The sequence below is a fragment of the Populus trichocarpa genome, chromosome 1 (genome assembly GCF_000002775.5).
Source record: "Populus trichocarpa isolate Nisqually-1 chromosome 1, P.trichocarpa_v4.1, whole genome shotgun sequence".
In the NCBI taxonomy this organism is placed as follows: Eukaryota; Viridiplantae; Streptophyta; class Magnoliopsida; order Malpighiales; family Salicaceae; genus Populus; species Populus trichocarpa.
The window spans coordinates 28,003,452-28,144,160 of NC_037285.2; the positions used below are offsets into that span (position 1 = coordinate 28,003,452).

Here is a 140,709-nt window from a genome sequence, read left to right on the forward strand (position 1 = left end):
ATACTTTTAAGTTAAATTAAAGTTGTTTTAACTTATTTTCATTAAAAATTATTTATTTAAAATAAATAATTTATTTAAGTATGGAAAAAAATACAACCAAAATATGAAAATAAATAATGGTAAAACTTGAAAATATTTTAAAAGACGGGCTATTAAAACAAACTTGAGGTAATATATTTTAACTCAAATATTCTATAGTTTACGTATTAAAATCAATTAAATTTCACACGAGTTTTAAGAATCTAATCCAATGCAAGCATGGATTATTAAAATTAAAAAATATTATTTTAATATATTTTTAAATAAAAATTTCTTTAAAAAACAATTATTAAAAAACATCTCGCAATTAATGCACTAAGAAAAAAAAAGGGTGTCAATTAAAATAACTGTAAGATTAGAGACTTATGTGCATCTTAGCCTGCAAAGGGGGCTACGCATACAAAGAACAAGGCACAGTTGCGCAACCAGATCCGTCGACAAAACCCTCATTACTTTCCCATACCCAAAAAAAAAAAAAAATCCTAAATTCGAATTTTCACTTTCAATAATAACCACAAGGATAAACCCCCGTCTCAAAATTCCAATTAATTAATTTATAAAATAAAAAGAGAACAACCTCTAAATCCTCTCTCTCTCTAAAAAATTTTCAAAATCCCTCACTATGGCCTTTCACGTAGCTTGCCCAATTACATGGTTAGTATTATTATTATCTTCACTACTATTAACACTATAACCCCCTTCTGTCTCTCTTATTTCTCCTCTTTTCTGTCTCTCTCGCGAGAGAGTTCTTATTTTTTTTTCAAGGACTGATACGATATCGTGTTTGTTTTGTCTCTCTCTCACTTGCAGTCGCCGAATTTGTTTTTGCCCGCTAGGGTTTACGCGAGATCTCCACTCTACGAAATCTAAGGCTGACTACCTGTTCGATTTAGCGAGAATCGATGAGTTTTTGAAGGATCCTTTTGGAATTAGAGCTTCCAGGGAAGGGACTGTCCAGGTCTCCGTTCCCAAGGTTGTGCCCGTGCCTGTGCCGGTTCAGATTCATCCGCCCCAGTCGCTCGCGGTCGTTCCGGGGAGAGATAGAGGAGGTGATGGTGGTGTGGGCGTCGTGGCGGAGGAGGCCGTGTCAGCGCAGACTAAGCGCGTGGCTATTCAAAGGCAGGCTGCTGCTGCTAAGGCATCTGCTGAGTATTATGCTAAGAAGGTCGAGTCTGGTGATACCGCGGTGAGATTTTTTTTATGCGTTTGTGTAATTAATTTGTATTTTTTCGCAACCGGTGTAATTGAATTTTAATATTTTTTTCTTTTGTTGTGAATGGATTTTGTGTATAATGTGAATGTGTGGATTTTTTGGTTAGCAAGGCTTTCGATTTCTTATTAATAATTGGCCCTTTGCATGTGTTTGGATTCTTTCATTTTCAATGTCTAGATACCGATATTAGGTTCTTGTGTGTGGAATGGCAATTGTTGATTTCTTTTACTAGTTGCTAAATTTTGGTTTAATGGATACTTGTGTTGAAATTTTTGATTTGGGGTTGTTTTGGTATCTAGTTTATTGAATGTGAACTGATTTTGGGTGTCTGCAGTAGTAGCTTTGAACTTGTAATGGTGGTTTGGAGTTCAATGATGAAGTGCTAAGTGTTTTTACCATCCAACTGCTTATCTACAACCAAATGCTATCTATATAATTCAATTAATAGAACAGAAGTTAATTACACTGCGATGTTTGATTTTCTACTTTTGGATAGTGATTGTGGATGCGGAGGCAGTTTTTGAGTTTGACCTAATCTTGGATTTACTTAAAAAGTATAAAAGTCAGAGATAGTTGAGACTCAAAACAAGTACCAGCACTCATTCATTTGCTAAATGCTGGTTTGTGTGGGACTTGTAATTGTTTTTCTTTCTAATATTTCGGCTGTTCATTTCGTGTTAGCGTATTTATAATTCCTATAGAGATTGGGAAGAAATCTATGAACTCTTATTGGCATATTCATTATTCATTTGTTATTGGACAGCATGGTATTCCAACCCTTCTAATGCGCTAAAACCTTCTCATCTAGATGCATGAGCATGTTTATTTATGAACAAATCCTCCTGTTGACGAGCTGTGGAAATCAGGGGGAAAAAATCTGTTGGTTGTTATTCTGATATCATGTACTATACCATTTGCAAAATCTAATCACGTATTGCTCATTTTAGGTAACCTCAAAAGATATTTCAGAAGAAGATGCAAGTCCATTGTGTCGGATGTGCTTTGTGGGTGAAACAGAAGGAAGTGAGAGAGCTAGGAAGATGCTCCCATGCAAAAGTTGTGGCAAGAAGTACCACAGGAGCTGTTTGAAAACTTGGGCTCAGCATAGAGGTAAAGCTCATTGGGTTATAATCTTTGAAGGCTGCTGTTTTTTTCTTCTTCTTTTTTTCCTTTTCAGTTTCTCACAAGTCTATTGATGGTAGATTTATTTCACTGGAGTTCGTGGAACTGCCCGTCTTGCCGAACTTGTGAGGTACTCATTGATATGCATCATCGATTAATTAAATCCATTGCACCCTACTTTTTCTGGGCAAGAAATCTAGATAAGTTGTGGATCTCCAAAGTCATTGCTATGTAGCCATGTCTGTCCTTCTTTGCCTTCTGTGCATCTGATCGTTGTATCTTTTGAAAACTATAAAGGCCATGAAATATTAGAGTTAAACGTTCATTTTTAGTGTTTTGTTCACGCTATTCTTCAAAGTCCTGAAAACAGATGATTTAGTCATGTTCTGCATAGTTTCTGTGTGCTGGAAGCGTTGTTGTCTCGTATCATATTTTTAATACGTTATCATTGCTTTTACACTTTGAATCTTCTTCTTTCCAAAGGTATGTCGAAGAACCGGAGACCCAAATAAGTTTATGTTTTGCAAAAGGTGTGATGGTGCTTTCCACTGTTACTGCCAGCATCCTCCACACAAGGTGATGGTAATTGCTTGTTTTTTGGTGTCATATCTAGATCAGAATGATGTTATTAACAGTGATTTCTGAATAGTGCAGAATGTCAGCTCTGGACCATACTTGTGCATCAAACATACAAAATGTCACAGCTGTGGATCTACTGTTCCAGGAAATGGATTAAGTGTGAGGTACTGGTTATCAAGAGCTATTCTTTGCACATACATATGGTCTTTTTTGGACAATTGATTACTTGCAAAACTGTGAAAAATGCATACATTGTGCTTTTAAATAGACATTTATTGCTTTGTGACTAATGGTAATTTTCGATACAATTTTTAAATATTGGATCTTCCGTTATTTAAATCGTGTATCTCCGTCACTTGTAGTGATTTATCATTCAATGAATGACTGAAAAATGATCCACCGATCCAATTAGAATTTTGTTATTTTGTCCATAAGTAAAATAAAATATTCAAAATCTTACTTTTTTTTTTATACACTTATTTTTTCTATACATCCAAGAGGGACCCTTGGATATATAAATGACTTGTCATTTCTTGTATTAATCTCTCTTAAGCTTGCTTTTCAGCAACATACCCGTTAATGAGGGTGCCAACCCACTCTCTGACCCATTATGTTTGCAATTTGATACTGTGAGTGTGACCCTTGTCTGAGTATACATGACAATTTGGAAACAGATTGTTAAGTACAGCTGCAACGATGATGAATTTGTTTGATTTATGCACTGTTGATAGTTATCTCTGATTTAGACTTCCCCATTGATCTTTAACATGCAATATAACCAAAACTGAAGGAAACAACAGAGCATGATTTTGGTACTTATTGGGTGAAGTTGTTTATCTAAATGCAGTAGTTATATATAATCCTTGTGTGCTTGTACTTGTCAACAAGGCTTTTGTCTTCTTGATTTCTTGCTATTAGTAGGTTCATTTATCTTTTATATTCTAAACATCCAGGTGGTTTCTGGGATACACTTGCTGTGATGCTTGTGGAAGATTATTTGTGAAGGGAAACTATTGCCCTGTTTGCTTGAAGGTATTTTCCACTTCATGTTACCTTTGGGCTGTATGAACTTTTCATGTAAAATAAAAGGTTTGGGTCAATTACCAACTACTTGCAAGCTGTTGTGATTGATCTTTATATCTAAATGCTTCATCATCAGGCCAAAAAATGTCCTTTATGATTTTGGTCTAGTAACTTGATGTTTATACTTCCGAACATGAATGAAAGTCATTATATGTTCTGGCTCAACCTTGTAGGTTTATAGAGATTCAGAATCAACTCCAATGGTTTGCTGTGATATTTGCCAGCGATGGGTGCACTGTCATTGTGATGGCATCAGGTTTGTCTCCCCCCAAACAAAAGGGCTAATGACATGCTAGGATGATAAATGTTCTCTGAATTATTGATAGACTTGAAAGAAACTTATTCTTTATGAGTGATTTCCTTTCAAAAATCATGACAATTCCTGTATGATGAATCTGGAGTAGATTCTCTTGCTTGCTTCTGTGGTAATATGAAGCGACTTTTCTTGCTTGCAAATCCCTGTTTGTTTTCCCTACTGGATCTCTAATAAAGCTTTCTTGAGCAGTTATTTGGAGGAAGTAGTTTTTATTTTGAGAAATGAGATATCTTATTCTGGAAGAAATATTTTGCAGTGATGAAAAATATCTTCAGTTTCAAGTAGATGGAAATCTCCAGTACCAATGTTCCACATGTCGTGGAGAGTGCTATCAGGTTTGTTAATTGCAGAAATCTCTCTCTTCTCTATTGGTGTGTTCACATGTGGCTTGTCTTGCATGTTGCAGTGATCAACTTCCTTTCTTACTTCTGAAATGTTTACTTCCAGGTGAAGGATCTTGAAGATGCTGTTCAAGAGCTATGGAGACGACGAGACAAGGCTGATCGAGGTTTAATTGCAAGCTTGAGGGCTGCTGCTGGGTTGCCAGCTCAAGAAGATATATTTTCTATTACTCCTTATTCAGATGATGATGAAAATGGTCCAGCAGCACCGAGGAATGATTTTGGGCGTTCTATAAAACTCTCTCTCAAAGGGTTAGTTGAAAAGTCACCAAAGAAGAGCAAGGATCATGGAAAGAAACATTTGAATAAAAAATATCCCAAGAGAAAAGGTCCTCATGCTGCTTCTTTTAGTAAGACAGAATCATATCAGCATGAAAGTCACTCTTATGAACATGATTCGGGTGATGAGAAGAATAATGATACAGAGTCTCAAGCAAAAGGAGGATTGGGTAGATGTTCTTCTCCTGTTGCTGGAATTGTGAATCACACTGAAGGAATTTGCTCTATCAATCAGCCAGGGGCTTTGAAACACAAGTTTGTTGAAGAGGTGATGGTGAGTGATGGAGAAAGGACATCCAAAATTGTTAAAATTAAGAGTAATAAGCCTCGTGATTTGGATAGTGGGGATGATGCTGAAAAACCCAGCAAGTCAAAATCTGTTAAGGCAAAGAAATTAGTAATAAATCTAGGTGCACGAAAAATAAATGTTTCTAGTTCTCCAAAATCTGATGCTCAAAGCTGCCAAAGAGAACAAGATTTGAAGGCTTCCAACGGTAAGTGATCCTTGTTCCATACAACTGCTCGTAGTGCAATTATTGTCAAAGTTCTCATTGTTGTCATTATTACCATATTTTGGTCACTGCTAAATGGTAAATGTTTGGTTGACCTATATATAATTGTGGATGTTATCATTTAGTCACTAATTCACTGACATGATTGATTTCTGCAATTTGCAGGAGATGGAGTTGATCACTCTGAGCAGAAAAGAGGTTTGATCAAGTTTGCAAGGAGAGAAGGGAATTTCATTAAGTTTGGGAAAGTAAAAGCTGAAGCTTCAAGCTTAAATCTCAAATCTGATGGAGGGAACCATTTTGATGCATATGAAACCACTCCCCTAGATCATGCTCGTGTTACATCATCTAAAAGGAGCCTTGAAGGGAGCAGGGCTGCAGTGGGGCCTGCAGGTGAAGTTCCTATGTTAAGAAATGACAGGGTTTCTTTGGGAAAGCAATCAGAGGCCAGGCTTGATACGCATACAGAAAGCAATGATGATTCTGGTGACACTCCTATTTTGCATTCATTGCCAAAGGATTCAAAACTTTCTTTGAAGCTAAAGATTAAGAAACCTAACCTTGAAAATCAGAGTTCGCAGATTCTTCTGCATGAAGAAGAAAAGAGTAACACGAGGGGCCAAAGGTCAAAAAGGAAGAGAGCATCAACCTTCATGGATAAAACAATGTATAATGAAGATGAAGATATGTCAGAATCACATCTAGACAGTGAAATGATGGAAGCTAATTGGATATTGAAAAAGCTGGGTAAAGATGCTATTGGAAAGAGAGTCGAAGTTCATCAGCCATCTGACAATTCATGGTGAGTTTTCATTTTACCAAGGAATAAAAAGTTTAGGCCATTGAGTACACATCATTTTGCCAAATATATTTGCTCCATTTTGTCATATTGCTGATGTCTTCTTAATCCAGGCACAAAGGAGTTGTCTCTGACATTGTTGAAGGCACATCATTGTTATCTATTACTCTAGATGATGGTAGAGTAAAAACCTTGGAACTTGGGAAGCAAGCAGTTCGCTTTGTTCCCCAAAAGCAAAAGAGGTCAAAAACATGACAAGTTGAACTTGTTCTTGAGTATTGGACGATTTCATCTGGACTCCAGATACTCCTCCCATTTTAAAGGCGAAGAGGTAGTCTCCATTCCTAAGGACCATAGAGATTCCAGTTGCATTTCTGGTTGCATATATGGCTGGTGATTTTTCATTGAAGCACCTTCAGTAGGGCGGCGCTTCAACATTTGTGTGGAATTCTTTTGGACAACCAGGGATTATTTTGACGGAGGGCTCTCCTTCTAGCCCCCATCCCCTTCTCTTCATTTGCTCAAACGTAGCTTGCTTCCCAGTGTATGGAACTCTGTATCTAGGCATCTAGAATAACTTGCCTTTGTTGTTAATCAGTACATGTGCAAGTAGCATTGCCATTGTTCATTGTAGTTGAGTTGCAAAGCTCCAGACCTACCTTTTGTTTTTTCTTTTCAAATTTGATCTGTCAAGGGTTTCGTTGCTTCCCAAAATGAGGAGTTATAAATCTGTGCTAGTCTCTCTTCTATCTGATACTGGCATGCAGGTGCATGTGTATTATGAAAACAGGTCCCTAGTTTTCCCAATACTCTTGGTTGTTAACACACGCGCTGCCACACAACTTGGAAACTGATATTTCTTAATGAAAACTCGGCGGCTGTAAATCTGCCGGCAGCTGGATCTTTTTTCTGAATCGCAATATAAAATGGCATTACCACTACAAGCGCTCGTAAAAATAGACAAGCATGGTAGTTTGGCTGTTCTGTATCCTCCACTCATGTCCGTTGGGTGTCGAGGGCTGGAATTGGATAAGATATCTGGTCCATGCCCGCCCCACAATAGAAGGTGAAAACAAATACTACATAAGTATAAAATTTAAGAGGTTTATATATATAAATATAGCATAAATCATATATTTTTTTTAACATGAGAAATCATAAAAAATTAGGTAAATGATATTTCCAACAGAATATAACACATAGTGGGTTTTTGATTATCATCATTTTTTTAATTACGTTTTTTCTTAATTTCCAAAGTAAAATATAATTGATTACATGAGAAGAAAATTATAAAAATATTAAGTACGATGTTAGAAATTAAGCACTATTTTTGTTGTCCACATTATTGATTTTTCTGGACAACTCACTTGGAAAGCCCAGCCCAAAAGGATTCAGAATACTTTATCTGTGGTATTTCGAAGATAAACTAAACTGATAGCGTGTGCAAACAGAATCCACGCTACCTTGCATAATAAAACCACTCTTTCAGTCTTTCTTGCCGCGAGGACGACGCCGGAGCCACCTCTACAGTCCCGGCGGCCGATATATTCCTCTAATGTAAACGCTAATATCTCTATTACTTTCCCATCAATAAATAATGTGTTTATTTATTCAACTGTTTTTTAAACTATGTTGGTGTTTCTTTGTCTCAACGTTTTGCCCCTTTCCTGTTTGATTAAATGCCTGTTAGAGAGTACTTTGTCTTCTTTCATTGATTTGTTGGCACCAAAAACAGTTCATTCTTATACATTCACTATAACACTTAGCTCCAACTGGAATTTAGTCTAATGGTACAAATCCCAAGCTCAGGTCTTAGAGTTATTTCAAATCATTTCATCACTATGTAGCCCCTAAAGAACTAAAATTTGAGTAGAAAAGGAAAAATATATCATTTAGGCTTGAATGAAGTAATTTAATTTCTCCGTAGGGAAAGTTGTTGCAGAGCATATCAGCTTGTTTGATGCGTATGGTCTAATATATATGATGATGCAGTTTCTATTTAATATTGATATAGGTACCTAAAAGGAGCAAGCTTTCTCTGATTAAAGAGAGAGAGAGATGGTGAAGTTTTCTGGGTATTCTTTGATTTCTTCATTTACTCCTTTTCATTCTGTTATTCTCAAAAAACAGCGCAGATTTTCAGCATTAGATTTATATAGCAACAATTCAACCAAGTCAAGAAGAACGCTTTCTGTTTTTGCTAATAAACATCAATTACGTAATATAAAAACTCACACCGAGATGGGTGTCGAACAATATCGTCCTCCTCTATTTAGGTGCGTATCCATGAATTTTAGTTTTCCTTGTTTGTTTGTTCTGGTTGAGTTGATAGGATGAATTTTTCTTTTAATTTATTTTGGTTGGTTATATTTGCAGTGTTGCTCCAATGATGGACTGGACCGATAATCATTATAGGACTGTTGCACGGATAATATCAAAACATGCATGGCTTTATACGGAGATGCTTGCTGCTGAAACAATTGTCCATCAACAAGGAGATTTGGTATGTGAGTGAAAGATTAAGAATGAAAATTGATTCGTTTTTTATCAGTTAGTGATTGGGTGCTAGTGTGCAGAGAGTTTGAATCCATCTGGATTAGTAGACCAACTAACATTTTCAAGAACTTGAGATAGGGAGTTTCTTTTGGCTATCAATGTTGAGAAGCAGAGTTGTTTTAATATAATGTTTTTAGTACTTTAGATCTTTCATTGTGTTAGTAATTACATAGCTGGTTCCAACAATGCCATATAAAAGGCCGTGTGTGCGCATTTCTATGATGAATATGTGCTGAAACCAAACAATTCATATAATCTGTCAATGGGTTGTACCTTTTTTTTATTACCTTCTCCTAAGAATTCAATTTGAATTGTATCAGCTTATCTGCACCATCCATCAAAAATAGTCTTCTCTTTGGTGTCTTGTAAAAGAATATGCCTATATTTGTCTCACAAGTTCTCTCTTTTCTTTTATCACCGCTGTGAATGTTTTGGCTTATTGATTAGTTCTTTGCAGAAAAAAAATTAATTCTGTATTTCTTGTTCATATTGCTCAGGACAGATTTTTGGCATTTTCTCCGGAACAGCATCCAATTGTGTTGCAAATTGGTGGGAATAATTTGGACAACATCGCAAAAGCAACTCGACTTGCCAATTCTTATGGATATGATGAAATTAACTTGAAGTTAGTAGAATTCCCTCCTTTTCTTTATGTTTCTTTTTATTCTTTATTTTTTTTTGGGATAAACTGAGAAAACACCTTGTTTCCCTCCAAAATTACTAGTTGTGGTTGTCCTAGTCCCAAGGTAGCTGGACATGGGTGCTTTGGCGTCCGTCTTATGCTTGATCCAAAGGTTTGGTAACTATGCCAATTAAATTGATGAGTCTCTGGGCTAGATGATGTATTTTACGTTCTTTTTAATATTCAATAAGTTCTCATAGATTGTTTGGTATTTACAAGGAAAGTTTGTCGGTGAAGCTATGTCAGTTATTGCTGCCAACACAGATGTCCCTGTTAGTGTTAAGTGCCGGATTGGTTTAGACGATCATGATTCTTATAATGAGCTCTGTAAGGACCCTTTATATGCATTTTATGTCTCTTTAAGGGAAAAGAAATTAGATTATTATGCAACTTAAAACCTTGTCCCTTCAAAGCTGAGGGAATAAATGTTCTCTGTTGTTCCTCTTCATGGTTTATCGCATGGCCTATTGCTACTTGCTTCTGAAAAAGTTTCAAAATTATTATGCTTATGTTTTTATGCTCTTTGGATGTATTTCATCATTATGGTAATTACTGGCCACTTTTTAGAAATTGGATATTGTATCAGAGGCCCATCATCTCAGCCACTGTATTCCTGCTTAATTGGGTTAGCAAAAATGATAGAATCATTGAGAAAAGTTTTTGCTACAATTTGGGGCATGGACATCAAAGGAAAGTCTCTCACTTTTAAAAAATCTGCTTATTTGGGTGAGGCCAGTATATGATGAGGGGTTCAATTGACCCCCCAAATTAAGAAAAATCTATAAAGATATAATGTGTTATATGTTGGCAATTAAAGTTTTTGAAGATGTACAAAACGGCCTTCTGAAAATATCACAAAACTAAATTATATGGAATCATTTTAGTAGTTTTCCTAAGATATCAATTAAATTCCACCACTATTGAACAATGACTCGCCATTTTTTTCCCTCTATTTCCAAGCATTTTAGCTTGCACTGGAAGCATAAAATCAGCACATACTTTTAAAAAATTAAAATAGAAAAGAAATCCTTTTCTAATTCCAAATCTTAAAAGTATATCCCATCCACCAAGTGTGTTTTTGCGTTTTATAAAGAAGATATCTCACACTATCTATATATAAGTTTCCAAAAAAAAAAAAGTCACAGGATAACTAATTAAAATCTCCTTTTCTTTTTTTGTGCTCTGCTTATTTTTGTTCTATTTAAATCTTTCCTTTCAGATTAATTTTTTTTATGATTTTTGATCTCCAAAATTGCTACAATCTGAAGTAATTTTATTCTAGAAAGATAAATACGATCCTGTTGATTTTATTTTTTTTGGCTATACCAGTGAGTGAAGAGCATGTATTCAGAAATAGTTTGCTAATTCTACCCCTAACAGCTTCCTTGCTTAACTTGTATATTAAAAGTATTGCTTGACTGATGAACTTGTTGATCACATATGGTGCCCTCATGTACCCCTTTGTTGCTCATGTTGTCATTTTGGTTCTGATTTGCACCTTTGTTTGGTGGGGTTCAGAAGGGATTATATGTGTTGAATACTAAGGGCTAATTGCTTCCCTGACATTTTGTGCTACAATTTCTGGCATTGTATCTTGACCCTTATGTTAATATCCCCTTTCAGGTGATTTTATCTATAAGGTTTCTTCTCTATCTCCGACTAAGCATTTTATTATACATTCACGGAAGGCTTTGCTCAATGGCATTAGCCCAGCTGACAATCGAAGGATTCCTCCCCTCAAGTATGTATGGGCTGAAAAATTTTAGTTTGTGATTGAATGTTAACGTAATTCTTTGGAAGATTCAGAATATTTATATTTATTTAGTAAGCATAACACTGGGCTGCTATTCTATAATTTATTTTCTCCTTAATTATTAAGCATCCTTAGATCAAATAATGATATGCTTCAGTTTGTGTTTTGATTGTCATATTGATGCAGATATGAGTACTATTACGCCCTCTTACGGGATTTTCCTGACTTAAGATTTACAATAAATGGAGGCATAAATTGTGTTGATGAGGTGAGGTCTTGTTTTCTCCTTGTATAATTCAGCTTCTGTTTACATTCAGATTGTTGCTTTTGAAATGCTTTTAAAGGTTTATTTTGTTATCACTATTCTTTTATTGCCTATGATCCCTCATGACATGGCAAAATTGATTTGTTGATTCCTTGTTTCCCTATTTCCATTGGACATCTCAATTGATAGGTAAATGCAGCATTAAGAGAAGGTGCACATGGTGTAATGGTTGGGCGTGCTGCCTACAATTAGTATGTATAATGAGTTTTTTATGCACTTCTTGTAGTTAGGGGCATGGTTGATTTTTATGCAGCCTTCTCTCTCTATTATGTTGTTCTTCCCTGATCATTAATCTAATTTATCAGCCTCTGGAATACTCTGGCACATGTTGATACTGCAATTTATGGTGCACCAAGCAGTGGTCTTACACGTCGTCAGGTTCGAGAGCAAATATGGCCTTCCACAGGGACACATCTTCTGAATTTTTTTTTATCCTATTAACTTCAATTCATGGCTTTATTGATTTTTAGGTCCTTGAACAATATCAAGTATACGGGGATGCTGTTCTGGGAACATATGGGAATAGTAGACCTAATATACGGGATCTGATAAAGGTACATTAGATAATTTAACCAATTACATTTAAGCAACCATTATTCTGAAAATAACTGATTGTCTTCATTGAAGGACAAAGCTACATCTCATAAAACGTTCTCTGTTGCCTTGCTTTTTGTCAGGGATGAATGGTCAGACATCTATACTCTATAGTGATGAACAATATTTTTATTATATTTTTTTTCCATGTCTACTTGTTGAAGAGTATAGGGAGAGTGCTGCTTTTTGCCATCATCTGCATGGCTATGATAAATTTGGATTTCGTCCTGATTGCATTTAGTTGTAAGAAAGGATAAGCAGACAAGTTATTGGCGTAGGACTTTTTTTTTTTTTCCAACAAATGTCATGTCTTGAAATTTGTCTGTTGTTTGGTTTGGATTTAATTCATTTTCCAGTTCCCCCGGATAAGAATGCAAACTGGTCTACATCACTCTGATACCTTGTTGTTTAAATTGCATTGTTTTACAACTTCAATATATTTGAGATGTGTTAATGTGCTGCAGCCTTTATTTGGTTTTTTCTATTCCGAGCCTGGAAACAATTTGTGGAAGCGCAAAGCTGATGCTGCTTTCCAGATGAAGAATATCACGGTAAGACAATTGTGATAACCTACTTAGTTTTGCTGTGTTCTAATGTCTGTGAGTCCTATCATACCAAATTGTCACAAACCCTAATTTCCTCTTAGTATCATATTGAAAAAAATTTATTTGGTTATGGTATGATTGGATATGTTTTAAAATATTTTTTATTGTTTTTCAACTTATTTGGTTATTATTAATGATGTGTTTATATGTTAATAAGGTTTTTGCTACGTATAGTTAACAACATTTATTAAAATTATTGATTCTAAAGAAAGTTCAAAATTATTTATTCAATTAAGTCTTTTTGAAAAAAAAAAAAAAAAAAGGATGAGCATTGAATTTGAATGGATATTTGAAGTCTTGATTATTTGAATATGGTTATTCAAAATCCAAATCTGATGGGTAATGAATAAGTTATGATCATTGTTTTTTCATTTGAATATGGTTATGCTATTATCCTAATATTTTTGGATACTCATTTCATTCTACCATGTCCTGTCTGTTGAGCACAAGACAATCATTACCCGATTGTTGACTAAAGTTGTTAAAACTACTTTGACATTTCAGACAGTGAAATCCTTTTTCGAGGAAACCCTAGTAGCGATTCCTGATGCTGTCTTGGATTCACATGCTGCGGAGCTACCATCTGGTCGTAAAGATCTTTTTGCTAATGTACGGGGATTGCTTCCACCACCGTATGAAACCAGAGAACAGGAGGTAGTAGTATATGCTTAGTCTTAACACATAGGCGTCATTTATACCTCGTTATATCCCATATTAAGCTTACACAACTATGCATTCTTTTGGATGACCTGGTTGATCGGTCAGTGTAACATTATCTATAAATTCGGTGTGGGACGGTCGAAGATTTATGATTGTCCCTCAACACTGAGATACAAACACTTTGGATGTATGTGCTAAATTGCTAATGTATGACAATGAATCTGATCTTTGATTCTGGCAAATTCCACGTGTCAAAGCCCTTTGATTTTGGAATACAAACATTTTTTAAGGTTAACGTGTTGTGTTCGTTTCTTTGATGCACGTCGGATTCCAGTTTTAGACTGTGAAAATCTGTTGTTGCAGCGATTGCGAGTTGCGACCTCTCGAGTCTTTATGGCCTGGAGAAACTTTGATTTGGATGTAGAAACTAGGCAGACCCGTTTCCCTGAACCACTGGTTTTATCCAGATTAGCTACCAGATTCTTAAGACCACAAGTTCTTCCCCGTGATAGGTGGCATTGATCTACTGGATCAATATATGTATTAGGATAACATACTGGATTACCCACTTTTTGTCCCTTTCATTTGGATTCACTGAGTTTAACAAGCTTGGTTGGAGAACCAGTACTCCACAGCGCAAATCGCCTCAATCACCATGAAAACAAAAGAGTTTAACAAGCTTGGTTGGAGTACCGTTGGACCATATTGAAAACAAAAGAAATTTTTCACAAATATAGCAGTACCAGTACTCCACAGTGCAAATGGCCTCAATCACCATGGCTGCCTCGTTTCTCAGCAGCTCCGCCCTCACAAGCCAGTCTCTGGCAACTGCCACCGGGAGACTTGTGGTGGCAAGTGCTGCTAGAGGAAATGAAGTGGAAAAGGTGAAGTGGAATCATGACATAAAAAAAGACGGCGGCTATGGGAGGAGGGATGTGATGTTTGCTGCAGCAGCAGCTGCTGTCTGCTCAGTTGCTGGGATTGCGGTAGCTGAGGGGCCAAAGCCAGGTACCCCAGAAGCCAACAGCTAGGATCTGTCGCAAGTGAGGGTCTTGTGGTCTGTTGCAAGCTTTCCGTTTCTTCTTATCAAACTGAATCAGATGTGAGGTTGCCATCCCCAAGTGCCTACGATCTGTATCTGGTAATGAAGCAGCTTAAATTGTTTAAATTTGGCATCTTTGTTAAAGTCGTTTTTTATTTGTTTGTATACATGCTCCCTTGCCACGTGTCAATCAATTCTAAGGACTTGACATTTTTATTTTGATAATGAAGAGATCGGGGGGTTGGTTGACCCAGCTAATCTGCCGAGTACGTGCAAGCTCTCTCCTATTCACACGTGCCAGATAGATCTGGGATCGAAGGGAGCGGGCCCGGTTCGAAATGTGTATGTATTGTTGGGGAATCGAATATGAGACTTGCGCCGCCTGATCACCCGTTTCAAGCATCCAACCAACCGCGTCACAATTGTAATATAATGGTGGAGACTGTGGAGTTCACTGTCTCAAAAAGGCTCGTGGGTGCTACGAGGCCATGTATGTCACAGCTGTTGTACCACTGTTTTATTAATTTTGAATCTTTTTATATTTTTTAATCATTTTAATATATTGATTTCTAAAATAAATTATATATATTATTTTAATATATTTACAACTAAAAAATACAAAATCAACTTTTATTACTGCTAAAAAAAAACCACCTCTTAAAAATTGTTGGGTACGAGACTATAAATTGTAAAATGGATCTTAACACTTTAAAACTTGGTTAGCCTAGATTACACTCACTAAAGAAGCATAATTTGATCATTAATGTGCTCTATAAAATAAGTTCAATAAAGACTTGCATTTACTGCCCAAGACTAGTACTTGCTAGCAGGGGTAATTATTTTCGATTCGGTTCGGTTTTTATAAAAAAAAATAACTAAAACCGGTTCAAACTGACCAGTTTCGATTCAGTTTGGTTATTTTGGGGAAAAATCGGTTCAAATCAATTTGACTCGGTTTTTTCCGGTTTGGCTCGGTTTTTTTCGGTTTGGGTTTGGTTCGGTTTGGTTTTTTCAATTTCAGGCTTATAAAACTGAAACCAAACCGAACCGGTCAATTTTTTTAAAATTCTAATCGGTTTAATCAGTTTTTTTTTACGGTTTGGTTTTTTCAGTTTTTTTTTTTTCTGATTTAGTCGGTTTTTCAGTTTTTTTGTTCACCTTTACTTGCTGAGTTTATTTTTGTGTAGTTTTTTTTTTAAAAAAATATTTTAAAAATATAAAAATTAATGTTTTTTTAATTATTTTTGAATGATTTTATGTTTGATATAAAAAAATTATTTTAATATATTTTGAATTAAAAAACTTTAATACACTCAACATTTTGGGCTGCATTACTACATCCGTGATCTGCGTTTTTGTAATGAGAAAGCTATTATTGCTTGAGAATCAGCTTGAAATAAGTTATTTTTTTATAAATAGCCTTGCGAAGCCCTTAGGCCCCAAATGAGTTCTCGGATAATTTACTTATAAATAGCTTTCACGATATATTCAACTTGTAAATTGGTGTCCCAATAATTTTTAAAATTGTCATAAATTATTTTTTTTTAAAAAAAATTGTTGATACATCGTAATGAGCTTTTACCAAGATTTTCAGTCTTTCTTTATTTATTTTTATTAATAGTAATCTAGCAAAGCTTATGATTGAAGAATTCTTCTTCCCAAATATATAGTAAAAAATTGTTAAACAGCCAAACAGCTTTCACAGCACGCGAGTAAAATTCAAGATCTAACTTTTATTTACGCTTCTCTCACACGCTATCCAAATTTTCTCCTCTGAAAAACCACACCCAGCAAAACAGAAAAAACCAAAACCCCAAAAAAGCCTCACTACCTAACCAAGCAACAATGGAATCGTCACAGAACCACGACACTTCATGGACCGCCGCTACTAACTGGACCATCGCCGGTGGCTCTCTCGTCGATTCACTCGCGTTCGAGTCCTCTCTTTCCCTTATCACCCACGACGATAATAATGATCAGGGTCAATCCTCCACCGTCGATTCTAAATCGAAATCTCCTCTTATCCTCTACGCTCCTGCACCCGATTCCGCTCCCTGCGAGATCACTAGTAAGTCTCTACTCTTTTTTTATTATTGATTTTTTTTTTAGCGGATTGTTAATCTGGTTATTTTCATTGAGAAATAAAATTTAATAATGGAAAATGAGTTTAGTTTGCGTCTGTGACTTCTGTTTGGTTACTGAGAAACCGAATGAAATTCAAAGGAATTCGAGTTTAGTTTTGTTGTAGAGCGGCTAGGTGTTAAATTATTTATCTGCTAGATTTTTTGCTGAATCCATTTGCCTTTCGAAGATCTTTCTTTAGTGTGGTTGCTATTTGGACACAGATAGCGAAGGGCAAAGAAAAGGATGATTTAAAAAGAAAAGTGGAAGTTTTTTAATATGCTATTTAGGTTTACAAAATCTAGAAAAAATCAATGAGTAAAAGTGCATGTTAATTACTTGTGTTTTACTCTTTGAGTAGTTTATTGAAGTTCTAGTAGAAATGGATATTGAATAGCGAAATATGATTTTCTTGTAATATAAGGTTTCAAAGTTTCTGACAAACCAAAGAGGAATTACTGGATTTATTACGGATGAATTTTGTGTTATTATTGTGGTTAATGTAATTTGTGTACGAATTTAAAGTTTAAGAGTAAATATTTGTATTTCAATCTGAAATTTCTCAAAATGAAAACGAGTTTTATGCAAAGATGGAAATTAATATTGCTTTATTCTAAAACTTGCAAGGTCATGGGTCCTATAATGCGCATCTTTGTGAAGGCGTCTTAAAACTTCTTTTGGTATTTGTGAAGTCTACCCTTTGCAAATCGGTGGCTGTTTGAGCATGTTGGAAAATTTAGGTTATATTCTTGGATTTTGTTTTGTTGCTCTCATGGAATAGTTTAGTTGATGGCATTAAAAAGATTTGAACCTTTCATCCCTTTGGTCTATTAGTTAATGGGCATTTTTATTGTCGTGTGACATTTTTTCTCCATCCACAATGGTTTGGTTGATTTTTGAATTCTCAAATGCTTATAAATTGTAAGTTTTTTTTCATGTTTTACAAGATATCTAAGTGTTATGGCGGACTAAAATTGTCTAGATGGATGAATAATGATCATGCCCATTTAATAACTGTTGTTAAAAATCAAAGAAGAGTTCCAAAAATTGTAAATTCTTTATGCAGAAATGGGGCGTCATCATTATCATCCCTTCTGTCACACAGAATGTTATTTTTTGTAATTTTCTTATTTACATCATCTGGAAGCTGAACAAGATATTTTATATTCATTTTTACCCTCTCTCTGTAAATGATCAATAATTTCTTGTAATGCAGTAAATTTTGCACAAAAACATGAAGTGAGGCAGGTTTATGTTCGAAGTACTGCTCGAGTTTATGAAATATACTGTGCCCCTGAGCAGCAGAGCAGCACTGAGTATCTGTGTACTGTTCGTTGTGGCATAGCTGCTAGAGACGAAGATGTGCTGCATGCTACCAATGTTGAAGAAGCTGTTTTGGCACATGCAAGTTCTATTCAAGAATCAGCTGAAGAGAAACTCAGAAATGGTAGTAGCCTATCCCCCAATGAAGATGACTGGATTGAAGTGAAAGCTCTTGATAGTCCCCTGCTCATCAACAGAAACAGTTCATCATCAAATTCTGATATAAAGCCAGAAAGAAACTCGCAGGTATTGAGACTTGCTCTTTTATAGACTTATTGATATTTGTCGGTTTGCTTCTTTCTAATGGCTTGGTTTAAAGGCCCCCCCCCCCAATTATCTTTTAGTGTATAATGAGTTAGCAAGAAACTGAAAACAAGAAATTGGATGTGATTGAATTCAAAAGCATGGATGTTATGTGTTTTCAATGACTAGGTCTTTTCAGGGAATATATCATTAGTAGGGTGTCGATCTATCTTGCTTTTCCAGAACTAGATGTGGATGCTATCTCTGGAATTCTTGAATTGAGGCTTGTGATACTCCTTGTAATGGGTCAAGAAAGGACTTGCCTTTCCTTTCGTTGCATGTTTGTGTTTTTCTTCTCTTCTCTTCTCTTTTGTTTTTTGGTTTCCCTCGCTGTTTGGTTTTGCCTCACTGCACAATATCACTTCCTGCACTGACAACTCTAATTCTGAGGGAGGGTTTGTTAGAAGGATCTTTCAGATGAAGTTGAATTTCTAAGGTTATAATGTATTTTCAGAAAATAACTTAGGAATTAAGAGGGTGTTTAAATATAGTCAGATTAAAGCATGAAAGCACTGAAGCACATTTGGCTCTTTACTGCTTTATCTTAATTAATTTTCAATGCCTGGATAGAACTTTCAGGATTTTTATGAAGCTACAGCAGAGATCACTGATGCAAACCCTTCCACTTCCCTTACACTCAGGCTGCTTTCGCTTCAGAATAAAGGTTATGTTTGTGTTGATGAAGTTTATGTATTTGGTGATCCTGCTGATGCAAGTAATTCGGATAATCAAGTGGGTCCAAAGGAGAACTCTGCTGGAAATTCACTTATGGCCATGCTCGTACCTGCCTTTTTTCAGTTGTCTAAAACAAAGGGTATTGGTGGAGGAGAAGATAAATGCAATATTGATACAAGGGAAAGACAGAATTCTCAGGACAATGGGTCAAAAGCAGCTGCTCCTGTTGATGTTGAGAAGAAAATTCAGGAGGAAGTGAGGTTGCAAGAAGCAGCTGGGCCTACTTCCAAACCTGTCCAGCATGAGATCTCCCAACAAGTTTCAAATACAGAGAGCAAGCCTAATATTTCACACAATCATTTTGAAGGTGTCCTGGACCAGCTTGTTTCTCGAGTTAACAGAATAGAGGATCTCTTTTTGAGGTTTGAGGAAAGTATGCTGAAGCCCATTAACAGCATTGATTTGAGGCTCCAGCGAGTCGAGCAGCAACTTGATGTGCTCACAAAGAAAACTGAGAGCTCTGCATTGGTTTCTTGCACAAGAATATCTGCTCCTGATTTTTCATGCAGTGAACCAGAGACCAACTCGTATAACAGTAGTAGTGATATCAGTTATGTGGCATGTGAAGAAAATAGGAGCCACTCACCTTCTCCTCTGACATCTGTTCTCCCTGATGCCACCCCTGTTTCTGTAAATGACACAATGTTACAACCTGGTCTGGTAGTTACTGCTCCTGAGTTCTCAAATTATGATGGTGAGGAAGAAGATCATGCGGTGGAATCAGTGAAGGAATCTCCAAAGGATAAACAAAAGCATACTATGTCAATTGATGATGCTTTAGCATATGCACTTGCTGGATTCTTATCTTCAACTTCAATCCAGTCCCAGAAATATTCTCAAACTCTTGTAGTTAAGACTCCTGATTTTACAAGCGAAGAAGAAAACATCATTGAGAATGTGACTCCACGAATAGTTGAATCTGAACGAAATATGGACCCTCCCACTTGTTTTTGTGAATCTGATGGGACAGAGCACTTGGGAAATTCACTTTCATCTGTATCAAATATTACTTCTTTAGAGGGCGATGAGAATGTGATGAGATCTCTTAGTGATAACAACTCTTCAAAAATGGTTAACGGGGTTGATGAGCAATGCCATCGTAGTGAGGGGGGAGAAAGTGATTCACAGGACATCTGTGTTGGCCATGCAGTTGCACCAGCCACGCATGATGTGGTGGGCACGGATTCATATCACCTGGAAAACGACATAAAGGATGGGGAAATTGACAATAAAATAAGCAAAACTCCTGATCTTCAGAAAACCGAGAGTCTGAAACAGTTTTCTAAAGATCAGACTGATGATGGCTCTGTTACTACCCAGGAAATAGCTGTTTCAAATGAATTAGTCGCTTCCAAAGGCACAGAAGAAGAATCTAAACAAGACATTCTGCAGAACATTGTTGAACTGTCACGGGCTTCTTCTGTAGTAGATTTTGAATCTCCAATCCTGGAAGTGAAATTTGTTTCCCAACAAAACTCAGGTATCAAGTCTCCCCTTGAAGCCCTTTTGGCTGGCATGCCTGATCTGGAAGTTGAAATTCCATCAGTTATGGAAGACAATAATGATGGGTCTAAAAATGGCGAACAGTGCAGCTTAATTTCAGTTGAGGATTTTGGAGCAGAAGGTTCTGGAACTGATACCCACATTTCAGTGGATATGGATTATTACAGTCTTAATGAGACGCCTTCAAATATCGAAGCTGATAAACTATACGACTGTCATACAAGCAGCAGCCAGGAAATGCCAGCTGTAAGTCTGATATGAGAATGAGCTGCTGTTCATAAGTAGATGCTAAGCTGTATATAAATCCGTACTCTAACCAGTACTCTGGCAACTATTATCTTCTTCGACCGCCCTACATGGCTTCTCTAGGAATTCCAAAATGGATCTTTTTGTGCAATATACGTGCTGTTTTAATAGTTATAACCAAGGTATGCGCATTGATGAGGAATTAAGATTTAATTTGTTGGAAGCTGATGGATCTGTATATTTTATAATATGTTATTTTTGTTTAAGCTTACGTGTAAAAGTGTCAAAGGGCAATAGTTCAACATACCTGCCCTTGGTATTCTTCTAAATGACATGAATTTGGCTTGTTTTTAAATTTAATATTTTTATCTTCAGCTATGTACTAAATTCAAGTATATATGAGTTTGATGAATTACTAGATCCAAGTACGTGTAGGTCTAATGAGCAACCAAACTCATTACCTTTACGCTTGGGATCATTTTAAGTGCAAATTCATATGAAACTAATAATTATTATAAGCTCTATATTGGGTCATGAGGTTTATTTATTTATTTTTATGGCTTTTAATATGAAATATTAAAATTCAAGAAGAATCATCTTCCTCTATCTCTAAATATATAAAAGACTTCTAAGGATTTACCATATTTCTATTAAAATTAATATCATGTAAGAAATATTTATCCGTCATTAATATTATGTAAGTGATATTTATCTTTTATTAATGTCATAAGAAGAAAATAACACTCCAATTCATCCATTCAAGTAACATGATAAGATTTAGGGGTTATATTTACCCTCTAAACCATCCAAGCGAATGGTTTATATTTTTTATATTATATAAGTATTCATACTTTTTATTTTCGTAACATTTATCATACACAAATAAGAATAAATATTCTTTCTTATTTATCAAAGTTTATTATTAAAATTTATTGATTTTATTATCGGTGAATTAAATCCTACAAAAAAAAAATATTATGCAAGTGTTGAGTCATCAACTATCAACCATTAATTTAATAAATTTTTTTTAAAAAATATTAATATGAACATATTATCTATTATCCAAACACTCCAAAAATCTTATTTATTAGCTTATTGAATTTTAAAATAAATATCATTCATAATTTATAACCTTAACAAAAATATATATGCTTTTTTTGGTCATTGATCAAATTTTACCATTTGTCAAATTTAACATTTCCTGGCAATGAGATTTATTGAAGGGATTAACTTTGTTAGAAATTGAAAATTTGGTATCTAATTACTGTTTATGGAAATACAAATTTCGAATAAAATCGCAAGAATCTTTATTAGAATTAAATCTTCAATTTCCACTTTAATTTTTTTTTCAATCACTCTCTTATTCTGTGCTACCGTCGTAATGTAATTACTAATTAGTAAGCAATTTTAATATGATCCCTTAACTCTTGTAATACCCAAACTTGTTCAGTTATCTTTCAAAATCATTAAATACTGAGATAAACAATTAAACAGAGGTCTAAAATGAAAGCTAAATTGAAATCTCAGGGGTATTTAGCAAATATTGTAGTTTATAAGGGGGAAATTGACAGAACTCCAATCCTGGGAAGATTTTGTAATTTATCCAAGCACAAACAAATAAATAAGAAAACAAAGGCTTACAGTGTTTTTTAAATTATTATTTTTAGATATATTAATATTAATAATAAAAAATATTTTTTAAAAACACAACGTTACCGAACACACTTTACCAAACACGACTCGGGTACTAGCAAGCACAGTTTTCAAATTGGACTACCCGCTAATAAAGAGAGAGAAGAAGCTACACAGTAAGCTCTCACCTCCAGTAACAGTCATAGCTCGAGAGGCGCTTCGTAATGGAGGCGGCGGTGATAGACGCTGGAAGTCAGCTCCTTAAAGCCGGCAGTGCAGTTCCAGATCAAGCTCCCCCCATGGTAACCATCACCATCCCCCCACCCAAGCTTCCCTAACCAACTACAATTTCTACTCTAATTTTTTACTTTCACTTCTTTTTAACTATAATTTTGCAATTCTCATTTCTATTAGGGTTTCCATTTCCATTAGGTTTTTTTTCTTTAATTTGTGATTTAAAATTATTTTAATGTCCGAGTAGATAATTCCGAGCCAAATGATACGAGTGGTGGAAGATGGAACATCAGGTGATAATAACGAATCAGTATTTGAGGATGTAACTGTCGATCCAGTGGTTCGAGGTCACATAAGGAATTGGGATGCAATGGAAGATTTATTGCAGTATGTTTTATACGGTGGACTTGACTGGGAAGAGGGAAATGAAGGCCAAATCTTGTTTACTGAACCGCTTTGCACTCCCAAGGTTATTTAACGCCTTAATTTGTTATTCTTGGCCGGCCGTATATCATTGTTTGTTAGCAGCTTGAGTTTAGTGAGGATGGTGTTAGAAAACCTAATTGAATTTTTACATTACAGGCTGTGAGAGAACAACTGGTGCAATTGATGTTTGAGACGTTTAATGTTTCGGGATTTTATGCATCGGAGCAGGCGGTGTTGTCTCTTTATGCAGTTGGGCGTATCTCTGGGTGCACTGTTGATATTGGTCATGGAAAGATTGGTATGTAAAACCTATCTTTTTAAGCTAAAGTATTTGTCATTGGATATCTTCACTTTCAATCATTGCACGCTGTCGATGTGCATAAGTTTTATTTTTATTCTTATGCGTGAAGAATGTTCTATTTCTTAATTAGTCCCTCTTCATGTAACTGCGGAGCAGCACTTTTGATGATGAGAACCGGAGATTCGTGAAGCTTAATTTGCTTGGTGGTTTGCACTTGATAATCACTTATTTTCGTTTTTTATTTTCAATTTCAAATTAGCAGTTGAACATTAGCTTAAAAAAGAAATAACTGGGTGGGAAGCGAGTGCCTTTGATTGGGTTAGTTTTTTGGCTGAGGTGTGATCTCTGTTTGTTTTTTAACAATATTGCCAGATATTGCACCAGTACTTGAAGGTGCTGTTCAGCACATTGCTTCGAGAAGATATGAAATTGGTGGTGTTGATTTGACAAAGTTACTTGCCCAAGAACTGGGTAAATCTAATCCTCTGGTGAATCTTAATGCCTCTGATGTCGAGATGTTAAAAGTAAAGTACTCATGTTGTGCTGAAGATGAGCTTGCTTATGAGAAGACCCAAAGGTCAAGTGATGAGGAGGAGCATACCCTTCCTGATGGACAGGTTTGTTTTGGTGTTGTTTTAAAAACTAGCCTGGAACCCAATCAGGTTCAACCAGGGTGAACCTGAGTTCAAGCTATGATGTCAGAATTGTGAAGTAAATAAATGATCTAATAATGACAGCAAGCTACTTTTACGTGATAAACTTCTCTTTGAAGTATAGGTAATATGTGGAACAGTTACGCTAACATGTAATCTAATGACCCATTGGTTCTGTGGCTTATTCTCACCCTCTTGGTCCACGTTCAAGCTATTATTTCTCTTCTTGTCTAAAATTTTTGTAATTCAAACATCATCCAAATGGCCAGGTTGATGTAGCATTTTCTTCTCTAACCACTAGTTGACCTATAGTTAGTTTGAATCAAATGGTTCTTTGACATCTGTTTTGATGGGAAATTGGCACGTTGGCCACTTGATCGATGTGGCTGGTACAGCCAGGAGCAGGCTGCAAAACATTGCTTTCTGGTGCTAAGATTGAATTTATAGTCTTTATGCATCAATTATGTGTCAAGTCGTTATCTTGATTATATAAAATTCCTGGGACTTATTTTGGGTGAAAAGGAGCTTGGACTGTGGCTGACAAGTGAGTGCTAGGGGAGATTCTTCTTTTGTACCAAAAAATAAATAAATTTATAGGTCAGGATTGTTTGTGTTAATCTAGTATTAGAATTTTCCTGATTGACTCTTGATATGAAATTTGGTAATTCAATGCAGCTCTGAATGTTTGTCAGGTGATTAGAATTGGAAGAGAAAAATATACTGTCGGTGAGGCTTTATTTCAACCATCTATACTGGGAATAGAGGCTCATGGAATAGTTGAGCAGCTTGCACGTAGTATTTCAATTGTTTCTTCAGAGAACCACCGCCAGCTGCTGGAAAATACTGTACTTTGTGGTGGCATAACTTCTATGCCTGGTGAGTTTTATTTATTTATTTATTAATTGAAATCTGTATGAAGTTGTTTAAGCATGACTTCTTTTTGTTGCTTCACTTCCTTCTTGATCAGAAAGAATTTGTTGCTTGGGATGGCTTATAGATTGTTACACTGATGCCTGCTGCAGGTTTTGAAGATAGGTTTCAGAAAGAAGCAAGCCTGTGCTCATCAGCTATTAGTCCTTCACTTGTAAAGGTAAATGATTAGACAGACTTTTATTTATTGATTGTTTCCTTAACTTTTGGGTTTCACATTTATTGTGTGCATGCTTTACTGTAATTATCGTTATGAGCGCCACACCCTGTTATGTGAGGATGCTGATTGTTGGCAAGGTTGGCATGAGCAATGAGCATGTGGAGTGATGGGAGCACTTTGCTTCTTTCCTGCTTGCTGGTGCATAACAATCCTCAGATGCTTTGGATTTTTCTGACTCACGTATTCTGTCCATAGATTGCCATATAATGCTTTCCTTTTTATTTGAAGAAGCTGCACATTGTCCCATTGCATATTTCCTTTGTGAAGTTTTCATAAGCAATACATATTTTAGGTAGTTGTCAGTATATCAATTTTTCTTAGAAGTACAATTATTTGAATATTATAGGTTTCATAGAAGGGTTATTTTGACTGAAAATATCACATATCATAATTGAAATCACTCTTTCTACAATGTTTAGAGATATTTATTGCTTTTGTTACCTTTAGGTCAATATCCTCCATGTTAATATTTACCAGTATTTCTAGTGAAAGAATAAATGAAACAAGATCAAATAACAAATTAAAAGTTCATTAAATGGTAACCTATATCCTCTCTTATGTATAGTTTCAAGACATTTGCTTTATAAGTTTGTCATCATAGAATACGTCAACAGTTTCTTAAATTCCCACATAGTTTCACACACCAGTTTATGAGTAACAGTTGACAGTTCTCTCCTCCTGGAAGTAGTGGAAATGGTTTTGCTGTTCATTTGCGCTTTCTATTCTTTTGGTATATTCTCTCATGCAGAACATTTCAAAATTCGTATTTGTGTTCCTTACAGCCTCCAGAATATATGCCCGATAAGTTGACGGAGTACTCTGCATGGGTGGGTGGTGCCATACTTGCCAAAGTTGTGTTCCCTCAGAATCAGCATGTTACCAAGGGAGATTACGATGAAACTGGACCGTCCATTGTCCATCGGAAATGTTTTTGACACTTAATATTAGTGAGTTGCCAAGTGTTTTCTTCGCCATACTTGTATTATAGTAGATGGTTAGGATGGCACAGAACAATAGACCGGCAGGCTTGTCAACTTGTAAGAAATGCCAGCACACAATAGATTCCCTTTTAACCTTGAAACAATTCTCGTTTACAGAAGTCCGGCAGTTGTTATTTGACAGCAGCAAGCAGGATAACCCTTTTACGCGGGATTGGATTTAAAACAGAGTAAACTTCTTGACATTTCCATAAAATGACCAACAAGAGCTATATTATTTCAGATATAGCATCAAGAGGGGCAAACTTTAGGAATTGAATTGGAAGAGTGAAAGATCTGTCCTCTCACGTGTGTAACATGCACGCATGCATCTCACCGTTGTTGTGTATTTGTAGCAAGCTCTGCTCCCAGGTCATCTTCAACGTCCAAGGTAGGTGCCCAAATATTAGGATTCTAATTTTTTTCTCTCTTTTCGTAGCCTTTTAAAATGGCATAGTCCAGGTGTGTTACTACAGTAGAAGGTTTATCAACACTTTCACCGACAGTTCATTTGAGCTGGACATTGGCATGCCGGCGACTATAGAGGAAAAAAAAGTCAAGGAACTGCTCTATTGATGAGAAGAATCATAACAAATTCAAATGATTGAGAGTTTGATTAGGTTGTCATTCTTGCTACTTCTTGATAAGCTCGGCCTTACTTTTTTCTGATCCATGATCTTCCCTGAAGACGACGTTGATGCTACTCGTCCTCCACTCAAAGTGGACGGTTTTAGGGACAAAATTTTTTTAACCTAGACGAGTAAAATATGTAGGTTGACTTTCTAGGTTAGAAATAGCCTGAGATGTTTCCTCTTCCTATTGGGGCCGAAACCTAACCTAAAGTCTGTTGTGAAGTTTCAAGGAAGCCTCAGAGCTCCGCTGGTGCTCATGCTAATTTGATGAGTTCGTAGATTTTTATAGTTTCGTGGGACAACATTTTTGCTTAGTTTGCAACGTTCGTTCTTAGTTTCGTGGTTTTTATTTTTTTAACTAACATTCTGCTCCCACTTGCTTACTTCGGTAACTGCGCTTAAAATTCTACATAGAAATGAATGATGCTCTTATAGGGGGAATTAACGGTGGAAATTAGCAGAAACATTGAGGAATAAGTGGCTTCTGAATGGACAAAAATCTAAATTGCTTTGACAAACTCTGCCTTCTGGACAGTTCCTTGCTCCACCTATTGATTTTTTTAAAAAATAATAATAATCAGCACTGTTTTTTTTAAATTGACAAAATAACTCGGTTTAATTTTTTTTTAATGAAATAACACAATTTTGTACATGTTACAGTTAAAAATAATGAGGTTGTAAAAAGTCGAGGTTGAGAATATCTAATTCTAAAGAGATTATTAAAAAAGGTGGGCACAAATTTCAAAGAAGAAAGATAACAAAAAAATAAAACAAAAGAAAAAATCCTGATAACATCGGGGTTTTGATTATAATATTATTATTATCATTGAAAATATCTTGATGATATAAATAAGACGATACTAGAAAGATCATCAATGTAAATGGAATAGCTACACTCTTTGTTAAAAGACAAGTGAACAATTATAATAAGAAGATAAGAGAGATAAAGAAATAATAATAGAAAAAAGACATAGAAGACATTTCAAAACTTTGATTATGACACTACTTGTACTATGAAAAAGATCACGATAAGATAAATTCAATGACATCAAGGGTCACCAACAATGACTGAAATGGGTCACACATAGTGAGTGACTCATTTGCTTTTAGTAAGAGAATGTGACCCACTTTTATCACTTATCATGATTTTTCCTGGAAATATTATATTTATCTTATTGAAACCTTTCTGATTCTAGGTATCATAATTATAACTCTTTTATACTTATGAGATATCTTTTCTCTTTTTTAATTTTTTTTTAATTTATGCCAACTTATTTTAACACTTTTTCTATAGGTCAATATTTCTACTATGGACTTTTTATAAAGTTACTATATTTCTAATTATGATTTGTATTAAACTGCGCTACTTTACTAATCTTTATTTACTTTGTTTTATTTGAACAATTTTTTTAAAACAGTGCTAATGGGGGAAATTCCCCCACCTATTTCCTTTTTCAAAGATGAATTGATGGATGCAATTTTATATGTCTGCAAATGTGGAAGCAACTGAATTTCGTGACGAGACGGGACTATCCATCCTATTCTAGATTCCTACCACATAGGCATGTGAGTGCGCGCTTGACACAGGATTTGCCAGCAATGCTTGAGATAAAAAAGCCTCTACAAAATCTCCTAATTTCTTCATGATAATGTTCTTTTTTTTATTCATTGTCGTTGTCCCTCCGTGAGGAGTGATTACCGTATCGTTTTTTCACGCGCCAATGGTTTTGAATAAGAAACTTCTTTCAATATGGTTTTCTCCTTTTTTTTCTTTCAGATTGCAACTAAAAGTAGGAGGAAGTGTTTGTAGAAAGCTGTATTGTATGCATGCATTGCATACTTCTTGAGTGCCGTTGTGTTGAAATTTTAAGAGTAAGTGAAGGCAAGGATTTCGGCTAAAACTAGGGCTGATCTTTAGAACATGGGGCTCTGCCGGCTTCGACGAGTGGATGTTTAGAACATGGGGCTCCGCCGGCTTCTTACTGTTTTCAATCTTCGAAATTCCAAAACCACAACTAAATATTTCGCTTTTGGAAAAGACATTCCAACGACAACGTCTTTGGAAGTTTGGATTTCTCTACAAATGGAGAAACTGCCATATATATATATATATAAGAATAAAATTTTAGGGAACAAGTCATGATTACGATCCATTCGGCCCATCCCTTCTGTTGCCCGTCATTTCCAGCTTCACGTGTGGATTTATTGCCAATTTTCTTACAGTGAGACTGGCTCTGCGCTGCAGAAAAAAACCCTACACTCTTCTTTACAAATGGTGGTTATCAAAATAGGAGTTGAAAAGGCACTAAGCAACAAACCTGTCAATTATGATTTCAGACGTCCTGGTGGCAATACAGCCAAAATCAGAATGCACCAATCCACTCATCGGAATCTAATAAACGATTGGGCCCAGAAGCAAGTGGACAGAGTTCTCTCGCCGCTCCCGGCCCAAGAAAATTAATTCCCACAGTGAACAACGATTTATCATTCTATCCCTCTCAGTCTCTCTGCCCTTTCCTCTGTTCCCAGGTCACATTTCTATGCTTTTTTGACATGGTCAATGGCCAGATGACAGGAGGGTAGAGAAAGTACTTGAGAATCTCTTATTATTCAACTGGTTTAAGGAGAGCTAGAACATTCATGAATATAAAAATGGGTGATTAAGACATGGGAGAAAGTACTTGAGAATCTCTTATTATTCAACTGGTTTAAGGAGAGCTAGAACATTCATGAATATAAAAATGGGTGATTAAGACATGGGATCTGGATCCCCACTGAAGAGATATTTGTTAACTTGCTGTCCTTTTCTTTTTTATTAAAATGAAACCGCACCCACATGTGTCTTGTCTTATTTATTTATATATATATATATATATACACTTGGATCATTAAGATCTTAGATACTAGGGGTTCCCACTTGGACGAGGCTCTGATAATTGGTCCACTTCCCAGCTTTGTCTGGGTGCAACCTTGTCATGAACTGGTGCGTACTGCTGCATCATGGCAATCAAAACAATAATAAATTATTCCCTGCTTCTGTCTGAAACTTTACCCTGGCATCCTCTCCAATAATTCAGCAACCAACCCCAACGCGTATATTTATATAGACAATAAAAGAAATTGGACTACTTTTCTTTTATACCTCCATCTTCTCGATAAGCTCAGCTGCTGTTTCTGCTGTAATTACTATGTGCCTTGCAGTGTCTCTTATGAAACCTTCTTCAACTCCCTTATCGAACAAGGCAAGCAAACTGTCATAGTATCCATCTGCATTTAATAGTCCCACCTGGTAGAGAAGTGAAAATGAAAGAAGAAATACACCTATCAAAATGTATATTCTAAATTGTAAGAGTATCAATGAAAGACACATAGAATCTACAAATTAAGATCAATTTGATCTTACTGGTTTTTCATGGATTCCTAGCTGAGACCAGGCAATTATCTCTAACAGTTCTTCCATGGTTCCATAACCACCTGTTGAAAAAGATTCACTAAAACTTGACTCGGCATGTATTTTTGTTATATTTTATGCATGAGTAGTTGCCTTTGAATGATAATACATGTACCAGGAAGGGCAATGAAGGCATCAGCATGTTTTGCCATTTCTGCCTTTCTTTGGTGCATGTCTGCAACAGCTATCACTTCTCCGACGGTTTCTCCTGATATCTGTCATGCAGAGATTTAATTTCATTCTTCCACTACGATGCAAGAAGATGTTAGATGACACAAACGAATTATGCAATTATAGGGATGTAATAGCATACCTCATGAGACATTAGAGCCTTAGGAATCACTCTATACAAACAAAACATGAACAAGTGTATATGTCATTGCCGGATTTTCTAATAGCAGCCAAAAGAGGGGCAAATATTAAACGTAAGGAAATAAAAGATAGTAAGTGATACCCAAGAACATGGCAACCTCCATTAAACACAGTCTGTGAGATCAAGCCCATGAGACCTCCACTCCCCCCACCATAGACTAAATCAATCTTTCTCTTGACCTGACAATTATTACAAGGAAAAATATCTGCTAAGCAACACAAGAAACCTCCTATATATAAAAGGACACGGAGAATATACAAGTTGGTTCAGTATGAAAAGTATAAAAGGATGGAGAGTGCGATTCTTTGATTTGTTATGATCCTTGACTGTGTATATACATTACCAGCTGTTTACCAAGCTCAAGAGCAGCATCGCTAAACGAAGATTTGTACCCAGCTCTGCTGCCACAAAAGACACAAATTCTTCTTAACCTTCTTTTATTTTCACTTTTTGCAGATGTCCCTTCTTCTCCTTCCATTCTCAAAAGAAGATTAATATAAAGAGAAAAGTGATAAGGGGGGGAGATAGGGAAAAGAAAGAATGCTGAAGATACTAGCAGGAGGGGCACCCTCGGCTTTTGAATCTCCAAACTTTATCCCCGAGAGGACCCCAACCTCTTGTTCTGTCTGCTTGAGCATGTACCTGGTGCTGGTGAAGAGCCCAACAAGAGCCCATCTCCATCTCTCTGACCATATTCCCCATGTCTTGCAATTTACTTATTGGCTAAATAAATTTTCTTTGTTTCTTTGCTTTTATCGTTTTTCTTTCCTCCTGATTCTTCCCTGATTACAATTAATCCTTTGTAAAATCATGAGAAAAAAAAAAAGTTCGGATTTAGCCCAGATTCTTTGACGTTGCTCTTCTAACTTCTATTCGGCTCGGTGATAAGCCGCACCATCCGTTGCTCAAAGGCCACCTTGACTATCATCGTTCACTTTTTTTTTTTTTCTTTTTTATAGGATTTGAGATTCAACAAAGAAACCCCTTTATGAATTCATTGGCATATCATTAAGCTACGGAATTGCCATTTGTTTTTTGTTTTTTTGGAATATATAATGTTGACAACCACAAAAGTTATTGTTTCCAGAAAACCACTGGGTTCTGGCGTGTACTTCGCTGCCGGTCAGATTAATTCAATTATTGCATGTGGCTCCTTTTTTTTTTATGCAAGTCATGAAATATTTGAAATGAAAATTAAATTTTTTATCGGTATATCAAATTAAATTAAAAAAACTACTATAAATGTTAATAAATAAATAAAATATAATATGATTTGTTTAATTTAATAGGTCAAGAGCGAATTAGTCGTCTTATTCTGTTCATTTGTTTAATTTTATTGGTCTGGTAATTATTGTAGATTATATGTGTATTTATTTTCACAATCAAAATATATCCTTTTAATTTTCAAATTTAAATCAAATTTCTTTTTTTCAGTTGATCTTAACACAAACTATCAATATTTAAACTAATAGATTAGTAATCTTAAGAAAAAAATAATTTTAAAAAATCATGAAATGAGAGTTGCACCGTAACCCTAAATAACCGGTAAGTTTCTATTTAGGAGTATAGTAAAAGTTGTTTTTTACTTGAAAATTTATTTAAATAATATATTTTTAAAAAAAATATATTTCTAATATTAGCATATATTAAAATGATTGAAAAATATAAAAAATTATTTAAAGTTAAAAAAATTTAAATATTTTGAAAACCATTATTAGATCGGGACCGGAATTAACCTGAGTTTATGTACTGTTTGGATTTTATTGGACGTCTATATATATATATATATATATATATATATATATATATATATATATATATATATGTGAATGGTTCAAATCCTTACATTGTACATGGTGATGGGAAGAGACAGCCTTTTCTAACTGTAATGAATGCAACCCAGCTATGCAATTTACAATTTTTTTTTATTAAATGTTTTTGTTTTTTTATTTTAATGTGTCCGTACCTTTCTCTTTTTTTTTTCAACTAATTTTTTTTATTTTTCTATTTGAAAAAAAATAGGAAAATATAAAGACAAAAGGGATTTTCTAATTGCCTCTATTTTAGACCTTGCATTCTTCATAAAAGATCGTGCTTGTTTTTTCCACAAACACACACGCTTAATATTTGATTGCAACATGAGAGATCAATTCCCTCCCACTTCCCTTTCCTTGAAGCATCGCCGACTCCCTCTGGTCAATGTCATGATTGTAGTTATAAAAACTGTGTGTATTCCTACCTGCATGCACAGTGCACTAACCGTATGCATGCACATGCAGCGAACAGATCAGATAAAGAGGAGACGACTTTTTTTTATTTTTTTATTGATAGATATTTTATTTTATTTTATTTTATTTTATTTAGTTTTGGTTATTATTTTTTTATATATATTTTTTTAATTTTATTTTTCAATTAAATTTTTTGTTATCTTTTTTCATTAGTTTTTATACTAGATTTAGTCATCATTATTCTTATTGCTATTTATTTTCTTTTTAGTTTTTTAATGGTTAAGAATTTTGTTTAAGATTTTTTTTTTATCTTTTTTATGGTCATCTCGGTCTTATGACCAGAATTGTTGGTTTAAAAAACTAGCCCGATTTAACTTTGGTTTTTTTTTTTTTACTTTTTTTTTTATCTTTTAACTTTAGGCTATTGGACATTGAGCTTTCTAAAATTTTTTTCACTTTTTTTTCTTTTGGTTTATCCCAGATTGTGGGTTAATCAAATTAACCCAGACTCACTCAAGTTTTCTTTCTACAATGTTTCCTCACATTTAGTTTTTCAGAGATAACATTGATAAATAGCTAGATTACATGGCTTTTTTTTTGTTGCTCTTTTGTGTTGCTTTAACCATGGTTTTTAACTTTGTCCGGGTTATTGATTTTGATTGGGTCATCGGGTCATCCCAGGTCGACCTCGTTTTTTATAAAGTAAAATTATGTTGTTTTTGTTATAAAAAAAAATGAATGGTTAATGGATTGTAACATGGTTTTTGATCGGGTCACTCTTGTTTCTACCTTCCTTTTTTTCTTAAACCTAAATAGGTTTTGGCCCCGGTTTGGATGAGTCCCGGATCAACTTGTCGGGTTAAGTCGGGTTTTAAAACTATGGCCTAAACATGCGTTTTTTTCCTTTTCCTTTTGTTTTTTTTTTGTCATTGAATTTTTGTTATGATTTTTTAAAAAATTTATTTTTGTTGATTTTATTTTTTAATATTGGGATGGTTGAGAATTTAACTTTGTAACATCAATTTTTTTTATAAAGCAAAATGACATCGTTTTTGTTAAAAATAAATAAATAGTCAATAGATTGTAATCGGATTTTTAACCGGGTCTTGCAGGGTCAACCCGAGTTTCTACATTCCTCTATTTTTTCTCAAACCTGGTTTGGTTCCAACCCTGGATCGACTCGATGGGCTAGGTCGAGTTTTAAAACTATGGCGGCTTGAACATGTGGTTTTTTTTTCCTTTCCTTTTTTTTGTTGTTGAATTTTTGTTATGATTTCTTTTTCATAGTTATTTTTTTTATTTTATTTTTTAATATTTAGATGGTTGAGAATTTAGATTTGTAATTTGTTTTCTTTTTTTTTTCTACAAGGTTAATGTGGTTTGTGGGTTTGCCAAAATAATCTAGGTTGTCCTAGTTTATGGATTTGGTGAAGTGTCTTTTTTTTTTCTTTTTTTAATTGAACTTAACTTTTTTATAGTTTTTTTTTATCATATAATTAAAAAAATTAGTTCTAGAGAAAAGTTATATTATTAAAATTTATAAAGTAATAAAAATTAAAGGGTGTAGGAAACCATTATTCACTCACGCCCATTGCACCATGGATTACAGTAGTAATCCAAGGTGTTTTGCTTTTTTCTTTTCTTTTCTTTCTTTCTTTCTTTTTCGTTATGATTGGTTTTTCAAATTTGTTTTTGTTAATTTTATATTTTAATATTAGGATGATTGAAAATTTGACTTCATAACTTGTTTTTTTATTTATTTTATCTTTCTATTAGGTTATCATAGTTTGCGAGTTTGCCAAAACAACCCAAGTTACCCCAATTTATGGGTTTGGTGAGTTGTTTTTTTTAATTGAACTTGGCTTTTCTTATTATCTATTTTTTTCTCATATAGTTAAAAAAATAGTTTAAGAGAAAAGTTATAAAATTCATGAACTTGTTCACAGGTTTGGCTGGTTGCCTGATTCGTAAATTTGACAAGTTTAACCTTTTTTTAATTTTCTTTCGATTTCATCCTTAGATATTGAGTTAATTGAGAATTCAATTTCATATTTGATGTTTGATTTCACGACCGTCTATAATCTCAGTTGAGTCCACAACTTTATTCACATGTTTGGTGTGCTAGTCTGGGTAACTTAATTCATAAGTTTGATAAGTTTATCCACTGATCAAATATGTTTTTTTTATATTTAATTTTAGGTCTTTTAATTTTTTTCTTATCCTTTTCTTCATTATTGAATTAGTTGAGAAATAAAACTACATTGATTTTTGTTTGCTTTCTATAAGGATAATTGTCTCAAATAAATGTCTATTTTTAGGATAATACTCAATTTTGAGCATCTTTTTTTTATCATATAATTAAATTAAAAAAGTTTATAAGAAAAAGTTGTTAAATTCAATAGAGTCTATGACCCAGGTCGCGAGAATCGAAATCAATCAAATATGTTATTGTCTCAATATATAAAAAATTGTCATTTAAAATTTTCTTAAGATAAATTATGTTTCTACTAGTCATTAAACATTTGAGCCCATGAAATCAATCAATTTAAGTTGAGTTAGTTCTTACGTGATCTAATTAGAAACTCAAGTTAGATAAAGAGCTGAATTAAAAAAATTTAAAATTAAATTATTTGATTATATTTAATAACATTTTAAATTTTTTTTTTTATATTTTTTATATTTTTTTTATATTTTAAAAATAGATCGCGACGAGATGCACGCCAATAAACGAGCGCGTATTGTATCGTGTATGGATATTTTTATATATATTAAAGAAAAACCTTAGCTCGGGCTTTGGAATTATGCACAAAAGAAGGTTCAATCAATATGGGGGACCACTTGTACATCTCATGTTTCCTTGACAGGTGGTGGATAGCGTGTTTGTTTTCATGGTCTAATTTATTTTTTAAAATATTTTTACAAACATTAATATTTAAAAAAATATTATTTTAATATATTTAAATTAAAAAATATTTATGTAAAAATATTATACATTTACAAAATACACTATTCATTAATTTAAAAAATATATGTATTTCAATGTTTTTTTTTTATATTTCCCAATTTGTTTTCAGTATCACTAATTTGAACCAATTCTCTTACTTAAAAATTAATCTTACGCAAGCACAGCTATCATTACGCTGATTATGCCATCCTCTTGCATAGAGTATTATTTTCTAAGCTCACTCTCGTAGAGGAAGAGAATTGAACCCGCAATGCAAGTAGGCCACTGCGAACTAGGCCAGAAGCCCATCCTTAACCAGCACGAGTCACTTTGATGATGCAATCCATGCTCCGTGAAGGGAGGAGGAGTCGAGATTTACTGGTGGTGGATCCATTGTCCCAGCGGAGAAACGTCAGTAAACAGAGACTGGCATGCTGGGAAAACAAGAACCCTAGCATCAAATCCCCCCCTTTTTACTGGGCAAGCATGCTTGTATGCACGTTTATATATGCAACATCTTTTCTAATATTTAATCGATTGTTCTCTCTGATGATCAAAGAATACTCATCGATTGTTCTCTTTGAAGAAAACCTTGAACTTATAAAACAAGATAAAAAAACAAGATAAAAAAATCAAAGAAACTTCGAAAGTGTCGGGAAGGGGAGTCCGGTGATTCATGAAAAAAAAAAACCCTTTTATTTCAAGGAACAAGCCTAACTATCTATTAATAAGAGTACAATGGACGGAAACTTGAGGGGTGTAGCTTAATTGGTTAGATTCCAGTTTGTTTCTTAAAGGTCACCAGTTCGAGTTTCACAAACCTCAGGGCCACTGGAGGCTTGTATGGTCGTTAACTTCAGGGCTCGTGAAATTAGTCGAGGTGTGCGCAAGTTAGCTCGAACAATCACATTAATAATAATAAAAAAGGTCTATGGGACATTAGAAAAACAATAATTGCGCATGTTCATTTATCCTCTAAATCATTGTCCTGTCCGAGCTGCAATGCAGATAAGATCGCACAAAAAATTTAAGCTTTGCTGTTATGTTTTGTAATTAAAAAAAGTTAATCATGAACTTGAAATATAATGCATGTTGGATTGAATGATATTTTTTAAAAAATATTTATATAGTAATATATAAGATGATTTTTTTTTTAATATCGAGACAATGATATTTTAGATTGACATGGATTAACCTATCAAGTCTACAATCCTTATCATAAGATCATGATAATTCTATAGTAATTAAATCAAAATAAATTATAAAAGGTCAATTCTTAACCAACTCAATGTTAAAGGATGAGATTGTCAAAAAAAAAAAACACTAAATTAAAAAAAGACAAAAAAAACCACACGAGTCAACCCGGGCTAACATGCCAAATTCACAACCTGGGCTTGAGATCGGGATAACCCTATAATAAAAAAATTTATAAAATTCAATTTCCAACCAATTCAATGTTAAAGATGCAATAAAAAAATAAAAAGACAAAAAAACACTCAAGTCAACATGGGCTAACATATAAAACCCGCAACTTGGGTCATCAAACTGGAATAACTTCATAAAAAGTAAATAAAAAAAAATCATGAAGCTCTGTTTTCAATAAATTCAATGTTAAAGGTTAAAAAAAAAAATAAAAAGAAAACTAAATCCATGATACCGTGGTAACTCCATAAAAAAAATTGAAAAAACTTTTGAAGTCCAATATCCAAACAACCTAATATTGAAAGATAAAATTAAAAAAAATAATAAAAATAAGATTGAGTTGTTGAAGAATAAAATTTAAAAAACAATATTCAATTAAAAAATGATTCAAAAAAATAAATCGAGTTCACTCGGATCATGAGATTAGGAAAGTCTTGTAAAAATACAAGTTGGACGTGACAAGAAAGATCTTGTCTTCAATCATCTCGGACAAAATTGCAGACCTTCCAAAAAATTCTTGGAACTTCCCAGGAAAGTTCCTCAAGCCTTCAGCCACGTTTAAGAGCTTTGGATGTATTCCCTGACAATAAGAAGCTCAATTCTCAGACCATTTTGAATGCCTTTTGCCTTGAGGATCCCCTATTTCAAGGCATCCATTTTATTTCGAGGAGCTCGAAATTGGCCTTCACCTCGAGGACAACATTTTATATGTTATCCTTCAAAGAAGCAAAGGCCATTTTAAAGCTCCTTAATTCAGCTTCAATAAAAACTTTCTTCTTCCTTAGCCGTTGGAAGATAGTCTAATCTACCCTATGTTTGACAATAACCTCTTTTACATGATTTCTCTCCAGCACCTCTTAGAATAGACGCACATCATGAAAGTATGCTAAAGTCAAGATTGTTAGGAACAATGATGATAAAACCAAGCTAAAAAGTTAAACGAGAGAATTCCTTACATTAAAGGTCATCTATCTTGTAAAGGCTATATGGTGGTTATAATTCTCATAAGACATCATTAAAATGTCTAAAGGGATGATGAGAATTCTCTCCAATTGCCTCACCATTTTGAGGCCAGCCTTTCTACGGTCAGACCTCCCACTAACAATAGCCTTCATGGCTTTTCTTTCTTTCTTAGTTAGGGTGGGGAAAGAAAAGGGAGCTAGGCCAAGAATAAAAAACAAAAATTACGAAACCCAATTAAAAAATAACCCAGAACAATGATCAGAGTCAACTGTGGTCAACCTACTAAACTTACAATTCGAGTCACGAGATAAATATAACCTTGTAGAAAGCAAATAAAAAAACATTACGGAGCCCAAATTCCATCCAATCTCATGTTGCAAGATGAAATAAAAAAAACAATTAGAAAAGGGAGGGAAAAAATCCGACTTGAGTCAACCTAAGTTAACATGTAAAACTTACAAAATATAATTTCAAAGATAATCTAATGAATGATGAAACTAAAAAAAAGTAAAATAGATATTGAAAAGAAAAAAAAAACTAAAGAAAAAAAAGTGAAAAATAAAACAAAATACTATTATAGTAAATAGTATTTTGTGAATGTGACTATAATAATTTAGCCATGCTTTTTAGTGTTTTAATAAATAAAATAAAATTATTAAAAAAAATGAATTATCCGTGTAAATATAAAAAATTTAATTAATGAATTTTAAAGCATATTAGCTAGCAAAACCCCTTATCTGATCTATTATAGATTATATTTGTTTTTGGGTTTAAATTAAAAAAAAAAATTGATTTATTTTTTTTCAATTTTTTTATATAATTTTTGATTTTTTTTTGATATGTTAAAGTTAAAAATTAATTTAAAAAATAAAAATATATTATTTTAATATATTTATAACTACAGAGTCATGCTTTTTATGCATTGATAAGTGATGGATGACCTACACCTAAAACACCAACAGACTTTAAAAAGATTGATTGAACATGACATTGGCTCCGTTTGTCTACACGGCTGCAGCTGCGGTTGAAATAAAACACAGTAAATATATATTTGGTTACAGAAAAAAACGTTATTAACTGTTCATGGATTCCACCTTTTACTGCGTTGCAAATTCAGTAATCGCGAAACAGCATCCGACTGCTTTTGTTTCAACAGCAAACAATGGACAACATATTTGCGCACTGCATGCTAATTAATTAGCATGCACAGTGTAATTTGCATACACTGTACACTGTATGCATGTTACACTGTTCATGCTAATTAATTAGCATGAACAGTGTAACATGCATACAGTTCCGGTCGGACCGGTTCCAGCCAAACCGGTTCCGGTTCAAAGCTTAAAATACATTGAACCAGGTTCAATCCAGTAAAATAAAAGTTATTTTTAATTTTTAATTGTTTTTTATTTGAAAAACTAGTGTTTAACTTTATTTAATGACACTACATAAATTAGACAGAGATCGCTTGATAAAGTAGCATTTGCAGAATTTGATCGCAATCCCAATTTCGTTCTTGATTATATTTTACCTGATGTTATTGCGCGCTTAAAAAACCAAAAAAACTGTAGTCCTTGTCGGATGTATTTTATACGTGATGAAATTGTAGATATTTTAATGGAACAATAAAAAATATTTTATATAAAGTATTATTTCTTTCATGATGTAATAACAAAAGTTAAATCTACAATATTTAAATTAAAAACTATCAATATTAATATATATTTTTTAAAATTATTTTATAACTTCAATTTCAAAATCATTATTAACTAAACACATTAAACTACTTTTTTTCAACTTTAATTTCAACCACAGTTTTAACCAAACACCTATTTTTTCAAACCAACCTCAATTAAAAGTACTTTTTATAAAATAATTTTTTTCAAACCACAACCACAATAGCTACCGCAATACCAAACACACACTTATTGTGCAATTGAGAGCCCCATTATTTTTTAATTCGACTACCAACTTGATCCTGACATTAAAGAAAAAAAATATCCACGACCATAATAATATATAGAGCCTAGCCATTCTTCTGCTGTACAGTCCTAAAAGATTATAAACGTGTGAGTGTGCGTGCGCATTTCACATTTTTGTTTATAATTAAAAGTTAATCTTTTTTTTTTTTAGTTTAACGTGGGTATCCGGGCCAGCTTGTACGTATCTCGACTAATCCCACGGGCCCTAAAGTTAACGACCATGTAAGCCTCCAGTGGCCATCATATGAGCAACCACAACGCTCGAATCTGAGACCACAAAAGGAGTAAACCTCTTAGTTTCAAATTCTTACTATTGGACCACCACCTAGATGATCAGAAAAGATAATATTTGATTGCATGGCTATTGATCCTTGAAAGAAGAAAGATTATTTCACCGAGATTTGATGGAGGCACTCTCACATTTTATTTTATTTTATTTTTCATTGTAAGAATTTTTTAGTTATATATATTAAAATTATTTATCTTTTTAATTCATTTTCAAAAATTAGTATTTTCACGATTATTTAGGATTTCAATATGATCCGGTGAAAGAGATTTTACGCTCTCTAAAACTATATATTAGAGAGAAAAAAATGTATTAAAAAAGAGAGAAAAGGTTAGTTAAAAGAGAGTATGTTTTTTTTTTAATTATTTAATGATATAACACATATTTTAATAAAATCAAACTATAACTTATAAGTATTTACTGGCTACAATTTAAATAATATAAAATTTCTCAAGTAACATAAGCAGCAGGAAGTTCACTTACCAATTAAGTTAATAATTTTCAAGAAACTAACATATTAATATTAAAAATAAAATTTAAAACATTATTATAATATATTTTTCAATAAAAATTTTTTTAAAAAATAATTTTTACGACACTGCCGAGCATATATTTAATCTACTCGAATAATAATAATAATAATGTCAAGGACGGCAATCATCCCGGCACATACGTCTTGAAAATTTCTCCGTCAGGCATCAATTTTCGACAAAACAAGCAAAAATTTCCTGCTCCAATTGCTCGCACCTCCCATACACAAACACGTGTTCTGCAGAGCACCAATTATTAAAAACACACAACCCCTCCTCTATAAAACGAACGGCCACGCACATATTCTTGCTATTACTATCGCTAGTGCCAACTCCACTAGATGCAAGAGAGACCAAAATGGCGGAGAAATCAGAGGCGGAGAAGAATCAAGAGAACGGCGTCGGAGCAGGAAACGCAATAGTGGAAGTGAATCCGGAGCCGCAAAAAGGACTGACATCAAAACTCATCGACTACTTGGAAAAGCTGATCGTGAACTTAATGCACGATACCTCTCAATCTCACCATTATCTCTCTGGTAACTTCGCTCCGGTTCTCGACGAAACTGCTCCCGTTAAGGACCTTCCTGTCAAAGGGCACCTCCCTGTAAGTACTGTTTACATTGTTTCATTTGATAAAATTATAATGATAATTTCAGAGATGATTAATAATTGATTCATATATTCCTTAGTCAACAATTTGTCTCCGTTATGTCCATGTGTGAAGTTTATAAAACCATTCATCACGTGTAGTTCGAAATTCCGTGATCATTGTAGTTGACTAGTAAATTGTAATAGAAAATTAGACCGTGATGGCTATTTTTGGATTAGCACCATGTATCCTGGCAAGGCCAGGCCCTCGGGAAAGAGTTTCCAGCAAGAACACACGGTTAATTCATGAGCTTTAACCAAGTCCAATGGCAAGAGTCGAACCTGGGATCTTGGACAAAAACAGACTGCCAAGTCCAGCTCTTCTCCGCGGGGCCAACTCCTTGGAGTTGTGATGGCTGGTCATACTAGGAATTAGTACAGCAGGACAACATAAATAACCAGTCATGAAAATCTTCAAATTTAACAAATATTGAGAATTATTAACGGTAATATACTAATCTTAAATCAAATTAAAAAAAAAAATAGACCAGACAATAAAGATGAAATGACATGAAATGTGAAACTTGACTAATCTTTCTTTATTTAGGAATGCATGAATGGGGAGTTTGTGAGGGTGGGTCCTAACCCGAAGTTTGCACCTGTGGCTGGATACCATTGGTAAGTCGATGCTTGTTTGTCATTGTAAATGAAAATGAAGTGGTTGTTCAGTTGAACATTTGTGCTAAATCCTTTTTTGGCTGCTTGTGCAGGTTTGATGGAGACGGGTATGTTGCACTAATACATTGCTGATTTTGGTTTTTCCTCTACTCCTCTCTGCATATATATATATAGAGAGAGACACACACACACATGAACGTTCCAGTTCATATGATGTGATGGTTTTTGTTGACCTAACATCTTTTGTTCTGTGTCCAAATGCTCTTTATAATGTTAAGCCCAATCAATCAAATGCATGCCTGTTCCATAATTTTTCTGGTAGTAGTGGACTGAATGAAGTGCCTGGTGTTTTCCTTTTTAAGGTTTTTTCTCTGTCCAGGCTTGTCGATAATAGTTTATCTAGTTTTACTTGGAATAGTTTCACTAGGATCACTCATGGATATGCTTGAATTTTATGTGTGTGTCTTGTCATGAAACATTGAAGTTGTTAGAGTCAACGTTTAGAGAATATCAAGCTTAATCGAGTCACTCACCTAAAGTGAGCATTGCATCTTTTTTATTCGTAATTGCTCCATTTATGTTTGTTTAACAGATACATATAAGTTATGCCAATTCGATCTGGTAGGTAAATATTGGAAATGGATACAGAGTATATGCAAACATAAGCATCACAATAATATTGAACTAAAAAATTCTGCACAACCTTAGAAATAATTACAGGAGTCTCTGTAGGCAGGACACACAGGCAAAATTTTGCATTTGAGAACAAAGTACTCATTTACCAGAGAGTTTGATTCATTCATGATGGTTTGCCAGTATATTTATCTTCTTCTGATGCATATACAAGAAAGAAAAAAAAAGGTTTTCTATGCAAGAACTCTTCACAGAGCCTGATTGCCGTTCCTGTCACGGACATCAACTTATGGTGCAACAATTATTTGAAGATGGTTATGGTAGATCTGTTGTGTGTGATTTTGGAGCCAACTATTGGAATTTCCATGCATAAACATAATGTCCTTGTGTAAAAATTCATGATACTCTGTTTTCTTTTGCATTATATGTATGTGGTTATTCCAATTTCCTCTAGGAACCTTTTCTTCCTTTATAAATGTTTATATTCCGAGTGTTATGTGTTGCTTTCATTCCATCAGGATTATTGTTATCTCTTACCAAGTCAATAGTGTCTTTAAATATGTTAATTTATTTTGTCAAATGAATTTATAGAATGATTCATGGCATGCGTATTAAAGATGGAAAGGCAGCATATGTCCGTCGATTTGTAAGGACATCACGACTTAAACAAGAAGAGTTTTTCGGAGGTGCCAAGTTTATGAAGGTACTGTCCTAAACCACCTGAAAAGGGTTTCATTTAACATGGAATTATTTTGTGACATTTCTGGGGGATCATTTTTAGTTTACTTACTAAGCTACGATGTTCTCATTATCCAACTATAAAAATTCAAATATCTGTTGTGATATTAAGGAGAATGATTTCAGATGTGTAACAGTAAGGATGTGGAAGTATGTGATGCCCTGCCTGTTCTCTGAGTAACATGTTAATCGTTACATAAATATTGCGAGTAATGCCCCATCTGCCGCAATTGGAGTTCTCAAGCAGTAGTCTTGTTTATAAATTCCGGTTTTGTCTCTATACGCTTTAAGTATAAGAAATTGCTGAGTTTATATTTCTTTGACCAGTCTAAAAGAAATAGGTCTTCTTTAATTAAGTACCATGCTCTCAGGTTTTCTTTTAAACACAATTCAGTCCCATTCAACCAACTAAAACTTTGACTGGGAAGAATCTCCAATTAAAGGGGTTGATATTTGATGAATTTACTCTAAAGAAAGCTACATGGCTGGATGGAACACTCACCTATGGAGTGTGACCTACACATGCGATTATATGATTTTTTTCCTTTGCCTCGTCTTTATACTTAAGATAGTAATTTGGTTATATTCATTTATGAATCATTCCTGAGAAACAGCAGGTTTGAATTTTACAAGTTACATATTGTAATCTCGCTGCAAAGTTAGGAGCCTTGAGTTAAATTTGAATCTTTAACATTACTTGATATGCCGTCAGGCTTGAATAGTCTCATACCTCTTCTTGTTTTGCTCGGCAATCAAGAGTATATGAACCATTTGCTGCATATTTTCACTTGAATAATTGTCTTTCATTTGCAGATTGGAGACCTCAAGGGGCTGTTTGGATTACTTATGGTTAATATGCAAATACTTCGACTGAAATCAAAAGTATTGGACAACTCATATGGAATTGGGACCGGTAAGTTGGGTTTTTTTTGGCTGGCTATGAAGTTTGGTCCAGAGATGCCATTATACATATCAAACACCCTCATAAAATTGAGTGTTAGAAGAAACTTATTGTCTGCAATCCTCTTCCAGGCAATACAAATCTCATTTATCACAATGGAAAACTTTTAGCACTTCAAGAGGCTGATAAACCCTGTAAGCTCATCTTCTCTCTCTAATTTACTTCTGTGAAGATCATAGAATTTCCCGAGTGAGAAAGCTGTGCGGTGCTCTTTTGCTGTCCTTTTGCTGAGAACTGGAGTGATGCCCTTTGAATCTTGCAGATGTAGTTAAAGTTATGGAAGATGGAGACCTGCAAACTCTTGGCCTGTTGGATTACGACAAAAGACTAAAACATTCTTTCACTGCTCATCCAAAGGTGGATCCATTCACTGGTAATGTCCAACTGCGTGAAAAGAAATTCAGCAACTAGTTTTACTGAAGTGGAGCACTAACATTAAAAAATCCCTTCTTGCAGGAGAGATGTTTACCTTTGGGTATTCACATGAACCACCATATGTGACATACAGAGTCATTTCAAAGGATGGTGTCATGCATGACCCTGTACCAATAACAATATCAGACCCCATCATGATGCATGACTTTGCAATTACAGAGAACTATGCAGTTTTTTTGGATCTTCCTTTGTACTTCCGACCAAAGGTACAATATCTCAGTTATTGCAGTTTGTGGACACAGTTCATAATACTTATAAAACAAATGAATGAACGGTTTACAAGGTTCAGCATGATACATCACGCATGCATATGAGTATGTCTTTGATGAGTATCTATGGAAGTGAAAGGTAAATATGAACTTGACATTTAAAGGTTCTTATTTTACGTTTTCTGCCTGTATACTCCATTTCTCCTAAGAAAACAACAGTCTAGCATTTTCTCTGCATTTTCTAGAGAGAGAGAGAGAGAGAGAGAGAGAGAGCCAGGGAAAAGGGATGGGGAGTGTCAACTCATAAAACTATAATTAGATTCATGATCAGAATCTGGAAAACAGGAATCATTGATTTTGAGGTTGTGAATGATTTGACTGCTTTGCCAGCATATACGTGTATATTTTTACGCAATCCAATCAGGTAAAGTTTCTTCAATCCTCAATTTAAAGATAAATTGCTTTAAATCATTATTAAAAGACTTGGCATGGCCGGCGGGTCAATCCCGAGCCTAACCCATACTGGGTCAATGGAAAAGCACTTGTTTTTTTTTTTTTTTTTTACCAATATGACATGTTTTAGTTTTTTTTTAATAAAAGTCAAAGCACCCTGGTCAGTTCCCCTAGCCCGCAACTCCAACTTAGACCTAGGCCGGGCCGGGTCTTATAAATATGTTCTAAATAGAAAGAATATCAGGTCAGTAATTTCAGATAAAAAACTGAACAGGTCAAGTTCCATGTGTTAGTTTCTGTTAATTGTAACCTAGTCTAAGCAAAAGCACTGCATAATGCTATGCATGGGTTAATTATAAAATGCCTCTCAAATCTCGTCCAGCCACAAGAAAGTTTGGTTGTTTTCTGCAAACTTTTATTCTAAGTTCTCGACCAAATATGCAAGAATACCAGTTTCCTTTACTGTCGGTTTGCTTTTCACTTTCTCCCAGATTTTAATTCTAACAGAACTTTCTGGACAGCTAAAAGCATCCTTATGTAACTTGCATGAAAAGTCACTTTAGTTGAGTTTTTGTACTAGATTTCATTCACGGTATGGAATGTAAAGAAACAATGAGCCTTAAATATTTTCCTTGACAACTTTTCAGGAAATGGTGAAAGATAAGAAGTTCATATTCACATTTGATGCAACAAAAAAAGCTCGTTTTGGTGTCCTTCCACGATATGCTAAGGATGACCTCCTAATCAAATGGTTTGAGCTTCCAAATTGCTTCATATTCCACAATGGTGAGCTCCTTTCTTTCACATGTTTTAAATTCCAAAAACATTAGCCTCCTGTTTTGATAAATATGTAATATGAACACACTTAGCCAGCAAGTCTTTAGGTTATTGTGCTTTACCTGGTTTTTATCACTGGCTAGGAATTTGATCATTTGTGTCTTTAGCTTACATCAAGCTTCATTGTCTGATTTGCTGGGACTACCTAGCCAGATCTTCTTGTCAATTAAATTCAATCAACATAGAGGCATCCTTAACATGCGTAATGTTGACAATCAAATTTAGAAGACATAAATTAATAAGTTGAAGCGATGTACACAAGTATATAAAAACTGCTGTGAACTGTCTTTTAGGTTCCTCTTTAACCTTGAAAAGTCTTTGGGATGTCAGATACATGTTCCTAAATTTATAGTCTGGCTTCTCTTCAGATATGTGTACTGTGAAAAAGGTGAATTTATTTTTGGAAGTGAAATTATCCGTTGTCATATGTCGCTGATATATATTAGTGGAATTTCAAATATTCAAAGGCTTCTTTTGGCTTATGAATAAGACACTCCATTTTTTCTTGTCTTCATGAGTCCGTTCTAACTTTATTTGCTGGCTTATGCTAGCCAATGCCTGGGAGGAGGAGGATGAAATTGTTTTAATCACTTGCCGCCTTCAAAATCCAGATTTGGACATGGTTAATGGGGCTGTCAAAGAAAAGCTTGAGAATTTCACAAATGAACTGTAGGAGAAATATGAAACATTGCTGTGAAATTTTTAGGAGTTTGATTTTTAAGTGTTTCTGATAGCCTTTTTTTCTTTCTGAGCAGGTATGAGATGAGATTCAATATGAAAACTGGTGTAGCTTCACAAAAGAAACTATCAGAATCTGCTGTTGATTTTCCCAGGGTGAATGAGAGTTACACTGGCAGGTTTACATCTACTCTGTGCAGCATTTGTGTCAATGAAGTGCTGTTCTTTGGTTTGAGTACATTTTACTGTTTCATATTTTACATGTGGTGTTGCGTGAATCAAGTCCTTTTCCTATCATTTTTATCTAATGATTGTCTAGTGTGAATTCAGGAAACAAAGATATGTATACGGAACCCTTCTGGACAGCATTGCAAAGGTCACAGGGATTGTCAAATTTGATCTACATTCAGAGCCTGAGCCAGGAAAAGGAAAGATTGAAGTTGGAGGAAACGTCAAAGGCATCTTTGACCTTGGTCCTGGTAGATTTGGTTCAGAGGCTATCTTTATCCCTCGTGAGCCAGGCACCACTTCCGAGGAAGATGATGGCTACCTGATATTCTTTGCACATGATGAAAATACTGGGTAATTGCTTCCCTTTTTAATTAAAGCTTCCTTCTTACCTCAATTTGTAAATCTGTCAACGATTATTGCTTTATCTTTTTAATTCCATCCAAGGATCCAACTTAATAAGTGGGTTTGACTGCTCCACCAAGGAAGATCTGGCTTTCACTTTCCCTTTCCCTTTCCCTTTGACTTTTCTGTTTCTGTTATTCTTTCTGAGGGCCATAAGGACGAGGTGGTTTGCAGGTTCATTTAAGGTTTAAGCTTAATTCATGGTTTATTTAGAAATTAACTTTCCATCTTTAACATGCAGAAAATCATCAGTGAATGTAATTGATGCAAAAACAATGTCAGCCAATCCTGTTGCAGTTGTTGAGTTACCACACAGAGTTCCATATGGGTTCCATGCCTTCTTTGTTTCAGAGGTGAGCGTAATCTTGGTTGCTTCCGGACTTTGTTTAATTTGAATCCTCCATACTCGATTCATTTCTGAACTTCCTTGCACTGGAAGTTGTTTTCGATGACGGGCACGAAGGATTTCCAGGGAGTTGTGGAGTGATGCCATAAATTTTAAGTTTTTTTTCTTTCCCCATTGAGAAATCAATCAACTGAAGTTAGGAAGCACCAACGAGTTGATGAACAAATAACAGCAAACAGGCATTGATTTGATTCATAAGATGCGGAGATTGAGTCGACCATCTTGGATACCAAGCAATGGAACAAGTATCTGGGTAGCTACTTTTTTATTTTCTGTGCTGTGATTCTAACCATACTTCATCACATGTTGAACAGGAACAACTTCAAGAACAGGAAAAACTGTAATTGCGCAGCAGAGTGTCTAGACAACCATTTCGGCATGAGATGTCAGACCATCTGTCAAACGGAGAACCGGAAGCAAAGTAATTTACATTTGTCGTTACCTCTTACGCTGCAGTTTATTCCTGTATTCACTGCAAACCTTTAAACTATAAAAGCAAAATAAGAATAATTCTGCACTCTTACATTCTGATACAACAATTACAGAAACACGCGCGCAAATACAATCCATGACAGGAGTTACCACTGTTCTAGTTCTATTCCAACCCAGTTACCGAGAGTAATTTGTCCTAAATTGAACTTGAGAATACCCTTTTCTTTGCAGCATTGAATGGCTCCATCAAACATTTCGTCAAGTCCATACCTAAATTTGAAACCAGAATACTGTAGTTTCTTTGAGGACACACCAGGGATTTTAAAGCCTACAACATCCTTTAAATATCTGCCTAAAAAGAAACATGAGCACTTGGTTAGTTTTCAATTTTGAAGATTAAGTGAAGAATTTTGCAGAAAGGAATAGAGATTACCCACTCTAATGTTGGTATTGAGTGCTCAGGGTACTTGGTACAAGAATTTTAGACATCTCTTCAATTGTCTTCAATTGTTATTATGTCTCAAGAACAAATTTATCTCCCTTTTGCTTCAGGATATTCAAGGATGAAAATATGTGCCTTAGCCGCATCATCAATGTGTACCTTAGATGTGTTGATGACTAATTCGTTCTGTTCATGATTATCTGAAATGATGTTCGTTAGATCAACATCTTTCAGAATAACATAAAAGAAAAACTCATTTAACGTGCAAACCTTTAGATATCAAAATTTCAAGGATAATTAAAAAGTTATCCGTGAACTTCAACCAAGGTCTAAGGTGCAAAAAGTGCGGAAATACAAGACCTAAAATTGTTCAAATCAAGGGTCAATTTGAGTTAAATTGAAAGTTTGATGAGAAATAGAAGTTAAATTGCATAATCTAGAAACCAAAGACTAATTTGAAAAAGACACGTAAATTAAAGGATCTTAATCAATGTTTCTAAGGATGCAATTGAAAAGAATGGAAAGTTTTTGGGTCAATTAAGGGTGCATATGTTGAAATTAGAAGAAAATGGACTATATTGAAATTTCTTAAAATTTATTTGAAAACTTTAATTTTTAGGGCTTAGACAAATGACATGTCACTCAGGCTTTAATAAAGAGAATGAATGACATGTCGTTTAGTCATTGTGCCTTCTTATTCTTTAGCCAAAAAGGTTGATTAGGAGGTTACTTTCAGACGAATGAAATCGGCATCTCCGATCATCTTAGAGGCTCTAATCAGCACCAATCAAACGAGAAAAACTTTCTTTACAAGGATAAAGTATCCTCATTAAATGTTTGTACCTCATTGAACATGATGAACTTGACAATATCTTGTCCTACTCAGTTCCTCTGTATTGGTAGATTCAAGATGATCGAGAGCCAACTTTCCAATCAATGAATGTGGAGTCTCAGACCTTCAAATCAAGTATGGTTTGTTCTCAATGGTAGATTTACATCCTTTCTATAAGATTCAAGTCCATAAATGGTGTGATTATGTCTTAATCTCCACAATGATCTCGATAAAATACCTAACTCAGTCAGCTATGGTTGAAGAACAAATTCACCCATGAAAGAAAAGACTTCAAAGTGTTCCTAATGCTTGGATTCAATTTTTAAAAAAAAAGAAAGAAAAAAAGGAGACTAGACAGGTTTTGGAAGAGAAAGAATAAGAATCTTTCATAAAATCTCTTAGCAAAACCATCATTGTTTTGCAATTGCCTGTTTTGGTTTGCTTATAAAACGATAGATGCTCTTGAGTAGTGGATTAAAAAAAATAAAGAGAAAATAGATAGGTGAAACACAAAATGAAATCACTGAGAAAATAGAAAGGAAAGATAAAGAAAATTTTGAAAGAAGTTCTTGAGTTATTGAGAGAAAACTCCAAAGAAACATTGTTCAAAATAAAGGAAAAGAAAAGGCACAAAAAATCAAGGATCAGAGGAGCTAGAAACTAAGGTAAAAGAAGGAAGAAACTACAAAAAAGAGGACATGAGGGACAGAAAAAACATTGCATTTATAAGGTCTACACCTACCTTAGATGAGAAGTTTTAGCTTAATGGTCACTCCTTTTTTTTTTTAATGCCTTTTAAACTTTTGTATGATTGTGTTTATTATTCGTACATTATATTTTAGTTGCTAATGCTTGTGTTTAAATGCATTTACTCATGTTTGAACTAATATGCATATGCATGTTTAAGATAGAATTTGATGCATAGTTTGTAGTTTTAGGGCTGAAATTTGATGTTATTAATGTTGTTTAAGAGTTATTCCAGCATGTTTAGATGTCTAGTTTAATGGACAAATCTATTTTGATTCTTTTGTTTCTCAACAAAATATAATTGTGTTGTTCTTGAAGAAATATTAGGTTGATGAAGCTAAGTTCATGATAATGTCAGTCAAGAATAGATGTTAGAATCAATAAAACAATGTTTGTAATTAAGGATATGCTTTTTGATTTGTTTGTGGATTGTATGGCTAAATCGTTGTTTTATGTTTCCATTTGCTTTCTTTTATGTTCATGAGAGTTTTGGTAGGTCAATACAAGCACATTTGAAGCAATTTTGATTGGTTTAAGGTTTGTTTCTGGGTTTTTTAACTCAGTTTCTAGGTTTATGCATTTTCTAGGTTTTCCTAGGTTTTCAATTTGAATGTGCATAACTGTTAAATTTGATTTATCATAAATGGTTATTTTAGCCCGCTTTATGTAATTTGATCAAATCTTAGACCTATATATAATGATTTTCTTCCATTTTTTTCTCCATTAATTACTTATCTTGGATCAATCGATCCTTAAAAATTTGAATGCCTAAGTTTGTGTTTTTGGTTATCAGGTTTGATTTCAAGTCATTCTTGGTTTATTTTTCTTATCCAATGTATCATTATATTTTAATATTCCATACTTTGTGTTTCTTTGCCTTTGATTGGATATGATTTGACTTAAATTTATAGCTTAGTTTCTGGATTCTTTCCTAGTTCTTCATGTTTCTGGCAAGATTCAAACAAAAAATCTCATTTAATTTTCGTTCTTGTAATTCCAAGGATGGGTCATGTTTTTAGGCATTTGGGTTTGGACTGGGAAGCCCATCCCACTTAAATGGGATGAGACCATCAGTGCTAAAGACATGTTTGGCTAGTCTAAAATTTTCAAAGGAAAAAAATGCTATTTTTTGTTTGTCAAACACGATTTTAATATAACTTTTAAGCCTATGATTTTTAGTTGAGGACGTGTTTCACAAACACTCCCTACTGATTCTTTTCTAGCATTGTTTCATTTTTATTTTTAATGTTTTCTGAACACAACCCTTGTTTTTTTAATTAATTCAATTTTATGACTTCAAGGGATTTAATTTGCAATATTTTTTTATGTCTCTCGTATTTTGCTTTTTATTATTTAATATTTGGAACTATAACCTATACGTGAGGTGTTTTTTAATATTAAATAAACATGTTTCCTTTCATAAAAACAACAAATTTTTATTTAAAAAAATGCATTTAAATATTTTTATTATATATGACCAAGTCTCTAAAGTAAAAAAATAAATAAATAATACAATTCATGATATTAGCATTCCTTGAAAGTACAAAAAAAAAATTCAAAAAATAATTATATATTTTTGCATGCATTTTTGAATTTAATAATAAGATTATGTTATGTTTTAAGTGAGAAAATAGCTATTACAATGAGAAACTGAGACAAAGATCAAGAGATTGTTTGCCTTTAAAGTTGTATACGTGGCACAATCTAAGGTTTAAGAATGAAAAACATCATTTATGCTTTTTTATTTCAAAATCTGTGTTGCAATTTCAAAGACAAACATACACTAAGAAAGATGTGAGTGTCATAATATTGGTAATGATAATGAAAGAACTAGAAAAGTAAATGCTTGCTTTCTTAGTTTATAATATTCCATCAATTTTACTATCCCATACATATTAGAGAAAAATAGAGATTTGACTCAACACATCGAATCATTAACAAGAATTCATTAAGGAGGGGAAAACATTTTTCTCTCCATATAAATCACTATTTATTACAATAATACTTTTTTTTTTCAATTTTGTTTTGTTTTATTTTTCAATTTCATCATTTAACATTAGATTTATTAGTAATTTATTTTGGCTTACATTCTATGAGGTTATCCTAATCTCATAATCTGAGTCATGATTTTGCGGGTTAACTCAATTGACTCGGGTGTTTTTTGGTTCTTTTTTGTAATTAATTTTTTTTCAATTTTACCCTTCAATATTTGAGTTGATAAAATATGCTTGCTTTTGCATATTGATAAAATATGCTTGTTTTATAATACTTATTTTTTTTTCAATTTTGTTTTGTTTTATTTTTCAATTTCATCATTCAACATTAGATTTATTAGTAATTTATTTTGGCTTACATTCTATGAGGTTATCCTAATCTCATAAAATATGCTTGTTTTATAATATTCCATCAGTTTTACTATCCACACATATTAAAGAAAAATAGAGATTTGACTCAACACATCGTATCATTAACAAGAATTAATTGAGGAGGGGAAATCATTTTTCTCTCCATATAAATCACTATTTATTAGAGTAATACTTATTTTTTTTTCAATTTTGTTTTGTTTTGTTTTATTTTTCAATTTCATCATTCAACATTAGATTTATTAGTAATCGAGCTTCATAATTTATTTTGGCTTACATTCTATGAGGTTATCCTAATCTCATAATCTGAGTCATGATTTTACGGATTAACCCAGTTGACTCGGGTGTTTTTGGGTTCTTTTTTGTAATTGATTTTTTTCAATTTTACCATTCAATATTTGAGTTGATTGAGAATTAAGTTTTATAATTTGTTTTGATTTGCTTTCTATGAGGTTATATCAGTCTCATGATCTAAGTCAAGGGTTTTGAATGTTAAATTGGGCTGACTCTGATTTTTTATTCTTTTTTTAATTTTTTTTTCCTTCGATTTCATCATTCAATGTTGGATTGACTAGGAATTGAGTTTCATAATTTTTTTTGATTTATTTTCTAGTGAGTTATCTCGGTCTTATAATCTAGATTTGACAGGTTAACCTAAATTGACTTAGGGTTTTTTTTGTTATTTTTTAAATTTATTTTTTTCGATTTCATTCTTTAACATTGGATTGATTGAGAATTGAGCTTCAATATGTTTTTTTATTTTCTTTCTACAAGGTTATCATGATCGTGAATTTTATATGTTAACCTGAGTTGATCTGTTCGATCCAATATGTTGTTGTCTCAATATTTTAAAACAAAAATGTCTTTTTAAGATTTGTTTTAGTCAAATTATATTTTTTTTGTCCAGGTTGTTTTTAGACTTACCAAGTTACCAGGTCATATCATATCAATATCTACACAATTTATTTTCTTTCTTTTCTAAAAAGGGTCAGTAAATTGATTGTTTTTGTAAAACACACAACTATTATAAAAAATATAAGTAAAGAAGGAACAATAATAAAAACATTACATAATATTTTTAATAAAAAATTTATTTTTCTAACAAACATATAGTGTTTTTGGTAAATAGAATTATTGAATAATTTAATTAATATTGTTGTGAGCTAATATATTTTGAATAAAATAATTAAGAGTAGTTAATTTTAGAGTATTTAATGTTATTTTGATCTTTTAAATAAAAATATGTTTTTTTTTTTCATCTGAAAGGTGTTAATTACATCTCATAATTTTTTTTAGGGTGAAGTGAATAAGCTTTTAAAATAAAATAATAAAAGTTAAAAAAAAAAAGGAGTTCAACAAGCTTCAATAATCCTCCTCCTGCATAATATGCGTGTGTGTAGATGCACAATTGTTTTCACGTTCAAAAAATATTGATCATACCCTCGTTATAGTACCCTTATTATGTTGCGACCAACAACCTAGTTAAAACTAAAGCTACAACTAAAGCTAAAAGAGTAACAAAATCTAAAAAAGATCAGTTTATAATTATGCACCAAGATTAAGTTTATAGTAAATTAAGTTAATTTAATTTCTAATAGGTTTAGAAGATTAACCTCTTTAAGTTTAGTATTTTTAGGTTTTTTTTTTAAATTATTTTTTTTAAATTTTATTATTTGATATTAGATTATTAAATCTTGTATTTTATAAATATTTTTATATTTTTTATAAAATTATCTTTATCCCTTCATATCCTTCCAAAGGATGTGTCAACGTCATTGAAAAAGTGAAGCGCAGTGTTGTCACATAGCTAAACAAACTTGTACGTACGCCTTAGAAAATTCAAATCCCACTTTTAATTTGTGGACATAATTCAAATCCCTTCATATCCTTCCAAAGGATGTGTCAGCGTCATTGAAAAAGTCAAGGGCAGCGTTGTCACATAGCTAAACAAACTTGTACGCCAAATCCCTTCATTAAGTAATACTCTAAAATGTGGAAAATCACTCTAGCTTTTCCCATATTTTTTTATGAAACTTTTAACTGTTTTTTTTTTAATTTTTTTTTTGTTTTTTTCTCTATTTTTATTTATTTATTTTTGTTTTTTTATGTCTTTATAGGTTTTTTCTTTGCTTTATTCTTTGTGTTTTTTTTCTTTTAATGAATTTTCTTATGTTTAATTTAGTTTGTTATTGTAAAATTTTTTTTTATTGAGTTATCAGATTTTCTTGACACGAATCTCGGGTTTGACGGTTTAACCTGATTTGACGAGTTAACCTAGATTTGTTTTTTTCTTTTTTCCTTTTTAATCAATTTTTTTCGTTTAGTTTAGTTTGTTATTTTTTTTTCGTTTAACCCGTTGATTTTTTTTTTATTTAGTTATCAAACTTTCATGACTCAAATCTCAGGTTTGATGGGTTAACCTGATTTGACGGGTTAACTCAGTTGATTCAGATTTTTTTTCTTTTTCCTCATTAGTAACAGGCCTATGTCTTTTGTTTGTTTTTGTTTTTTATTTTTAATTAATTTTTTTGTTTAATTTACGTCGTTAATGTTCAATTTTTTTCTATTTAGTTATCAAACTTTCATGACATGGATCTCGGGTTTGACGGATTAACCTGATTTGACGGGTTAACTCAGTTGATTCAGATTTTTTTCTTTTTCCTCATTAATAACAGGCTTATGTCTTTTGTTTGTTTTTGTTTTTTTTATTTTTAATTAATTTTTTTTGTTTAATTTACGTCGTTAATGTTCAATTTTTTTCTATTTAGTTATCAAACTTTTAGGACACGGATCCTGGGTTTGACATGTAACCTGGTTTGACGAGTTAGCCTAGTTAATTATAGGTTAACCTGTCAATTTTTTTTTTCTATTTAGTTATCAAACTTTCACGACACGAATCCAAGGTTTGACGGGTTAATCTGGTTTAAAAGGTTAACTCAATTAATTCAGATTTTTTTTTCTTTTTCTTCATTAATTTTTTTCTTTCTATTGGTTTTTTTTCTTTTTAATTAATTTATTTAATTATCACACTTTTATGACACGACCTTGCAGCCAGACCCGCATCCAAGGTTACTGGGTTTGGTATTGCAGCTAGACATACTGGGTCATGCAAGTTTAATGTTATTATTAATATTATAAATATTATTTTTGGGGTCAGGCGTTACAGCCAAACCCAAAATTCTTGGATGTAGCTTTGCAGAAAGACTTAATACTTTTAGATCTTAGCTTTTTCTTGGTATTTTTTACGGCATCGCGCGAGTTATGTAACTAGTATCCTTCTAAAGAATGTGTTAGTGTCATTGAAGTAATTAGGTAGATAATTTATAATTGAACTCGCAGAACAAGACGGCCAATGCGAGGAGGCCACCCCTAACCATAAAGAGTGAATATGCTTGGGTTAAAAAATATTTTTGAAATTAATTTTTTTATATTTTTAAATTATTTTAATATGTCAAAAATAAATTTTTTAAAATTAAAAAATATATTATTTTAATATATATTTAAATAAAAAAATATTTTAAAAAATAACTATATTATCATAATATCAAAATCTATCTAGAAACCAATATGATGATGCAATTAATGTTTCGTGAATCGAGTGGGAGTAGGGATTTAGTGGCGGCGGTGGATTCAATGTCTCGTAATGCAGAGAATCTTCAATAAACAGAGATTAGCATAATAATAATAATATCAAGCGCAGCAGTAATGCCCGGCACCTACGTCCTCGAAGAATTTTCTCCAAAACAAACAAAAATCTCCCGCTCCAATGGCTCGCGCCTCCCATACACAATCAAGTGGTCGGCATCATCGCCATTAGACAAACACAACCCTTCTCCTCTATAAAAAAAGACACGCAATGCAACTTCTTGTTGTTTCCATCACAAGTTAGTACCATCTCTGCTAGGAAGAGAAACCGAAATGGCGGAGAAAAAGCAAGAGAACGGCGTCGGAGCTGGATGCCTAATAGTGGAGGTGAATCCAAAGCCGCAAAAAGGACTGACTTCAAAACTCGTCGACTACTTGGAAAAGCTGATTATGAAATTGATGCATGATACCTCTCAATCACATCCTTATCTCTCCGGTAACTTCGCTCCGGTTGAAGAAACTGCTCCCGTTAAGGACCTTCCTGTAGAAGGTCACCTCCCTGTAAGTACTACTTGCTAATCACTGTTTGGCTTCATAATATTATATTATATAAATAATATCTGAAAGTAATAAATGATTCATATACTGATATACTCCTTAGTTAATTACTAATCAGCTAAAGCCCGCTTTGTCGCGGATCGTATCAGAAGCCTTTTTGTAACATAAATAAATATAATATTTACGTGTTCTACCGTGTTTTTTTATATTAAAAAAAATAACCTAAATTGAAAAATCAATGCTTAAATGCATTAATAAACATAAAAAATAGTTATTAATACTAATTAAATATTAAATGATAAATATAAATTAAGATATTGGTGTCTCAAGAACTTCTTCAAAGAAAGCTTTTTTTATCTAATTATATGAAAAAAACTAATTTAAATCTCATCCAAACAAAATAATTATTATTAGAATAATTTATCCTTTTATCACTACTTTTTTTAAATATAGATTTTCTAGATATGTTATTTGTTCAGTAAAAACTAAAAATAACTAGAATAAATATAATAAATGTTTAAATATACCTTTTTGATTCATGTAATTTTTTATTAAAAAATTGTTTTTTTAAATAATAGTTCATAAAAATTGATAATTAGAATGACCTAAAATTTATTTTCATAAAATATTCACGATGGAAAACATAAATTAATTTTTTGCATATCCATGTAGAACAATCAACCGAATGATTGTTAAAAAAAAAAAAAAAACTTGAATCTTATTAAAAAAAAAATTAAATTAACTGGTATCATCAAAATACAATCTTAAATATAACTCTATTTATTTAATTATAATTAAGTTTAATTAAATTTTAAAAAAATAATCACTAATGGTCGAAAAAAAAGTGTTTGCTATTCAATTTAAAAAATAAAGAGCAATTAATTTAAAAGCTCTAATAGGGAAAGGAAAGAAAGACATTAAACCCTGATTTTCCAATCCAAATATCTATATTCTTTGTTTATAATTGTTTGAAACTTTAAAAAGTCTTCAAATATATTATTATAGAATGTTTTATCTTTCAAACCATAACAAATTGAACAAAAATGCACTTGTATACTTTTTAATGAAATTATTATAACATTATTTATCTATTGATGAAGAAAATATAGTAATATTTAAAAATTCTTCACAAATCTAACTTACCGAATAACAACTCTCTTTTTATAATCCTGAAATGTATTTAGAAAATCAAATACTTAAAACCCTAATTAACTAACAAAAAAAAAGTAAAACCTTAAACCCTACCCTACCCTTCCAATCCATTTTTAAAAATAAATCTAAAATTGAATAGTATTTAATGGAATAATAATCTAAAAATAATAATTAGAAATTTAAATTAAAAAAAAAAAACAAATAAGGGCTCATAAAATTAGCCAAGTAGCCTTGGTCTACAAGACCTGTTTCTAGCCCAAACAATGATGGTTAAGCACATGCAAGCCTGCAAAGATAGGGTCATATGCCAGGCTCACTTGTATATTTTTGGTCAGAATGGATGGATAACACATCGTTTATAATAAAAAACAACTCGTTATCCACATATGAAAATAAAACTTTAGCCACTTTAGATGACTGAAAAGTTAGGTTTCAACTTTTAGGTCTAAAAAACTAATTTCAAACTTTTTTTGAACTAAAATCATTTAAGAAACACTATAGAGATCTCAATAAACCATTTATAGTCTTAAATTACCATTTAATCGGTTAAAAAAACTAAACTAAAAAAACTTTTCGAGCTCTACCTATTTTTTCAGTAAGATAAAGGCTAAATAACATCTTAATGAAACTTTTCTTATTAAATGAGGTCAATCGATTACTTTGTCTCTTTTTTATTATTTTTCAATGATTCTCTATCTCTTTTTAAATGCAGGGATTGAAAATAAAAAATAATAAAATTTTAAATCAAAATTAAAACTTCAAAAACTGTAGAGGCTATAAAGGAAGAACAAGGAAAATAAGTGGATTAAAAAGAATTTTTTGTGAGAATTTCAAACTGGCCATGGTTTTTTACTTGTTTTACACTTTTTTTTGAATTATGTGATTCTACTGCAAATTCAAAATATAACTCATTAAATTCAATCATAAAGGGATGTAGTTGAAAAAAAGAGTAGGGGTATGAAAATGAAAAAAAGAGAGTGGACATTATGGATTCAAATAGTAAAACCATGGAGTTCATTCTCTGGTTGAAATCTAATCATCTTAAGTAGCTAGAAAGTTAGATTTCCAACTTTTATGTCTCAAAAAACTCATTTTCAACCATCCTTTACACTAAAATACCTAAGAAACATCATAGAGATTTCAATTAATGAACCCATTCTTCATAAATCAACATTTAATTTGTTAAAAAACAAAAAAACAACTCAAATTCAAAAAAGTTCCTAAGCCTCGATCTTTCTTGTTTTTTTGCAAGATGAAGGCTAAACAAAACTTCGATTGAACTTCTTTCATCAAATGAAATTTTTTGACTACAAGATCGATCTTGTTAAAATGTGGCTAACCAACAACTTTCTCAATTCTTTATCATTTTCTAGCAATACTTTCTCCTCTTTCAAATCTTGAGATTGAAAATTAAAGAAAATGAACTTTTAAATAAAAACTAAAATCTCAAAAATTATAAGGGCTGTAAAGGAAGAAGAAGGAAAATACATGGACTAAAAAGAATTTTTAGCAAGAATTTCATATTGCCACAAAGTTTTCCATTGTTTTTCAGTTTGGTCTTCTTTCTTTAAATTTTGTGATTCTACCATAAATTCAAACTATAGCTCATTAAATTCAACCATAAAAGACGCAATTAAAAAAAAAGTTTGAGTAGACAAATAAATAAAAAAATTAGGCACTTTGATTCGAATATTAAAACCGCGAGCTCTTTAGTTATATTGTAATTTATGTAATGTAATGTAAATTGTCTCCGTTTTGTAAACTTCACCATTCATTACGTTCTGTTGTAGTTGGAAATTCCATGATTATTGGCTCGTTAATTAAGTAATCAGAAATAAGATTAACGGATGTTGAATGGCCGCTGGAGTTTACTGGTAAATTCTAATAGAAAATTAGACCGATAAAGCTCAGCACAGTACGACAACATATATATTAAGTAATGAAAATGTTCAGTTTAACAAAGATTTAGAATTATTAACGGTAATATACTAATCTTAAATCAATTAAAAGAAAAATAGACCATATCTGTATAGTTTATTTATTTTGTTAGGCAATAAAGTTGAAATGAAGTTTCACTGATTTTTCTTTATTTAGGAATGCATGAATGGGGAGTTTGTGAGGGTGGGTCCTAACCCGAAGTTTGCACCCGTGGCTGGATACCATTGGTAAGTCGATGTTTGTTTGTCATTGTAAATGAAAATGAAGTGGTTGTTCAGTTGAACATTTGTGCCAAATCCTTTTTTTGGCTGCTTGTGCAGGTTTGATGGAGACGGGTATGTTGCACTAATACATTGCTGATTTTGGTTTTTCCTCTACTCCTCTCTGCATATATATATATATATATATATATATATATATATATATATATATATATATATAGAGAGAGAGAGAGAGAGAGAGAGAGAGAGAGAGAGATAAACGTTCCAGTTCCTATGATGTGATGGTTTTTGTTGACCTAACATCTTATGTTCTGTGTCCAAATGCTCTTTATAATGTTGAGCGCATTCAATCCAATGCGTGCCTGTTCCATAATTTTCTGGTAGCAGTGGACTGAGTGAAGTGCCTGGTGTTTCCCTTTTCTTCTCTGCCAGGCTTGTCGATAATAGTTTACCTAGTTTTACTTGGAATTGTTGTTATAGTCAATGTTTAGTGCCTTGACATGAAACCCAAAGTGAGGGTTGAGTCTTTTGTGTTCGTAACTGCTTCCTTGATGTATGTTTAACAGGTGCATATAAGTCACCCGAATTCGATCTGGTGATAGATATTGGAAATGCATACAGAGTATTTTCAAACATAAGCATCACAGTAATATTGAACTTGAAAATAAATTGCAGTGGTGTCTGTAGGCAGGACACAGTCAAAATCTTGCATTTGAGAACGAAGTATTCATGTACCAGAGAGTTTGATTCATCCATGATAGTTTGCATATATATTTATCTTCTTATGATGCATATACAAGAAAGAAAAAAATGGTTTTCTATGCAAGAACTCTTCACAGAGCCTGATTTCCGTTCCTGTCATGGACATCAACTCATGCATTAACAATTATTTGAAGTTGGTTCTGGTAGATCTGTTGCGTGTGATTCTGTGAGCCGACTATTGGAATGCCAATGCACAAACCTAATGTCCTTCATAACAATTCATGATAAGCTGTTCTCTTTTGCGTTATATGTAGTGGTCATTCCATTTTCCCTTCGCAACTTTTCTCCCTTTATAAATGTTTAGATTCTGAGTGTTATATGCTGCTTTCGTTCCATCAGGATTATCGTTATCACTTGCCAAGTCAATTATGTTAATTTATTTTGTCAAATGATAGAATGATTCATGGTATGCGCATCAAGGATGGAAAGGCAGCATATGTCAGTCGATTTGTCAGGACATCACGACTTAAACAAGAAGAGTTTTTTGGAGGTGCCAAGTTTATGAAGGTACGGTCCTGAACCACCTGAAAAGGGTTTCGTTTAAGATGGAATTATTTTGTGACATTTCTGGGGGATCATTTTTACCTTACGTACAAAGCTCTGATGTTCTCATTATCCAACTCTAAAAATTCAAATAGCTGTTGTGATTTTAAACGATTTGAGATGTGTAACAGTAAGGTTGTGGAAAGTATGTAATGCCCTGCCTCTCTTCCGAGTAACAGGTTATTCGTTACATAAATATTGCGAGTAATGCTCCATCTTCCTTGATTGGAGTTCCCTAACAGTATTCTTATTTGTCTCTGTATGCTTCAAGTATAATAAATAGCTGAGTTTATTCATTTATGAATCATTCCTGGGAAACAGCAGATTTGAATTTTACAAGGTAAATATTGTAATCTCGCTGCAAAGTTAGTAGCCTTGAGTTAATTTTGAATCTTTAAGATTGCTTGATGCTCTAAAGGCGCCTGAATGCTCTCGTACGTCCTGTAGCTTTGCTCATAAACCAAGAGTATATGAGCCTTTTGCTGCATATTTTCTCTCGAATAATTGTCTTCTGTTCTTTGACCTGTCATTTGCAGATTGGAGACCTCAAGGGGCTGTTTGGATTACTTATGGTTAACATACAAATACTTCGACTGAAAACAAAAGTATTGGATAACTCATATGGAATTGGGACCGGTAAGTTGGGTTTCTTTTGGCTGGCTATGAAGTTTGGTCTAGAGATGCCATTATACATATCAAGCATCCTCATAAAATTGAAACTAATTGTCTGCAACCCTCTTCCAGGTAATACAAATCTCATTTATCACAATGGAAAACTTTTAGCACTTCAAGAGGCAGATAAACCCTGTAAGCTCATCTTCTCTCTTTAATTTACTTGTGAGAAGATCATAGAATTTCCCGAGTGAGAAAGGTGTGCGGTGCTCTTTTGCGGTCCTTTTGTGGAGAACTGGAGTGATGCCCTTTGAATCTTGCAGACGTGGTTAAAGTTATGGAAGATGGAGATCTGCAAACTCTTGGCCTGTTGGATTACGACAAAAGACTAAAACATCCTTTCACTGCTCATCCAAAGGTGGATCCATTCACTGGTAATGTCCAACTGCGTGAAAGAAAATTCAGCAACTAGTTTTACTGAAGTGGAATGCTAACATTAAAAAATCCCTTCTTGCAGGAGAGATGTTTACCTTTGGGTATTCACATGAACCGCCATATGTGACATACAGAGTCATTTCAAAGGATGGTGCCATGCATGACCCTGTACCAATAACAATATCAGACCCCATCATGATGCATGACTTTGCAATTACAGAGAACTATGCAGTTTTTTTGGATCTTCCTTTGTACTTCCGACCAAAGGTACAATAATGTCTCAGTTATTGCAGTTTCTGGACACAGTTCATAATACTTATACTACATTTCTCCTAAGAAAACAACACTCTAGCATTTTCAATTGATTATACGTGGAGGGAGAGAGAGAGGGGGAGAGAGCTTGGGGGGGGGGGGGCTAGATTCTTGATTAGAATATGGAAAGCAGGAATGATTGATTTTGAGGTTGTGAGTGATTTGACTGCATGCCTGTATATTTTTTAAAGATAAATGACTCTAAACATTGCATAATCTGACATGTCAACCTAAAACCTAACCAGATCAAGTCAGTGGAAAAACCCAGTTTTTTTTTTTAACTAAAATGACATCAATTTTAGGTTTTTTTAAATAAAAGTAATGAAAACACCTGCGTTAACCCTCCCGGTTGGCGACTCCAGCCTTGGGCCGGGTCAACCTTAGGCCTAGTATTTTAACTATGCTCTAAATAGAAAAAATATCAGGCCAGTAATTTCAAAAAACACTGAACAAGTCAAGTTCCATGTGTTAGTTTCTGTTAATTGTAACCTAGACTAAGCAAAAGCACTGCATAATGCTATGCATGGGTTAATTATAAAATGCCTCTCGAATCTCGTCCAACCATAAGAAAGTTATGGTTGTTTTCTGCAAACTTTTATTCCAAGTTCTCGACCAAATATGAATGAATATCAGTTTCCTTCACTGTCGGTTTGCTTTTCGCTTTCTCCCAGATTTTAATTCTAACAGAACTTTCTGGACAGCTAAAAGCATCCATATGTAACTTGCATGAAAAGTCACTTTAGTACTTGAGTTTTTGTACTAGATTTCATTCATGGTATGGAATGTAAAAGAAACAATGAGCCTTAAATATTTTCCTTGACAACTTTTCAGGAAATGGTGAAAGATAAGAAGTTCGTATTCACATTTGATGCAACTAAAAAAGCTCGTTTTGGTGTCCTTCCACGATATGCAAAGGATGACCTCCTAATCAAATGGTTTGAGCTTCCAAATTGCTTCATATTCCACAATGGTGAGCTCCTTTCTTTCACATGTTTTAAATTCCAAAAACATTAGCCTCCTGAGTTGATAAATATGTAATATGAACACACTTAGCCAGCATGTCTTTAGGTTATTGTGCTTTATCCTGGTTTCTATCACTGGCTAGGAATTTGATCCTTTGTGTCTTTAGCTTACATCAAGCTTCATTGTCTGATTTGCTGGAACCGCCTAGCCAGATCTTCTTGCCAATTAAATTCAATCAACATAGAGGCATCCTCTTGCAAAATATGTAGCCAACGTTTACATGCATGTTTTTCAAAAATTGTCACCCTTGGCACTTGACATGCGTATTGTTGACAATCAAATTTAGAAGACATAAATTAATAAGTCAAAGTGATGTAAACAAATATATATAAACTGCAGTAGGCTGTCTTTTAGGTTTCTCTTTAACCTTGAAAAGTCTCTTTATATGCCAGCTTGCTGTTCCTAAATTTATAGTCTGGCTTCTCTTATGTGTAACGTAAAAAAGTTGACTTCATTTTTGGAAGTGAAATTTTATTTTGCCAATGCCGCTGATATATCTTTGTGGAATTTCAAATATACAAAGGCTTCTATTTGCTTATGAACAAGACGCCAGGTTTTTTCCTGTCTTCATGAGTCCGTTCTAACTTTATCTGCTGACTTTTGTTAGCCAATGCCTGGGAGGAGGAGGATGAGATTGTTTTAATCACTTGCCGCCTTCAAGATCCAGGTTTCGATGTGGCCAATTGGGCTGTCAAAGAAAAGCAAGAGAATTTTGTAGATGAACTGTAGGAGAAATATGAAACATTGCAGTGAATTTTTCAGGAGTTTGATTTTTAAGTGTTTCTGATGGCCCTTTTTTTCTTTCGGAGCAGGTATGAGATGAGATTCAATATGAAAACTGGTGTAGCTTCACAAAAGAAACTATCAGAATCTGCTGTTGATTTTCCCAGGGTGAATGAGAGTTACACTGGCAGGTTTACATCTACTCTGTGCAGCATTTGTGTCAATGAAGTGCTGTTCTTTGGTTTGAGTACATTTTGCTGTTTCATATTTTACATGTGGTGTTGAGTGAATCAAGTCCTTTTCCTCTCATTTTCATCTAATGATTGTCTTGTGTGAATTCAGGAAACAAAGATATGTATACGGAACCCTTCTGGACAGCATTGCAAAGGTCACAGGGATTGTCAAATTTGATCTACATTCAGAGCCTGAGCCAGGAAAAGGAAAGATTGAAGTTGGAGGAAACGTCAAAGGCATCTTCGACCTTGGTCCTGGTAGATTTGGTTCAGAGGCTGTCTTCATCCCTCGTGAGCTAGGCACCACTTCCGAGGAAGATGATGGATACCTGATGTTCTTTGCACATGATGAAAATACTGGGTAATTGCTTTCACTTTCACTTTCAGCAATGAAGACCTGGCTTTCACTTTCACTTTCCCTTTGACTTTTCTGTTTCTGTTATTCTTTCCGAGGGGCATTAAGGACGGGGTGGTTTGCAGGTTCATTTAAGGTTTAAGCTTATTTCATGGTTTATTTAGAAATTAACTTTCCATCTTTAACATGCAGAAAATCATCAGTGAATGTAATTGATGCAAAAACAATGTCAGCCAATCCTGTTGCAGTTGTTGAGTTACCACACAGAGTTCCATATGGGTTCCATGCCTTCTTTGTTTCAGAGGTGAGCGTAATCTTGGTTGCTTCCGGACTTTGTTTAATTTGAATCCTCCATACTCGATTCATTTCTGAACTTCCTTGCACTGGAAGTTGTTTTCGATGAGAGGGAGGAAGGATTTCCAGGGAGTTGTGGAGTGATGCCATAAAAATTTTAAGTTTTTTTTTTCTTTCCTCATTGAGAAATCAATCAACTGAAGTTAGGAAGCACCAAAGAGTTGATGAACAAATAACAGCAAACAGGTATTGATTTGATTCGTAAGATGCGGAGATTGAGTCGACCATCTTGGATACCAAGCAATGGAACAAGTATCTGGGTAGCTACTTTTTTATTTTCTGTGCTGTGATTCTAACCATACTTGATCACATGTTGAACAGGAACAACTTCAAGAACAGGAAAAACTGTAATTGCGCAGCAGAGTGTCTAGACAACCATTTCGGCATGAGATGTCAGACCATCTGTCAAACGGAGAACCGGAAGCAAAGTAATTTACATTTGTCGTTACCTCTTACGCTGCAGTTTATTCCTGTATTCACTGCAAACCTTTAAACTATAAAAGCAAAATAAGAATAATTCTGCGCTCTTACATTCTGATACAACAATTACAGAAACACGCGCGCAAATACAATCCATGACAGGAGTTACCACTGTTCTAGTTCTATTCCAACCCAGTTACCCAGAGTAATTTGTCCTAAATTGAACTTGAGAATACCCTTTTCTTTGCAGCATTGAATGGCTCCATCAAACATTTCGTCAAGTCCATACCTAAATTTGAAACCAGAATTCAGTAGTTTCTTTGAGGACACACCAGGGATTTTAAAGCCTACAACATCCTTTAAATATCTGTCTAAAAAGAAACATGAGCACTTGGTTACTTTTCAATTTTGAAGATTAAGTAAAGAATTTTGCAGAAAGGAATAGAGATTACCCACTCTAATGATGGTATTGAGTGCTCAGGGTACTTGGCACAAGAATTTTAGACATCTCTTCAATTGTTATTATGTCTGAAGAACAAATTTATCTCCCTTTTGCTTCAGGATATTCAAGGATGAAATTATGTGCCCTAGCCATATCATCAATGTGTACCATAGATGTTTTGATGACTAATTTGTTTTGTTCATGATCACCTGAAATGATCTGTTAGATCAACAGCTTTCAGAATATCATAAAAAAAAAACTCATTTAATGTGCAAACCTTTAGATATCAAAATTTCAAGGATAATTAAGGAGTTATTTGTGAAACTTCAACCAAGGTCTAAGGTGCAAAAAGTGCGGAAATACAAGAACTAAAATTGTTCAAATCAAGGGTCAATTTGAGTTAAATTGAAAGTTTGATGAGAAATAGGAGTTAAATTGCATAATCTAGAAACCAAAGACTCAGTTGAAAAAGACATGTAAATTAAAGGATCTTAATTAATATTTCTAAGGATGCAATTGAAAAGAATAGAAAGTTTTTGGGTCAATTAAGGGTGCATATGTTGAAATTAGAAGAAAAGGGACTATATTGAAATTTCCTAAAATTTATTTGAAAACTCTAATTTTTAGGGTTTAAACAGGCTTTAATAAAGAGAATGAATGACATGCCGTTTAATCATTGTGCCTTCTTATTCTTCCGCCAAAAGGGTTGATCAGGAGGTCACTTTCAGACGAATGAAATCGGCATCTCCGATCATCTCAGAGGCTCTAATCAGCACCAATCGAACAAGAAAAACTTCCTTTACAAGTATAAAAGTATCCTCATCAAATGTTTGTACCTCATTGAACATGATGAACTTGACAACATCTTGTCCCTAGTCAGTTCCTCTACATTGTCAGATTCAAGATGATCGAGAGCTAACCTTCCAATCAATGAATGTGGAATCTCAGACCTACAAATCAAGTATGGTTTGTTCTCAATGGTAGATCTACATCCTTTTTACAAGATTCAGGTCCATAAATGATGCGATTATGTCTTAATCTCCACAATGATCTCGATAAAATACTTAACTCAGTCAGCTATGATTGAAGAACAAATTCACCCATGAAAGAAAAGATTCCAAATTGTTCCTCATGCTTGGATTCAATTTAAAAAAGAAAAAAAGGAGACTAGACAAGTTTTGGAAGAGAAAGAATAAGAATCTTTCATAAAATCTCTTGGCAAAACCATCATTGTTTTGCAATTGCCTGTTTTGGTTTGCTTATAAAAGGATAGATGCTCTTGAGTAGTGGATAAAAAAAAGAAAGAGAAAATAGATAGGGGAAACACAAAATGAAATCACTGAGAAAATAGAAAGGAAAGATAAAATTTTTTTGAAAGAAGTTCTTGAGTTATTGAGAGAAAACTCCAAAGAAACATTGTTCAAAATAAAGAAAAAGGAAAGGCACAGAAAATCAAGGATTAGAGGAGCTAGAAATTAAGGTAAAAGAAGCAAGAAACTACAAAAAAAAGGACACGAGGGACGGAAAAAGCATTGCATTTACAAGGTATACACCTACCTTAGATGAGAGGTTTTAGCTTATTAGTCACACTCTCTCTTTTTTTAATGCCTTTTAAACTTTTGTATGATTGTTTATTATTCGTACATTATGTTTTAGTTGTTAATGCTTGTGTTTAAATGCATTTACTCATGTTTGAACTAATATACATATGCATGTTTAAGATAAAATTTGAGGCATATTTTGTAGTTTTAGGGCTGAAATTTGATGTTATTAATGTTGTTTAAGAGTCATTTCAGCATGTTTAGATGTCTAGTTTAATGGACAAATCTATTTTTATTCTTTTTGTTTCTCAACAAAATGTGACTATATGTTGTTCTTGATGAAATATTAGGTTCATAAAGCTAAGTTCATGATAATGTCAGTCAAGAATAGATGTTAGAATCAATAAAACAATGTTTGTAATTAAGGATATGTCTTTTGATTTGTTTATGAAATGTATGGCTAAATCGTTGTTTTATGTTTCCATTTGCTTTCTTTTATGTTCATAAGAGTTTTGGTAGATCAATACAAGCACATTTGAAGCAATTTTGATTGGTTTAAGGTTTGTTTCTGGGTTTTTTAAACTCAGTTTCTAGGTTTATGTATTTTATAGGTTTTCCTAGGTTTTGAGTTTAAATGTTCATAGCTGTTAAATTTGATTTCTCATAAATGGTTATTTTAGCCCGCTTTATGTAATTTGATGAAATATTAAACCTATATGTAATGATTCTCTTCCATTGTTTTCTCTATTAATTACTTATCTTGGATCCATCGATCCTTAAAAATCTGAATGCTTGAGTTTGTGTTTTTGACTGTCGAGTTTGATTTCAAGTCATTCTTGGTTTATTTTTCTTATCCAATGCATCATTAGACTTTAATATTCCATACTTTGTATTTCTATGCCTTTGACTGGATATGATTTGACCTAAATTTGTAATTTAGTTTCTGGATTCTTTGCTAGTTCTTCATGTTTTTGGGAAGATTCAAACAAAAATATTCTTTAATTTTTGTTCCTGTAAATCCAAGGATAGGTCATATTTTTGGGCATTTGGGCTTGGACTGGGAAGCCCATCCCACTTTTTAATTTAACTTTTAAGCTTATGATTTTTAGTCGAGAGCGTGTTTGACAAACACTCCCTACTGATTCTTTTTTAGTATTGTTACATTTTCTTTTTAATGTTTTCTGAACATAACCCTTGTTTTTTTTTAATTAATTCAATTTTATGACTTCAAGAGATTTAATTTACAATATTTTTTTTATGTCTCTCATATTTTGCTTTTTATTATTTATTATTTGGAACTATAACATATACGAGAGGTGTTTTCTAATATTAAATAAATATGTTTCCTTTCATAAAAATAACAAATTTTTATTTAAAAAAATGCATTCAAATATTTTTTTATTGTATATGACCAAGTATCTAAAGTAAATAAATAAATAAATAATACAATTCATGATTTTAGCATTCCTTGAAAATACCAAAAAATAAAATTTAAAAAATATTTATATATTTTTACATGCATTTCTGGATTTAATAATAAGATTATAATATGTTTTGAGTGAGAAAAGAGTTATTACGTTGAGAAACTGATACAAAGATCCTGGGAATTGTTTGTCTTTAAAGTTGTATATGTTGCACAATCTAAAGTTTAAGAGTGAAAAACATCATTTATGCTTTTTTACTTCAAATTCCGTGTTGCAATTTCAAAGACAAACATACATTAAGAGAGATGTGAGTGTCATAATATTGGTAATTATAATTAATTATAATTAAAAGAGCTTAGTGTTTCACTGTGAACTGCATAGTGTAGTCCATAATAAAACACTGAGCAGTTTGTTTGTTTTTTTTTTTATGCCTTTTCATTTTTTTCATTTGTTTTTTTCTTTTTGATGAATTTTTTTTAATTTAATTTGTTAATGTTAAATTTTTTTTCTATTTAGTTATCAGACTTTCATGACACAGATCCTGGGTTTAACAGGTTAACCCGAATTTTTTTTTTGCTTTTTTTCTTTTTAATTAATTTTTTTCGTTTAATTTAGTTTATTAATGTTAAATTTTTTTTTATTTAGTTATCAAATTTTCATGACACAGATTTCGGGTTTGACGGGTTAACCCGTCAAAATTTTTTTCCTGAGCAGTTTTGTTTTTTTTCCCCGTTTTTTATGTCTTTCACCGTGGACTACACACTGGAGTCCACCGTGAAAAGGTTAATGCCTTTAGGCTTTTTTTTGCTTTTCTCTTTGTTTTTTTTAATGAATTTTTTTTGTTTAATTTAATTTGTTAATGTTAAATTTTTTCTATTTAGTTATCAGACTTTCATGATATGGATCCCGGGTTTGATAGGTTAACCCAGATTTTGTTTTTTGGTTTTTTTCTTTTTAATTAATTATTTTTCATTTAATTTAGTTTGTTAATGTTAAATTTTTTTCTATTTAGTTATCAAACTTTCATGACACAAATCTCATGTTTGACGGGTTAACCCAGTTAATTCTGGGTTAACCCATTAATTTTTTTTCTATTTAATTATCAAACTTTCACGACACGAATCCAAGGTTTGACGAGTTAACCTGGTTTGAAGGGTTAACCCAGTTAATTCAGATTTTTTTTATTTTTCTTCATTAGTTTTTTTTCTTATTATTGGTTTTTTTTTCTTTATTTTTTAAATTAATCTATTTAACTATCACACTTTTATGACATGACCTTGTAGCCAGACTCACATCCAAAGCTTTTGGATCTGATGTTATAGCCATACCCACTTAAACTTGAGTTATGCAAGTTTAATATTATTATTAATATTATAAATATTACTCTTGGGCCAAGCGTTGTAATTAGACCCAAGGCTCCTAGATATATCTTTCAAAAAGACCTAACACTTTTAGATCTTAGCATTTTTTGATATTTTTTATGCAAAACTTTTAGTTTTTATTTTTTTTAATATCAATACATCAAAATCATATAAAAATATTAAAAATTTTAATTTTTTAATTTTTTTTCTAATAAAAAACAAGTTAAAATTCACTTCGTATTATCCGCCGCAATCCTTATTAAGTGCAACTGTTCGCATTTGGGATACGGGAGCTATGCTTTTTAGGCGCTGAAGACAGGTGAAAGAGACCTTATACCTAGAACACACCAACAGCCTTTTAAAAAAATAATAATCGATTGAGCTTGTTATTGCATAAGATATTCAATTGACAGCCTCAACATTTTTTTTAATTCGATGAACAGCTAGGTTTCTTTTGACATTTTCTTAGCAAAGGCACCATACCTCTATCTGTCATCAAGTGACAACCAATTGAGTAAGCCAACAACATAGCATTTTCTTAGTTAGCAAAGATACCATTCTTCTCTGTCCTTGATGACCAGAAATTTATCTTTTGATGCTTTCCTGTCCTTGTTAAGAAAAGACTTTTTTAATCGTTCATACCAGTCTAATCTGCTCAAAATAACAACAACAGCAGCAGGAGGAGCAGCAGCAGCAGCAGCAGCAATAATAATAATAATAATAATAATAATAATAATGTCAAGCGCAGCAGTCATGCCCGGCACCCACGTCCTCGAAGAATTATTCTTCAGTCATCCAGCATCAATTTTCTCCAAAACAAACAAAAATCTCCAGCTCCAATGGCTCGCACCTCCCATACACAAACAAGTGGTCGGCATCATCGCCATGAGAAAAACACAACCCTTCTCCTCTATAAAAAAAGACACGCAATGCAACTTCTTGTTGTTCCCATCACAAGTTAGTACCATCTCTGCTAGGAAGAGAAGCCGAAATGGCGGAGAAAAAGCAAGAGGACGGCGTCGGAGCTGGATGCCCAATAGTGGAGGTGAATCCAAAGCCGCAAAAAGGACTGACTTCAAAACTCGTCGACTGCTTGGAAAAGCTGATTATGAAATTGATGCATGATACCTCTCAATCACATCCTTATCTCTCCGGTAACTTCGCTCCGGTTGAAGAAACTGCTCCCGTTAAGGACCTTCCTGTCGAAGGTCACCTCCCTGTAAGTACAAGTACTACTTGCTAATCACTGTTTTGCTTCATAATATTATATTATATAAATAATATCTGAAAGTAATAAATGATTCATATGCTCCTTAGCAGTCAGCTAACGCCCGCTTTGTCGCGGATCGCATCAAAAGCCTTTTTGTAACAAAAATAAATATAATATGTACGATTATGTACCTGTTGTAGCGTGTTTTTGTATATTAAAAAAAACAATTAATCATGAATTGAAAAATCAATATTAAACATAAAAAAATAGTTATTAATATCAATTAAACACTAAATTAAAAAATTAAAAAATAAATACAAATTAAAATATCTATCATCGAGAACTTCTTCAAAGTTTTTTTATCTAAATATATATAAAAAAATTAATTTAAATCTCATCCAAACAAAATAATTATTATTAGAATAATTTATCCTTTTCTTATCACTATTTTTCTTAATATAGCTTTTCTATATATGTTATTTGTTCGGTTAAAACTAAAAGCAACTAGAATAAATATATATAAAAAACTTTTTGTTTAAATATGGTTTTATGATTCATGTAATTTTTTTTATAAAAATATAGTTTTTTAAAAATAATCATTCATAAAAAATTGATAATTAGAATGACTTGAAATTTGTTTTCATAAAATATTCATGATGAAAAACATAAAAAAATATAGCATATCTACATGGAATAATCAACGGAATGATTTAAAAAGAAAAAGTTGAATCCTACTAAAAAATAATATTAAATTGACTGATATCATTAAAATAAAATCTTAAATATAATTTTATTTATTTATTTTTAATTAAATTTTAAAAAATAATCACTAATGGTTGAGAAAAAAGTGTTTGCTATTTAATTTTAAAAATAAAAAGCAAATAACTTAAAAGCTCCAGTCAACAAAGGAAAGAAAAACCTTAAACCCTAACTTTCCGATCCAAATATCTATATTCTTTGTTTATAGCTGTTTGAAACTTTAAAAAATCTTCAAATAATATTTTATAGAATGTTTGATCTTTTAAACCATAACAAAATTGAACAAAAATGCACTTGTGTACTTTTTAATGAAATTATTATAAAATTATTTATCTATTGATAAAGAAAATATAATAATATTTATAAATTCTTCACAAATCTAACTTACCTGATTATAATTCTCTTTTTATAATCCTGAAATGTATTTAGTCGTGATGAAATCAAATACTTAAAATCCTAATTAACTAACAAAAAAGGTAAAACCTTAAACCATACCCTAACATTCATTTTTAAAAATATGTTTAAAATTGAATAGTATTTAATGAAATAATACTCTAAAAATAATTATATAAAATTTAAATTAAAAAAAAAACAAATAAGGGATCATAAGTAGCCTTGATCTACAAGGCCGGTTTCTAGCCCAAACAAAGTTGATTAAGCACACACGAGATTGTAAAGATAGGGTCATGTGCCTAGCTCACTTGTATTTTTTTTGTCAGAATAGATGGACAACACATCGTTTACAGCAAAAAACAACTCGTCGTCCACTTATGGAAATAGAACTTTAGCCACTCTAGGTGACCGAAAGTTAGGTTTTCAACTTTTAGGTCAAAAAACTATTTTCAATCTTTTTTTTAAACTAAAATCACTTAAGAAATATCCTAGAGATCTCAATAAACCATTTCTAGTCTTAAATTAGCATTTAATCGGTTAAAAAAAGTAAAGAAAAAAAACTTCTTGAGCCCCAACTTATTTTTTTAGTAAGATAAAGGCTAAATAACATCTTAATAGAACTTTTCTTGTTAAATAATGTCAACCAATCACTTTATTTTTTTTATTATTATTTAATGATTTTTTCTCTCTCTTAAATGGAGGGACTGAAAATAAAAAAATAATGAACTTTTAAATCAAAATTAAAACTTTAAAAATTATAGAGGCTATAAAGGAATAACTGGGAAAATAAGTGGATTAAAAAGAACTTCCGGTGAGAATTTTAAACTAACCATAGTTTTTTACTTGTTTTGCATTTTTCTTTGAATTATGTGATTCTACTGCAATTCAAAATATAACTCATTAAATTCAATTATAAAAGGATGTAGTTGAAAAAAAGAATAGAGGTATGAAAATGAAAAAAAAGTAGACATTATGGATTCAACTAGTAAAACCGTAGAGTTCATCATCTGGTTGAAATTTGATCACCTTATTACTAAAAAGTTAGATTTCTAACTTTTATGTTTCAAAAAACTCATTTTCAACCATCTTTTACACTAAAAATACCTAAAAAACATCATAAAGATCTCAATAAACCCATTCTTGGTCATAAATCAACATTTAATTTGTTAAAAAACAACTCGAATCCAAAAAAAGTTTTCAAGCCTCATTCTTCTTGTTTTTTTTTTTTTGGCAAGATAAAGTCTAAACAAAACTTTAATTGAACTTCTGTCACCAAATGAAACATGTAGAAAACAAGATCGATCTTGTTGAAATGTGGCTAACCAATAACTTTCTCTCTTCTTCGTAGTTTTCTAGCAACATTCTCTTATCTCTCAAACCTTGAGATTGAAAAATAAAAAAAATGAACTTTTAAATCAAAACAAAAATCTCAAAAATTATAAGGTCTATAAAGGAAGAAGACGGAAAATACATTGACTAAAAAGATTTTTTAGCGAGAATTTCATATTGCCACAAAGTTTTCCATTGTTTTATAGTTTAGTCTTTTTTTTTTTTGAATTTTGTGATTCTACCATGAATTCAAACTATAGTTCATTAAATTCAACTGTAAAAGAATGCAATTAAAAAAAGTTTGAGCACACAAATAAATAAAAAAATTAGACACTATGATTCAAATATTAAAACCTCGAGCTCTTTAGTTATATTGTAATTAATGTAATGTAAATTGTCTCCGTGTCCATGTGAAGTTTATAAACCATTCATTACGTTCTGTTGTAGTTGGAAATTCCATGATCATTGACTCGTTAATTAAGTAATCAGAAATAAGGTTAACGGATGTTGGATGACCGCTGGAGTTTACTGGTAAATTCTAATAGAAAATTAGACTGATAGAGCACAGTACGACAACATATATATTAAGTAATGAAAATGTTCAGTTTAACAAAGATTTAGAATTATTAACGGTAATATACTAATCTTAAATCAATTAAAAGAAAAATAGACCATATCTGTATAGTTTATTTATTTTGTTAGGCAATAAAGTTGAAATGAAGTTTCACTGATTTTTCTTTATTTAGGAATGCATGAATGGGGAGTTTGTGAGGGTGGGTCCTAACCCGAAGTTTGCACCTGTGGCTGGATACAATTGGTAACTCAATGCTTGTTTGTCATTGTAAATGAAAATGAAGTGGTTGTTCAGCTGAGCATTTGTGCTAAATCCTTGTTTGGTTGGCTGTGCAGGTTTGATGGAGACGGGTATGTTGCGCTGATACATTGCTGATTTTGGTTTTTCCTCTACTCCTCTCTGCATGTATATATATATATATATAGAGAGAGAGAGACACATGAACGTTCCAGTTCATATGATGTGATGGTTTCTGTTGACCTAACATCTTATGTTCTGTGTCCAAATGATATTTATAATGTTGAGCGCAATCAATCCAATGCGTGCCTGTTCCATAATTTTCTGGTAGCAGTGGAATGAGTGAAGTGCCTGGTGTTTCCCTTTTCTTCTCTGCCAGGCTTGTCGATAATAGTTTACCTAGTTTTACTTGGAATTGTTGTTATAGTCAATGCTGAGGCTTGTCAGTGTTCAGTGCCTTGACATGAAACCCAAAGTGAGCGTTGAGTCTTTTGTGTTCGTAACTGCTTCCTTGATGTTTGTTTAACAGGTGCATATAAGTCACCCGAATTCGATCTGGTGATAGATATTGGAAATGGATACAGAGTATTTTCAAACATAAGCATCACAGTAATATTGAACTTGAAAATAAATTGCAGTGGTGTCTGTAGGCAGGACACAGTCAAAATCTTGCATTTGAGAACGAAGTATTCATGTACCAGAGAGTTTGATTCATCCACGATGGTTTGCAGATATATTTTTCTTCTTATGATGCATATACAAGAAAGAAAAAATGGTTTTCTATGCAAGAACTCTTCACAGAGCCTGATTGCCGTTCCTGTCATGGACATCAACTCATGCATTAACAATTATTTGAAGTTGGTTCTGGTAGATCTGTTGCGTGTGATTCTTCTGTGAGCCGACTATTAGAATGCCAACGCGTAAACATAATGTCCTTCATAACAATTCATGATAAGCTGTTCTCTTTTGCGTTATATGTAGTGGTCATTCCATTTTCCCTTCGCAACTTTTCTCCCTTTATAAATGTTTAGATTCTGAGTGTTATATGCTGCTTTCGTTCCATCAGGATTATCGTTATCACTTGCCAAGTCAATTATGTTAATTTATTTTGTCAAATGATAGAATGATTCATGGTATGCGCATCAAGGATGGAAAGGCAGCATATGTCAGTCGATTTGTCAGGACATCACGACTTAAACAAGAAGAGTTTTTTGGAGGTGCCAAGTTTATGAAGGTACGGTCCTGAACCACCTGAAAAGGGTTTCGTTTAAGATGGAATTATTTTGTGACATTTCTGGGGGATCATTTTTAGCTTACGTACAAAGCTCTGATGTTCTCATTATCCAACTCTAAAAATTCAAATAGCTGTTGTGATTTTGAACGATTTGAGATGTGTAACAGTAAGGTTGTGGAAAGTATGTAATGCCCTGCCTCTCTTCCGAGTAACAGGTTATTCGTTACATAAATATTGCGAGTAATGCTCCATCTTCCTTGATTGGAGTTCCCTAACAGTATTCTTGTTTGTCTCTGTATGCTTCAAGTATAATAAATAGCTGAGTTTATTCATTTATGAATCATTCCTGGGAAACAGCAGATTTGAATTTTACAAGGTAAATATTGTAATCTCGCTGCAAAGTTAGTAGCCTTGAGTTAATTTTGAATCTTTAAGATTGCTTGATGCTCTAAAGGCGCCTGAATGCTCTCGTACGTCCTGTAGCTTTGCTCATAAACCAAGAGTATATGAGCCTTTTGCTGCATATTTTCTCTCGAATAATTGTCTTCTGTTCTTTGACCTGTCATTTGCAGATTGGAGACCTCAAGGGGCTGTTTGGATTGCTTATGGTTAACATACAAATACTTCGACTGAAAACAAAAGTATTGGACAGGTCATATGGAATTGGGACCGGTAAGTTGGGTTTCTTTTGGCTAGCGATGAAGTTCCAGAGATACCATTTTACATATCAAGCATCCTCATAAAATTGAGTGTTAGAAGAAACTAATTGTCTGCAACCCTCTGATCCAGGCAATACAAATCTCATTTATCACAATGGAAAACTTTTAGCACTTCAAGAGGCTGATAAACCCTGTAAGCTCATCTTCTCTCTTTAATTTACTTGTGAGAAGATCATAGAATTTCCCGAGAGAGAAAGGTGTGCGGTGCTCTTTTGCGGTCCTTTTGTGGAGAACTGGAATGATGCCCTTTGAATCTTGCAGACGTGGTTAAAGTTATGGAAGATGGAGATCTGCAAACTCTTGGCCTGTTGGATTACGACAAAAGACTAAAACATCCTTTCACTGCTCATCCAAAGGTGGATCCATTCACTGGTAATGTCCACCTGCGTGAAAAGAAATTCAGCAACTAGTTTTACTGAAGTGGAACACTAACATTAAAAAACCCCTTCTTACAGGAGAGATGTTTACCTTTGGGTATTCACATGAACCACCATATGTGACATACAGAGTCATTTCAAAGGATGGTGCCATGCATGACCCTGTACCAATAACAATATCAGACCCCATCATGATGCATGACTTTGCAATTACAGAGAACTATGCAGTTTTTTTGGATCTTCCTTTGTACTTCCGACCAAAGGTACAATAATGTCTCAGTTATTGCAGTTTCTGGACACAGTTCATAATACTTCTAAAACAAATGAATGAATGGTTTACGAGGTTCAGCATGATACATCACTCATGCATATGAGTGTGTCTTTGATGAATATCTATGCAAGTGAAAGGTAATCATCTACCAGAGATTTAAAGGTTCTTATTTTACGTTTTCTGCTCGTACACTACATTTCTCCTAAGAAAACAACACTCCAGCATTTTCAATTGATTATATGGGGGGGGGGGGGGGGGGGGGGGGGGGGGCGGATATCAACTCATAAAAATATAACTAGATTCTTGATTAGAACATGGAAAACAGGAATCATTGATTTTGAGGTTGTGAATAATTTGACTGCATCCCTATATGTACATGTGTAATTTTACGCAATCCAATCAGGTAAAGTTTTTTTAACCCTCTATTTAAAGATAAATGACTCTAAATCAATGTTATAAGACCTTGCATGACCTAACAAGTCAACTTAAAACCCAAACAGATGAGGTCAATGGAAAAACCCAATCTTTTTTTTTACCAAAATGACATTAATTTTAGGTTTTTTTAAATAAAAGTAATGAAAGCACCTGTGTCAACCCTCCCGGTTGGCGACTCCAGCCTTGGGCCGGGTTAACTTCTGGGCTAGTATTATAACTATGCTGTAAATAGAAAGAATACCAGGCCAGTCATTTCAAAAACACTGAACAAGTCGAGTTCCATGTATTAGTTTCTTTTAATTGTAACCAAGTCTAAGCAACAGCAAAGCATAATGCTATGCATGGGGTAGTTATACTATTTTGATTTTATTCACCATCATTTTTATTTTAAAGGTGAAGGAATGAATGCTGGTCGCTCATCTCTGTTGATATTTTTGCAACCAACAGAACATCTAGCTAATTTCTAGCTAGAAAATACCACTCAGGTCTCGTCCAACCATAAGAAAGTTATGGTTGTTTTCTGCAAACTTTTATTCTAAGTTCTCAACCAAAATGCATGAATATCAGTTTCCTTGACTGTCGGTTTGCTTTTAAATTTCTCCCAGATTTTAATTCTAACAGAACTTTCTGGACAGCTAAAAGCAGCCTTCTGTAACTTGCATGAAAAGTCAAATTAAGACTAGAATTTTGTTCTAGATTTCATTCATGGTATGGAATGTAATAGAAACAACGAACCTTAAATATTTTCCTTGACAACTTTTCAGGAAATGGTGAAAGATAAGAAGTTCATATTCACATTTGATGCAACAAAAAAAGCTCGTTTTGGTGTCCTTCCACGATATGCTAAGGATGACCTCCTAATCAAATGGTTTGAGCTTCCAAATTGCTTCATATTCCACAATGGTGAGCTCCTTTCTTTCACGTGTTTTAAATTCCAAAAACATTAGCCTCCTGTGTTGATAAATATGTAATATGAACACACTTAGCCAGCATGTCTTGTGCTTTATCCTGGTTTCTATCACTGGCTAGGAATTTGATCATTTGTGTCTTTAGCTTACATCAAGCTTCATTGTCTGATTTTCTGGGACTACCTAGCCAGATCTTCTTGTCAATTAAATTCAATCAACAAAGAGGCATCCTCGCACAAAATTTGTAGTCAACTTTTCTATGCATAGTTTTCGAAAATTGTCACCTTTGGCACTTGACATGCGTAATGTTGACAATCAAATTTAGAAGACATAAATTAATAAGTCAAAGTGATGTAAACAAATATATATAAACTGCAGTAGGCTGTCTTTTAGGTTCCTCTTTAACCTTGAAAAATTATGCCAGCCTGCTGTTCCTAAAATTATAGTCCGGCTTCTCTTATGTGTAACGCGAAAAAGTCGACTCTATTTTTGGAAGTGAAATTTTCTTTTGCCAATGCCGCTGATATATCTTAGTGGAATTTCAAATATACAAAGGCTTCTATTTGCTTATGAACAAGACGCCAGATTTTTTCCTGTCTTCATGAGTCCGTTCTAACTTTATTTGCTGACTTTTGTTAGCCAATGCCTGGGAGGAGGAGGATGAGATTGTTTTAATCACTTGCCGCCTTCAAGATCCAGGGTTGGATGTGGCCAATGGGGCTGTCAAAGAAAAGCAAGAGAATTTTGTAGATGAACTGTAGGAGTAATATGACACATTCCTGTGAATTTTATGGTAGTTTGATTTTTAAGTGTTTCTGATGGCCTTTTTTTCTTTCCGAGCAGGTATGAGATGAGATTCAATATGAAAACTGGTGTAGCTTCACAAAAGAAACTATCAGAATCTGCTGTTGATTTTCCCAGGGTGAATGAGAGTTACACTGGCAGGTTTACATCTACTCTGTGCAGCATTTGTGTCAATGAAGTGCTGTTCTTTGGTTTGAGTACATTTTACTGTTTCATATTTTACATGTGGTGTTGCGTGAATCAAGTCCTTTTCCTATCATTTTTATCTAATGATTGTCTAGTGTGAATTCAGGAAACAAAGATATGTATACGGAACCCTTCTGGACAGCATTGCAAAGGTCACAGGGATTGTCAAATTTGATCTACATTCAGAGCCTGAGCCAGGAAAAGGAAAGATTGAAGTTGGAGGAAACGTCAAAGGCATCTTTGACCTTGGTCCTGGTAGATTTGGTTCAGAGGCTATCTTTATCCCTCGTGAGCCAGGCACCACTTCCGAGGAAGATGATGGCTACCTGATATTCTTTGCACATGATGAAAATACTGGGTAATTGCTTCCCTTTTTAATTAAAGCTTCCTTCTTACCTCAATTTGTAAATCTGTCAACGATTATTGCTTTATCTTTTTAATTCCATCCAAGGATCCAACTTAATAAGTGGGTTTGACTGCTCCACCAAGGAAGATCTGGCTTTCACTTTCCCTTTCCCTTTCCCTTTGACTTTTCTGTTTCTGTTATTCTTTCTGAGGGCCATAAGGACGAGGTGGTTTGCAGGTTCATTTAAGGTTTAAGCTTAATTCATGGTTTATTTAGAAATTAACTTTCCATCTTTAACATGCAGAAAATCATCAGTGAATGTAATTGATGCAAAAACAATGTCAGCCAATCCTGTTGCAGTTGTTGAGTTACCACACAGAGTTCCATATGGGTTCCATGCCTTCTTTGTTTCAGAGGTGAGCGTAATCTTGGTTGCTTCCGGACTTTGTTTAATTTGAATCCTCCATACTCGATTCATTTCTGAACTTCCTTGCACTGGAAGTTGTTTTCGATGACGGGCACGAAGGATTTCCAGGGAGTTGTGGAGTGATGCCATAAATTTTAAGTTTTTTTTCTTTCCCCATTGAGAAATCAATCAACTGAAGTTAGGAAGCACCAACGAGTTGATGAACAAATAACAGCAAACAGGCATTGATTTGATTCATAAGATGCGGAGATTGAGTCGACCATCTTGGATACCAAGCAATGGAACAAGTATCTGGGTAGCTACTTTTTTATTTTCTGAGCTCTGATTCTAACCATACTTCATCACATGTTGAACAGGAACAACTTCAAGAACAGGAAAAACTGTAATTGCGCAGCAGAGTGTCTAGACAACCATTTCGGCATGAGATGGCAGACCATCTGTCAAACGGAGAACCGGAAGCAAAGCAACTGTTATCACTGCTACAAACACCCCCTCATCTACCAGAGAGGTGGTATTCAACTGTCATATTTCATACTCAACTTTACGCAAATGTCAGTTTTTATGTTACCAGGATGACTACTTATATGAGTTTTCTCCAATTTATTTTGCTTAGAATAATAAAGAAAATCACTAAATCTTCAGATTAAGTTAAACTTCATGAAATAAATTAGATAATTCCTATATATTCATAGTGAATCCCTAATATAATATAATAGTAATTAAACATTTTTTAAAGAAAAAGTATAAACAACTCCCAATTCGATTGGGAATCAAATTTTCAAAGGAAGAAGCCACTCGGATTTATTTGCAAGTAAAACTAAAATAAAATGAGATCAATAAATTTATGAAAAAAAAGGAGAGAGACCCATCCCTCAGCACAAACGCCTAGTATTCACCTGCAGGTGCAAGAAACCTATGAAAGGGTTGGTTAGTTCCTCTGCCTCTTCTTCTGCGGATAAAAAGAGCATCCAATCCATTCTTCCCTTATAAATTGTTTTATTTATAAATAAAAAACAGAGATTCGATTTCATGCATCCTATCCCAACTCCCTGAAGGTTGAAGCATTTGAAGAGCAAGGGCTTGTTTGGTCCTGATTGTGTTTGGTGCCCGTTGTATTGATGTGTTGTGCCACTACGTTGTAAGATTAAATATATCAAATTATTTGATAATAAAATATTATGAGGTTGTAAGTAAAATCATTATAAAAAATAACTTAAATTAAACATTTTAAAAAAACTAAATGAATAGCTTAAAAGTTGAATTCTTTTTTAAGAAACTTCGTATTTATTACCACACAACGTACTACCGAGACATTCCTCTAGGCTCCGGTGATGGCACGCCTCCCAAGCTCATGAGCACATCCATGTTTACGAGTAAACCATTCATGCGCAGGAAAAGCTATTCAATGCCCCCATGATTTTGTCCTAGTTCTCTCCCTCGTTGCCCGACAATAATACAGAGCTGCCTCCAAATCTCTCCACCCCGAACATTTGGCAGAATGGCGAAGAATTTGACCCAGAAGATCAATAGGCATATCCGTGTGAAATATGACAAGCCAAACATTTTTCGAAACAATTACTAATCACTATGATGAAGATGAGGTGAATCCCAAAAGGAATCAGGAGGGAAAAGACAAGGAAATAATAACAGCCGACTCCTTAACACTGTTGAGATGGTAGGGTAAAAGAGGTAAACCCTCTGCTCACACATAAAGAAATGATCACACGAAAGTTAAGTTCAAACGCAGACCACTGGAATTACTACATTTGGGATTAATTCCTGCAAGGTAGATACACTAGTTTTTGCCATATTTACAGAAGCGACGACAAGAAGAGAGATGCAATTAGTTCAAGTCTGAAGACAGCATGAAGTCCATCACAACATATGATATGCTCCACTCACACCACCAGCATGCACCAAGTAACAAAGACCCAAAGCCAAGAATGAATTGCCTGAGAAACACCACACGCTGAAAGTTTCGCCCCCCAAGTTGGACATGGCTGATGCCTCCAGCTTTGCCTGCCAAAGAGAAACCTCCCATAAGATACAATGACAGGCAGGGAGAAAAGGGAACTTAAATGGTGTCTATATCATTTTAATCATCAAACCAATGGAGCAATGCTGAAGGGGCACGTACAACTCAAGGTGGAAATTTAATAAATGGAGACGTTCCCATTAGACACCCCATTCCCATGTGTGGTTTCCTTCTGCTGACCCAAGAAGCTGCCATCATCTGATAATGAATGATATCTTGATGAGAGTCCATTGCCATTACCATGGCAATTGGAGGAAGCGTGTGTTTGCATGTCTTGAACCATGGACTCTTTTCCTTCCTGCAGATCACCGGAGGAATCCAAATCTCCAGTACCTTCAGGGGGCAAACATTCAGAAACTGAAAAGTAAGGGGATTGTTTTCAAATATTAGCACCAGAATTAATACCTTTATCTGACGTTGGATTGGCAGCATTATGATCAAGCTTCTTTGTATTAAGGAAACGGCCTCCACAACCCCTTGCCCTTCTCATAGCATGCTGGTGTCGAGACTCATGAAGATATGGCTGTGGCAAACAACAAGAGACTTGAATCATTTAACAGGCAATTTCTAAATTTAGAATGCAAAAAATCTGTAAGTGCAAAAAATCGCCATTAATTTCAGACCATAACAATAAACAGTGAAGAATGACAGACATTTGTAAGTGCAAAAAATCTCCATTAATTACTTCGACACTCAAAGCAGTTTCATCCCACTTCATGTGAATTTGTCTATTCAAAATGCTCATTAACTCGGAGATTGTCGCTTCTTACATCCATTATATCAAAATGACACTCATTTCTCTTTCTTGACTTGCAACATTCATCAAAAATACATCTATTTAGTAAAACCAGGAAAAGCCAAATCAAATTCCCAATGTGCCTCTCCTTTCAAAAGAAGTAGAATTATCCAGGGAAAGAATTCACAATCATATATGTCCAAGTAAATTTACTACTGGGAACAACTTTAAAATCATCATCAATAAGTAAACTAGGCCTTAAATAAGTGACTGTTAGTTAGCCCAGGAAAAGGATACCGAAAATTTAACTTCTATCAACTCCATTTATGGAAGAACCACATAAAGCGACGAATTTTCAAAGAGAATTTAAGGTGGTATCTATTTATCTAAACCTAAAATTTTACCATTGGAAATACTAAATGATTTCAGCGGATGAAAAATTGATTTTACCTTTCTAACTTTTACTGCTTTCTTTTCAAGCTCTGCCTTAGCACGTGCCTGTCTTCGCCTCATAATACCATTAAACTGTTTTGCATTTACATAAACAGGTTCCTCTTCCATTTCAAGGGGCAAAGGCATCCTGGCGTGAGTCATTCCATAAAATTGAGGCACCTAGTATCACAGCAAGAAATTTCTTCTATAAATGTCTGAAAACAATAATTAAATAGAAGAACATTAATTTAATCATTTCTCATGTCATTATCAGGACCAAATAAGACAGCACTCTAGCTGGCTCTCAGACCAGACATGCAATGAAATACCCGTCGAAAGATGGTCAAACCAACAGTACTGAGAAAAAACCAGCATAAGACCATAAGTTGAACTTCAAGGTGGATTTTATCACATTAAATCCCAACTAACAGCCATGAAGTTTTGACTGGCCTGTGTCAGTTCTATATCTCAAATTTTATCCTCTTACTGTCAAACAATAAAAACAAAAACAAATAAGTCAATACACATGCACCAAAAAAAAACATTTGTCAACCTACCATAAGAAATCATTTGGTTTTCATCTGACGATGAACATGATCTTTCTTTTTTGTTTTTTCATAATTTAGTCTACAAGAAATAAACTTAATGCATAAGTGGTGGTCCAACCATGAACCATATGCTCAACAGCTGAATTGGTGAGCTGATGACTTGACCATTGATGGGTAAATGTATGTAATTGTTTGGATAATCATGAAAAACAGAGTATAGAAATCTGTTGGTCTTGGTTGTCTCATTCCTCGATCAACTTCTGTTCACGATGCCAGATCACCACTTGAATGGGAACTGGCAATGTGAACAAAAAACTGCAAATATAAATTCAATAATTAAACAGAAGAGTGTTTCTAAAATAAGAAGCAATTATAGGTATGAAACCGTGAAGTATGCCAAATGTAGTATGTAATAAGATTTGGATATGGAGCATGCCAAATGTGGTAAAACTGTCTTTCTGTTGTTAAAGTTTTACTATATCCATGGGACCATGAAGTTCATACCATAGCTTGTGGTCTGTACGAAGCAAAGATCCCACCGTACTGTGGATCTGTATATGGATGTGAAGTCAAAACCTGAAAAAGTAAGAGAACTCAGAATTCTGGGTGCATAGAAGTTGGAGCCAGGTAAGGCAAAGTCCAAGAGACATTTAGCTGCCAGTGGCAGACAACTGTGTGTGCTCACAAATGTGCACGTTGAGTGTGCACTAGAAAGACAGGTGCTCACATGCACAGAGGAAAGACAGAGAAATAGAAATCTTACAATTGAGTGGCCAACAAGTTCCATCTGGGAATTTGGTTCAAGGTGTCCGTCCATAGTAACAGTTGTTGGTGATGGGACATGATTGAGATGGTGTTGCCCAGTACCTTCATCTGGTCAAGAAAAGAAACACTGGTGAGTACTCACCAGCCAAAGTGTGAAACTTGCAACGATATCATCCATCTAAGAGAAAAGGGTACATCTGAATTTCTTGAACAAGGGGCAAACATGTCATATTAAATTTTATTGTGCTGAAGATTAAAAGTCACTAAGGCACCAGTAATCAACACAAAGCAAGCATTCTCACACATTTTTTATCAAAGTAAAAAATAAACTCAGCACGTGCATTTATATCAAAATATTATTCTCAGGTGGAGGGATTTCTAAACTGTTGCTACAATTTAATCCCTTCAGTTTTCTGCATCTGATGCAGTACATTGAGTAGAGTCACGTCTTCCTACCAGAATTTGGGCGGTGGCAGAGGTAAGGGAGTCTAGCAGAATACTACTGGCTGAGAACAAAATACAAATGGGGTCAAAGAGAAGACTACAGTAAAAGGAAGACACTGTTCCGAATCAAATTTGCAATGTGTTTGGACTTTGGACATGAAATTCAGAAAGAAACAAATTGGTATTAAAAACTTTATGCTCATAATATTTATCTAACAGCAGGAAAAGAAAAAATAGCCTTCGGATTTTTCTTTTCCTTGAGTTGTTCTCCACATCCCCACTTCCACAAAAAGACCTTTAAAACTTCAAGAAACACAACTGGGAGTATAAACCTAATGCTCCCTTGTCTAACCAACCAAAAACAAAAGACATGATATTTTAAATGTACTTGTGAGTCCTAAACTCAAAAAAAAAAAACAAAAAAAAACAAAACATTAAGGATTTATTGTTAAACAGAAAAAAATAGAGGAACAACGAAGCCTCCTAAATAAAAGATTTCTCAAAGACTTGACATTCCCTGAACTCCTGAAAGTGATGAGGAAGGTTAGATATATACAATAGCCCCGATACACTACATTCAAAATTCAAAATGATTGAAATACTTTTACATGAACTCGTGTACCAGATGCAATTTTAAGTGCATGTCCTAACTGCGGAGCTTGATTATTTTCAGGAGCTCTCCGTCATTTTGGAGCCTCCAACATCCATATTACCTTTGCAAATGAATATGATACCCAGAGTGAAATAAAAGGAGCAGTATCCTTGCAATACCGAGAAACTTTGTCCATGCTAGAATATTCCTCTTCTTCCTTTTCCGTTGTGCAAGATCGAATCTTGTTCTTTCTAGCTAAATTTCATCATTGTTTAAGAATAAAACCCTCATGTAAAAACTGTAGAGAGTAAGTAGAATATGTATGGAAAAACCAATTTGTGATGTTAACCACGAACCATTGAATGCTTGGCTGAGTAAGTTAAATTCAATGACCCATTTTAAAGACATAGAAACATCATGTTGATCACTTTCATGAAGCAAAAAGAAGCGTAATGCCTAAACAGTTAGTATAAGATAACTGTTGAGATAATAATAATATCTTCGTGCAAACATACTAGCAAAAGAAAGAGACGGTGTCAAGGATTACTACCAGATAGTGATGTTACATCGGTCTGCGTATCTTTGTTCAATATAGCTCCTTTCTGTAAGCCAGTATTAACTTTTGATTGTGTCACTGCATTCAGAAGAGAACCGTTCAGGTTCTCCACTGAAGACAACTTCGATGCAGTTTCGCCCAAAGAGGGATTGTTCCCCACTTCACGCCACCAAGGTTGGGAGTAAACGTTTGATTGGAACAGGCTCTGTCCACTGTGGTCTAAACGTCGATCTTCTTTTTCAGATTTTGCCGGCATCATTCACGTCGTCCTCCTAGAAAAGATTCAGAAATCCTAATTTCTCAATAATTTATTCAAAATAAAACTTTATATATATAACACTTCTATGCAAAATCCAATCTCCTTTGAATTTCTCATCATCGCAGCCACCGCCAAAAAAATAAACGGAGTGTCACGGAAAATAAAGAGCTTCGTTTCAAGCTTAACCAAAAACAAAGTTTATTCAAAATTCAATAGCTTCAATACCAAACTCACTTATATAGACCTAAAAACAGCAAATTTTAGCTCAATTACGGTATGATTCTCATCAAGAAATCCTAAATCCACTCCATCCTTTAAGTTTCACAGCAAAAAGCAATCAAATCAAGCCAAGCCAAAGTCCAGTTCTAACTACCCTTTCTATTTGAAGAACCAAAGATAAAAAAAATTTCCAATTTTCTCCTTTCCCACAAGTTTTCTAGCAGCCCAAAAACAGAAATTCCCCTAAGAACATGACCTTATCATGAAAAACACAGATTAAAGACTCAATTAAAAGCCCACAACTAAGTATAGATCCAAGCATGGGGAGAGATGAAGAGAGAATTGCTTACTGTGAAATTAGAAACACTAAAGAAGCTTGGATTTTTGGAGAATCTATAGGGAAGTCATTGATTTTGTTTCATCTTTGTTAAATTTTTCTGTGTGTAAGGTAAACCCCAACAGAGAGACAGTGGCATTTTGATGAAGAGGAATATATATTATAGAAATTAGTGTTTTGGATATTTCAGAAATAATAAAAATTCATTTCTTTATTATTATTATTATTTCCATTTACAGTTCACGGAAAGGTCGTTTTCTTTGTCTGTTCTTTAGAAGAAAATGATAAATTTAAGGACACGAGGTATCTCAACTTTCTGGTATGACAAAACCACCCTTGGGTCAATTCAGATCTCCTTGTCTCTTTCTTTTACTTCCGTTCTTGTCTTCGATTACAAATCAGTGAAAATTATGTTCTACCATGTATATTATAATTTTTTTAGAAAACTAAAATGGGTAGTAGATTTAGACCAGGTTTGTTTACGATTACATGCCATGTTTTTCAAAAAAAAATCTCAATTTTTTTTTAAATTATTTTTTTAATATTATTTTTTTATGTATTAATATTAAAAATAATTTTTTTAAAATAAATAAATATTATTTTGATGTATTTTTAAGTAAAAATAACTTTAAAAAATAATCATATTATAATATTAAATACTATCTTATTCTAACTTTTTTACTGTTGTTTTAGATTTATTACAATTGCGCATCAGAATAATAAAATTATAATTTTACTCTTGACAACAAAACACAAATGGTCTTAGCAGCGAAGTAAAGTGGTATTTTTGTTGTTTTTACAGTAAAATGAATAATATACTTTTAGAGACAGAAATTGGCTAACTAGTGGGCAGGGTCTTTTACAACTTTTTCGTTTTAATTCCACGGTAAAATGAATAAAATATCTTTGCATTGAAATTGTTTTTTCCTTGCATCAATGAGTTTTTTTGGTCTTTTCCTCTTGTTTTTTTTAATAATTATCAAATCTGATCAGGGACAATTTAATATTTAGATATATATATATATATATATATAAAATATTAATTAATTTAAAAATATTGGTTGCAAGTGAAATTCACGCAAACACGCGTGGGTACTCTGCACTTTTTGGATGGTGTGTACAACATCATTCTTGTGGCCAAACTCTAGCTTTCACGATGGTATTTTAATCCTCATGGTGTCACCTTCATTCCTGGACAGCACGTGTTGCAAACAAATATCGGGTTTTGAGTCGGTGACCTTTTTTTTCTTTTTTTCCTCTCTCCTCCTCGGTTTCGTAGCTTTTCTTTGAACATTTTCAAAGCAGCGTTTTGGTTTCTTTTTTTTTATTGCTATTTTTTTTATTTTAAATAATCCATAGATTAGGAATTTTCTTTCGATTTAACCCTCCTTTGAATTTTTTTACCTTTCAGATTTGATTCACATTCTTTTTATTGTTAATTATTTTAATCATTTTCTTAATTAAATTATTTTTTTAATGGCATCCCTCAATATTTTAATTTATTTTATTTTATGTCAGATTTAATTCTTAAATTTTTTTACTGATATTTATATTGTTTTTAATTCTTTTTTATTGGAACTTTCTTTTTTGATTTCATTCATTGATATTTTATTAATCATGATTTTGTTCAGATCACGATTTGAAAGATTGGATCAGGTTGGTTTAGATCTTTTTTTTTCATGTCTCTTTTCTTACAGTTGATTTTTTCTTATTTCATTGTTCCATGGAATTGTCCCAATCTTATATGTCAGGCAACAAGTTTCGCGTGTTAATCTAACTTGACCCAATCCAATATTGTTTTATGTATTTGTTTGTTGTTGCTGCTTGTTTTTTATCGTGTCATCAAATTAATCAAGACTTAACCCAACTTCCAAATTTCTTTTACTTCTTTAAAAACGCTACTGTCACCTAGATATATTTTTTCCTACTTAAAAAAAATTGATCTGGCCCGCAAAATGGTGCAAAAGAAAACATGAAAAGAAACAAAGATAAGCAACTATAGTGTTTTATGATTTATAATTATTAGATAAGTTGCTCACGCTATACTGCAAGCTACCTTTTAACATGCAAGAAAAGTTTCATTGAAATATTCATTAAGCGTAGATCAGGAAAAAAAAAACATGTAGATGTTGTTAACACATTTTTTAGTAGAAAGAAAATTTTAATTTTTTTCAAAATACACTCATTTTTGTTTTTTAAATATTAAGATAACTACATATTGGATAGTTCTAGGTTCACCCATCAAATACACATTCAGGTCATAGACCTAATGTTGTTCACTTACTATGTTTTCTTTTTAAAAATATCTTTTATTTAATTACATGATAATAGAGATATACGGTCATAAAAAATCATGGAATATTTTTTCTCAAAAAAAAACAAACAAACATGACGGGCTATACAAAAATAACACTTGCCAAAATTAAAAAGAAAAAACAATTATAATCTTATTGGAAAATAAACTAAAAATGTAATGGTATTTCAAAAAATAATAACCCAAATATATGTTTAATTAAAATAACAAAGTAATATATAGTGTGTGTGCACGCGCGCTTTATTTAGTTATATAATTTCTAATTAAATAAAAAAAAAGTAAGAAAAAGCCAAGTGTGCGGGCTAGGAGGCCTAGCACCTATGGCCAATATAAAATCAAGCCCAACGTATGGACTTAGCAACCAAACCTAAGCACCTGGGTCTAATTTTTTTTATTATGTAAATCGGTAGACAATGCTTTGTTTGTCCATTTGTTTAAAAAAATAGAAAAGAAATAGATGACACATTGTCTACCATCTAGAATTCAACAACCATAAAGGTGCTCAAAATATCAAAGGGTGTTATTTTTTCCTAAAACATTCACTTTTCAACCAATTTTCACCTAAAAGCACCACTAGAACCTCCCAAAACCAATTAATCAACCCAAGAAACCCTAAAAAAAGTTCAAGAAAAATTTCTCTCTCTAGCCCGGTATATTTGTTTCAGGCAATATGATGGTTTAAAAGACCTCAATGAGATTTTCCTTGTCAAATAGAACTTGTTGACACTAGGATCGACCTTTTTTGTTGTTGGAATGTGACCAAACTTTCTCTCCCCTTCGCTATAATCTAATGACTTTCTCCCCTCTCTTAAATATAAGGACTAGAATTTGAATAAAATGAAGTCTTGGATTAAAGTATATAATGTCCAAACTAAAGGGACCAAAAATGAATCTAGACAAAAATTTTAATCTTAAAGGCATCAAAACCTAAAAAATTAAAAAAAAAGGTTGCCATTTCACAAAGAGTTTAATTATGGTCCCTTTATTTTTAATTATTCATAAACAACAAAATTGGATTATATTTTATAAAATCAAGAACCAAACCAATGGTAGAATGCATTTTTAGGCTCTGATAACCGGAAAGAAAGCAACATGAACCAAATAATCAAGCTGAATCACCAATCAATAGAATGCGGAAGGATAAAATTAAAAGAGAAAAAAAACTCGATGGATAAACTTTTAAAAAAAGAGTAAATAAAGGACCAAAAAAGAAAAAAATAGTTTTTTTAATAAAGAGTTGCCATTTCGTCTCACTTTTAATTTTGATTCCCTTACTTTTAATCCTTTGCAAACAATGAACCTGGATTCTTCTTTGCAAAATAAAAAAACCAAATCAATACCATGATTTTTTTACAGCCATAAAAATCTAAAAATAGTAACACCAAATAAATCACGTTCATTCATGACTCAACACCATGTGGAAGAATGAAATTGAAAAGGAAAAATTGATGACTGAAGTAAAGAAAAAATAAAAAATGTTTTGGGAATTCATAGTGTTTTCATTAAAAAATTTACAATGTTTCAATAATGAATGAAACAATGATCTCTTTTAAGTTTTGTTAATGTGGTAATCCATGCATATTCATTTTCTAACACTATAGTGTAGCATAGTTGTAGTTACCATTATTTATGTAAAAGAATTAAGGGCTCCATTTAGAATTTGCATACAAGTCTAATATTATGAGATTTTAATATAAAGGATGGGATAGAAATGTTATAATTAATCTTTTTTCAATTTTAATTTTAATTTTAAGTGGTTGGTTTAATGATTAAGAACATAGATTTTTTTTTATTCAAATTTTAAGACCAATAGTGATGAAATTCAATTCTATCTCATAGGCTTGAAGGCCATGTCGAGGTCTGGGATAAGATTGTTAATCTCTTAAATCTGGTTCATCTTTTCTTGGCGAAATGGTTGATGGATCATACTCGACACCTACAAATGGTCCCCTCCTTCGAGTTCAGGAACTCTCCGATGATTAAGGCAGTATTATATAAGAGAAAGAGCAATCCTTTTTTAAAAGAAAGCCCCCCCCCACACATGTCATTCATAGTAGAGGAAACCAAACTTCACGAGCAGAGGTTACATTCGTTCCTTTTATAACCCCTGAGGTCTTATCCTTCATGGAAGGGGAAAATGTTCACATATCAACAAAATATCTTTGTTTTGTAAGAATAAAATATCTTTGATTTATGGTCTCACCAAAGAGCCCAAAAATCTTTTGGAGTTAAAATGAGCACAAGCTTAGTGTGGCCCACTGACGCCTGGAGCTCAACATTTGGCTGAGCTTAGAGATGATAGGTTTGACATCTCTTCATACCCATATAAATATGGGTTTAGCACTTGGCTGAGCCTAGGAAAAATAGGTTTAGCATTTCACAAAATTCATAAACACATGGACTCAACACTTTGATGAGCTCAAAGATGATAGGTCATAACCCCCTTTATGGTTATCCTTTTGAAGGGTTGTTCCAGATAAAAAATAATAAATATTGATCCATCAATATCCCCTAGATCTTTGGGTATTATGCGGAAAGATTTTGAAAAGTCTCTGATGGTAGTAAATGAGACCCTTTTGTCTTCTCATAAGATTTTATGCGTCTCTCATAGGGATTTTTAAGTCCAGATGGCTTCTTTTTTTAGGGGGTTTGTCTTCAGGGAATGAAATGACACCTAACTTTCAATGTAGTATTTGAGTAGTCTTCTTGATATTTATAATGACACGAAAGGTTCTTTATTTGATGGTAGGGATGGAGGGATATTTTCTTTATAACCCTAGTTGTTCTTGCTTCACCAATCAATAGAATGCGGAAGGATAAAATTAAAAGAGAAAAAAAGCTCGATGGACAAACTTTTAAAAAAAGAGTAAATAAAGGACCAAAAAAGAAAAAAATAGTTTTTTTAATAAAGAGTTGCCATTTCGTCTCACTTTTAATTTTGATTCCCTTACTTTTAATCCTTTGCAAACAATGAACCTGGATTCTTCTTTGCAAAATAAAAAAACCAAATCAATACCATGATTTTTTTACAGCCATAAAAATCTAAAAATAGTAACACCAAATAAATCACGTTCATTCATGACTCAACACCATGTGGAAGAATGAAATTGAAAAGGAAAAATTGATGACTGAAGTAAAGAAAAAATAAAAAATGTTTTGGGAATTCATAGTGTTTTCATTAAAAAATTTACAATGTTTCAATAATGAATGAAACAATGATCTCTTTTAAGTTTTGTTAATGTGGTAATCCATGCATATTCATTTTCTAACACTATAGTGTAGCATAGTTGTAGTTACCATTATTTATGTAAAAGAATTAAGGGCTCCATTTAGAATTTGCATACAAGTCTAATATTATGAGATTTTAATATAAAGGATGGGATAGAAATGTTATAATTAATCTTTTTTCAATTTTAATTTTAATTTTAAGTGGTTGGTTTAATGATTAAGAACATAGATTTTTTTTAATTCAAATTTTAAGACCAATAGTGATGAAATTCAATTCTATCTCATAGGCTTGAAGGCCATGTCGAGGTCTGGGATAAGATTGTTAATCTCTTAAATCTGGTTCATCTTTTCTTGGCGAAATGGTTGATGGATCATACTCGACACCTACAAATGGTCCCCTCCTTCGAGTTCAGGAACTCTCCGATGATTAAGGCAGTATTATATAAGAGAAAGAGCAATCCTTTTTTAAAAGAAAGCCCCCCCCCACACATGTCATTCATAGTAGAGGAAACCAAACTTCACGAGCAGAGGTTACATTCGTTCCTTTTATAACCCCTGAGGTCTTATCCTTCATGGAAGGGGAAAATGTTCACATATCAACAAAATATCTTTGTTTTGTAAGAATAAAATATCTTTGATTTATGGTCTCACCAAAGAGCCCAAAAATCTTTTGGAGTTAAAATGAGCACAAGCTTAGTGTGGCCCACTGACGCCTGGAGCTCAACATTTGGCTGAGCTTAGAGATGATAGGTTTGACATCTCTTCATACCCATATAAATATGGGTTTAGCACTTGGCTGAGCCTAGGAAAAATAGGTTTAGCATTTCACAAAATTCATAAACACATGGACTCAACACTTTGATGAGCTCAAAGATGATAGGTCATAACCCCCTTTATGGTTATCCTTTTGAAAGGTTGTTCCAGACAAAAAATAATAAATATTGATCCATCAATATCCCCTAGATCTTTGGGTATTATGCGGAAAGATTTTGAAAAGTCTCTGATGGTAGTAAATGAGACCCTTTTGTCTTCTCATAAGATTTTATGCGTCTCTCATAGGGATTTTTAAGTCCAGATGGCTTCTTTTTTTAGGGGGTTTGTCTTCAGGGAATGAAATGACACCTAACTTTCAATGTAGTATTTGAGTAGTCTTCTTGATATTTATAATGACACGAAAGGTTCTTTATTTGATGGTAGGGATGGAGGGATATTTTCTTTATAACCCTAGTTGTTCTTGCTTTTACATTTCTTTCATTTTTACTTAGTGATTTTTGAAGAAAAACCACTCTTCATAAAGATCTTAAGTCACCTCCCCTTTAATCGAAGAAAATTCACACACAAACATTCTCAAGACCTTTTCCATATATATTGTTTTAATCATAACAAAATGGATCATAGAAATATCAGGTTTGTCTAAAAAAAGAAGTGTTTTAGTCCCTAACGAGGAGTTCCAGTTTCAACCAAAAATTGAAAGAAGTAACGGGAGACATGGGTTCTTCAGACTGGGACCTAGGGTGAGAGCGGGTGCCATATTGGTGGCTTTTTTTTATGGTGAGGAGTGGAGAAGGTACCCTCGTATAAGTTCATATTCTGCCCCTTCCAGAGATTTTCAAGAGAGATGAGGGTCTCCTCAAACTCCTAAAGATGATGTCCCCAACAACATTTTTACCTCGGGCATGGAATTCGTGACTCGTAACCAACCTAGCGAGTATATATAGCCCAAGTGCCTTACTTTGATGAACGCATCAACCGATTGACCTTAAGCACCTCTCATGATTATTTTGAAATTCTTGCCCTCATTAGCATATATGCAATGAGATACTCTTTCCCTTTACCAAGGATTCATGAGGGATATGTTCAGCTACTGCAAGCTGGGTCTAGGCTAGTTAGATCCTAATGGGTGGACAATCGTGTCCTCTTTTGAAATTTTTTGCAGAATGGTTATGCTCGAACCCACAGTAAATGTTCCCAAAAGTTGCTACCAACTAGTCGTCGACACTAATGGTGGCAACGCCATGTGTTGGTTTTTTACCTTTGTTAATAGGAGCAATAACGTTATGAAGAACATGTTGGCTGGGAAGCCAACATCTGTTAAGAAGTGGAGGGGAAGATGGCTCATCATAAGATAAATTAAGACAATCAATTGTCAAGAAGGATTGCAATTAATTTGGGGTTGTTCCCACTATTAGAGGGTCCCCCTCACGAAGTAAACAACAAGTCTCGTCTAAGCTCAGATGAGAAGAAGAACTATGTTATGCTGGGTTTGACCCACGCTGATTATAAAGTCGATAAAATGGTCAAGGGATATTACCAGTCTGTTTTGCAAGGTATAAAGTCATCAAGTCATTTTCTTTTGTTTTTGCCTCATTTCAAAATCTAACCTCCCTTTATCCCTACAAGGTTAATAGCTGAAGGAGGATGAGATGCGTCATGGGATCCTCCTATAAAGAGTTTACTCGAGGGGACTTTATCTCGTGCCACTGGTTGAGGCAAAGGTAAAGAGAGGAGGGGAGACTTCCCCATCTTCATTAGGGAACTCCTTACTCTTGAGGGCCCTACTCTATAGAGACAACAGTAAAGGTTATAGCCCTTGCTGAAGCTAAATGTCGTGATCTTCCCTTATATAGAGAAAAAATAAACATGACTCTCCATACAATGATTACTGGTGCCGCCATCCACTTCAAGAAGAGAAAAATCTCTACCCATTGGCAACTCATGCTCCACTCCTACTAGTAGAGGCTCTTACATATGTGTTCTCTTTGCCTTAACTTCCTACATTACCAACCGAAACCTTTACCAGAGTTGGCACCAAAGAGTTCAAGGATGTTTTCTCTAACTTGGCTCTAGTTTGTAATTCGTTCAATTTTTCAACCCTGACAGATAAGGAGAGGCAACTTATAGAGGATATAGTTGTAGGGAGAATGGACCTCAGGAAGCCTGGCTTCGAGGTGATGAGAACACTAGAGAGAATCCTCACCATCCCATCAGATATCATAGCGATGTCTGATGAAATCTTTCATTGTCATTTGGTTTTAACTAGCCAAATGGCTTTTAATGTAAGGAAAAATAAACTCTTGTTTCTTTTTGCTTTGGTTTGATGATAACCTCTTTTAACATATACCCTTGATGACCCTTTATGATGTGAGCCCACTCCTAAAGGCGTTGAGCTACCAAAAGAGGTTATATGAGGACAGTCACGGTTGTGAACATGGAAAATCAAGCTACGTTCGAATGGCTGCAAGGGAAAAAGGTCGTCGTGGAGATTGAATTATGAAGCGTTGAGATGGTTTATACCACACTAAAGAACCAAGAATAAGACCTTACTCTTGAGTTGAGTTTCAGGAAAAAAAAATGCTCAAGGCCTCTTACAACCAGGTGGTTCCCCTAAGGTAAGAGCTCTTTAAAGCTAAGGCCTCCCAAGTTAGTCTGCAAGATGACCTTATTGCCACACGAGCTGAGCTTGTTTTGCCGATAGAGGTGTTCACGGTTTGGTCCAATCTGATTTGGGCCTAAAATCCCAATTGAATTGAGAGATGAAATTTTCTAAGAAAGTAAACTGAAATGAATTGAAAACCAGTTCAAATAGATCAACAAAGATAGGTTTTTTGGGATGAAACTAGAAAATCTAATCATAACAGCAAGCAAACAAAAAAAAAGGTGAAAAAAATTTATTGAACAAATTATTTACTGAACTCTCTCAAGGTCCTTGCTGGAGTATGCAAAGGAAAATATATCGAACAAGAAAATTATGCAAGTTGCAAGAGACTACCAGTGGTAGTGGCACGCAGTGAATGCATCAACCTTTTCAAAAGTACAATTATGGTTAGTGTAGATGAATGAGGGAGAACACTTTTAATCTTAATCTAGAAAACATCCACTTCTAACAAATGTACTAGAAAAGTGGAGTGGATTATACATTGGCTCATCATGGCTTCTGTTATGTAGATTATACACTTTAAATGATGAAGTATAATAAATGAAAGCAATAATTGTAAAACAAAAACAAAAGGCATTTAAGAACCAAAAGAAAAACTAAACACCTAAACCAAAAGAAAAACTTTCAAGTCATAATTATTGGCTTACTACCTTCGGTTGCTAAAAACCTCAGATATACCCTTGAATAACATATTCATTGATAGCTTAATTGATGATGGATTAAATGGGTTGATAAATTTCCAAGATTGAGCCATGTATGGGTCTTCTTTATTGGTTTTTCTCTCTCTTGGAAGGACCTCTAATGGCTTCAGCATAAATATTGGTCCGATATAACAACTCATGATTATATTGGACCCATAAAGCCAAATAGCAAATAGATAAATTCATATGGTCTTTAGATTCTACATATAAAAGTGGGTTTTTGATGAAAATAAAGAAGGAAAGAGAAGGAAAGGGGAGAAAACAGATTAAGACGTTGTATCAAAAGAGGGAGAACGAGAGGGGAAAGATGGAAAATGAAGTAATTTGTAATAGAGAAATTTGAGATAGTAGTCAGAGAGAAAGATAGAATGAGATGATTATTGTTTTTAGTGGGAAAGTAGGGGAATTTTTAAGGCTAGGGAACTTAAGTTAGGTTACTTTTCTACTTATACCTTTTTTTTCTTAAGTAGGTTTAAGCCTTTAAGGCATAATGGATCCGGTTCGGTTACCCGGTTTTAGTTTCTAAAACCACAACCAAACCAGATTAAGTGAGTTTTATGATTTTTAAATCAGTTTTTTCTCTTAGTTCGGTGTTTTCAGTTAATTTTTATTAGTTTTAATAGTTTAATTGATTGGTAGGTTTTTTTAACACCCCTAGCTACTAGAGAAGAAAAATGGCATTTTCAAGTGAAGTTGGAAGTCCTAAAGGATTCTCGTAAGAAGTTTTAAGAAATTTTCAAGGGTTTAGCAGCTTTGATTGAGACGATGAGAGACAAGATTTTCCCAGCCATCTCCAACCTATACTTCTTCGATCTCTTAAGAGGAATACAAGTGGATTTCAATGCAACCTTCCATCTGTTCCTTAACCATGATTTCACATATGTATTCTCACTCAGGGTCATTTCAGCCTAATGAGAGGCGTATTGGATTCTTAAATCCCTCTACACACACACACACACACACACACACACACACACACACACATTTTCTTTTATGTACATCATTTCTTTTATAATATAATTATCTTATCTTCATTTTTTTCCATGAGCTTAAAGTCCTTGTTTAGAGTCCTTGTCTAGATCCAATGCATATATTTAGTTAAACATTTATATGTCCAACACCTATATTTAAGAGATCATTTTCGGGTCCAACGCTCATTCTTAGAAGATTGTTTATGGTTCCAATGCTCATGTTTAGTTAAACATTTATGGGCCCAATGTCCATACTTAGGAGATCATTTCTAGATGGTTCTACCTTCTGGGAATCGATAAGGAATATCATTTGTAGGCATTTGCTTATTGTTGATGCAATGTCTATCTCATCCTTGGAGAAAAGTGTGATCGCATTAGGGAAAACATGTTAATCTCTTCCCAAGGTAAAATGTGTCATAGCACTAGAGAGATGTTCATTACTTCCAAAGTAAATGTGTTATCGCACTAGGAATAGTAAATTCATCCCATCTTTGGAAGATTTGAGAGGCTTGCATCATGGGGAGACTGTATCCATCCCTATTGCTGATACAATGTCTATCACATTAGGAATCAATCACTTCCAAGATAAAATATGTCGTAGTACTAGGGAGATGTTCATTACTCTCAAAATAAATATTTCATCGCACCAGAGAGAGTAAATTCATCCTATTTTTGGAAGATTTGTGACCTGAAAAGTACAAAGCATTTGTGTTTTTGAACAATATAATTCATATACAAGAAATTTAAATTTCTAGTCATTGACCATAATACATTTCTATCATGTTTTAAGGTGTAGCCTTCCAGAAAAACATGTCATTCACAGTAGAGAAAAAATGAACTTAGCGAGTGGAGATTACATTGGCTTCTTTTATAGCCCCTAAGGTCTCGTCCTACATGGAAAGAGAAATGATTCACATATCAGAAAAATATATTTGACTTATGGTCTCACTAAAGAGCCCAAGATTTATTTGAAGTTAAAGCGAGCACAGGCCCAACGCGACCCATTAACGCTTGAAGCTCAGCACTTGACTGAACTCAGAAATGATAGGTCTAGTATATCATTAGACGCATATACTTCTGAGCTCAACACTTGACTAAGTCCAGAGATGATAGCTCATAACCCCATTTATAGTCATCCTGTTGAAGGGCTGTTGCAAGAAAAAAAAACATTAATCCATTATATAGTTAATTTTTTTAAAAAAAATTAAATATGCCAAAATAATGTATAAAGTGTAGTTTTAGAAAAAGAATGATTTTTAATTAACATATAAATCAATTCAAAAAATTATTTATCATCGAACCAAATAAAAAATCTCTTTTATTTGTGTAGCATTCTCAGCGTTAAATTAATTAAAAAAAATTTCTCTTTTATATTTATTCCAATTGAAATCTACATTCATTTTGTATTATTTTTTTGTCTTGGAAAATTAATAAGATTTAACTTAATTTATATTGGAAGCTTCTTCCAACTGGGTCGAGCTTTTAAAAAAGAGTACCTGAAATCAGCTGAAAGTACATACACTTCATTTCCTTTGGTCCAGAAAGAAAGGAAAACAAGTACCGTAGCTGAAATCGAACCAAGTAGCAGCAGATCGGTTATTTATCGAATCCCAAAAGAAAACATGCAACGCGGTTGGAGGACATGTGGAGTTCGTGCAATTTTTTATTTTTATTTTTTGTTCAATTAAGGAAAAAACAAACGAAAAGAAAGAAAAACAAGTTTAATGTCCAAGTTGAGTAGTTACACATCATGACCAGGTTGTCCCATAGCCATAGGTAAGTGAGAGGGGCATTATTCTCACTTTTTCTTGCAGAAGTTGTGGAGTTCCCTTTACCTTTTAGAAACGCTTGACTACTAAGTTTAATCTTTAACAACCATTTGATAGAAGTTTTTAGTTGATAAGTTACTATCCAACTAGCAATCGAGTGGGTCTGGTCAGCACTTTTTGTACATCTTTTGGGTGTTTGCAAATCCAATAGCATTATACCAAGCTCCTTCATCCCTAGGATTTTCTCTGTCATGACTCTATGTGTTTTATATTATTTTTTTTAAGCTTTCAAACGAGATTATAGCGGTAATTTCTAATCTCGACTCTTAATTAATTAAAAGATGGTTTAATATTGTGATAATTTCTTATTTTTGTTTAATTATATAGAAAAATCATAAGTAGTTGTTATTTTTTATATCTAGCCTTACAAATAATTGTGTTTTAAATCTTGATTTTATAAAAGTTAAAATAATTTATTAAGATATATTTTTTATTTATTTTACATATAAAAATTTATTTTATAACAATTTTAACTGTATATATTTTTTAAAACCCATTTTTTTAAAACTACAATTAAAAATATTTTATCTAGATTACCTTTGAGAGTTCATGGTCTTGTACCTTCAATCAAGTCTCTAGTGGGCGTAGACGAACCAACCCTATTTGGGGTTAAAATTAGCAAACGTAGGGAGCAGGGCATTTTGGACATTATGCTCACGGCATGGTGCAAAAAATATTCTCTTGTATAAGGAATAAAAAGAAAAGAAAAGAAAAGAAAAATTATTCTCCTGCACAAGGATTTAAAAATATATATGTTTTGTTTTTTATTGCATGTGCCGACGTTTGTGGGGGGGAAGCCACTGCGTGTCAGAACATAATGACTTAGATGGGGCCCACCCACTAAGGCCATGCCACGTTGATCGCACGCATATAGCAATTGTCAAACCCTAGGCAGTGGCCTGTGGAATGTTAACGGCGTTTGGTGACGGCATTCTTGTCCTGATCCTAGGTAGCAGCCACCCAAGAAGTCCAACAGAAAAAACAAGAAGTTAAATTGGTAATAGCAATAATGACCTTGTCGGTTGGTTCTCTATTCCAATAATTTACCCGATCTCACGACTCTCTTTAATCACTTTGTGTTTGGACAAAGCAGGCAAATCGTGAGATGGACGGGAATACACGAACATAGACAGAAGACCCCTTCGCAGGCTACTGGAGGGATGAAAACGACGTGTTCATCTAAGCTAGTGTCGGGAGGACTATTCTTGCAACTGTAGAAGGTATTGGAAGGTGTTTTTTTAATATATTTTGTTTAAAAATATATTAAAATAATATTTTTTTAATTTTTTAAAAATTATTTTTGATATCAGTATATCAAAACAATCTAAAAATATAAAAAATAATAATTTTAAATAAAAAAATTCAAATATTCTTGAAAAGATATTTGGAATGCAATTCTAAAGGGACATTGGTATCCATTAATTTATTAGCTAAATGATAATTGATAAATACAATATGATAAATTTCTTCACATGAATTTTCAAAAACTTGCTATGCAAAAAATGGGATTTGCATTAAAATTGATGCCTTGATTATTATATATATATATCATAAATAATATAAAAATATTGCGAGTAAAAACAATCTTTCTAGTTTGTTTATTCCAATTGATCTAAAATATTTTTACAATAAATTTAGGAAGGTCATTATGATAGTTAACTATCCAAAATGTTTTTAATTACAAATTGTTTTTTACTAAAACATAAGAGAAATTCGAGTCTCTTGAATATATAAGAAAAATAAGTATATAAAAAAAGTAAGATTTTAAATATTTTATTTTACTTGGGGATAAAATAACAAGTGTATGCTAAAGAAATGTTAGAGGTTATAGAATGTGAAGGGGAAAGGAATAGTTAGAAATAAAAGAGTTCAGGTTATTAAGTTTTTTCCTAATATCATTCTCATTCTAATTGTTTGATTGAATTGCAAAGAGAAAAAACAGGTCGTATATATACATCAGAACTACTAACTAATTTTATCATACACGAAAAGAATGTTCCATGCAATCAGCTATATGACAGGCTGGAAAGCTAAAGGAAAGGACAAAGAATTCCTAACTAATTCCAACTAGAAAAAAAGAAGAAGCAAAAACAATAAAAAATAAAATGGTAAAACAATTATCCTTTCTCTTCCAACAACTTTCTATCTTTCATATTCTTTAACAACCCCCACAAGATGGAGCATGGTAGTTTACTATGCCCATCTTGGACATGTGAGAAGACAACAAGTATGTAGGCAGAGCTTTTGTAAAAACATTAGTCAGTTGATACTTTGTAGAGATGTGTGTAGTCTTCAAAATCCCTTCTTGAATTTTTTTCAAGGATAAGGTGACAATCCAACTCAATGTGCTTGGTCATTTTATGGAATACGGGGTTCAAAGCAATATGCATCGTAACTTTGTTATCACGATACAACACAACAATATGAGGATGAGAGTTTTGACACGATAGAAAATGAAAGATTACTTAGAAGAAAACACAACCAAGTAATCTCTAAACCGGTGGTAGCCATGGCACGATACTCAGCCTCTACTAAAGAATGAGACACCTCTGATTGCTTCTTGGATTTCCAAGAGACCAAAGATGAACAATGAAAGGTGCAAAATCAAAAAATAAAACGTCTGGTATCAGGATAGGATGCCTAGTCAGAATCACAATAGGCTACAATGTCTGAGTTGCTTGAAGAGGGAAAGAAAAGCCCCTACCCTAGTGTCTCTTTGATGTATTTAAGGATTTTAAATGTTGTTATCAAGAGTAGATCAAGTGATTCACGAATTGACTTAAGATTTGCACACTATAAGATAAATTTGGTCTCGTGATTGTCAAGTATAAAAGTCTCCCAATTAACTGCCTGTAATAAGTATGATCAAATAAGAGTGTACCATCTTCTTTGTTAAGCTTCAAATTTTAATCCATAGAAAGCTTAGAAGGCCAAGATCCTAGAGTGCCAGAACTTGTTAAAATGTCTAGAGCATATTTTCTTTGACATATTTATATCCCTTGTTCTATTCTGGCAACTTCGATCCTAAGAAGATACCTCAATTTTTCTAAATCTTTGATCTTGAACTTGTTGTTGAGGAAGACCTTGATATCCTTGACAATAACAAGAGAGTCACTTGCTAATATGATACCATCTACATATATTAGTAGTGATGTGAAGGAATGATTATCTTGTTTGATGAACAAACTATAATCAAATTTGGACTGACAAAAGCCAAATTCAAGCAAAGAGGTAGAGAAACTTGAGTACCATTGACATGATGCTTGCTTTAACCTATAAAAACTCTTAAGTAGTCTACAAACTTGATGAGTTTGGTCTTGGGTATATCCAGGACGTCGTTTCATGTATATTTCCTCATATAAGTTTTTACAAAGAAAGGTGTTATTGACATCCATCTGATACAGATCCTAGCCCTTAACTGCAGCTATGGCCAAAAGACATCTTATTGTGAATAGTTTGGAAACATGGGAGAAAGTTTCATGGTAGTCAATACCATCGTATTGTATGTATCCCTTTGCAACTAATCTCGCATTGAATCTTTAAATGTTGTCATCTAAATTGTACTTTATCTTATAAATATATTTGCAGTCAATAGGTCTTTTTCCAGGAGGAAAATCAATCATTATCCATGTCTGGTTAGACTCAAAAGCTTTTAACGTATTCTTCATGACTTTACACCAATGAGGTTCTTTAACAGCTTAGGCATATGTTTATGGCTCAATGTGTTAGGGTATGGAAGCAGAGAATACTTGAAAAGGTAAAGATAATTTATTGCATGAAAGGAAATTACTCAAATGAAATTGTTTACCTGAAATAGCCTCAGTTGTCATGACCTAAATTGGATCGGAAGAGTTGAAGGAAGTTAGGTGATAATGAAAGTTTTGTAAGTATTTGGGAGCTTTTTTCATCTTAGCAAACTTAAGAATATGAAGAGAAGAAGTAGATGAGTGTGGTGTAGGAGGTGATGTTGTGTAAATAAGAGAATGTTGATGATTGAAGAAGGAAGTATGATCTGATTGTGATGGGTTATGCTGAATATTTGTGTTGAATGTATCAAAATAAATGTTTCATTTAAATATAAATCATTTGAATTAAAGTGTGAGCAAGGGTTTTCAGACATTGGACTAAAATGAGTGCAAGTATCATACATAGGATTTGAAGTAAAAGGATAACGAGAATTAAGTTGTCGATGTACCATTTTTTTAGAACGTGTTGTATCAGAAGAAGTTTTGGATACAAATATTTTAAAAGGAAAACTATACTCTTGAAAGGTTACATCTTTGTATGAAAAAAAAATGTCATTTGTTTATAAGTCTAGCAACTTATAACCCTTCACCCTTAAAAAATAACCAAGAAATATACACCTTCTTGCCCACAAGTCAAAATTCTTCCCTACCTGACTTATAGTGGTGCCAAAATAGAGGCACCGAAATAGTCTCAAGTGATAATAAATAGAACTGGTTTTGAAAAAGGCTTCATAAGGTGTCTTATTTTGTAGTAAATGTGTAGGGCTACAATTTACAATATAAGTTACAGTGAGGATACACTCATTTAAGAATTAAAGAGGTAAGTTATCTTGAAATATAAGAGCTCTAGCAATATTTATGTGTTGATGTTTTCTCTCAACGATTCCATTTTTCTATAGGGTTTCTACATAAGTTCTTTGGTGAATAATGTCATTTTTATGGAAAAAATCTCTCATTTAGAACTCTATCCTATTATCACTTTTTAAGTACTTAACCTTAGCTCTAAATTGAGTATTAATCAAATTATAGAATGACTCTATAGATTTTCATGCATCTGACTTGTTTTTTAGTAAATAAACCCAAGTACTACGGGATAGATCATCGACAATAGTAAAAAAAAATATCTATTTTCATCATATGCAACCACAAAATATAGCCCCTATAAGTCACAGTGTATAAGTTCAAAATTGAAAGAAGATTTGTACATGCTTTGATCAAAAGGAAGTCTATGTTATCTTGCCATGGGGCAAATAGAGCAAGGAGTTTCATTGATAGTAGAGCATAAGTTTTTTTTTAATTACAATTGGATCTTTAATTAATTGTAATCTAGAGTTGGAAATGTGGCCTAGACGATAATGTCGTAGATTAGAAACATGATTAGTGTTTGCAACACAAGTAAAAGGCAGATGATAAGTATCAAAATACTTGGATAATTTACACATTAAAGCAATAGGAGATACTTCAATGTGTTGGAGGTGGTAAAGACCATTCTTCATTTCACTCAATCAAATCGTTGTCCACGATGTGAGGTCCTATAGAAAACAAACATTGGACAGAAAAACAAAACAACAATGGACGTTTTTAGCTAGTGTTGGTGAATAAAGGAGATTGAAAATAAATGAAGGAACACATAAAACATTTTCAAGAGTGATCAATTTGGAGAGCTTAACAATGCCTATAAATATGACTAGGACCTCCTGACCATTAGGAAGTTTGACATTATAAGACACAATGGCTGTGATTTTTGTCAAAAAAAAATGGTGCTACAGATCATACGATGTGTAGCTTCTGTATTTATAATCCAATAAACATTAGTAATATAAAAAAAAATTATGTGTGTAAGTGGAGAGACAGGTTGCGATACCAGATATAGATGTAAGACTTGTGTAGTTAGTGAAAGGGGTGGTCGGATTGTAAGGCATAAGAGAATGAGTATCTGCTAGATTGTGCTTCTCATGAAAAAACTGCAAGATTTTCTGATACTAATTCGGAATCAGAGTCATCTTGTCAGTGTGATTCTTTGAAAAATCCTCAGTTGCAATCATGTTGGACTAACTAGCATGCACATTTGATCTCTTTACCTCGTTATATAACTTGTGACCAGAAGGCTATCCCATCAACTTGTAACATTTCTCTACTAAATGACCACTCATATAACAATGACTACAAGTGAGAGGTTTTTCATTTCTTGCCTTGAAACAGTCCTCCAAAAGATGCCCCTGAATCTTATAATAAGGGCAATAAGATCTGCTAAATGGCCTGAAACTTGTGGATGCATTTCTAGTGAAAAGAGCCATTGATTCAGGGGTAGGTGTGCAAGACAACATCTGATGTTGTTGAATGAGGGAGAAAACTTACTAACTCATTGTATGAGATCCATTAACATGATTTGATCTTGTATGTTGGAGTATGTTTCATTCAAACCCATTAGAAACTGAATTATAAAATCTTATTGATAGCAAGCATCCAAGACCTTTATCTGTCCACAAGAGCATTCTGGTATAGTAGATATTGGCCAAATCATTCCCTTGATTCAAGTTAGCTAGAGCTTATTTTAGTTGAAAATTTTGTGGCCCAATTTGCTGAGTAAGTCTCTCACATAGTTCATTCCAAATCTCATATACATTATTAATAAGGATAAAAAAGGATTTCACCGAAGGACTTATAGAGTTATGAATCTAAGAAACAATCATATCGTTGCATCTCTCCCAAGTTTTCAGAAGAGGATAGTTGGGATTTAAGGGTCTTGTGATACTGTCATCAGCAAAACAAGATTGTTTTTTGCTCTAAGAGCCCTTTTTATGAACCTTGCCTAAGTGACATAGTTATATGTGGTTAAGAGATCAGTGACCAAACTGAGAACTGATGTATCACCATTGTCAAGACCATAGTTTTTAAACTCGATCCGGTCCAAGGCCTGGTTCCGGGTTTTGATCGGGTCACCGGGTCGTCAAGGTTAATTATGTTTTTTTTAATCAAAACGACGTTGTTTTAGTATAAAAAAACAAAAGTCAACGGGTTGCAACCGAGTTTTTGACCAGGTTTACCGAGTCACCCTGGGTTTTGCCTTTTCCTATTTTTTTTAAACCCAACCAGGTTCCAGTCTCAGGTCGGTCAGGTCCCGGGTTGACCCCTCGGGCCGAGCCGGGTTTCAAAACTATGGTCAAGACGGTATAGGCTATTTTGATTTGATAAGTTGGGAAAATATGAGATTGATTTCATAGCAATAATTGGTGTTTGTTGATTTTCGATTTCTTTCTTGTGGTTAGCTAAGCAACCATAAGCTCTGATACCATGAAAGAAATGTTAGAGGTTGCAAAAGGAAAAGGGGAAAGGAATAGTCAGAAACAAGAGAGTTCATGCCATTAAGTTTTTTTCTAATATCATTTTCATTCCAGCTGTTTGATTGAATTATAAAAAGAAAACAAGGTCCTATATATACATCAGAACTATTAACTAATTATATCCTACACGAAAAGAATGTTACATGTTACACTCAACTAGCTATATGACAGGCTGGAAAGCTAAAAGAAAGGACAAAGAATTCCTAGGACAAAGAATTCCTAACCAATTCCAGTTGAAAAAAAATGGAAATACAATAAAAAAATAAAACGGTAAAACAATTATCCTTTCTTTAGCAACAACTTTCTATCTTCCACATTCTTTAAGAGTATTTGTATTGATATTTAAAGCATGTAATCAAAGGATTAGATGTTGTTATAATTAATAATGTGCTTTCTACTCATTCTTTTAGTTTCAACATATTTAATGGAATTTATTTTCTTAAATTTATTTGATTTATGTAGTTATCTTTTAAAATCATATATTCTTAATTTGCATTAAAATGAAGTGAACAATCCCTCTTGAATTTAAACATTTTTTTTTTTGTAAGATAGTGAGATTTAACTAATGGAATGTTTGATGAGTTTTTGTGTTTTATTTTTATTTTATTTTTTTAAAAAAAGAAGAAAGACTTTGAGTTGCAATTTCTCAAACAAGATATTTTTTTTAGAGAGAAAATATAGATATTAATATTAATTCATTTAAATAAATGAATTTTCATTTTAATCAAGAATAATAATCATATAATATCATCCTTCATCTTAGATGCTAAAGAGATTTAACATTAAATATCTAGTTTTTCTTTTATTATTCTCAAATTCTCATTACAGTAACTGATTTTTCGAAATAATTAAGGTTATCTACAAACTTATTGATCACTTCAAACAAGCTAAGTGTAATTAAGACGAATTGAATATACATGAAGTATGAGCTTAAAATTAAGGTGAACTCATTGTAGGACAAACAATATCTGAGATTATGCCATCCTCGAGGATTGGAAAATTAGACGAGCTGAGGACGAGGAGGCAGAATTATGGCTGGGGCCATTTGCTGCTTTCGGTAAAATAAAACTTGCCAGAAAAGCATCAATTCGTTGTAATTAGTACTTACTGCTGATGGACAGACCACCACAAGATAGTGGGGGATTTGGATAGTTTGTTTGTTTCTGAATTTTAAAAGTTTTTTTTTTAATACTTTTGAAATTTATTTATTTAAAATTATTGTTTTTAGATTATTTTAATATATTGATATTAGAAATGAATTTAAAAAAATAAAAAATATATTATTTTAATATATTTATAGTAAGAAACACTAACAACAAAAAATCAGTGATGGAATATCAAATGGGGTCAAGTCAGAAGACACGTGCTAACACACTGGCTGTACTACACCAAGATAAAGCCAGAAGACACGTGCTAACATACTGGCTGTAGTACACCAAGATAAAGCCACGTGGAGAGCAGCGGGTGATCCTAATTCCGTATAAGCTAACTGCTGCCATTAGTGGGTGGTAAATGGTTAGATGACAAAAGCTGCTGTCGTCATGCAGAGCTGGCAAGTTCTGGGCCTGATTTTTTCTCGGTGGCTCTTTTTCTACCCGCGGTGGATTTTTGTTACTTCGTGGATTTTACATGTAGGTTTTTTTTTTTGGTAAAAACGATGAGCAATGTGCCTCGCCAAACAACTTCCTTTCACATACATATATTGGCATCCAAGAAAATTGTTCATCGCCGACAATCAATTCTTTTTTAATTATTTTTCAGAACTACTTTCAAGATTTTGTACATTGGAAGACAGGCCTCTCATGAAAAGAACGATAAAGATGAGATGTCAGGGAATGCAAGTATTCATGGGCTTGATTTTATTTTAATGACGGATCAAGAAAATCATCAATGAACTACAAAAAAACCACTCAACCGATCCTAAAACACTCATCTTTTGGCATTTCATCTTCACTTCTTAATCTTCTTCCCCAGAACGGGAGGCTGGATTCCTTCCTTTCTCCTCCTTCCATGGCTATCCCAGGAAAGCTTTTGTGATTCGAGGAGTGCAGTTATCATCAGTCTTCACATATTGATGTAGCATTACATTATAAATAAATGGCACCTGGATTTAATTATTCTCACAATCAGGTGTCAACAAACTTGGATTGCATCTCGTTTTTTTACTTGCACTTGGATTGCAGGCACGCATGATAAACATATTATACTGCCCAGTATATGTACAACCTTCTGCCTTGACTTCGTTTCATCAAATACACAAATATTTCCATTAAATTCTCGAGTGAACAATTTTTTTTCTGCATGAAAAAGGTTCAGACTTCAACTCACTGTAGCTCCATTAGCAGGTCCCTACCATGCCTTCTAAACTTTTCTGGTCATATATGTTAAGCACAAGAACACCATCCCTTGGATATGGCAGCTGCCGTCCAGTTATGGAAACATTCCCTCAAGAAACTCATCAAAGTTGTCATCATCGTCTGTTTTTTTATTGCCTCCAGAAATTGTAGGCTTTTTACCTGCCGAAAGAAAAGAAGGTAAAAGGTGTTGAGTTCACCATTTATGGCCAAACATATTGCCATGAAGCAAAACAAATTTTTCCAAGAAGAGTACAGAAATCATTATGCTTCAGTTAGAACGGGAAAACAGGGACAGAGGCAATGAGTTCCACTGCCATCCATTACTTCAGTTAGACATCATTCTAAAATCCCTTTAGCAATCAGGTAGAACCAAAGCTTATTTTGCTTACTAATGTTTTCAAGGCAATTGCCCTTCGTCTTGTATTAGCACAGCTGACTAAACAGCAGTCCAGTAATCCTCCCTTTAATTCAAAAGTTGTTCAACTTGAGATGGATTAAGGTCACATCTAACATTTGTTTGTTTAAACCGACCCTCCAGCTATGGAGCCAATTCTATAGAACAAAAGCTCCAATTCAAACTTTGAGAAAAGAAAAGCATAATGGCACCTTTGAAAGGACACACAAACATTGAGTGAAAATACCCACAAGTGAATGTCATCACATAGGAAACTGTAAATGAAAAATAAACATGTTATCATTATTTGTAGCCACAAACCTCTTCTCTTCTCCTCGCTCCCTTCATTGTCCAAATCATCAACAACCTCAAGTAGTTCCCTGAAAGGTGGACCGTGAGCTTTCTATACAGCAAGTCAGGGACAATAAAAATTTACCAGGACATAGGTTCACAAGTGGACAAGAATCTGCAAAGTGCTCATACCGTTTTCTTATACGATCTCCTTTCTCCCTTTTCTCTATTTGTTCCTTCTCTTTTCTTCTTTTGTAATGAAGTTTCTCAGCACATCTATTTGGAAACAGTTAACATTTTAGAAAGGAATTAGTAAAAGAACTGGAATGAAGTTTAAAGAATATGAAAATACATTAAGGAGATGTATTTCATGGGAACAAAAGCAAAGATACCTAAGGCAAAATAAAATACCAGATGATGACATTCTCATGTGAATTTTGAATTTAATTAACTAAACTCCTCAGCAAAAGTTCTATATTTAGATGGTACTGATACCTAACTAATCTGTTCTGACATTATAGTAGGGCATCACATTGAATCCAGCACAAAAAAAAAAAAAAGAGGATTATGCAAAGGCACCATATATCAATAAGGCGGAACTGATAACTGACAAAACCATACAAAGATGATAAGACCTATAAGTCAAAAATAAGTGAAATAGTTTCTGACTACAGCATTATTCAGATCCCAAATCAGCAGCAATGCTGCCAAGGCACACCACGTTTCACATAACCATGTAGTTGGATTCTGGGGACAGTTAAAGCTACATAGAAACAGAGTCTATTACAAAAGCAAAAGTAAATGGGCGTGCCAACCTTTATAGATAACCAACCCACCTGTCACAAAGTATCAACTTCACCAGGGCTTGCTTGTTTTCACCAGCTTCAAAATAAGAAAAGTTCACCTGCAGGCATCGGAATGCGAAGATCATACAGAGAAATGAAACTGTAGCCAAATTGAGAGAGCAAGATGTAATGATGCTCAAACCATTCACAAGCATCCAAACTATAATGCTATTAAATTTATTGCTGGAAGTATAAACACTTGCCTCATAGCTTGCCAAGCCATCTTTCACATCACAATGCTTGTTACCACAAATGAACTGCCCTGACAGAAAGGGGAATAAATCAATTTCCAATCCCCAGACAACAAGAAATTCTGTCAATGCCATTCCATCATGAACGATATTACAGCACAGTAGTACCCAAACAAGCAGGAAGAGAACCAAAAGTTTTAACAAGCTTTTTGTGGAAAAAATCAGCATCACAAAAATTTCCAGAGCCCCAACTTTCTCTAGCATCCTTTAAACTCATAAAATTGAAGGGAAAATTTGACAGTATTTAATAAAAAGTCTATTTTCAGAAATCTTGGGCATAGACGCAAACATTAAAAAAAATATATGTTTAGATTTAGATTACTGATGCGTTAGAGCCTGAGAGTTAAAAAAGATCTAATGGTAGCATTCACATATTAGAACCAAGACCCGACTGATAATTAATATTTTGCTTGGATGAGTAAAATGTTGTGGCAATACCCATACTTCAACACCTGAATGAGCTTCTAGTTGTGCAAAACAGGTAATAAAGATGTGATGCTGACAGTTATGCATCAGGCATGTTTATCACAGCATTTCAGTTAACATTATAAATAAAAGTGTTTCCATGGATAAAAACAAAAGAAGACGGATTGCTTCCTGAAATGGCATCTAATCCTTGAATAAAATCACTAATGAGTGTGATTGAGACTGTAACTAAAATAACCAGCAAAGAAAAAATATTACCTTTTCCAGATATGACTTCCTTCTCTGTCCTCCATCTCAAACCAATCTATAAGGAAGAATTCAAAAATAGAGAAACATTATATCAAATAGAATGCAACTCACCATTGAGTGTTTAGAAAGATTTTGTATTAAGTCTTGGCGTGCAATATAGCAGTTTAACACATCCTTTCTGTTTTTCCTTTTAGAAGCACATATCCTCTCTTTTTTTAAAAAAAAAAATCACTAATTCTGCAACAACGAACTTGTGCATACCAAATCCAATAAAGTAGTCAGTTTCCACAGAACCCTGATAGTCCCAAAACATTTGGCAATGCTGCTTCAATTCACCACACAAAGTCACAAATATGCTTTTTATTCAAGTTTCTCTATGTGATAAAAGGACTTAGAGAGGCAAACAGCCAGAAAAACAGAAATCTTGCCCTACTTCCCAGCAAGAAGAAAGATAGGGTAATGCATTTCAAGATACCGTCCTCTAACAAAGATGAAATAAATGCCAAGCTTAGACCATATGGGATGAGGAAAAAAAAGCCAGAAGAAAATATTGTGCAATGTCAGAAAAGGAAAATCCAATCTACAACTCATATTTTGCAGCCAGTTTACTTTATTCTTTTGATGTAACAATGAAATATATTCTCAAGCACATCAGAGTGACAGTTTCATTCATTACAGCTCAGATTAGATGACTTCGTGTAATGGAAACCGCATACCTTGCCAACCTTGTAGTGTGACATATCAGCAATGCAATATCTACAAAGAGTCTAAGGAAGTGCACAGCATATTAAAGAGGATTTTAGATGTCGTAGAAACAAATATAGTTCAGAACATATGATAGTTCTTAACCATAATATAGTTCAGAACATCGAACATCCGTTCGCAAAGGATACTCTTTAAAAAGCTTATCATAGTAACGCTTCACAAGCCTTTGCTCCCAGGATGCATCCATATCATCTTCCTCCGAACGTATGAACCTTGACAAATTAAAGGGAAGTGATAGATGACATAATTGCAGAGTCTAAATTAGAAAGGAAGAAAAAAGACACGTTAACCGTGCAGGTGTGGATGGATTTTCCACCATCAAAAGTGTCACAGAATAGGATTCAAGATCGAAAATGATTCAGTGTGAATTGAGCATGAAAAGAAATGAATGATAATACAACAAACAGTGAATTAAACTTTAACATATGTGGTTGGATGGAAACATATCATCCCCGTACTTAACTGGACATTAAATAATACCCTCTTGCAGATTCGAAAATCAATGTTTTTATTCCTCGCCCTTTCTTGTTCTAGCACTTAATTGAGCCATATGACTCATGTAAATCACGTAATTGCACTAGAAATAAAAAGATATGCCAACAAGCTTGTGCCAACTGCCAAATAGTTCCTAATTGGCAGTCACCTCCTTTAATACATCTTTCTAACCTGATTAATTATCAGTTTGATATCATTGTTAACAAAAGTTATTTAGGGCATCCATGCTGGACAAAAAATCACAAAAATACTCAGCACATCCAAGTCTACCTGGGAAGCTAAACTTATACATCAAATAAATAAATAAATAAATGATCAACATCACCAACAATCTCATGGATGCTTGATAAAAAGGCAACACAAGAAGATTAAAAAAAATCCAGAGTGAATCAACTTACCGGTATCCTTCTCTTAGGGTGTCTCTGTCTGTTCTAATCGGAAGCTTCTCATTGGTAGATTTTCCTTTCCCATAATAACTAACTGCACAAAAACACGAATGCCAAAATACATCCCGAAATTGCCCAGATAAAACAGTTATAATCTTGATATATATTTTTCCAAACCAAAACTTAGCCTATACAAACACACAAACGAGAAGAAAAAACAGTCATGAGAAATAATTTGCAAGCGATGTAAAGAAAAGAAAGGAAAAGAAGTATAAGGATGATTGTAGCCTCCTTCCTTTCTTAGAGGAGGAGATTGTTCACCATCCCATTTTGCTTTTGGACATTGAGGAAAGGAATATTCTACAAACACATTGCTTCGTATTTGCATAAATCCCTTCTATGTCCTCATTTCAGCCTTTCTTTTAAAGATAAAAAACAATATCATTTCCTTCAATTTTTTTTTTTATAACAACGAAATATTTATTAATCCATTTAAACAGAAAAATCTATACAGCAAAATCACTAAATTCGATTAAACAAATAAATTAGAATCGGTGATTGTACCGTAATCGTTCAAAAATTTCTTGTGGCGATCGTAAGCGTTGAGGCCTCGAATATGAGATTGATATTGCCTTAAAACATCAAAAATTAAAAAGAAAATGATAAGTCCATTGAAGGATATGTATGTACCCTCATTTTTAAATTTTTCAAGAGAAAGAGTAAGTGAAGAGAATTACTGTTTTCTCTCTTCTCTGTCGAAGACTGCAGATTTTAGAGAGCCAAAAGAGGCCATGTATCTCCTTCCGGAATACAAAACCCTAGAAAATAAATCTGTAATAAAATTTTGCTGCTGTGTAGAGTGTTAAATCAGATGATTTCTGTCCAGTGCTCGTTCAACTTACATCACAGGACTTTACATGCTTGTGGATTTGGGCCGGGCCGGTCCGTAATAATTTTTCTTAAGGGTCGTTTGGGTCGGGTTGGGCACGTTCATAATTAAGGGCTTTGGATTTTTTTCTTAAGAGGGGACAAAAATGGAAATACAATAAGTGAATATCAATCGTTAGACAAAATGTGTAAAACTACTAGTTTCGTGTGATGTTTCATGAAAATAAAAGGGCATGGTAACCATCACATGGCACGGCAGCATCTCGTACTCTTGGTTTCTCAACTTTGATTAAATTTTAATGTCTTCCTTCTTGATTACTTAAATCTAGTTAGTTTTTAGGATTGTAATAGTATTCCTTTTTTAAAATATTTTTTGTTTTAAAAAATATTAAAATAATATACTTTTTTATTTTTTAAAAAATATTTTTAATATCGATATATTAAAATAATTCAAAACAATAAAATAAATTTTAAAAATATTTTTTTATAATAAGAACATTCTTAATCACCCACTGATGTTTTATTCTTATTCTGTACTATCATTTGCTCGTCTAACCAATAATTTTTTCAAAAAAAAAATCTTCTACCAACATTGAAATATTCTTAAAATGATTTTATTCAATTTATTAAAAAATACAAGATACTTAACGCTCAGAAGCGGCCCCACCTACTGTCCAGTGTTTTCAGATTAAAAGTATGATTACATCGTGTTATTAAAAATTTTAAATTTTCTTTTATAATTCGTTTTAATGAGTTTATATTAAAATTAATTTTTAAACAATAAAAAAAATATTTTAATATATTTAAAAATAAAATACTTTAAACAACCATAACTATCCTAATCTAAAACAGCCGTATAACCGATAAAATAAATTAAGATCAACACTCATAATTCACGCCCCAGAAAAAATGAAATCACGCCAGTCACCACACCCAGGAGAGATATTCGCAGCATGCAATTGTTCCCACATGGCATTTCCCACTGCTGCAAAGGCATTGTCGTTCAACGCGCTTTTCGGACATTCTTGTTTCTATTGCCGTTGAAAAAAACATTACCTTTCCACTCTTACGTGGCACGACACTACTGGGTAAGTAAAACCCATGGAAAGAAAAACCGTAACAGCAGCAGCTGTAGTCGAAAGACAGAACAACTGTCTCCCACCTATGTTTTTCATTCTAGATTTTTTAGCAGAAGGGCAAAAAATTAATAATATTTGTAAGAAGAAGAAATGATTGGCAATGTATGATCTGTTTTTTTTTTTTCTTCGATACGGGAATTGCCTTGCAATTATTTCCTTCTCAAGCAGCGTCTGTCAGTGCAGTCTGTCACTGAAAAACTCGCAGTTGGTGTGTCGTCGCTTTCGTGTTCTGTGTCTGTATAACAGCTATGCTACACCTACCACGAAAACAAAATCCATAACTAATTCTACATTTATTTAAATAAACATATAGAGAGACAGAGCTGTTGATTTGCATTGATCGTCTTTCTCACTACCTCCTTCAATCCACTCTCTTTCTTTCTCTGTAGCACCGGTCTTCGACTGCGTGAGTCTGCGGGTCACTGTTCACTTTCTGATTTCTGTTTTCTATTCTGAGATCTGGTGGAGTTTTTTTAGTCATATTGAATTCGATTTCTAGGGGATGGAAGAAAGTGTGTCGTTTTTGTTTCAAGCTCAACTAACCTAGCTATTTTGTGTTCAAGCTATTGGTTTTTTAAGTCAATTTTGTAATTTTCTGAAAATCAAAAGGAAGTTCGAGTTTGATTGCTTTGTTTATAATGCTCTTCTAGAGATTTGAGGCTGATTAGCCTCTTTTTGGTGAACTTAGTTGATGGCTCATTTTGCTTACTGGATATATATTCAGCGCAGTTTGATTCTCGTTCTCTCTTTATGCAGTAGATCTGGGAGATAAGAGGTTGGTTTTGAAGTGGAGAGTTAGAGAGAAGCTGACACTTCTTAGCTCTTTGTATGATTAGGGATACATAGAGTTTGGTGAGGCCCTACAGTTATTTCTATCCACTGTTCAATTCTGGGGTAAAGATAGCAGGTCTCAATGGAATCAGAAGGTGAAACCGGGGTAAGCACCGATGACGATTATAGTATATATTTTGAATGTTTTAGTCTGGTTTAGATTGCTCTTTGGAGTTAGGTTCATTGAAACTCCTTGTATGGTTTCTGAAATGAGTGCATTTTGCTTGGCTACACAGGCGAAGCCCATGAAAAGTACAGGTGGACAAGTTTGCCAGATCTGTGGTGATAATGTTGGCAAGACCGCGGATGGTGAACCGTTTGTTGCTTGCGATGTTTGTGCATTTCCAGTGTGCAGGCCTTGCTATGAGTACGAGAGGAAGGATGGCAATCAGTCTTGCCCTCAGTGCAAAACCAGATACAAGAGGCTCAACGGTAGGCTGAACAGCATTGTCTCACTATATGCTTTATTCAATGTCAGAAAATGAAGAGATTGTGACTCTGATTCGAGTGCAACTTATTTTTGTTGAGTGCATATAAATTTTAAATTGTAATATCACATTAGTGTTTGGACGTTAAAAATAATGTGAAAATCGTTTCTTTCATGCAATGGAATGGAAAATGAAAATTCTCATGCCATCAAAAGCCAGCTCTTTTGGAAGAGGAGGAGTTGCATAAATAAAGGCTGATAGCAAGTCAATTCTTCACCGGATAACTGACTTTTTGTATGATGTTATTAACTTTGAAATAGTTTTAGCATTAACCGTGAGGTCATATCAGGTAGCCCTGCCATTCTTGGTGATAGAGAAGAGGATGGTGATGCTGATGATGGTGCTAGTGATTTTAATTACTCTTCAGAAAATCAAAACCAGAAACAGAGGATTGCGGAACGCATGCTGAGCTGGCAGATGACTTATGGACGAGGGGAAGATTCTGGAGCTCCAAATTATGATAAAGAGGTTTCGCATAACCATATTCCACTACTCACCAATGGACATGAGGTAAGTCAATCAGCTTATGGTATGCTGTTGCTCTTCTTTTTCAAAAAATAAATAAAAATAAAATCAAAATTTAAAACCGAGATGATTTTTTAATGCAAGCCTGGAGTTTAATCTTTGCCTACACATAACTTTTAGGTTTCTGGAGAGCTGTCTGCTGCATCACCTGAGCATGTTTCTATGGCCTCTCCTGGTGCTGGTGCTGGTGGTGGGAAGCGCATCCCTTATGCATCTGATGTCCATCAATCATGTACATCCCTCGTTCTCGTGTTATATTTTTGTATGCTATGTGGTCATACGTGGCATTTACTCTTTATGTTTTTTGCAGCTAATGTGAGGGTTGTGGACCCAGTAAGGGAGTTTGGTTCACCGGGACTGGGCAATGTGGCCTGGAAGGAAAGAGTTGATGGCTGGAAGATGAAGCAGGACAAGACTGTTGTTCCTATGAGTACTGGTCATGCTCCTTCTGAAAGGGGTGCTGGAGATATTGATGCTGCCACGGATGTGCTTGTGGATGACTCTTTACTGTAAGTTTCCACGTGGTTGCGTTTACCATGTTTTCATAATCCATACCAATAATGTAATGGGGCCTTCCAAATTTTCACATCGCTTGCAATCTATTCTGATATTTGGAGCATTTGCAGTTAGCAATAATTGAGAATAGAAAACTAGGTGCTAACTACACTCAAATACTAGACTATAATACTCCTACACTCAAATACTAGACTATAATACTCCTGCCTGTGTTCTTGCAGGAATGATGAAGCTCGGCAACCTCTTTCGAGGAAGGTTTCCATTCCTTCTTCTAGGATTAATCCATACAGGATGGTTATTGTTTTGCGGCTTGTTATCCTCTGCATTTTCTTGCACTACCGAATAACAAATCCTGTGCGTAATGCCTATGCTCTGTGGTTAATATCTGTGATATGTGAGATTTGGTTTGCAATATCCTGGATACTGGATCAGTTCCCTAAGTGGCTCCCTGTAAATCGTGAAACATATCTTGACAGGCTTGCTTTGAGGTAGGGTTTCTTTTGCATCTGCCCTTCTTGCTGCAATCAAATCTCTTCCCATGCTTCTCAAGTAATGATAACCTTTCCTTTTCCATATTTAAGATTTTGATTTTTGTTCTATATGGGTAACAGATATGACAATGAAGGAGAACCGTCCCAGCTAGCTGCTGTTGACATTTTTGTCAGTACTGTGGACCCTTTAAAGGAGCCCCCTTTGGTGACAGCAAATACAGTGCTATCTATTCTTGCAGTTGACTACCCAATTGACAAAGTCTCATGCTATGTCTCTGATGATGGTGCTGCAATGTTGACATTTGAAGCTTTGTCTGAGACTTCAGAGTTTGCCAGGAAATGGGTGCCCTTCTGCAAGAAGTACAGCATTGAGCCTCGGGCTCCAGAATGGTACTTTGCACAGAAGATTGACTACTTGAAGGATAAAGTGCAGCCATCTTTTGTCAAAGACCGTAGAGCTATGAAGGTATCAATTCAGTGCTTTGTTTACTTAGCCATGCCACTGTTTTCCATAGTTGAACCTTTCTTATGGCAAACTTCCTGTTGTCGCAGAGAGAATATGAAGAATTTAAAATTCGTATCAATGGGCTTGTTGCCAAGGCGCAAAAGGTGCCTGAAGAAGGATGGATTATGCAAGATGGGACCCCATGGCCTGGAAATAACACCAGAGACCATCCAGGAATGATTCAGGTAACAGCATTTTGGCTTTTCTTTATGGTTCAAGTTTTCATTGATTAGGCATGTTCTCTTAAGCTTTGGGCAACTTTTCTCTTCTAGCCTATAATGTTAAAAATATCTATGATATTGTGCACACCGGACAATTTCTTGTATCTTGTTGTACTGCATGTTATTTGCCTCGTATACTCTTTTAGTTTTTTTTCCCTAGTCATGTCATGTCCAGCCTCGTGCTCTTTATTCTGCCTCCAAGTTTTGCAAATTTTTGAATTTGGATTCATGAGTTTGCTGAAGCCAATCAAATGAACTCATATCCCAAGCACAAGTACCCTAAGAAAGTTCTCATTTTCGCCTTCAGGTTTTCTTGGGCCAAAGTGGAGGGCTTGATTCTGATGGTAATGAGCTTCCGCGGTTAGTTTATGTTTCTCGTGAAAAGCGTCCGGGCTTCCAGCACCACAAGAAAGCCGGTGCCATGAATTCACTTGTGAGTAGATAATTATAGGAGTTATTATATGAAGTATACAAGTATGTATATTATTTCTTCAGGTCCGGACTTATTTTAACATTCACTTGCACCTCTTTCAGGTTCGTGTATCAGCCGTGCTAACTAATGGGCCTTTCTTGTTGAATCTTGATTGTGATCATTACATAAACAATAGCAAGGCTTTGAGAGAAGCTATGTGTTTCATGATGGATCCTAACCTTGGGAAACATGTCTGCTATGTTCAGTTTCCACAAAGATTTGATGGCATTGACAGGAATGATCGATATGCCAATCGCAATACTGTATTCTTTGATGTAAGTTCTTCATCGTTTGATCAAGTAATGTTTGTCTTTCCAGTATGGTGTCATTAAATGGTTTGTTTTTGGCTTTGTGCTATGTCTGTTATGTGTTGATGATTTGGCTGATCGGAGTGCGGCATAAAACTATTTGCCATTGCTTAATGTTATTTATTTATTGTGTGAATATTAGATAAACTTGAGGGGTCTGGATGGTATTCAAGGACCTGTCTATGTGGGTACTGGATGTGTCTTTAACAGGACGGCATTGTATGGTTATGAACCTCCCCTCAAACCCAAGCATAAGAAACCAGGCATGCTGTCTTCACTCTGTGGTGGATCACGAAAGAAGGGTTCTAAATCAAGCAAAAAGGGATCTGACAAGAAGAAATCTGGAAAGCATGTAGATCCCACTGTACCCATTTTCAGCTTGGACGATATAGAAGAAGGCGTTGAAGGTACATTTTATGTTTTCTCATTCCGTTTCGTATAAATATATTATTAGAAGGCATTTTATTCATTTTCTTACTGCAGGTGAGGGTTATCAGCAACAGTATCTTTAACTCCTAAAGTTGACAAGTCAACCATGAAACTGAATTTGGTCTTTAACCTATGACTCTATACTGGTCAATGAAACAATATTATTGCAACCTTTAGTGTGGAAGTTAGATACATCGTCATGTTTTTCACTTGTGAGCATATAGTTAATTGTTTATACAAGTAACAACTGATCTTGCTGGGGTAGCATGAATTGATCGCTGGAAGTTTCTTCAGTTTCAAATTACTGAATCATATTAGGTGTGACTAAGATTTTTTTATGTACATTTGTAAATTCAGGAGCTGGATTTGATGATGAGAAGTCACTTCTCATGTCTCAAATGAGCCTGGAGAAGAGGTTTGGCCAGTCAGCTGTTTTTGTTGCTTCCACACTTATGGAGAATGGCGGTGTTCCTCAGTCTGCAACACCAGAAACTCTTCTTAAAGAAGCTATTCATGTCATTAGTTGTGGGTATGAGGACAAAACAGATTGGGGATCTGAGGTATGTTTATTTCTTTTGTTTATTGCTTTAACTTCCATTTGGGCACTGTCAGTTGTTTTTGCCAATAGTTCCATCTGCACATTTGAGCAGATTTATGTATTTCGTGAATTTGAGGACCGTGATCTGATGTTCTTGGGATAGTTGTGATAAGGATGAGGATGCAATATAATATAATGAGCAAAAATATGTTCTGTACCAAGATAATCCTTCCTATATTGTATTCCAAAGTTTACAGGCCTAAAGTAAGCCTCTGGATTAGGCAAACCTTAAAACTGATCTGTTCATTACAAACATCTCAAATTTAGTTTGATTTTGTTGCCTGCATACAAGCTTTACTTACTCTAGCTGTTTTACCTTTGTTGTACTTTCTTGATTCCTCACAAGAGCTTTGATGCTTGTTTCTCAAACTGCAGATTGGATGGATCTATGGTTCTGTTACAGAAGATATTCTTACTGGTTTTAAGATGCATGCCCGTGGTTGGCGGTCAATTTATTGTATGCCCAAGCGCCCAGCCTTTAAAGGGTCTGCTCCTATTAATCTTTCTGATCGTCTGAACCAAGTGCTTCGATGGGCTCTGGGTTCTGTTGAAATTCTTCTCAGTCGGCATTGTCCAATTTGGTATGGCTATGGTGGTAGGCTGAAATGGCTTGAGAGGTTTGCATATGTAAACACTACTATTTATCCAATCACCGCCATTCCTCTTCTCCTGTATTGCACACTTCCAGCTATCTGTCTACTTACAGACAAATTCATTATTCCACAGGTTAGTTACACCACAGTTTCTGTCCATGCAGCCTCTGTATGTCCAAACTTGGTCTTGAAGGCATTTTGTTTCTCTGTGCTCCTTGTTTGTGCAGTCCCTGCTCACTTGGGAACTGCCTATAGGGAGGGTAGTAGGTTATCTGCGAGTGATTTTAAAGAAACCAAAAATATTGTCAATATGGCATTTTGGTTTGATTGCCAAAATTATTGTAATTTCAACGGTTTAATATTTTGTGATTTATGTTTATGGATATGCATTCAATCGGCATCTAATGTATTGCCCCTGTGTGTAGCTTGCAAGAGACTTCCCATCACTGCATCTTTCGCATCTACTAAGCCTTTGCTTCACTTGTTCTGTTGCAGATTAGTAACATCGCAAGCATATGGTTTATTTCTCTCTTTCTTTCCATCTTTGCAACCGGTATCTTGGAGATGAGGTGGAGTGGTGTTGGGATTGATGAGTGGTGGAGGAATGAACAGTTTTGGGTTATTGGTGGTGTTTCAGCCCATCTTTTTGCTGTTTTCCAAGGCTTGCTCAAAGTACTTGCTGGCATTGACACCAACTTCACTGTTACGTCCAAGGCATCAGACGAGGACGGTGGTTTTGCTGAATTATACTTGTTCAAATGGACAACTCTACTTATCCCGCCAACAACTCTCCTCATCGTTAACTTGGTGGGTGTTGTTGCCGGGATATCCCATGCAATCAACAGTGGTTATCAGTCATGGGGTCCACTCTTTGGCAAGCTTTTCTTCGCTTTCTGGGTGATCGTCCATCTCTATCCTTTCCTCAAAGGTTTGATGGGTCGCCAGAACCGGACACCCACCATTGTTGTCGTGTGGTCTATTCTCCTTGCTTCAATCTTTTCCTTGTTGTGGGTGAGAGTTGATCCCTTCACCACTAGAGTTACTGGTCCAGATGTTGAGCAGTGCGGCATCAACTGTTAGAGAAGAAATGAGACTGAACTCATTCAAAAAAAAAAGGAAAAAAAGTAAAGTGGTGAGTGGGTTTAAGTGATTCCCTCATGCTTTTTTGCCGTACGCCTTTGTATTAATTACATGTGCAGATAATAGGTGATGTACTTAAATTATTTTTTGCAGTTTCATGAGGGGATTCGTTTGTAATATTTTGGACGTGAACTTGTAGATAAGGGAACGCTAGGGAACGTGGCTGCGGCTGCGTTCCTAAAAAATTTAAATTTATTTTTTTTTTAATTAAAATTTAATATAATTTGTACGTTTTGGATCGTTTTGATGTGCTGATGTTAAAAATAATTTTTAAAAAATAAAAAAAATATCATTGGCATGCATTTTGGCACGAAAAATTATTTGAAAAGCACCCGCAATCACACTGCCAAACATGTTCTTTGCTGGTGGAACAAAAATTCAATTTATTTTGTAACTCTGTTTACAAGAGAAACCTCGTATCAAGAAGACTGCATAGTTAGTTTCCCTTCAATTGTCCTCTATGCTTCCACTCTTGCAAGCAAACTGCTCTCTGTCAAAATCACACTCAGCAAGCTCCTTCGCAGTTTCATTCATAGTTGCAAGCAAGCTCCTTTCTGTCAGAAATGTAAATTTATTCAGCAAGGTAAGCAAGCAGACACCAATTTTAAACCGGGTGATAGGAGGATGGGCTGCTGGGGACAATCACCTTTGAAAGTCGTCTTACTTTTGGAGTTCGTCAGTTGCTAGCGTAAGTCATAATTTATGCCTAATTGCCTGTAATAATTTTAAACTTTCAGTAATTGAGAGAGAACGGGAGGAGTAAGCCCGTGGTAGAGTGTAAGGCATATTGCATGCTGGCAAATATTCGCAAGTCCATATCATGTTCATACAATTATAAAGCCCAGTTAACATTTTGGGTCCGAAGACAAAATTGCCTTTTCATAACGGGTTGTGTGGATCAGCTAGGTGTTTCTCCAGGTCTCCAATGGCATCCTTCGGCTCTGAAATAAGACAAAACTTACTTCTTAACAACTATTCGACCTTCCCCTCTCTCATAAATCCAACCAATGTAATCACCAAGGAGTCACAGCCACAGTTTCAGCGACTAAGAGGATGTTTCTCACAGTTTTTGCTTTTACTTTAAATACTTTCTAAAATATTTTTGGTTAAAAAATTATTAAATCGATATTTTTTTTTAAATATGTAATGATCTTGATGTGTTGTATATAAAAAAACTGAAAAAAAATATTTTAATGTATTTTCAAACTAAAATCTAATTTAAAAGGTATCTTATATCATAATATCAAACATAAAATTATGTACTTTAGCATATTTGGTGTTGCGGTTGAACCGCTGTTTTATTATTTTGTGATGTTTTTTTTGCTTTAATATTTTTTATATGTTTTTTTATTGTTTTGATGTGCTAAAATCAAAAATATTATTTTAATATATTTTTAAATAAAAATATTTTAAAAAATAATTTATACCACACAATTAAACAAGATAACAATATAGTTTTACCTGAATTTTGGAAAATAACATGATCTGCTCCCATGTTTGGATGCTAATCAGAATTGATTGTCAATATCATAACCTCGAGATCCTCTATTATTTTGAAGGTCCTGTTTGTTTTTGCGTTTTAAAATTTTAAAAAAAAAAATTGATTTTTTTTAAATGTTTTTTCTTTGCTTCAAATTAATATTTTTGATGTTTTTAGATCATTTTAATGTGTTGATATCAAAAATAACTTATAAAAAAATAAAAATAAAAATATTATTTTGATATATTTTCGAGAAAAAACATTTTGAAAAACAACCGCAACCATACTCTCAAATATTCTCAAAGAACCATATATCATAGCAACTCCGAAGGGTGTGCTGGATGGCTCTTCCATGCTTATTTTACATGCTCCTAAAAGAAGTGCTAAACAAAATGTTAAAATGTCTTTTCTCTTTCAAAAATATTATTCCTATATATCTCTTAAAAAACCAAAACTAACAAAATGAGACCAACAAAAAAATTAAACCAATTAAATGCAACCATATAAAAAAAAACATTAAACTCATTTAAAAAAAATACTTATTTTTTCTACTCCAATACAATTAACTTTTTAACCAGTTTTTTTCTATTAAACTATACATAATAAAAAAAAAAAACTATACTTATTCTATTTAAAATAATATTTTATCAATATAGGTATTCAAAATAGCATCCTCTTCAAGATGCTATCACTACAGATAATTTATCCTGACACAATAAGCTTTGGTGATCTCGTCCCCTCCCCTCCCCTCCCCGCCCCCCACCACCACCCGGTACATCTCCCACCTCCTGCATGCAAGAGATGACAAATCATATACATGCGTGATCATTGTTCTTATACGGTCGAATGTGATATTATTATTTTTTAAAGATTTTTTAAAAAATATTAAAATAATATATTTTTATTTTTAAAAATTTATTTTTAATATTAATAAATCAAAATAATCTAAAAGTATAAAAAAATAATTTAAAATCAAAAATAAAAAATATATTTTTTAAAAAAAAACACAAAAATAAATAAAGCGGTGCCAGCACATGCACTCAGCACGCGTGGCACGTAGAAGGCTGGAACGTGTCAAAAATCCTTCGATGTTGGAAACGTGGCAAAGCGCGATAAACATACATATAGCAGTAAGCAGTGTCTTTGGACAACAATCATGTAACGAATCTTGGCCAAGGATTTTGTTTGTTTCCCGCGAAAGTTTTTGCAATGGCGATCACTGAAGAACCAATTCTCTCTAGGTTGGACCGTTTAGACAACATGGTAAGCTTATCAACTGTTGATTTTGAATCTTTTGAGATGTATAGTATTAATTACATTGGGTGATTTTTGGCCTTTCGTATCTTTTCCTTTATGCTTTTTCCCCCTTCTTTTTGGTTCTTAGGTTTGAGTGTTTTTAATCTCGTTCTGGGGCAATTCTGTTCTTTCTAATCTTATCGTATAAGTAAATTGCTTGCATTAAAAAGAAAAAAGAAAGGGCGATTGTACTTTGCAATCCTTTTTTCGGGGAGCCATGGTGCTAAATGCGGATGTGGCCTGCAAGATGTTAATTTCATTATCAGAAAACTAGTAAAGGTTGATGATCTTCGTACAAGCTGCTATGCCATCAATAACCTAATTAATAAGCTTACTGAACATTTTGAATACTCCCATGTCTTCTTCATCTCTACTAGTCGGTGCTAAAAGGCCAGAAAAGAGGGTGTTTTTCTCCCTCCTCTTGATAAAAGGGGAAGACATTGGGTAAACAAAATGACTAAATAAAACTAGCTAGTAGACATGGGAGGAAACAAGGCATGCCCATGTAAGGGTTTCTCCGCTTGTGAAGGTCTAGTCCCAGCACGCACGGCCAAATTAGCAGTAACAGCTAGCATCTACTGCATATTCCTTCTTTACTAGGAATCGATGCGACAAGACAAATCGCTTAGTTAAACAAGTACCATTAGCTGTTTGATCAATTAGTTTTGTAATTGCCTTCCTTTTCCACACTGATTAATTAAAGCCTGACTAACAATAATCGAGCTATCAAACTTTCTGTGGCTAGGCGGTCTTCACTTTTGCTCTTTTATCAAGAGAACTTTTTTCGTTTGGGCCCATATATGTTTTTAAAACGCGTGTGTGCATATGATCACCAGATGAGGGAGCTAGCGGAGCTTGGAGGCTGCAACAGGCCTCCAAAGAGCTCATCTCCATGCACCCCATCAAGTGGGACCCTTGCAGGTGAAGGCAAAGTCTCATTCGTTGATCTTTCCCCAGAGAGCTTAGAGAAGCACTGCCGTCCGATCAGCAATGTCATGATGGAGACTGAAGTAAAGGGCACCCTCGTTGAGAGACTTGACCATTTAGAGGAACGTGTACTGAAGGTGAGTACTGTGGAAAGATGTTTATCAGCCATTAATTGATGGCCGTTTAAAAGGACGAGTAACTTATTCTGATGTATTGTATCAGCTTTGTGTGCAGCTAGAGGGTGGATTAGAGGCTGACAAGCACAGGGAAGAAGGGAGGACAGAGAAAAGGAAGCACAAGAAGGGGTTGAAGGGGCTTGTTGAGAAAATAGTCAAAGGAAATAAAAAGCACAGGGACATGGAGTGAAGCGCAAGCTCTTCTTTTTCTTGTTTCTTTTCAATTTCAGAGCTTGTTACAGCTTCAATGTGTTTTCTCTCCTGTACGTGTACGTGAGGTTCTCAGTTTTGATTGTGAAGGAGCTCTCTCTCTCTCTCTCTCTCTCTCTCTCTCTCTCTCTCTCTCTCTTTTTTTTTTTTTTCTTTTTTAATTTTAAGCCTGTTTTTTTGCTCAAAAATAATTGTTGTTAGTTTTTTGTTTGGAAAGCGGTTGTTTTAGAAAATAAATTATTTTTTAAAATTTATTAATATTATAAAAAAATAAATTAAAAAGTTGTTTGATTATGTTATAAAAAATAAGTTGAAAAATAACTTATTAAAGTTTTAATTTTTTAAAATTTATTAAAATAATAAAAAATAAATCTTACAAATAAAAAAGATGAATGAGAATAAAATTGAAAAAAAATCTAATTCCATAAATTATCTTAAATAAAATAAATAATAATCAAAATAATAAAGATTAAATCTAACAAATAAAAAAATTAAAAGATAATGAAATTAAAATAATAATAATTACATTTTCATAAATTATTTCAAATAAAATAAGTAGTAGTCAAATGAATGAGGATCAAATTTGATAGATAAAAAATTTTAATTAAAAAAATGATAAGAGAATAGCAAATAACAATTATAAAAATAAAGATCAAATTTAATATAAAAATCAAATTAAATTAAATTTTAAAAGATGAAATTAAAAAAATTCAAACAAAATATATATATCAATTAAAAGTTTGAAGGATCAAATTTAATATAATCAGTAAATAATATGATATTTTTAAATTTTTCACAACTTCTGAAAAGTGTTTTTCGTCCAAAATAAAATGAAAACACTTTCCTGAAAATCAACTGGAAAGTATTTTTTATTGATCATCTTTTTTAATAACAAACAAACATAAAAAAAAATTAAAAATCTATTTTCAAAAAACCAATTTCCAGGCTAAGAAACACCCCCTTAAATGCATTTGTTTTTCCACCGAAAAAAGCAATTTAGCAATAAAACAAAGAGAAAACGTGGATCTATACACTGGAAAAAACGGAGACCTTCAGACTGCGTCGTCTAATAAAAACAATCTTAGCACGTAAAAGTTTTCTAGCGTTTATTTTTTAATATTAGAATGTTAAAATAATAAAAATAAATTCTTACAAAACAGCTTTTGACGCGCTTCTAAACGCGCTTCCAATAAATGGGATGAAATGAAAGAAAGATAGAGAAAAGGATAGAAACGAAGATGGGATTTTCCACAGCGCGTGGTACGGGGATTTTGATCATTCCACAATCAACCATGTGATCCCATGGACTGTCCTTTCTGCTCTTTTTCCTCCAATTAGTCATCATTATTTTTCAACAAATTATTTTATCTGACAAAACTATATCCTGTGATTGACAGGATTTATATTTTGTCCGTTTATTTGGTCAATCTTTCCCTGGACTATCTTGTGCGTGGGATCCACCCACTTCAAATATTCTTGGCTCGTATAATCAACAAATTATTGTTATATAGATTAAGTTGGAAACCATACAAAAGCAAAAAGTTTTGGCAAATGAGAAAGTTTTAATTAATTTCGTGATTCGTAACCATAATATTTATTTAAATTCAGATTAATTGATGTACCAATTCATAAAAAAAATTATAAAATTATCAAAATTATGATTCGAGATGATATTTTTAAAATTTAAATATCTAATGGTTGGGGTGCTACTCTAAGAAAAATAACCTCTAGAAACTCTTGTAAAAATTTGAGCACGATCTAATAGTTAGATATAAAAAAAAATACTTTTAGCTTTTGCTTTTGCATTTCTTCATTCCAACGTCACAGGGAAACTGATAGCTATTTTAGTTATTTGTCCTGTGAAGAGCCATTTCTACATTTCCCTATAGAAATGGCAAAAGCAAATGACTGTTGGCCAACGACTATTTTTATAGCCGTTGGCCAACAGTTTATTTTTTTCCTTTAAAAGCAGGAGGAAAGAACTTGTAAATTTAGCAAATTTTGTATTGTGCCTCACTCTTCTCTCAAATTTAAAAAAACAAGAATCAATTATTCTTCAGTTAATTAATAGCATCGGTTGTGTTAATTAGCTTAAATTAAAATGTATGCTTGTTTAAAAGCTTTTTCTATTTTCTCTTTTATATCTCTTGATTTTTTAGATCTTTTGTTGTTAATTTGATATTTGTGATGATTTTTATTTCTTTGTTATTTCATGTTTTTGATATGGGTTAAGGAAGACAATTTTTATTTATGTTGTTATCTTTGATAAAATTGAGAGGAATTAATAATGGTAGTTGATATTGATAAAAATATAAAGTGACATATTTAAAATTTATTTTTTATTGTCTGTTTTAATTTGAGGTCAATTATATTTTGTATTGTTGAAAATGCAATTAAACCAGTATATCAATCCTCTTTTAGTTCCAAAAAATGATCAAATTGTTATATTAGAACAAGTAGGAGGCAATGCTTATTATTAATTCACATGTATGGAAACTACAAAATTGCTTGACATTGAATGTGAGCTTCTTTTACACTCTCTTAAAAGGTTTTAACTTGAGTTTTTTTTTTTAATGTAGATGAATTCAAATTTTCCAAGCTCTTTTACCAACTTTCTTATGAGTGAGTCAGAAGATATTCTCTCTCAACCAAGTGATTCTAATCAATTAATTGATGACTTAACATACTCGGATTTAAATGTCCATTCGGTAAAAAAATCACAAAAAAGTAAGAATTTCTCACCAGATGAAGATTGTTTACTTGTCTCTGCATGGCTAAATACAAGTAAGGATCCAATTACAGGAGTTGAACAACAAACAAAACAGTTTTGGGCTCGATTACATGCTTACTTTGTAGAGAATGGAGGAAACTTGAATAATTGTTCCCAAATAAGCATCTCCAGTAGATGGCAAGAAATAAATAGAGAAATCGGTAAATTTGTTGGATTTGTTACTCAAATTGAAAATCGTCAGCAAAGTGAAATGACCGAAGAATCATGGGTAATTTTAATATTCATTTTCATATTAAATTGTTTAACACATATTTTAACATTATTTAATTTCTCTAATTTTTTACCGGATTAATGATGCTCGACAAATGTATGCTTGAAATGACCGAAGAATCAAGGGTAATTTTAATATTCATTTTCATATTAAATTGTTTAACACATATTTTAACATTATTTAATTTCTCTAATTTTTTACCAGATTAATGATGCTCGACAAATATATGCTTCTTGCGTTGGCAAACGATTTCAACTAGAACATTGTTGGGTTATCTTAAGAAAAGAACCCAAATGGCAATTTGAGGGTGAAAGTCAACATCAAAGGTCAAATAATAAACAAAAAGGTCATGTCAATGCAAGTCCGGCTTCATCAGCTCTATCTACCCCTGATTCTGTTAGTTTAGGAGAAGATAGTGAACCGTTGATTTATCAAGATAGACCAATTCGTCAGAAGACTGCAAAGAAACGACTTAAACGTAAATAAGGAAAAGCTAAAGTTGGGGAGGTAACTGTAACAAATCTCTTACAATAATTCAGTGTTATTCTAGTTGAAATTGAGGATCAGAAGAAACAAGACAGAAAAATTATGTTAGAGCAACAAGCTATGATGATTCAACAAAGTCAAGAGAAACAAGAATTGGACAGGATTGAGAAAGAAGAACAAATTATGAAAATGAATATTTCTAATTTGGATCCAATTTCTGCAGTATATTTTCAAAATAGAAAATTAGAAATTATACAAAAGAGGGGTTTTAATTTTTAATTAACTAGATTGATTTATTGTTTAATGTAATGTATTTTTAATTAAATATGTAGAAATTTCTTGGTTATTTTAAATATATTGTTATAAAAGTGGTATCAATTCATAATACTTTTTTGAAGTTCTTCTAACACTTAACAACAATAAGTAGGATTAATTAACTTAAGAGATAACAACCATAATGGAAAAAAAAACATAAAAAACTTGAAACTTATGATGACATAAGAAGTTCAAATCTAATGATTCTACTCATTGCCATATTGTTCCCATAAATGTTCAACCAAATCTTCTTGTAGTTGAGAGCTAGTTGCTCTATCCCTGATTCGATTATGAGTTTGAAGAAAATCATATAGTTCTGGTATTTCACCATGTGACATTGATATAAAGGAATTGACTTCACGTTCATGGTCAAATCCAAGGTTCATTGCTCCTTCATCCTCAATAATCATATTATGCATTATTATGCAAGCTTTCATAATATTTGCAAGCGTTTCTTCATCCCAGTATCGAACAGGTCCACGTACAATTGCAAAACGAGATTGGAGCACCCCAAATGCCCGCTCCACATCCTTTCTTGCAGACTCTTGCTTACTTGGAAAATATTTTCTCTTTGCTCCTAATGGCCTTGGGATTGTCTTAACAAAGGTTGACCAATTAGGATAAATCTCATCTGCTAAATAGTATCCCATTGTATATTCATGCCCATTAATTGTATAATTGACAGGAGCAGTTCGACCTTCAGTAAGTGCAGTGAAGATAGGTGACCGATCAAGAACATTAATATCATTTAATGATCTAGGCATTCCAAAAAAAGCATGCCATATCCAAAGATCTTGTGAAACCGCCGCCTCTAGAATTATAGTTAGTTCACGACAATGACTAGTATACATCTCATGTCATGCAATTGGTCATTTCTCTCATTTCCAATGCATATAGTCAATTCTACCTAACATCCCTGGAAATCCACGTTGCTCTCCAATTGATAATAATCGACAAATATCGACCTCGTTTGGTGCCCTTAGATACCAATCACCAAAAACTTCTACGATTGCTTTGACGAAAGCTCTAAGACTTTCTATCGCAGTGGTTTCTCCAATTCGAAGATATTCATCAGTAAGATCTACAGGAATACAATATGCAAGTATTCTGTGAGCTGCAGTTATCTTTTGAAGGCAAGATAAACCAAGAACACCAAGAGCATATGTTCTTTGTTTGAAATTATTTTATCTGACAAAACTATATCCTGTGATTGATAAGATTTATATTTTGTCTGTTTATTTGGTCAATCTTTTCCCTGGAATATCTTGTGCGTGGGATCCACCCACTTAAAATATTTTTGGCTCATATAATAAACAAATTATTGTTATATAGATTAAGTTGCAAACGATACAAAAGCAAAAAGTTTTGGCAACAGCGACAATGACAAAATTTTAATTAATTTCGTGATTCATGACCATATTATTTATTTAAATATAATATTTATTTAAATTCAAATTAAATTCATAAAAAAAAATTATAAAATTATCAAAATTAGGATTCGAGATGATATTTTTAAAATTTAAATATCTAATGGTTGGGGTGCTACTCTAAGAAAAATAACCTCTAAAAATTCTTGTAAAAATTTGAGCACAATCTAATAGTCAGATATAAAGTTATGGCTCTTTTAGGTTGTTATTTTTGTTTGGCACAACCAAACATTTTCTTGATCTTAGACCTATTCCACTGGTCCATAAATACTTATGTTAGACCAATCTATTTAGAGCAGATTCTCATTTAAGCCATCCACTTTATCTTAGAATCATTTGTTATTGTAAGTCCAACTACATCATTGATGTTGAAAAACAGAGAACAACTACAGTATGAACAATAATTTTTTTAGATTTTAATTGAAGTTTTTTTTTTCCTACAAGTTAGACAAATATGTATATTTTGACTTATAAATATATATGGAAGAAAAAAATTATAAAATCATAGTTTTGTGTGAACCTGTCTACTGGATCAACCGGTTAAGCGGTTAAGCTAGATGACTTGAATTTCACCTTACTGCGCTTAAAAATAATAATATTTATTAAATATTGTGTTTTTGAACTGCAATGGAAGTGTAATACTTTATCAAAAAAAAATTCAAATGTATTAATTTATTAAAAATTTTAAAAAAATTATACTAATTTTAAAAAAATATCCAAAGTTGATAGATTATGTTTATTACCTTAACACACGAGTGATGTGATGCACTTAAATGTTTCGTAACAACATTCTATTTACCCGGGAGAAGGAAAAGCTACACGTGGCACATTGGCACTCGTCCTTCCATCCGTCTATATCTCAATAGTACTGCCACTGACTAAGAAAAGCTGCTATTCCTTCTAATCTGACGGTGGAAAACACTACCATCTGGTTACATCTGAGCCCTCAACTGTTCTTTTAATGGCCCTTCTATTGATTATCCTGAGTCCTTCTCCTGGCGGAAGATGTCCTTCAGCACGAATACCAAGCAGCATCAACTCTCTATAGGCCACTGATTTTTTTATCTCCTTTATTAAAGGGGGACAGGAATTATTCTACAGATGGCATTGTTTCCGTTGCCCAAATTTGATGCCCGTTGATCTCATTAATCACGATGACCATGCCAGATGTTCAGCGATGAGGGCATCGGCATCACATGCTTCGTGGAGCATTTGTTATCGTGCATGCTGTACAATCCTCTTTCTTTTTTAGTTTTAAAAATATTTCTAAAAAATTTAATTTTTTTTATTTTAAATTAATTTTTTTAATATTACTAGATCATATTCTAATATCAAAAGTAATTTTTTAAAAATAAAAAATATTATTTTAATATATTTCCAAACCAAAATCACTTTGAAATTTATTAAATGTTATTTTCCAATTAATTTTATATCTCTAATTCACGATACAATGTAGAGGTCGAAACGCATCAGGACATAATAATCTTAAAAATATGTAGAGTTTAAATTTAACTATGTTCAAATTATTCGTGTCCATGGAACCTTCTTACCAGACCCATAAACAAGTCAGCCTGGAGTTAATTAGAATAATAAAATTAAACACGTAAATAATATAATAAGTTCCTGTCATTATTATTTTTTATTCAATTATAAAATATATTTTTGAATCAATTTAGCATAATTAAGATCTCGATGCATTTAAATGAGAAATTTTTTTATACATCTTAGTATCGAAATTTAAATTAATAAAAAAAAGACAAGTACTTAAGCCACGTGCTGTTATTTTTTTTATATTATTATTAATATGAATATCTAGGTTAGTTTATATATACATTAATTAATGTTACAAATCCCAAAATTTACAATTATTTAAGCTTCTAGTAACATATATTAGAGTCCATTTGTTTGCGTGGTTTTTTATGCATTTGAAGCAATCACAGCAAAACAAATGTTTGGTTACATTAGAAACACAATTTATTTTTGGTGGGGCCCAGTACAAATCGCGTTCAAAACACATGATTTGCCGAAGCAGCTCCAAGCTGCTTTTCTTTTCACTGTTCAATGTTTTAATGAACAGTGCCAGTGAAATTCAATTCACTCACACTGTTCACGTGAACAGTTTTTTTTATTTAAAAAAACTAATTTAGAGTAAATTAAATTTACTCACATTGTCATGTGAACAACATTTTTTTTTCCTGAAAATTAGTGTAGAGTGAATTAAATTTACTCGCACTGTAATATCAATTTTATTCCTGATAATATTTTATATAATTTTATTACACGCTCAAAAAATTATAGAAACTGTAGTTCTTGTCGGATGAATTTTGTATGTAATGGAATAGTAGATGATTTAATGGAATAATAAAAAATATTTTATAAAAAATATTATTTATTTCATGATGTAATAATAGTAATTAAATTAAAATCATATATATATATATATTATTTTTTATTCTATCTTAATTTTAACTAAATATATATAAATATAAAATTAACTTTACAAAAATATTTTTTATAAAATATTTTTTTTAAACTATAAACACAGTGACTGCCACAGTATAAACGTAATTATAGAATTTAAACCTGACAAGTAAAATGTACCGCTATCTTTACACTGTATGATGGATGAACTGATTGATGCAGGTGTACGATGATAGAGGGTAGGTAAAAAAATATCATATGGGCCCACAATCGGATTGGTTCCCCAGAGGGAGCTAAATGAACAGGCCAAACTTTTGTGTCACTGTCAACAAGAAATTAGATGTGTTTTTTGATTAAGAGCGTCACTTTTGTATGTGCCTTGAGATGAGAAGTAATATACTTTCGTTTTTAGAATTTGTTTTTAAAAAAAATTAATTTTTTTTAAAATTAATATCTTTATTTGTTTTAAATTATTTTGATATATTATTGTTAAAAATATTTTTTTAAAAATAAAAAATTATTTTAATATATTTTTGAATAAAAAACACTTTAAAAAATAATGTGATATCGATTGTTTTTTAAAATATTTTTTATTTAAAAATATATTAAAATAATATTTTTTTTATTTTTAAAATTTATTATTGATATAACCCATCAAAACAATTTAAAAATATTAAAAATATTAATTTTAAATGAATTTTTTAAACAATTTTTAAAAAGCGTAATTTAACCATAAAATTATATTTTTATCTCCATCAAGTTGATTCTTTCGAAGGTAGTTGAGATGGAGCTGTCCAGTACACACACGGGTTGGCCTATGCAAAGAGGGGGGCCTGCATTTTGATCCCTTTTTTATTTTATTTTTTATTTTTATATAGAGTACACGTATGCGAGCAAATGTGAACGGTGTTTTCTATCAATTTTGGATGTCTACGCGTGAAAATGAAAGCTCGAGAGGGTGGTTTTTGGCATGATATTGATATTAAATATTAATATTAAATTGGGATCGACGAGGAAACAAATATGACGTCCGCTCATCCTTGATTTCAAACTTTTTGTATCTGGACCAACGGCAGGTGAGATTCATTGCTACGAGCGTATTTCACCGCGTGGTTATGGGTGTTTTTTAAATAATTTTTTATATTAAAATATATGTTAATGATATTTTTTCATTTTTTCAAAATTATTTTCTACATCAGCACATCAAAACGATCCAAAACGTACAAACCATATTAAATTTTAATAAAACAAAAAAAAATTTAAATTTTTTAAAAACGCAGCCGCAGCCGCGTTCCCAAACGTTCCCTATCTCTACTCTCCTAACTCCTAAGAATATTAAAAAAAAAAAAAAACTAAAACTCCTAACACAAATACTGTAGCGATTTTACTAGAATAGAAATTTACTATTTTGTCATTCCTAACAAAAATAAAATAAAAGCCCTGCTAGTGGGGCAATAAAATAGTTTTATTGAACTGACATGCACGACTGGTTTTGACTTTTTTTATATAGCATAGTAAAATAATTTAATTAATATTAAATTTAAATTATCTTAAGTTTACGGAAAAGAAATTTTCATCATTTCATTTTTTTTTTGTGATTATATAGTTCAATTAGAGATAATTTAGTATTTTATTAGCTATAAAAAATTATTTAATATTACAAAGTTAATGGCGCGTGGCTATGTTCATGTTTTTCGAATAACACATATGGTGACGTTCAGTGGCCAAAAACTGTTGTCCATGAAAGTGTTTGAATCTTCACAACAACCCCTCCATCACTTGGCAACACGTGTGACTAACAACTCTTTGATTAGGCGTTCATGACCTTTTTTTTTTCTCTTTTCTTTGGATTTCGTGTGTGTTCATGCAAAGTTTCAAAGCAATCCTTCGATTTTTTTTGATTTGGTCTATGTTTTTATAATTATTATTTATTTTATTTTAAATAATTTATAGAATTAGAATTTTCTTTCAATTTCACCCTCATTTTATTTTTTTATCTATCATATTTAGTCCTCGTTATTGTAATTTTTTTGTTTTATCATTTTCTTAATCATTTTTTTCTCAATTACATCCCTCAATATTTTATTTTATTTTATTTTTATTTCATACTTGGGTCATATTTTTTTAATTGTTATTTGTTTTGTTATAGATCATTTTCTTATTAAAACTTTCCTTCTCAATTTTATCCCTCAGCATTTTATTGACATGTGTTTTGTTGACTAGAGATTTGGCTTCATGATTTTTTTGAATTTGCTTTCTATTAGATAATTCTAGCCTCAGGACTCGGGTAATGGGTTTGAAAGGTTAGCTTAAGTTGACCCAAGTTTTTTTTGGGTTTTTTTTATAATCGATTTTTTTTAATTACATCCTTTTATTGGATTATCCCGATCTCATGTGTCGGGTTATGGATTTCGCGGCTTAACCTAGGTTGACCTTGGCCAAATTTGTTTTGTTTGATTTATTTGCTTTTGTCTCAAACCAAGTTTGTTTTATCTGAGATGGTTTTAAAAAATGATTTTTAAAATGATTTTATCATTTTTTCAATTTTTTTTCTATTAGTTTTGATTATCATTTTTTGATTACTTTAACAATTTTTTTTCAATTCCATCCTTAAATATCAAATTGGTTGGGAATTAAGTTTTTGATTTAACCCGAGTTTAGGATTTCACGCGTTACAATATGATCATTTTTAAGTTTTTTTCCTATCAAATTTAATCTTTACTTTTTTATTGTTTTTTTTTTTGGAAAATTTATTAAATTGATATTTTTTTTCATCATTCAACATTAAATCAATTTGGAACTAAGCTTATTGATTGATTCTGAGTTTATGATTTCATGGGTTGCGTGTTTTGAATGTTAACCCTTTTCATCCCTTTTTTAAGCTTAGGATTTTTCAGTTTCATTGTTGAACTTTTATTCAAATGAAGATTATATTTTGTTATTTTTATTTATTTGATTTCTATAAGTTTTTTCACTAATTTTGAAAATGACTCGGATTATCCTAGTTGTTTTTATTTGTAATTCTTTAGTGAATTCAATTTGACAGATTTTTTAAATTGATATTTTTTCTCATCCTTTATTATTAGATTGATTGAAAATTAATTTTGTTTTTTAGTTTCATCCTTCAAGGCTGGAGTTTTTCAATATTCGGTGTCATGACTTTACTTATTTTTTTCCTACTCGTTTCTCTCTATTCCATCACTTAAACTAGGGGTGTTCAAAAAAACCGACCAACTGATTAAACCGAAAAAACCGAGAAAAAATTAACCGAAAAAACCGAACCGATAGAAAAAACCGAATAAACCGATTAAAAAATAAAAAAAACCACCCGGTCCGGTTCGGTTCCGGTTTAAAAAGGCTTAAACCGATTGAACCGGACCAAACCGAACCGGTTTAATTCAATCTCAAAAAAAATATAAAAGAAAACTAAACCTAAATAATAAATACCCTAACCTAACCCTACATTTCCAACCCCTCACCTTTCCAGCCGCCCCCCCTTCCCTTTCCCTGTCCCTTTTCTCACTTTCCGTTCCAGCTACCCCACCTATCCCTCCCTCCCCGCTCTCTCTCCCCCCCCTCTTCCCTTTTCCCTTTCCCTCTTTCCATTCCAGCCACCCCACCTATCCTTCCCTCCCCGCTCTCTCTCTCCCCCCCTTCCCCTTCCCCTTCCCCTTCCTCCCTTTCCAGTCACCCCACCCACCCCACCCCTCCCTCCCTTTCTCTCATCTGTGCACAAGGAAGGCTTAAAGAAACTCATTTTCTCTCATATTGTTGCCTTTCTACTCTCTGCTTTACTTTATGGCAGAAAACTTGGATAAAATCCTTGTTTCTGGTTTTATTAACATGCAGTTGTGCTAGCGAGGTCCCGGTAGTTTGCGCCTTTGCAGGATGTTATTGGAATCTTTGTTAACATGTAGTTGTGCTTGCTTGGATAGATCTAGTGATTGTGATTCAGCTAAAGGAGATCTTTCAGATCTTAACCGAAGGGCTTGGATTCAAAGTTTTCAACAACGATTTTTTTGAATGTGATTCGGGCAAGTTTGTCTAGTGATTGTGATTCGGCCAAGTTTTCTCTTATTTAATTGGTTTCGGTTTTTCTGGTTTCTAAGGTTAAAAAACCGACCCGAACCGAACAAAACCGGTTCGGTTGGAACCGGTTCTCGGTTCGGTTCGAGTTATATTAACAAGGAATAATATTTTCCAGTTCGGTTGATTTTTTATGTTAAAACCGGACCGAACCGGACCGTGAACACCCCTAACTTAAACTGCGAGTTTGGCGTATTAGCTTGGGTTGACTTGGGTTTTTTTATGATTTTTTTCACATTATGTCCTTTTTAGTTTGTTTTTAATTAGGTTTTCTCATTTGTATGATCTAGGTAGCAAAGTTTGGTTAGCTAGCCCGATTTACTAGTTGTTTTATCGGTTTTTTTTGTTAATTGACTTTTTTTTTTTTCAGTTTCAAGTTTTTATGTTGGATTTATTTGGAGTTGGATTTTAGTTTTTTTTTCTTTTGTTAACTTAACTTGGTCTCATGAAATGACTTGCATATTTGGCATGCTCGTTTAGCTTGGCTCATGTTATTTTTTTTCTTTTCCATTTTTAGTTTATTTATTTATTTTCTTCTTCTTCTTTTTTCCATATGATTGGTTGGAATCTTAGCCTTGTCAGTTTTTTTTTGTTTTGTTTTGATAACCATTTTTTTACATGTTCCCATTATTTTTCTTGTTTAAGGTGATTCATTTACTATCATTATTTGTTCTTTTATAATTTAATTAAATTTACCGATCGTTTTGCCTAATTAGGTCTATATCTCGAGTCATGTTTTTTTTTTAACATGCTTGCATCACTTTAGTGTCCTTCTCTAATCGATAAAACAATATTTCGGTTACGGGTCCACAAATCTAGTTTATAGACTAATCAATCAAACCCAAATATATTTTTTGGGTTGGTAGAATGAAAACATAACATTGATTTCAATGAACGAAGATTCGGAGCAAAGAACATCATTTTGGAGTGCGAAACAAAATGCTCATAGTGGTCATTGGAAGTTTGGAATTATTGCTACGAGGGAGAGGGAGAGAGATCGATTTCAATCTTTCATTTAATTCATCTAAACTTTTTGTAATAAAAACTTAAAAATCCAACATAAAAATACCAAAACACCTCGTAACTCTGAAAATTATAAATAAACTTGTGTAAAATAACAAAAACACCTTTGAACGCATATTTTTTTTTTTGTCTTTTCCAAGGACAAAGATCTATTTTAATTGTAGCCTAAAAAGGGGAGGAAAAAACCTTGGTCAACAGCTCTAGTTTTTTTTTACCTCGAGGACAAAGAAATATTTTACTGTTTTAAAATTTATTAAAAGACAAGAAAACACTGGTCAACAATTCTAAATTTTGTTGACTTCAAGGGTAAAAACATAATTGTACCATGTAAAGTTTTTGGAAAATACTCAAATACCCCCAAACAATCTTTGAATGATCAATAAGCCACCAGAAAAGATCATATTACCCCCACAATCAAGACCGCCATTTTTTTCACTCAAGGGTAAAATAATAATTTCATTATAGCAATTCACAATAAACTTTATATAGTGCTACATTGAAAAGCTCACACGCAATATATTTTAT

The 140,709-nt window shown here is 33.4% G+C and overlaps 12 protein-coding genes across 23 annotated transcripts; 9 read left to right on the forward strand and 3 right to left on the reverse strand.

Annotated features, from left to right (window-relative positions):
• The first annotated feature begins 483 nt into the window (after window positions 1-483).
• LOC7480071 (uncharacterized) lies at window positions 484-7,080 on the forward strand. The gene is made up of 12 exons (XM_024599217.2): window positions 484-693; window positions 850-1,225; window positions 2,200-2,362; window positions 2,455-2,504; window positions 2,858-2,950; window positions 3,029-3,117; window positions 3,907-3,985; window positions 4,210-4,292; window positions 4,609-4,687; window positions 4,800-5,526; window positions 5,710-6,346; window positions 6,457-7,080. Exons 1-12 carry the CDS (start codon window positions 662-664, stop codon window positions 6,596-6,598), a joined length of 2,550 nt encoding a protein of 849 aa, XP_024454985.1. The 5' UTR covers window positions 484-661; the 3' UTR covers window positions 6,599-7,080.
• A 659-nt stretch (window positions 7,081-7,739) lies between these two features.
• Window positions 7,740-13,760, forward strand: LOC7480072 (uncharacterized). Of its 3 annotated transcripts, XM_052453052.1 has the most exons (14): window positions 7,740-7,900; window positions 8,358-8,404; window positions 8,487-8,619; window positions 8,720-8,846; window positions 9,397-9,524; window positions 9,624-9,693; window positions 9,806-9,908; window positions 11,205-11,322; window positions 11,521-11,602; window positions 11,789-11,850; window positions 11,965-12,037; window positions 12,130-12,213; window positions 12,718-12,804; window positions 13,363-13,760. In XM_052453052.1, exons 3-14 carry the CDS (start codon window positions 8,585-8,587, stop codon window positions 13,528-13,530), a joined length of 1,137 nt encoding a protein of 378 aa, XP_052309012.1. In that variant the 5' UTR covers window positions 7,740-7,900; window positions 8,358-8,404; window positions 8,487-8,584; the 3' UTR covers window positions 13,531-13,760. The 3 variants fall into 3 exon arrangements, with proteins under 3 accessions (XP_052309012.1, XP_024454992.1, XP_024454994.1); XM_024599224.2 differs by having other exon boundaries at window positions 8,358-8,619; XM_024599226.2 differs by lacking the exon at window positions 8,358-8,404 and having other exon boundaries at window positions 7,756-7,900; window positions 8,474-8,619.
• A 2,499-nt stretch (window positions 13,761-16,259) lies between these two features.
• Window positions 16,260-21,151, forward strand: LOC7480074 (uncharacterized). Of its 2 annotated transcripts, none has more exons than XM_024585581.2 (3): window positions 16,260-16,628; window positions 17,898-18,250; window positions 18,887-21,151. In XM_024585581.2, the coding sequence occupies exons 1-3, from the start codon at window positions 16,406-16,408 to the stop codon at window positions 20,804-20,806; spliced, it is 2,496 nt and encodes an 831-aa protein (XP_024441349.1). In that variant the 5' UTR covers window positions 16,260-16,405; the 3' UTR covers window positions 20,807-21,151. The 2 variants fall into 2 exon arrangements, with proteins under 2 accessions (XP_024441349.1, XP_024441344.1); XM_024585576.2 differs by having other exon boundaries at window positions 16,261-16,628; window positions 18,878-21,151.
• A 1,363-nt stretch (window positions 21,152-22,514) lies between these two features.
• Window positions 22,515-26,796, forward strand: LOC7480075 (actin-related protein 7). The gene is made up of 8 exons (XM_052450222.1): window positions 22,515-22,725; window positions 22,905-23,126; window positions 23,240-23,381; window positions 23,757-24,001; window positions 24,730-24,913; window positions 25,060-25,127; window positions 25,970-26,134; window positions 26,285-26,796. The coding sequence occupies exons 1-7, from the start codon at window positions 22,648-22,650 to the stop codon at window positions 26,120-26,122; spliced, it is 1,092 nt and encodes a 363-aa protein (XP_052306182.1). The 5' UTR covers window positions 22,515-22,647; the 3' UTR covers window positions 26,123-26,134; window positions 26,285-26,796.
• A 2,668-nt stretch (window positions 26,797-29,464) lies between these two features.
• On the reverse strand, window positions 29,465-31,521 carry LOC7463845 (cytokinin riboside 5'-monophosphate phosphoribohydrolase LOG1). Of its 2 annotated transcripts, none has more exons than XM_024581479.2 (7): window positions 30,964-31,521; window positions 30,702-30,799; window positions 30,561-30,591; window positions 30,363-30,462; window positions 30,200-30,270; window positions 29,939-30,082; window positions 29,465-29,786 (listed from the first exon to the last, which is right to left on the reverse strand). In XM_024581479.2, the coding sequence occupies exons 1-7, from the start codon at window positions 31,096-31,098 to the stop codon at window positions 29,700-29,702; spliced, it is 666 nt and encodes a 221-aa protein (XP_024437247.1). In that variant the 5' UTR covers window positions 31,099-31,521; the 3' UTR covers window positions 29,465-29,699. The 2 variants fall into 2 exon arrangements, with proteins under 2 accessions (XP_024437247.1, XP_002299938.1); XM_002299902.4 differs by having other exon boundaries at window positions 29,465-29,789; window positions 30,964-31,514.
• Window positions 31,522-41,266: 9,745 nt separating this feature from the next.
• Window positions 41,267-48,744, forward strand: LOC7463846 (carotenoid 9,10(9',10')-cleavage dioxygenase 1). The gene is made up of 14 exons (XM_024588005.2): window positions 41,267-41,576; window positions 42,168-42,238; window positions 42,331-42,345; window positions 43,463-43,574; window positions 44,423-44,522; window positions 44,642-44,704; window positions 44,833-44,943; window positions 45,027-45,211; window positions 46,315-46,453; window positions 47,056-47,173; window positions 47,260-47,361; window positions 47,513-47,764; window positions 48,057-48,168; window positions 48,536-48,744. Exons 1-14 carry the CDS (start codon window positions 41,331-41,333, stop codon window positions 48,563-48,565), a joined length of 1,656 nt encoding a protein of 551 aa, XP_024443773.1. The 5' UTR covers window positions 41,267-41,330; the 3' UTR covers window positions 48,566-48,744.
• A 7,886-nt stretch (window positions 48,745-56,630) lies between these two features.
• On the forward strand, window positions 56,631-81,230 carry LOC7480077 (carotenoid 9,10(9',10')-cleavage dioxygenase 1). 3 transcript variants are annotated; one of them, XM_002298394.4, is made up of 14 exons: window positions 56,634-57,183; window positions 60,427-60,497; window positions 60,591-60,605; window positions 61,649-61,760; window positions 62,333-62,432; window positions 62,541-62,603; window positions 62,732-62,842; window positions 62,926-63,110; window positions 63,987-64,125; window positions 64,786-64,903; window positions 64,991-65,092; window positions 65,244-65,495; window positions 65,682-65,793; window positions 66,165-66,373. In XM_002298394.4, the coding sequence occupies exons 1-14, from the start codon at window positions 56,956-56,958 to the stop codon at window positions 66,192-66,194; spliced, it is 1,638 nt and encodes a 545-aa protein (XP_002298430.2). In that variant the 5' UTR covers window positions 56,634-56,955; the 3' UTR covers window positions 66,195-66,373. The 3 variants fall into 3 exon arrangements, 2 of the variants coding, with proteins under 2 accessions (XP_002298430.2, XP_024443779.1); XR_008058074.1 differs by lacking the exons at window positions 65,682-65,793; window positions 66,165-66,373 and adding an exon at window positions 81,040-81,230 and having other exon boundaries at window positions 56,631-57,183; window positions 65,244-65,603; XM_024588011.2 differs by lacking the exons at window positions 56,634-57,183; window positions 60,591-60,605.
• Window positions 71,405-81,887, forward strand: LOC7465013 (carotenoid 9,10(9',10')-cleavage dioxygenase 1). Its single transcript, XM_024587965.2, has 14 exons — window positions 71,405-72,250; window positions 75,469-75,539; window positions 75,632-75,646; window positions 76,656-76,767; window positions 77,340-77,439; window positions 77,557-77,619; window positions 77,748-77,858; window positions 77,942-78,126; window positions 79,334-79,472; window positions 80,117-80,234; window positions 80,321-80,422; window positions 80,574-80,825; window positions 81,118-81,229; window positions 81,597-81,887. Exons 1-14 carry the CDS (start codon window positions 72,023-72,025, stop codon window positions 81,624-81,626), a joined length of 1,638 nt encoding a protein of 545 aa, XP_024443733.1. The 5' UTR covers window positions 71,405-72,022; the 3' UTR covers window positions 81,627-81,887.
• A 1,026-nt stretch (window positions 81,888-82,913) lies between these two features.
• LOC7480078 (nuclear transcription factor Y subunit A-1) lies at window positions 82,914-88,347 on the reverse strand. Its single transcript, XM_002299903.4, has 8 exons — window positions 88,177-88,347; window positions 87,343-87,620; window positions 85,755-85,864; window positions 85,496-85,567; window positions 84,462-84,623; window positions 83,681-83,798; window positions 83,378-83,608; window positions 82,914-83,259 (listed from the first exon to the last, which is right to left on the reverse strand). Exons 2-7 carry the CDS (start codon window positions 87,605-87,607, stop codon window positions 83,394-83,396), a joined length of 942 nt encoding a protein of 313 aa, XP_002299939.2. The 5' UTR covers window positions 87,608-87,620; window positions 88,177-88,347; the 3' UTR covers window positions 82,914-83,259; window positions 83,378-83,393.
• A 21,478-nt stretch (window positions 88,348-109,825) lies between these two features.
• Window positions 109,826-115,077, reverse strand: LOC7480079 (uncharacterized). Its single transcript, XM_052450061.1, has 11 exons — window positions 114,929-115,077; window positions 114,756-114,823; window positions 114,204-114,285; window positions 113,439-113,522; window positions 113,262-113,301; window positions 112,555-112,600; window positions 111,823-111,881; window positions 111,611-111,678; window positions 110,967-111,050; window positions 110,805-110,863; window positions 109,826-110,248 (listed from the first exon to the last, which is right to left on the reverse strand). Exons 1-11 carry the CDS (start codon window positions 114,982-114,984, stop codon window positions 110,163-110,165), a joined length of 732 nt encoding a protein of 243 aa, XP_052306021.1. The 5' UTR covers window positions 114,985-115,077; the 3' UTR covers window positions 109,826-110,162.
• A 1,164-nt stretch (window positions 115,078-116,241) lies between these two features.
• On the forward strand, window positions 116,242-123,575 carry LOC7463848 (cellulose synthase A catalytic subunit 3 [UDP-forming]). Of its 5 annotated transcripts, none has more exons than XM_024580870.2 (15): window positions 116,242-116,624; window positions 116,975-117,155; window positions 117,286-117,481; window positions 117,827-118,047; window positions 118,183-118,294; window positions 118,373-118,571; window positions 118,800-119,066; window positions 119,190-119,535; window positions 119,622-119,759; window positions 120,103-120,228; window positions 120,330-120,542; window positions 120,718-120,982; window positions 121,362-121,564; window positions 121,978-122,328; window positions 122,691-123,575. In XM_024580870.2, exons 2-15 carry the CDS (start codon window positions 117,132-117,134, stop codon window positions 123,273-123,275), a joined length of 3,246 nt encoding a protein of 1,081 aa, XP_024436638.1. In that variant the 5' UTR covers window positions 116,242-116,624; window positions 116,975-117,131; the 3' UTR covers window positions 123,276-123,575. The 5 variants fall into 5 exon arrangements, with proteins under 5 accessions (XP_024436638.1, XP_024436650.1, XP_024436654.1 ...); XM_024580882.2 differs by having other exon boundaries at window positions 116,304-116,320; XM_024580886.2 differs by having other exon boundaries at window positions 116,338-116,636; window positions 117,055-117,155.
• Window positions 123,576-125,932: 2,357 nt separating this feature from the next.
• LOC7480080 (uncharacterized) lies at window positions 125,933-127,513 on the forward strand. 2 transcript variants are annotated; one of them, XM_002298397.4, is made up of 3 exons: window positions 125,933-126,078; window positions 126,948-127,175; window positions 127,261-127,513. In XM_002298397.4, exons 1-3 carry the CDS (start codon window positions 126,025-126,027, stop codon window positions 127,402-127,404), a joined length of 426 nt encoding a protein of 141 aa, XP_002298433.1. In that variant the 5' UTR covers window positions 125,933-126,024; the 3' UTR covers window positions 127,405-127,513. The 2 variants fall into 2 exon arrangements, with proteins under 2 accessions (XP_002298433.1, XP_024449779.1); XM_024594011.2 differs by having other exon boundaries at window positions 126,009-126,078; window positions 127,273-127,513.
• Window positions 127,514-140,709: the final 13,196 nt, after the last annotated feature.

Excerpts from the sequence above, each read along its gene's own strand:
- LOC7480077 (XM_002298394.4), top strand. The coding sequence starts at position 56,956 with ATGGCGGAGAAAAAGCAAGAGAACGGCGTCGGAGCTGGATGCCTAATA. Across the intron at positions 63,111-63,986 it reads CTTTGTACTTCCGACCAAAG|GAAATGGTGAAAGATAAGAA; the intron begins GTACAATAATGT and ends ACAACTTTTCAG. Across the intron at positions 65,794-66,164 it reads ATGCCTTCTTTGTTTCAGAG|GAACAACTTCAAGAACAGGA; the intron begins GTGAGCGTAATC and ends CATGTTGAACAG.
- LOC7465013 (XM_024587965.2), top strand. The coding sequence starts at position 72,023 with ATGGCGGAGAAAAAGCAAGAGGACGGCGTCGGAGCTGGATGCCCAATA. Across the intron at positions 77,440-77,556 it reads GTCATATGGAATTGGGACCG|GCAATACAAATCTCATTTAT; the intron begins GTAAGTTGGGTT and ends CCTCTGATCCAG. Across the intron at positions 77,859-77,941 it reads AAAGGTGGATCCATTCACTG|GAGAGATGTTTACCTTTGGG; the intron begins GTAATGTCCACC and ends CCCTTCTTACAG.
- LOC7463845 (XM_002299902.4), bottom strand. The coding sequence starts at position 31,098 with ATGGAAGGAGAAGAAGGGACATCTGCAAAAAGTGAAAATAAAAGAAGG. Across the intron at positions 30,271-30,362 it reads TGCCTTCATTGCCCTTCCTG|GTGGTTATGGAACCATGGAA; the intron begins GTACATGTATTA and ends CTTTTTCAACAG. Across the intron at positions 29,790-29,938 it reads AGCTTATCGAGAAGATGGAG|CAGTACGCACCAGTTCATGA; the intron begins GTATAAAAGAAA and ends GCCATGATGCAG.
- LOC7480074 (XM_024585576.2), top strand. The coding sequence starts at position 16,406 with ATGGAATCGTCACAGAACCACGACACTTCATGGACCGCCGCTACTAAC. Across the intron at positions 16,629-17,897 it reads CGCTCCCTGCGAGATCACTA|TAAATTTTGCACAAAAACAT; the intron begins GTAAGTCTCTAC and ends CTTGTAATGCAG. Across the intron at positions 18,251-18,877 it reads AGCCAGAAAGAAACTCGCAG|AACTTTCAGGATTTTTATGA; the intron begins GTATTGAGACTT and ends ATGCCTGGATAG.
- LOC7480072 (XM_024599224.2), top strand. The coding sequence starts at position 8,402 with ATGGTGAAGTTTTCTGGGTATTCTTTGATTTCTTCATTTACTCCTTTT. Across the intron at positions 9,909-11,204 it reads TGATTCTTATAATGAGCTCT|GTGATTTTATCTATAAGGTT; the intron begins GTAAGGACCCTT and ends ATCCCCTTTCAG. Across the intron at positions 11,323-11,520 it reads CGAAGGATTCCTCCCCTCAA|ATATGAGTACTATTACGCCC; the intron begins GTATGTATGGGC and ends ATATTGATGCAG.
- LOC7480075 (XM_052450222.1), top strand. The coding sequence starts at position 22,648 with ATGGAGGCGGCGGTGATAGACGCTGGAAGTCAGCTCCTTAAAGCCGGC. Across the intron at positions 22,726-22,904 it reads CAGATCAAGCTCCCCCCATG|ATAATTCCGAGCCAAATGAT; the intron begins GTAACCATCACC and ends ATGTCCGAGTAG. Across the intron at positions 25,128-25,969 it reads TTAGTCCTTCACTTGTAAAG|CCTCCAGAATATATGCCCGA; the intron begins GTAAATGATTAG and ends TGTTCCTTACAG.
- LOC7480071 (XM_024599217.2), top strand. The coding sequence starts at position 662 with ATGGCCTTTCACGTAGCTTGCCCAATTACATG. Across the intron at positions 3,118-3,906 it reads GGAAATGGATTAAGTGTGAG|GTGGTTTCTGGGATACACTT; the intron begins GTACTGGTTATC and ends CTAAACATCCAG. Across the intron at positions 4,688-4,799 it reads GTCGTGGAGAGTGCTATCAG|GTGAAGGATCTTGAAGATGC; the intron begins GTTTGTTAATTG and ends GTTTACTTCCAG.
- LOC7480080 (XM_002298397.4), top strand. The coding sequence starts at position 126,025 with ATGGCGATCACTGAAGAACCAATTCTCTCTAGGTTGGACCGTTTAGAC. Across the intron at positions 126,079-126,947 it reads TGGACCGTTTAGACAACATG|ATGAGGGAGCTAGCGGAGCT; the intron begins GTAAGCTTATCA and ends TATGATCACCAG. Across the intron at positions 127,176-127,260 it reads TAGAGGAACGTGTACTGAAG|CTTTGTGTGCAGCTAGAGGG; the intron begins GTGAGTACTGTG and ends GTATTGTATCAG.
- LOC7480078 (XM_002299903.4), bottom strand. The coding sequence starts at position 87,607 with ATGATGCCGGCAAAATCTGAAAAAGAAGATCGACGTTTAGACCACAGT. Across the intron at positions 85,865-87,342 it reads CGATGTAACATCACTATCTG|ATGAAGGTACTGGGCAACAC; the intron begins GTAGTAATCCTT and ends TTTCTTGACCAG. Across the intron at positions 83,799-84,461 it reads AAGCAGTAAAAGTTAGAAAG|CCATATCTTCATGAGTCTCG; the intron begins GTAAAATCAATT and ends TGTTTGCCACAG.
- LOC7480079 (XM_052450061.1), bottom strand. The coding sequence starts at position 114,984 with ATGGCCTCTTTTGGCTCTCTAAAATCTGCAGTCTTCGACAGAGAAGAG. Across the intron at positions 113,302-113,438 it reads TATGATAAGCTTTTTAAAGA|ATATTGCATTGCTGATATGT; the intron begins GTATCCTTTGCG and ends GACTCTTTGTAG. Across the intron at positions 112,601-113,261 it reads CACACTACAAGGTTGGCAAG|ATTGGTTTGAGATGGAGGAC; the intron begins GTATGCGGTTTC and ends TCTTCCTTATAG.
- LOC7463846 (XM_024588005.2), top strand. The coding sequence starts at position 41,331 with ATGGCGGAGAAATCAGAGGCGGAGAAGAATCAAGAGAACGGCGTCGGA. Across the intron at positions 44,705-44,832 it reads TCAAGAGGCTGATAAACCCT|ATGTAGTTAAAGTTATGGAA; the intron begins GTAAGCTCATCT and ends TGAATCTTGCAG. Across the intron at positions 45,212-46,314 it reads CTTTGTACTTCCGACCAAAG|GAAATGGTGAAAGATAAGAA; the intron begins GTACAATATCTC and ends ACAACTTTTCAG.
- LOC7463848 (XM_024580870.2), top strand. The coding sequence starts at position 117,132 with ATGGAATCAGAAGGTGAAACCGGG. Across the intron at positions 120,543-120,717 it reads GCAATACTGTATTCTTTGAT|ATAAACTTGAGGGGTCTGGA; the intron begins GTAAGTTCTTCA and ends TGTGAATATTAG. Across the intron at positions 120,983-121,361 it reads TATAGAAGAAGGCGTTGAAG|GAGCTGGATTTGATGATGAG; the intron begins GTACATTTTATG and ends TTGTAAATTCAG.